Below are 144179 nucleotides of genomic sequence, written 5' to 3' on the forward strand. Positions count from 1 at the left end.
GGATCTGTGTGTTCAGTCATGGACGGGAGTCTGTTTGTGCTGCTGCTGTCAGGTTGGTGTGGTCATGTGTAATCTGTATTTATGATGATGTGTACATATAGATGGTTTAACATGTTGATTTTAACAGGGCTCTTCTGGAGCAGTTCTGCTCTTTCTCGTCAGTACCACTATATAAATGTGAGAATGTCGTGGCCAGAGGCTCAGAGTTACTGCAGAGCGAAGTACACTGACCTGGCTACTGTAGACACCATGGATGATGTGAACAGGCTGGTGAATATAGTGGATGCTGGATACAGTGGATCAGTGTGGATTGGACTGAAGAGAGGGACACAGAAACGCTGGGCTTGGTCTAATGGAGAAAACACACTCACACAGTTTAGTGCCTGGGATATAAAAGAACCAAGCAGTCATAACGAATGTGGTTATTTTGCCTCTGGAATTTGGTATAGTTATCCATGCTCATCATATTTACACTGTGTTTGCTACAGTGGTGAGTTTTGAGTTGTTATCTGTGTAAATGTGTAAATGTAAATCTATCTTGGGTTGAAGATGATTCTTCTTTTCCATTCTTCAATAGAAAGTGAATACATCAGGGTACAGGTTTATAAGAACTGGAGTGATGCTCAGAGCTACTGCAGACAGCATCACACAGATCTGCCCAGCATCCACAACTCTGAGGAACAGAATAAGATAAAGAGTATTATTCCATCAGGATCATGGGTCTGGATTGGTCTGTTCAAGGACTCTTGGGAATGGTCTGATAAATGGAGCCGCTTCTTTAGATACTGGACACAAGGACAACCATCCCAGAGTTCAGGATCTGGTGACTGTGTTGGCATGTCAAGAACCAATTCTGGGAAATGGGCTCATAAAAGCTGTGATCTTAAGTATCCTTTTATCTGCCATGGTCATGGATGTGAGCATCTAATAAATTAGATCATGTTAGACAGAATGACTTCATTGAAACATCATTTCATGTTATGAATAGAAATATTGTTAATTACTGTATTTAACAGTGAGCGTGTACAAGCACAACAATGCACTGATCACAATCAAAAAATTTAATTCTAAAAACCTGACACTCAAAACAGCACAATTTATTTTATTTTTTTGGAATAAATTATAGACTAACCTATACAGAAAGCAAGGAAGCTGTGACTATTCCCAAACAACCTGATCTCATGAGAAAATGTAGCTATTTTCTGAGTTGGTGATTTCGTATGAATTTGTATCATTTATATTATTATGCAAAAAGTGTGAAGGTGCATTTTGATAATCTATACAAATGAACACAACTTTTATAAATTTTGAAAAGTAAATACAATTAGCAGAAGTCAAAAGCTAAGCGTAGGTTATAAACAAACTACACCACGCTCACATGAGTTCAACTTCACCATCACTAAGCTTCTGACAACTCTTTCAGTCTTTGTTTAAAATAGTTTGCAAGAGTGAACTTAACACAATAACAGAATAAACAGAATAAATATTAACAGAATAAACACAATGAGGCTGTGAAAGCAACTAGTCATTAGAAGTTTTTACCTGTTAGACTGATGATGTTTAATGTCCCCGACAACTGTGGTCCCATTTAGCTAGCCTTTTATAAGACGAGTAAAAGCTTTAAAAGGCTACAGACTACAGAGGTTGTCTGGGACATTAAATGTCATCAGCTGAACAGGTAAACTCATCTATACACTAGTTTTTATAGCCTTGTTGTGTTTATAGTCGCAGTCTTGAGGGTGACGTTGAAGTGATGATACCGTGGAGTAGTTTGTTTATAGCCTGCATTTAGCTTTTGACTTCTGCAGATTGTATTTGCTTAAAATTTCATAAAAGTTGTGTGTGAAGATTATTATGATTAACAAATATGTAAGAATCATGAGATTCTATGAGTCACAGACCCTATTTTCTGCAATAAAAAAGCCAATGGAAAAATCATATTGGGTTTTTTGTCGAGTGAACCAGGGTGATGCTAACTTCCAGGTTGGCTTACAAAAATATATCAGTAATTCAGCACTCTACTGTCTGTCTATTTTCTGTGATTTTATTTTAAATCAGTCTATTCCTATTGTTTGACTTGATTTGTATCTCAGCTCTGGAAATCAAGAGTAGCCTTCATGTATAATCATGAATATATAAAAAAGCCATTTGAATCATATACTAATGCATTGTACCATTTTTCTCAAGATGCACCGTGATATTCCCACATACTTTCAAAATTAAAAATGCAATAAGTATTAATTGTCCATAATTTAATTCCAAAATACAGCATTTGTGTAACCACAACAGTAAAGTTGTGGTTAAAGAATAGTTTATCTGTTCTTCACATTGTGACTCCGGATAAACTATCTATGCAAGAACTTGAAGGCACCTCAGGACAATTTGAGCGAACAGCTATCCCAGCTACGCTTATGAGAGATTTGTTGCAAGAGAGTTACTGCACGCCACGAGAGTTATTGCAGTCGCTTCTGTCACCTTTGTACGGTGACTGGGACGGGACATGTTCGGTTCACTTAGTTTTGTCGTGGCCACAACATATAAACTTGTGGGAACGTGATAATATGTTTGTTGCCACGAGATACTAATTCTTGGGAACGTCATTTTAAGTCGTGGGAATGTGATAATAAATCGGGGCCACAAGATCATTTTGTTGAGGTAACAACATCATTATGTCGAGGCCATGTGATGTAAAGTCGTGGCCTCAAGATCATATGTTGAGGGAACGACATATTTTTCTCATGGCCACGTAGTTAAGTAGTTCTCGTAGTTATGTTGAGGGAACCACACCGGTCAATATTGTAACCATACATAGCCTATACAGAAGTCGGAGATGATGATGACTGATGAAATAACATTTTACTTTGAAATAGGAATGTCATATAAATATATAGTGCGCTCTTTGGCATTAAGACATGGGTACGTTATAAGTGAAAGACACCTGAAGCGCATTCTTAAGTTGAATGGGCTTTTTCGTCGAAAATTTGCTGGCTTAAATGAAATACTTGGGTCACGAATAAAGTCCTGTTTAAGGCAATAAACAAAAACAAATTATGAGAAACTTAAATTAACTAATAATAAAGTAAATTATGCCCAGGGGAAAAGGAGAGCCCGTGTCGCGTGTGAATATTCGGTTCCCACATGTTATAAAACTCGTATCCACGAGAAACGGATGTCGTTCCCTCAACATATTAATTCGTGGCCACGAGAAACGGATGTCATTCCCTCAACATACGATCTCGTGCCCACGAGATATTATGACGTTCCCATGACTTAATATCACGTTCCCACAAGTTTATATGTTGTGGCCACGACAAAACTAAGTGAACCGAACATGTCCCCTCCCGGTCACCGTACCTTTGCTCTTATAGAGAGTGAAAATATTTGCATCCCTCATATCCTGTGGCACAGTGCCTTCTCTCCAACAGACAAAGAATTTCATGCACCGTTTCCTTACAGCACTTCAGGACTTCAGCAGGATTACAATCATTTGCCGGGTGCCTTACAGGGGCAAGGACATCCAGTGCTGCATTCAATTCCTCTAGGGTAGATTCCATATTCAGCTTATCCAGCACAGACAGGCACTCAATAGCATCCAGGGCTTCCTCGAAGACCATGTTTTCCCTGACATATAACTCTGAGTAGTGCTCCACCCATCACTCCCTCTGCTTCTTGTATTTTCTTCCCTGTGACAGACTTCAGGTGTGTAGTCTTCTTTTGTGTAGGACCCAATGCCTGCTTGATGCCGTCATACACCCTCTTGATGTTTCCAGAATCTGTGGCAGACTGTACCTTGGAGCAAAGATGTAGCCAAAAATCATTGGCAGATGGCCAAGCTTCCTGCTGAATCTTCTAGTGGCCTGAAGAGCCTGCAAGTTTTGTTGACTGGGCCAGGTCTTATAAACGGCCAGTGCATGTCTCTTTGCTTCAGTGACTGGCCCTGTCACCTTGGCATTGGCTTCAAACTAATCTGCAGACTTTTTTGTCTTCTTGCCAAAAATAGAAATGGCAGTACTGTGCACAGCATCCCTGAGGTGTTGCCCTCTCTCACTTGCATTGCTGTTTATTTCGCCTGGAAGGACGTCCTCTAGCGCTTACGCAAACTCTTCCATTCTGTCACGGTCTGGTGTCTGGATTTGTTTTCTTTTTGTTTCTTTGTGCCTGTGGTTATTGACCTGTTTATCAGGTTATCACCTTAAAAACCCATGCACCCAGTGGGGTTACCAGACCGTGGCGAGGTAGCAACCAACTGGCTACCCAAATGAGACACAATGGTCTCTCCCACCATCGGAAGCAATCCCTGGCGTTTCACTTTACGCCAATCAAGCAGGAGACTTATAACCGGTAGACTGTTGCTTCCCTGCATAGTGAAGCTGGAGTGGCCTCTCTAGTGCATGAAGCCCGGCTAAAAATGTTATGGAAAACAAGGTGTTACCCATGCATCAGGTCAGAAAGATCCAAGGAAGGGGCAAAAGCTGATACAACTTGGATTTGATGCCGTCGCAGGAGTTGCCAGAGCTGCCTTTAGGACTCCAACTCTGGATTTATCCTCAGGGTTGACCCCTGAAGCCTTACCCATGGCTAGGTATAGCCACAAGGCAGCAGAGGTGTCTTACCTTCACCTCTTCTCCTGTCAGTGGAAACGGTTCTGCCGGGTTTAGATGCTAATCCACACATGAAGGCCATGAGCTGGACTTGGTTGTCAGAGGCTAATTAAGCCTTTTGAGGAGCAACCTTTGGAACATTCTTAGTCTATATGGATTTCATCTCTAATTTGTATGAATTCGTACAATCACATTCGTAAGTTTTCAGACTTTCGGCTTACTCCTCAGTGACGGGTATGTTTGGATCTTCATGCTTAGTTTTTATTCTAATAATACGTTTTTGTGCAATTCACATCGTACAAATTCATATAAAATCACCACCTCAGAACATAATTATGTTCCCTGTAAGATCAGTTTGGATAAAAAATAATATCTTTGATGTCAATAATTTTGGATCAGTGTCTCCCAAATGTGTCAGTTCAGTTCTGAATATTTTTAGGCCATCTTTATTATTAGACTAGTAATGTTCAGAATACTACAAATTGAATTGGCTCAGTTTCAGCTTTTAAATTGTTCACAAAAATGTTATGTGTTTTAGAGCAATATGCTTTTTAATCATGATTGTATCTTCAAGTATATATTATCTTCACAATCCTGTCATTTCCCTCCTATAGGGCGCAAGTACCAGTACCAGTTTATAAATGAAAGAATGACATGGCAAGATGCTCAGAGTTACTGCAGAGCGAGATTCACTGATCTGGCCACTGCTGACAACATGAGCGACGCGAGTTTGCTGCTAAATACAGTGGATGCTGGATACAGTGGTTCAGTATGGATAGGTCTCCACAATGGAACAGAGTATCGCTGGGTCTGGTCTCTGGGCCCACTGTCCCAGTACAGTAACTGGAATCAAGGAGAACCAAATGGTGATGGGGAGTGTGTGAGGAGTTTTAATGGAAATTGGTACGATGAGAGCTGCAGCACCGTTCTCCCATTTGTGTGTTTCAATGGTGAGTCCTCAAATCTGGCTAATTTTTCCCCATACTTTAGCTGATCCTGGACTAAGGGCTGGTCTTTATCTGGCGTTTCTGAACAGATAGCACTGGTTTCATTATCAATGAGACTGCTATGACATGGAGAGATGCTCAGAGTTACTGCAGACAACACCACACTGATTTGGCGAGTATCAGCAGCGCAGAGCAGCAGAATCTGATCAGTGATCAAGCATCGCTCTGGATTGGTCTGTTCCTGGACTCTTGGGAATGGCCTGAGCGGTGGAATCTCAGTTTTAGAAACTGGGCAGAAGGTCAACCATCCCAGAGTTCAGGATCTGGTGACTGTATCGGCATGTCAACAACTGATTCTGGGAAATGGGCTCAATACAGCTGTGATCTAAAGCATCCTTTTATCTGCCATGGAGGTGAGTTTCCACAGAATCAAATGATTAAAACAAGAGATTTATAGATCATTCTTGAAATAGAAATTACAAACAGCTGTCACTGATATATAGGGATGTAACGATTCACTCAACACACAATGCGATACGATATGATTCACGATACTGGTTTCACAATACGATTTTCTCACAATTTTTTTTAACAAAATGTGATTAAAACGAATTGAACAAGAGTCCTTTTATTTCTCAGACAAAATGCTGCACATTTCTTTATAAAATTGAAATGCATTTTATGCCAAATAATAACACTAAATTGATATTTTAAAACAAATCCCCAAAAAGGGAGATCCAGGGAGATGCTGTTTTCTTCGTTTCAGATACTGACACCTTCTTCACCCTCATCCTGCACAAAGTGTAATTTAATTAAAATGTAAAATAATTTAAATGGTTGCCAACCGTTCCGTATAATACGGAATCGTTCCGTATTTGACACATAAAAGTCTTGTTCCGTTTTGAACTGATACGGAACGCACTTTGTTCCGTATTTTTGAGAATCAATTAAGTGCAAATCCATGACAGACACATAGCTTCTAATATATGTCAGACTATGAACGAAGACGTAGGCTATGATGAGAAAACAAGTAATAAAAACTCAGTGAGTGTTTTAGCGCAATTTTCTGACGCCATGGGATCACAACACTAACGCCGCCTTCACACTGGCAGTTGAAATCAGCTCCGATACGGCAGCGAAACTACCGGAAGTCATTCATTTCCTATGGAGATTCGCAGACCGCATGCGAATGGGTCCGAACCAGGTGCGAACGAGTGCGGTGCGAACAAAATCGTGTCCGTTGGCCATCCGGATGCGTTCAAAAAATTGAACTCTTGCGAAAGGCTACGGACGGTTTCTATCCGAAAATCCCAACGGAAGTTAGCGTTGCTATGGTACTGATAAACAAACCTGGATTCTTAACTTTTAATAAAATAAATAATGATTTTATAACGATTAGTTGTCATGTCATTTTTTTTATTTTCATGATGTTTTAACATTATTAGGGCAGTTTAAATAATTCAATATTTAAATATACTCGCTTCCGAGGCTTCCGACCACTGATCTATATAATGACATAGGCTATATATATATAATGTCATTCTATATAGATCAGTGCTTCCGACGCTTTTCACCGTTGTGTACGACGTCCGCTGGGGGCGTATTGCGTATTACGGAGCTGATTTCAACTGCCAGTGTGAAGGCGGCGTAAGAGATAGTAAATCTTTTCCTGGATTTTTTTTGTGCGTTCCCGAGATTAGACCTTCCTTAACATAATGCCGAAAACCCGAAGTCTCTAGGTGGTCTGGTTGAGGAGTAGATAGAAGTACAAGTTTGGTGCGCACAGACAGAACAGAAATCATGAGTTAACAATCGCAATTTTGTCCGGTGGAAAATTGCGCTAAAAATAAAAACCCGACGGTGCGGTAGATATTAATCAGCGTAGCGTTTTTAACATCTTCGAACGTCATCAGAGAATGCCCTTTTAATTGGTCGTTTCAGTCTTTGTGAGTCACGTATCGTAGCAACGATGACGACAAGTGACAACATCGGGAAATGTAAAAATGACTACCCCCGAGCAGCCGGCGAAAAAGAAAAGAGCACAAAAATATAGAATTGAATGGGAAAATGACCATAGATATCATATAAAGGCTAGATGTCTCGTCCGCGCTGCTGGCCAATGGAGCTCGACATCCGCACATGGCGGCCATCTTACCACAGGGTGCTCGCTCACTCATAACATGGTGCATGTACTTTTAAATAACCATAACTTGCTCAATTTTCTACCGATTTTCAAACGGTTTGGTTTGTTATAAACGTCAGAGATGTAGCTATTATACTGCATACATATGAATAATTATGTTCAAAATGTTTAAGCATTCAGAATTATAGCCACGTTAATAACGTTTGTAAGAAACCAAACCGTTTGTAAATCCGTCCAGATTTCAGCGAGATAAGAGGATTTGTGTGCGTGCTGCTCACTCACCTTAATTCACAGAGCCCTGTGGTAAGATGGCCGCCGGTGATGCCGGAAGTGACTCCGCCTTAAGACATCTAGCCTTTATATGATATCTATGAAAATGACTACTCGTGGCTGGAATGCGTGAGGGACAATGAATACAAGGCCAATTGTCCGGGCACAGGAGGGAGCGATGTCAAGGTTCCTTGTCCGTCAGACGTCTCCAGAGGCTGATATGGTAGGCTATGTAATCATGTGGATTTTTAAAACTCAGATATAGTTGATAAGAAAGTGATTATATTAAAAGAGATAGTACAGGTTTAGCCTAACATTGTAAATAAATCAAAAAAGTACACATGGAAAAAATAGCTGCACAATAGTCTGGAGGTTTATTTATTTCTGTGAGATTTTCCATGTGCATACAGGTGTTGTATTGCTTGAATGCAGTATTTGAGTGCAATATTTTCTTTATTAGGCTACCTGTTTTTTTTATGTATTATTGTTTTGCACTGGAATGAAAGTTAACTATAATGGAAGTATAATTATATAAATATATTTGCACTACACTTCCTTAAAATGTTGTCTAATTAAATTAAAAAAATATATTTTTTGCACTGGAAAGAACATTCTAGAAGTCTAATTCTATTGAATAAGTTCGCACAAGGCTACAGAAAACTGTTGTGTTTATTTTTCTTCAAATGCAGTCTAAGCCGATAAGTTTTGAATGTTATATGTTGTATTTGTTTAAGTTAAAAATAAAACGTATTATAAACTAAACAAATCCATGGTTCATTGTTGGCAAAATGATCATGATAGCCTTTATATTTCACATCTAACTTATGTGGTTCAGTCTTGTATATTGATTAGGCCTACTTTGTTATTCTATAAATATAGGCCTAATAAGTTGTATTATAATATGCTATAATGTATTAAATATATTTATCTAAATGTATCAATTAGTTTCCACAATATTCACCAGAAGTCATCATTTCAGGAGTTATTTTTCAAAATTTTCTTCCGTGGGGGCATGTCACCCCCCACCACGACAAACAATTTGTTTTCTAAACAGATTAATTGTTCACCTCAAGACAAAGTAATGTGCGCTAACAAAGTAAATAGGGTCAATTTTGATTTCATGATATACGTTTTCTTTTAAGGCGGTGTTTGAAGCTGCTTTTGATTTTCACAGATGACTGTGTTGCTGTGTTCGGATCTAAAGACCGTTAGCTATTAAGCCTATATATTTTAGTGATATTATTATTATTATTAATAATTTGTAATTGTATTGTTATAAGTCAGTCATTAAATGTTTTGTGAATATGCTATGGAAACAAAAAATGCTGGCGAACAGCAATGTCGTTTTCATCTTGGCTTAAACAACTGTATAAGAGTGATGCGTCTCTTTTATAAAAAGCACTATTGAAAATTTGTGAATAGATCACAAAATAGACTGAGGAATAGACTGATGTTGGATTATCTGGAGATTACCTTTCTGCTCGTCTCCTCAGATCTTTTAACTTTTGTGCCATGCAGACCTTGATCTCAGTGCCTCCGATGTGTCTTTTTGACATGGTCTGTAAAGAAATGAGATTGATAATTTTAAAATTTGAAAACAAGTTTGGAATTAGCTGCCAAAGAGGGCCTAAATAATCCAATAATCCATACTGTGTAAAAAAGATGACAATGATTCATCAAAAAGTGCAAAAATATTATTTTCATTAGAGTATGACCTCTCTTTAAATTGGAGACGTGAAAAAGAACATTTTTGTGTGCTAAAGGAGTCATGAAATGGATAATCAAAATATTCTTGATATTTACACATTTAAGAGGTGAGATTAGAAAATGATCACATTTACAAACATTGGACATTTTTAGCGCAAAACACTTCGCAAACTTTATGAACTCCAGGAACAAAGTATAAAATACTGAAACGGCATTTAAAGCGTCAACGATTTAAAGTGCCAACGATTTCGATTTTGCAGCTGACCACTAAGGAGCGAATGTACAGTGAAGTGACAACGTGACATTAGGGGTGTCGAAATTAATCGTTTCAACGATGCATCGCGATGCAAACGAGGACGATTCGGTATCGGTATAGTAATAGACCATAACCAATTATAATGTACTGACACTTTTCTGACGTCATTTGTTGCGTACGTGCTTTGTCGTGGTAGCACTGAGGGAGGCGAGACGCGAGTGTAAACGCAGCCATAGTGTACCTTTAATTAAAGTTGTATATTATTTCCATGAGGATAAAGATGTTTATGTCAGTGAGTGGTCAGTGTGAAACAAAGCAAAAGGCGATACATGTATGAATGATCAAATTAAAATTGTTCACCCAAACATCTAAATTTTGTCATCACTTACTCACCCTCAAGCTTTTCCAAACCTCTTGTTTGTTTAACAGAAGAAAGAAACTCATACAGGTTTGTAACAACTTGAGGGTGAATTTTTGGGTGCACATTTCTTGAAATTACCACCACAAAACCAGTCATTTTGATCACAAAACTCACTAGGAGAAGAAAAATTGTAATTTTAATTATGAACTAGATTCAAAAGATCCGAGTCAGTAAAATTATCTGAACTTCCCATTACAATGTGCAGTATTTGTGATGTGGCAACATGATTCACATGTTAAAAATGAACATGTGTTTTCCACATGTGCCACATGCTCCATTATGTTCACATGATTCACATGTTAAAAATTAACATGTGTTTTCCACATGTGCCACATGCTCCATTATGTTCACATGTGGTGACATGTTGTTCACATGTGGTGAAACATTGTTCACATGTGGTGACATGTTGTTCACATGAGAACACATGTGATCACATGAGGTCACATGTAATCACATGTGGAATTCATGTGTTTTTTCTGTAAGGGATGCACACCGTTTGACCATTTTAAACTTAAAATGACAAGAAAAAACAGATAAAAACGAATGAAAACTGACTAACTGCAATGCATTTCAATGGACGTGGAAGCACAGAATGTCCGAGTGTATTGGGTTAGCTATGCGCACTGTGATTGGCTCATCGCGTTTGGGGGCGTGGCTTAGCCATAGGTCAATTGTATTATCCCATGATGAAAGGTAAGACGGTGAAACAACGTCACGATATCAACGTTGATTCAATTTGCAAAATCGAAAGGTAATTCAACGTCGACAGAAGACCATAACCCGAAAGGTAAGAGTGAAACGACGTCGCGATTTCAACGGTGAATCAACGTTGTTTCTTCCGCGGTGAACGACGTCACAATATCAACGTTGATCCGTTTTGCAAAATCGAAAGGTAATTCACCGTTGATTCAACCATGGTACCTGACGTTGTTTCATATGGAATTCCAAAGCTGCCAATATTAAAAATAAATAAATACATAAATAAATGTACAAATAAATGTAAAAAAAAAAAATATATATATATATAAATAAATATACACAGAAAAGCAAAAAAACGAAAATAAATAATTATTTATACATTTATTTCCTTATTTATGTATATATTTTTTTCCTTATTTATTTATTTATTCTTTTATTTATTTATACATTTATTCATTTCTACATTTATTTATTTATACATTTATTTATTTTTACATTTATTTATTTCTACATTTATGTATTTCTACATTTATTTATTTCTTCATTTATTTCTTCCTACATTTCTTCCTGCGTAGGGTAATGAGGAGGGCGTGGTTTACCTCAGACATAGCAATCGAGCTCAGAGTAAGCGAAGGCAAAGGGTTGAGGCCACAGTGACACCCTGTGGCGAAATACAATAAGTATGGCTCACTGACGTTGATACGGTCTGTGACTGCGAGGTATATGGTCAAAATCTTAAATCTTACTGTGTGACATGGATAGGCTACTCTTTATTCCGGACATGGCCGTAGAACATCGTTTGGTCGGGATTTGTAAAATGTCCTGGGCTAACAAACATGAAACAGGGACTCTCACATATAGGCTACAGTGAAGTCGACGCAAGCATATTGACCAATGCTTTTGAAACGAGACCATTGCATTTTAATGTGGCCTAATTTAAATGCGAATCCGCAACCTCTCATGTCCAAACGAGGTTGCGGATTCACATTCAAATGTGAATCAACCCGCTACACTAACTGGCAGTATAGTATGGCTACCATTTATACTATCATAATATATTTTGCCATAGTATTCATTTACTCCACAAGAAGGGTTAATTGCCCGCATCACATTATTGGTGTAAATCACTAATTTTATTGGATGATCTCAATAAAAGCGCAACACGCAAAACATAATCAACAGCTACAGCGGAGAGAAAAGAAAGAGAAGAGCGACAGCAGTTGAATTTCGGGGCTGAGCTCCGTCGGGTTTGTCTTGACAAAGTCGGACCAACAACAAGATCTAAAAGCTGCTGAATTTGCTGCCGTGACAGGCAAAATTTATTTGGAATGGCACTGCAGATTCTGACATGATAGCCTGGGGACTAAGGTTTTCACGGATGAAATAGTGCACATAGAAATGTCTCTGTGGACGGCAACATTTCTAGGCTATCTATCACTGCCATAGTTTGACCAAACTCCCCGCCACAATCATTCCCTTTAAATAGACTCCATAATGGTTTGCCAGCTGATGATGATGATGATAACAATAGCCTAATAATAATAATAATAATAATAAAAAGAAAGAAAGAATGATAATAATAATAATAATACAAATTAAAAAGTTATGTAGGCTACTAGCTATTTTTTTGGCAGTTTTTGGGCTACAGAAATTTTTACAAAATTTAACAATAAATAATTTGATTTGATCTTTGAAGTAGCCTATTAGATAGAGATAGCTTCGATATTTGATCACTATGGTTGGTTACAAAGACTTTACTATTCTTAAAATAATAACGAGATACAAACCTATAAATATTCAATCGACTTTTCTTAAATTCAAAACAAAATATTAATGCATTCGTAATTTCCATTTCTGAATAGTTGCTATATGGTCACGCAGGTTTGCGCACCTGGTGTCTGTTTTAGTTTCATATTAAACGTAGGCCTATCACTTCATTGATTCCATCATGTCATATTTATGTCTTCAAAATGTAAAACACTTCATAATATTTTTATGCACTTGTAGGCTAATTGCTGTGTAAATGCATTAAGATCTCCTCTGTATTGATGGCTCTGATGAAGCTCTGGTTGGATTTTAGTGGTAGGCTAACTGCCCTACAGTCTTATCCTCTAACTGAATTTATCGATGTGGATTAAGGTTGCCCCTGGACATGAGTTTATGGAGGTAGGCTAAAGACTACCACCGCTTAATAGAATAAAAAAAAATGTTTCTGTTGCTGTCAGTATTGTTTTTGGAAATTAGGCTACATTAAAATGCAATGGTCTCATTTCAAAAGCATTGGTCAATATGCTTGCGTCGACTTCACTGTAGCCTATATGTGCCCTGCTTCCTTTCCGTGAGTTCTGACCGAAAAATGGAAAATATCAAGCGCTTCCGTTTCAGAGTCCCTGTTTCATGTTTGTTAGCCCAGGACATTTTACAAATCCAGACCAAACGATGTTCTACGGCCATGTCCGGAATAAAGAGTAGCCTATCATGTCACACAGTAAGATTTAGGATTTTGACCATATACCTCGCAGTCACAGACCGTATCAACGTCAGTGAGCTATACTTATTGTATTTCGCCACAGGGTGTCACTGTGGCCTCAACCCTTTGCCTTCGCTTACTCTGAGCTCGATTGCTATGTCTGAGGTAAACCACGCCCTCCTCATTACCCTACGCAGGAAGAAATGTAGGAAGAAATAAATGAAGAAATAAATAAATGTAGAAATACATAAATGTAGAAATAAATAAATGTAAAAATAAATAAATGTAGAAATAAATACATGTAGAAATGAATAAATGTATAAATAAATAAAAGAATAAATAAATAAATATGGAAAAAAATAAATATATACATAAATAAGGAAATAAATGTATAAATAATTATTTATTTTCGTTTTTTGCTTTTCTATGTATATTTATATATATATATATATATATATATATATATATATATATATATATATATATATATATTTATTTTTTACATTTATTTGTATATTTATTTATGTATTTATTTATTTTTAATATTGGCAGCTTTGGAATTCCATAGTTTCAACGGTGAATCAACGTTGAAATGCCGGCTGGGTATGTTTTTACTCCTGGCTTTTTTGGAGTAAAACAGTGATTCCACTGTTACCACTTTATCTGTGTGTAATGTTGTAGTAGCTCAAAGTTTTTTGCTGTTTAAACTGTAAACCATTCCTTTATTACTGTGATTACTGGTGAAAATAGCCAGTGTGCTGAAATTTTAGAAGAGCATCAATTCATGGAAAAAATATAACTTGAAATATGGGGATAAAAGGTTTCTGCCCAATGCGACAATGAAGTACAGCTTGGCAGCACTGCATCTCCAATGAGAAAGTCTAGTTTATTATGCAAAGGTTTTAAGGTTAACTGTTGTTTTATGAATTGCAACACTTGCTACAACCTGTCAAACCTAAGCCCATTTCCAATACTTTTTAACCTAAATTAATTTGTTAAAGACTAGCTACTTTTTTTTTTTTACTAAAATTGACTAAAACTTGACTAAAACCTTTTTGTGTTTTCGTCGACTAAAACTTGACTAAAACTATGAAGTTTATAAGTGACTAAAATGTGACTAAAACTAAAAAGCATTTTCGTCCAAAAGACTTAAGACTAAAACTAAAAGGGCTGCCAAAAACAACACTGTTTGACAGTAGCCTACGTGCACACTGGCGCGGCGCAGCGCAGACGAGCTTTCACAGGAAGTTGAGCTTCACGCTCACAAACTCAACCTCCATTGATGAACTGAAAACGCTTGTTCTGCCCGGCACCGGTGTGCACGCATCGTCCGTAAAGATAGCTACAACTTGCTTGCTGCTAGCGTGCCTGTAAAGCGAGTTCACAGTATATAGTAAACGTGGCCTTTCTGATTAAAATGTGTAACGCGATTCGTTAAACATCTCAACCGACTTGAATCGTGACATGTTATTATCGATTCATTTCAACCGGCTCGGAGTGAATCGTTACATCCCTATTGATATGTATTCTGTGTTGATGATGACGAACTCTTAATTTCTCTAGATGACACGTTAATTAAAAAGCAGATCGTCAGACTGAAGTTCTCCTGTAATGGAGAATGCACATTGAATGATCCTTCACTACAGACTGCCATTCTGAATGAGGTTTGTATCTGCCTTTTTGTGTTCAGTTTCAGTGTCAAATTTTGGGTGCATAACAGCAACAATGTGATATGAGAGTTGCTTGCCTGCTCAAACTCGCAAGCACAATGCTATTGGATTTTGTGGGCGGCTGTCATGGTACTGTTAGGCTATTAGGTTTGGACTTTTTTTATTTTATTATTTTGCTGTTATTATTATTTTCCAGATCAGTGAAAAGCTGAAGAGCTTGGGGCTGGAAAGTGACAGCAAAATAAACTGGAGAAAAGGTGAAGATGAAGATGAAGATGTGTTTCATCGGAAGATCACTCATACAGCGAGTTCCAATGATAAATGTAATAAAAAGTAATCTATTATTTACATCTTTATTTCAAAATTCAAAGCAGACTTGAAGAATATAAAGGGAGCTTTATTTTTAGTTAAAGTAGATTGTTTTAAGGAATTGTGAAGTAGTTACTATAATAATTATCTATATTATTTAAATACAATGATGTGTCATTTTATGTAAAATATAGAGTCTCTAGTTTCTTGTTATGCAGAAATAAAGAGTGAAAGTATGATGATTTCTTTCTCACGACACATTTAAGTAACTTTAATATGCTATGTGTTTAAAATCAAATTCACTTTGTAAAACTAAAGATTAGAAATTCAGCTATTATTAATTCATTGACATTGGGGGAATAAATTTCTCTCTCTCTCTCTCTCTCTCTCTCTCTTTCTGCATTCTGAGACATGAATGATTAATAATAGATATACTATAGATATAGTAAGTATATATATACTATAGTATATAATAAGTAGATATGCTATATGTGTTCAAAATAAAATTTACTTTGTAAAACTAAAGATTGGGAATTCGACTTTTATTTTTTTATTAACATTGCATTAAATATTTAATGGAAATATCTCTCTCTCTCTCTCTCTCTCTCTGCATTCTGAAATAATAATAACATAAATGATAAATAGTAGCCTAGATAAAGATTTATTCGCATGGTCATGCTTGCATTTGATACAATTGTGAAAATGACTTTAATATGCACATACACTGTTGTATGTTTTTTGATGTTGCAGGTTTTGTTGTTTATACTATTATTATTCTTACCCCATCTATAATATATTCTCAGCCATCTTAAGGTTTTTAAAGTTTTTTAAATCGGATGTACCTGGGTATACTGGGTTAGGTTGTACCAACAGAACTCAGGTTAGGTGTTATTCATCCTTTCACCACCAGATGACCACAACTTACACAGGTTTGAGAAGCGCAGAGAAATGAACCGTTTTAAAGCATCATGTTGCTCCCAAGCACTGAACATGTCTCCCTAATCAGAACACCTGATTCAGTCCACAAGTTTGTAAACATGAATGGCCATATTGTATAATATTATATATTTTACACTATTAATTTATGACATTATTTTTTTGAATGTTGTTATTTGTCAACAGCTCTATTAATAGTATAATAGTTGTAATAATTGTGTATTATAGGTTTTATTAATGCTCTAGTTTTAAAAGCAATTTTTTTGATAATAACATTCAATATTTTTGTTAAATCACCATTACAAGTAGCCTATACCAACGATTTAAAAAAAATGCTCTGTAAAAACAAAAATGGTCGTAATTTTAACTGTAAAAGACTATATCCTTTACTATATACAAGGAAAACTGATATAACCTTACATTTTACACTAAAGAAAAGCACTCAAAAATACAGTCAAAAACAGTAATTATTCTGATATATTATTACAATATAAAATTATTACTGTTATCTATTTAACTCTTTCTGTGAAGCTCCATCTTCAGCCTCATTACTCCACACTTTAATATGCTCTTGTTCATGGAGATTTTTAGATGGATATTGAGGCTTTTTAGGTTGTGTGGAATCTGCAATCTCTGACCCAGTTTGTTTGCTCATTTCCACGGCTGCAATAGGCTGTGTTTCCTGCCAACTGGCATCCCGCGGTGTCGAAATACTATTGGGTGAACTGGCAGTGGGCGAGATCACACAGACCAAAACAAAAACCGACTGCCAACACGGAACGTGTAAAATAATAAGTAGAATAACTGGCTGTAGAAGTGTTTTTCAGAGAAACGAGTATGTGAACTAAACATGTTTTCTAAATACACTCAAAAAAATAACTCTTTGAATGAACGTAAAAAAATCATGGAAATGATTTCCACATGATTAACTTGCTTTATTTCAGCATTATGCAATTATGTTATTCCAATTTAATGTACTTACGTTGGGTCAACTTAATTTATTAAGGTTGATTCAACTTATTTACTATGGTTGGACACAGCTTAATTTAATATTGCCAGCCCAACTAATTTACTGGATTTGCATCCAACTTATGTGGTTGTTATTTTCATTCATCCATCAATATTTCATTTATTTTAGTGACACATAATTAATTTGACAGACTACAGCTAGCTATTTGTTAGCAGTAGCACATATTAGCATCTTAAATGCTAAGATTTACATGCTCCTTCAACCAAAGCAGTTATAAGTAACCAAATCAGTCCACAGCCAAACAAAATGCTCCACACTTCTCCACAATGGTAACCCACTGTAATTTAAATGGTTCTAATAAATCAATTCCAATGTTATTGAACATTAAACACAATTACACACTATCAAGTCTTCCCCTTTTCTCATTTTCTCAAAAAAACATAAAATAACACTTAATTTTAACATTTATTCTCTCTTAATTCAACCATATGCAAAGCATGCTGGGAACTAACAAGCACTGCCCAGTTTCAGTTAATGCAACACAAATCATTCATGTAATCCAACACAAACGGATTAAGTAAACTTAAATTTTACATATTAAGCAGATTGAACACAATCAAATTAAGTTAGGGCAAAATGGCTGTTGGCGTCGCACTATACTGCCACCACCTGGATGTAAGAATTTTTTACTTAACATAAATGGTTTGTGTTTAGACAACACGTTAGGATTTTGTACTGTTAAGTTGAGACATAATTACGTGGACCTTAATAGAAAAAAACATTTCAAGTCAACAAACACAATTATTATAAGTAAACTAAATATAAATATATTATGTAAAGTGCACAACCTTCCTAGTTCATTTTTTTGAGTGTATCTGCAAACATATTATGGTATTTTTATGCTTTAGTAGAGTAAAAAAGTTACATACAGCACCTTTAACACTATAAATGACTATAAATTCCCTTGGTTTAGGTGTACCATAAAGCTTACATGATAAAATGTTGGTAATACGTATGTAATGTCCTTCATTTATTTATTTGCCAAACAAAGGTAATTTCAAGTGCATTTTAAGTTGTGTTAAGCTGATATATAATAGTCCTTTATGATTTTTGCTTGTCAGACTGTTCAAACATGATCATCGCTGTAAGTCATGTCACACTATAGGATCTCAGTTGTCATTAATGTCAGACTGTACAGCAGTCAAGGCACGTTAAAAACAGACATCATCAATCATGGACTTGTCCACCCATGGCAACAAACTGCTGGTATGATTGGTAAAACTTAAATGAGTAATTAAATACAATAACTTAAATATACTATTTGGGTTTTTTTTTGCATATGCAAAGAGATAGAACATTTACATTGTAAATCTAAATGTTGGAAATTCTAACTCTATGAATTCAGCATGGTATTAGCATTTTCCTGTTGACTGTAGCCCTGTTCAGACTAGCTATTATGCAAAGCTGTTCCTTTAAAATAAATGACCCTTTCATGGAAATGACTAAGTATTCTGGAACAAAAATAAATGTTGAAAATTATGGAGGACAAAACCTGAAAAAAAACATAAATAAATAAATGTACAAATATATATATAAAGATATAAATAAATCCACAAAATTCTTCATAGATAAATATATAAATAAATAAATGTGCAAATAAATACATAAATCCACATATTCCTGCATAAATAAATATATAAATAAATAAATGAAACCCAATGTAGGGGGAAATTAACAACATGTTAAAGGAAATGCTAAACTGAAAGTTGTCTTTTGTCCTTCAAACCATTTATTCATTTCTGAATATAGCTCTGTATTTATTTTTCCTTGGCGCAACATGCTAATGAGAGGGTGTCAATCAAACATCAGAAGGCAGTCTGTACGCCACCATTGGCTGATCTCTTGACTGAATATCTCTTGTAAATTTAATAAGGATGAATCAATGTTTAATTTATACAATGAAGACTATGCTTTGTTATTTTACATTCGATTACTTTATTTAATTTCTCTAACTGAAAAATACTTTTAAACCTACCGGAAAATCCTGAAAAGCAAGAGTGTTTATTTCATTTGTATCTTTGTAGTGTATTGTATTTATTTGTGCTATTGCTTGAAGTTTGCCATTTACTTGTCTTTAATAATGTTTGGAAATTATATTAGTTAGTAGTTTTAGCTGTGGTATCGAAATTTGTGAAATTTCACTGGAATCTAACATTTTGGTGTCATAACATTTATTTCATATAGTTTACATGGGTCACAAACAACACAAACAATAAACAGAGCAATTCCGAGAGGGTCCTCGTGCCATCGGTGCTTGGGCCCTAAAATTAATATTTTATTAATTACTTTTTTGTGGTGGAGCAAGTGAAAATTATTATTTGAGTCAAATCGAGAATCAAATCAAATCGAATTGGGACATCTGTATCGTTACCCATCCCTAATGATGACAGAATTTAAATTTTTGGATGAACGATCTCTTTAAATGCATTAAAAAAATGTTTTTTAATTATCTAAATAATCTTTTTTTAGAATGGAATGGTTCAATGGATGTTGAAGGTTCTTCATAGAACCTTTATTGTCAAGAGTGTATTTGTATAAAATAAATAATTTTGAAGAAAATTGTTTTGACCTCTATTTGAGGTCCATCCCTCCCCACAAATCAGTTTCAGTTTTTCAGTATTCCTGGGTTGTTTTGATAGATAGGTTATGCAACAGCATTTCAATTTTCTCTGGAGGAGATAGTGAAAAAATACAGCCTCTATGGGAAAATAGTGCCTGGAAGCAGATTAATGGAACAATCATAGGGCTGATGAGGGGGTAACACGGTGGCCCGGCGTTTGCTGAAGACCTCCTGATAAGGATGATATACAGGGGGCACTTGAGAGAGATCAAGGGGTCCTTGGAACTGTGAACAAGCATCTGGGGAACTCGAGAAGATGCATGTGGCATGACAGGTGGGTCTCCACCCAAGGATAGTGTTGGTGGACCAGTCGATATGGGGGTTGTGCTGAAGAAGCCAGGGGTAGCCCAGGATTACAGGGAAAGCAGAAGACTGGATGAGATGGAAAGATATCTCCTCTTGATGTTGCAGAATGGAGAGACATGGAGAGACATGATTTCTCCATGGCCCAGAGGTCGCCCATCCAGGGCAGTAACAACCAGGAGAGACAAAAGGGACTCAGAGGGAAGACTTAGCTTCTTGGCTAAGGAAATATCCATAAAATTTCTTTCATTCCCCAGGAGAGTGTGACCGGAAGGATCAGGCCAGTGTCGGTTAGGAGAGAGATGTTAGGAGAGAGATTTGGGTAACTCCCATCACAGATCTCTCCTGTCTGCACGGGACGAAGCAAAAAGCTAAAGCTTTTCCCAAAAGCTAAGGACAGGAGACTCTGAAATGTCCAGACTGGCCACAGTAAAGGCAGTGGCTCTCGTTCATGCGCCAATCGCGTTCAGCAGGTGACAGCCTGGTACTTCCCAACTGCATGGGCTCTGGGGTTTCTTGGGAAGCTTGAGTTTTGAAGTGTACATGGGCATGGGGATAGAAGACTAACGGGCCCATTCTCCTTCTCTAAGTCTATTGTCCAAGCGGATTCCCATCTCAATTAGAGTCTCGGGACTACCAACAGGATCTCTGGTAGCAAGCTCATCCTGGATGGCCTCTGAGAGACCGTTCTGGAAACATACAATGAGGGCCTCTAGATCCCAGCCAGTAGCTGCTGCAACAGTGCGGAAATGGATGGCGTAGTCTGCCACGCTGCGTTTACCTTGCTGGATGGACAACAGCCTCTTCAATGCCTCCTGACCTCGGAGAGGGTGATTGAGGACTCGTTTGAACTCTGCCACAAAAGCAGAGTAACTGGTACAGATGGGACTGTGGGCCTCCCAGATAGCTGTGGCCCAAGACAGGGCTCTTCCAGAGAGGAGGGTGATAATATAGGCTATCTTAGCCCTGTCTGAAGGGAAGGATGATGGTTGTAACTCAAAAGTGAGAGCACAGGGTGTCAGGAAGCCGTTGCAGGCACTAGGGTCTCCTGCAAATCGTTGAGGTGGAGGGAGCTGGGGTTTTACTCATTAGAATTACTCATGTCTTGTCACAAAAATCAGCATATAATATTCGGTTACATGTGCATGTGAACAAAGGCATTTAAAGAGATAGTTCATCCAAAAATGAAAATTATGTCATCATTTACTCACCACAGGTTGTTCCAAACCAATATGATTTTCTTTTTTCTGCTGAACACAAATGAAGATATTTTGAAGAATGTGGGAAAATGAACAGTTCGGGGGCACCACTGACTTCCAGAGTACTTTTTTTCCTACTATGGAAGTCAGTGATGCCCCAAAGCGTCCTGGTTACAAACTTTCTTCAAAATATCTTCCTTTGTGTTCAGCAGAACAAAGAAATTTATACAGGTTTGGAACAACTTGATGAAGTTGACAGATGATGTCAAAATGTAAATGATGACAGAATTTTCATGTTTTGTGTGAACTGTCTCTTTAATTCAGCAATTTTCTTCAGGTAAACAGGTAAGTTTAAATGTTAATATAATTGTAATTTGTTGGGTTCAGGTGGGTCAGATTCTGTTTCAGATGTTTCTATAATGACTCACTTTCTGTTCCAGGCTAATATGAAGGAAAGCTATGTAAACACTAAATTTACTAAATTGTTAAATAGTGCAGGGAGTACTGGTACTGGCATTGGTATCTGGAAGCATACAGTATTTTTCAAAACATAAACAAATATGCAAAGGGCAGAGGGGTTGTTTTGACTAAATGGTCTGGTCCACATTGCAGCTTATTCTGTTCTGGACAAGAAGGAGAAAAACATGTAAAGTAACCAAAGATAGTTTATTTTGTTTTACTTGCCATTTATGGGCAGGGATAATCTGAAATAACCAGTGCTGCGACATCATACTTGTACATATATGACCCTCCAGAGGTGACTTTAGCAGTTGTGCGTACGTCTCTGCGAAAGGATTTTTTTTTTTTTAAAGTTGAGGTAAGAAAATTACAATTTTACGCTTGACCGTAATTTACGATCATGTTAATGCTGTAGAAAAAAGAAAAAAACATTTTACTATCCCAGATGTAACTTGTTCAGATAACTCAAATATTCAAGTTGTCACATAATACAACTTCACATTTCAAGTTGACTTAAAATTTTACAAATGAACACTAAGTTAAATCAACAATTCTTACCGTTTACAGCCAGAAATTGCCAAAAACACAGTATAGGCTAAACTCTATGAACTTAATAGACAATATGTTTTGAGTATTTCCATTTGTTTCCAAATTGCTCTTGTCTCTTATGTTTACCATTGTAAATTAAAATGTTTAAAATGAAATAGGAATGGGGGGTTGGTCATGGAGAATGGCTTAAAAAATTGTTTGAACAAGTACATTTGATTTCCAGAGTATGCATGCCCAAGATTTAAAATGTTTGTTTTCTCTTTGTTACATAACATAACATACTAATATTTTAAATGAACTGTGTTGCAACACTTATTGGTCACCCCTGATCAACAATGTAAATAATAATAATAGTAATAATAGTAATATTATTAATGATGATAATTTAAAGGGATAGTTCATCCAAAAATGAACATTTTGTCATCATTTACTCACCCTCATGTTGTTCCAAACCTGTATGAATGTCTTTATTCTGCAGAACACAAGAGAAGATATTTTGAAGAATGTTGGTAATCAAAAATTATGTATTGTATTTTTTTTCCTACTATGGAAGTCATTGGCTACTGTCAACTGTCTGGTTACCAACATTCTTTAAAATATCTTCTTTTGTGTTCAACAGAACTCATACAGGTTTTGGACAACTTGAGGGTTAGTAAGTAATGACAAAATGAAATATTTTGGGTTAATTATCCTTTTAATGGCATAACTTATATTATTTTTTATAGAATTTTGTGTTAAACAGCAGTGTCAAGATATCTTCAAGATTATGTTTTTTGCAAATTTTTTTGCGCACGATGGAAAGTTTTGTCCATCGACAAGATGCAAGATGCAAAAACATCTTCAATGAAATAGCCATTTAAATATGAAAATTACTTGCATCTTGTCATCACAAAAATGAGCATATATTTACATGGACACGGACAACTTACATTTACATGTAGATTTATTACTTTTATCCAAAGTGACCAAAACGAATGAGTAACATCACCAGCAAATTGTCATAAGAACCAACAATATTCAAGTACAGCTATATTCCTGTATCTCAAAAATGAGAGCATGTTACTAACAACATGGGTTCGATTCCCAGAGAATGCATGAACTGATCAAAAAAGTATACTGTAAGTTCCCGTTCAGTCGGTCACGTTCAACGCCACGAAAGAGTGATCCGACTGTATAGGAATCTCTCCAGAGAGCCAATCTATTTCGAGTGAAACTAAACGAGCCAATACACATTGGCGTACAATCATTTGCAGCAGCTGCTCTGCCACACAGATATATAATGAGCAGAAGTGTGTTTCAAATGCTGATCTTACTAAGAGTGTTGGCATTCAACGAGCAGCTCTTCAGGAGAACCTCTGGCTAAGGCTGGCTAAGGGTTACACGTGCATCCCTCCATTGGAATGGGCCGTTGCTAGGCAACTGCCCTAACTCCACCTGGCGGGGGCAGCTGTGTCTCCCTTCCCAAGCCTGTAAGCCAGGGGTGTCAAACTCATTTTCACTGAGGGCCACTTCAGCATTATGGCTGCCCTCAAAGGGCCGGTTGTAAGACTTTTAAAATGTTAATATATTGTCTCTTTATTTGATTATTACTTACTTAAGTTACAAATATTGTATATGCATTTGCAGGGGTGTTTCTAGGTTTTAAAAACATCAGGGGATGAGCCCGAAACATCAGGAGCTGGGTATGATTTGATACAGATAATATTGTATTATTGTATATTAAGGTGGCCCTTATTTTTCAAGTTTTGATTTATAATTGTCTGACCCCCTCAAGTTGTTCCAATACATGAAAAAATAATTCAGGCAAAATATGAGCTCATTTGAACAATATTTAGAGGTGGCTCGATGACATTGAAATTTTGTATAATCAGTTATTATGCTCAATTTGTGATAATTACCACTTGCCTAATTTTATCTAAACTATTTAAATTACATGCTTGCTTATTTAATGGCAATTCTGAATTTACACCTATTTTGCACAAAATATATTCTATGCATTTCTTGCAGAAGCATAAATTGTGTTAACGACGGGCTAACGAAGCCACTTTCACAGAAATGCGTGGTGTTAAGAAACTCTGAACTATTGACTTTGAACTGTGCAAACTTAGTCCAGGCAAAGTAGCGTTTTACGACAGACTAACTGTAAAATAATTTTTTGCATCTTAGATAATTTCTATGAGGTGTCCAGAACAACATACTAAGTCCTAAGAAATCCTAGTTGAGGAAAAATGTTAAATTCTCACCAATCTGAGATGTGTGCCAATAAGGCCAGACAACAACACACCTCAATGGGGCTATTTTTTCCTTTACTCCTATCAAAATGAAACTTAACACAATGAAAGTACCCACGAAAAGTATTTTTTTTGTATTACAAGTTTCTTTGAAAATTTATTTTAATATGCAAATGAGCTATACACTAATCGAATATGCCCAAAATACACCCAAATAGGCTTAATTTCTTCCTTTACTCCTACCACAATAAAACTTTACATAGTAAAAGTATACATGAAAAGTAACTTTTTTTGTATTACAAGTTTCTTTTGAAATGAATTTGAATATGCACATGAGTGCCACACTTATTGAATATGTCCTAATTTGCATATAGGCAGAAACACCATTCATATGTATGACAAATACATCAACCCGATCTTCATCCAATCATCCTACTGCCAATGGGTGATGGCAATGCTGCTTTTAGACTGGCCTCTAACCTGAAAACTGCCTGGCTTGGTAGTACCTGTCAGGGGTATACTATAACCCCCACTGGTATATAGTCTTCAGGGTCGGTAACAAAAGGTAACAACAACATGGGGAGGTTTCTTTTTGATTTTTTTATTTTATTTTAGTTTTTTTTCTTTAACTAACCTAGATATTGCTGTTGCTAGCTAAGTCTGATGTGTGGCCCGCCTGGTCTGAAATACTTGCTAACTACAAAAAGAGAAGCAGTTTTGGTGTCTGGCAAAATTATTTTAAAGAGCTGGAATGTCTGGAAAGTGTGTCTATCTGGTTTTTCATCTGTCTTCTGTGTGAGAGTGAATCGTTTAGTTGGTAAAAATGACTTCTGCCTGTAATCTCGTAATCTTACCAACAATACCAATCATTTGTAAATCTACCAGCCCAAATTTTAATCTCACCACGTTACTAATGACTAAGATGGCTATTTCTGACTTTCTTCTGATGTTATCTGTGGGGAATGTCATTAGGTAAGGCTTGTTGGAAAAAAAAAATAATAATAATAATTTAGAAAGCAACTGGAGGCAAGATTGTGCAATCAATTCTTAAGGTCAATATAAGTCTTTTTGTGGCAAGTGACCCAGGTAAGTGTGGCAAGTGACTTCAAATGTATTGTGTTTATTCATAGGTTAACTTACTGAATGGACATGAATGTGTTAGTTATTTGGCCCCTGTTTTTTCTACTTGTGACTTTATGGTTTCTTGGCCATAAGTCAATTAGGCCTAGTGTTGAGCTCATTTGCATATTTAAAATAGATTTTTCAAAGAAACTTGTAAAACAAAAATGTTACTTTTCACTTTCACTGTGTGAGGTTTGATTGTGGTAGGAGTAAAGGAAATGTATTTTGGGTAGCCTATATTCAATTAGTGTATAGCTCATTTGCATATTCAAATTCATTTTCAAAGAAACTTGTAATAAAAAATTTGACTCTTCATGGGTACTTTCATTGTGTAAAGTTTCATTTTGATAGGAGTAAAGGAAAAAAATAGCCCCATTGGGGTGTATTGTTGTCTGGCCTTATTGGCACACATCTCAGATTGATGAGAATTCAACATATTTCCTCAACTAGGATTTCTTAGGACTTTTAGTATGTTGTTCTGGACACCTCATAGAAATGATATAAGCTGCAAAAAATTATTTTACAATTAGTTCTATTTTTGGCTCCAAAATTAGTTACTTTGCCTGGACTAACTGTGAAAAGATGCGTATCATCAGTTATCTTACAATAGTCAAATGTATGTTGTGTAAGATATATTTGGTTAAATAATTAATATAGTACTCACATTGAACTGTGATCAAGTAATAGGCTATGTGATTTGATGCATTCTGCAAACTGTGTATAGTATTGAATACAATGCTCAATGCTAAATGTTTTAGAATGAAGAATTTTGCTGACTTGTAGAATTGCCTACAAAAACAGCGAACTTTGATGTGCTTGAGCTACCTCTAAATATTAATTTTTTGCCCCATTTTTTTTCTGGGGTGTTTTTAGCATAAATGGAACAAATCTAGCGGGTCAGGCTGCAGAAAAACGGGAAAAAAATTTTTTTTACATTTAAGGGCCACCCTATTGTATATATGCAGGGGCAAACTGGCTAAAAAATTCAGCCTTGGCACTGTTGCCACACCAGCACACATTACCACACAGTCATGCGTATTCAAATGTGAGGTAGTTAAGGGTGTTCGGGGGCATGCTCCCCCGATAAAATTTGGATTTCTCGGACCTACATACAGTATGTGCATTTTAAGGTGTTTAAAGGCCAAAAAATTTGGATAACAATAGCTTTAAAAGCATGTCAGTGGGCAGTAGCATAAATTATTTGTCAAGATAACAGATTCTTAAAAATGAGAATGAGGATAAATGTTGCAGTGAATGATCCACACTACAAAATGGAAATGCAGAATGTTTCTGCTTATTGTTGACAATGCACAATCACATATTCCAAACAGGAATGGCCTTAAATGAGAAATCTTTCAAGGATTATTTTGCATAGATGTTACATTTCAATCAAAAACCAGTGCAATCTTTTTTTTGTCCAGAGGCAAATGAGCAATTTATATATTAGCATTAAAAAGATTGGTTTCAGCAACTTGTTTCTTTCCTGAGTTAATCAATGTTTTTGGCACTAATCAGTTTAAAGTTCAATTGTTCACTCCTAAAGACAGTCACTTGTCGCCCACCTACTGGCTTAATGATGCAAGTAGCGCAAACACAGACAAGCGGAGTGATACAAATGGTGAAAAGGCTAATACTGGTACCTATATTAAAATAATATAAAATATCAATATATTATTTTTCAATCAGTTCTATGCAGCAGAATCAGATTTAACAGAATTTTTTTTTTACCAATTGTCAAAATAAAGTATAGTCCTACAAAGCTACTTTTATCAGAGAATGAGCAGAGCAGGGAGAGGACCAGTGAACGAGAGGATCGTGATTCGTGTAATTTTACCAATGTTACAGCACAGTAGTGCTATTGCAAAAAGAAACAAGTCCAGAGAAATTTCATGTCGGCACGTTTTTTTAAGCGGACTTTGCCTTTCCGATGAGCGTGAGCAGAACTCGCAACACTCACACACACGGAGGTTGCTTGAGGAACATTGAGCAGAACGCGCTGTGGACACGGAGCAGAGAGCACAGCGCACACACACAGCGGAACCGAGCGGAACGCGTTTAGAAGTTATGCATCTTCGAAAGCGGACTCGCACGCAAAGTCATAAAACACGCCTATCCAGAGTCAAACCATCGCCGAACACGGAGGGGCGCGGCGGCTTTTTAGTATATTTCGGCCAAAAAACGAAAATGTTATTTTCGGCCGAAAATTTTCAGCAGCCTAAATTTTGTTGCATCCCTAATTTTAAGACACCCATATGCTCTCGCAGGCCATATAAAATAATGTGGCGGGCCGGATTTGCCCCGCGGGCCTTGAGTTTGACACATGTGCTGTAAGCACTCGTTGGACTTAACTGGCAAGGCTTACCGGGCCTGTGGGGAAGCTGCCTCTGCCCTTCACGCCATGGCGTTGTTGCAGGTCCATCAAGCCAAGGCACAGAAGGACCTGCACAAGGGTGGTAATGATCAGGGAGGCGAGGGTGGCGAGATGATTAAATCCTCCTCTGCCCCCCTCGGGACCTTGCCCTGATGGTTAGAGCACTTCAGGATGCTCCCTTTGAAGACTTTGCTGCTGGCTGCACTAGCCTCTATCAAGAGGGTAGAGGACCTGCAGGCATTTTCAGTTGATGAATCGTGTCTAGAGTTCGGGCCAGATGACGACCATGTGGTATTTAGACCCCGGCCTGGCTATGTGCTCAAGGTTCCTACCACTCCCTTCAGGGATCAGCTAGTGAACCTGCAAGCGCTGCCCCTGGAGGAGGCAGACCCAGCCCTGGCTTTGCTCTGTCCCGTCCACACTCTGTGACTGTACGTGGACAGAAGTCGAAGCCTCAGGACTTCAGACCAGCTCTTTGTCTGTTACGGAGGCCAGCAGAAGGGAAAGGCTCCCTCCAAGCAGAGATCAGCCCACTGGATAGTGGATGCCATCGCCTTGGCTTACCAAGCACAAGGTGTGCCTCACTCTACGAGAGGCATTGCATCCTCCTGGGCGTTGGCGCGTGGCGTCTCGCTAATAGATATCTGTAGAGCTGCGGGCTGGGCGACACCTAACACGTTCGCTAGACTTTATAGCCTACATGTAGAGCCGGTCTCATCCTGTGTTCTCACCCTAAAAGGGTAGAAGCACTGAAAGGCCCGGCTCTGTCGGCTTGCTGCGCCCTACTGTGCGCTTATTGCTCCAGAGTGAAAAACCTGTTGATTCATCCACCACCCTCGGAGCCTATAACTTCCTATAGGCCTTTATCTGTTGAATCCTTGAGAACCAAGTCTAGGCTGGGTTCCATATGTGCGACCCTGCGGGGATTCCAGTTGAGTATTCTTCCACAGCTGCTCCTAAACGAAAGCCTGTGTCTTTCTCTTGGGTTAAGTCACCCCAGTATTTCATATGCAGTACAACTTTCGGGTTAGTCCATATGTATATCTCCACATAACTCCTTCAGGGAAGAATGTGGCTTCAGCAGTGTTCTCCTTCCTAAACGGTAAGGGCACGCTTTCCCAGTGTTATCCAATAGTCTCGCTGTATGGGTTACCATGGAACACCAGTGTCAGACATTCTCTGTGTTAGCCCTCTCCTATCGTCCTTCCAGGCAAGAAGGGGCAGGAGGCTTGCTCAAGGCACTAGAACGGGGCAGCTGCTGTGGTGCTTTGGTGGGGATTCCTATACAGTCGGATCACTCCGACGTGGCGTTGAACGTGACCGATTGAAAGGGAACGTCTTGGTTACATATGGTAACCCTCGTTCCACTGGAGGAACCTGCTGCTCATTATAAACCCGCACTGCGTAGCAGAGCAGCTGCTGCAAATGATTGCATGCCAATGTGCATTGGCTCGTTTAGTTTCACTCAAAGTAGATTGGCTCTCTAGCGAGATTCCTATACAGTCGGATCACTCCGACGTGACGTCTCCGTTCCCTCCTTCAGGGAACGAGGGTTACCATACGTAACCGAGACGTTACTTTGGATAAAAGTATCTGCCTTTAATCCTGTATGTTCCAGCAGATTCAATCTTACTAGACCGAGAAAGTACCAGTTCCATCAAAGGTTTCACTCTACACTCTTTCAAAAACTGCATGGACCAGTTTTAGACAGCAGATTGCTTAAATAGTACCTTTTCAAAACTTGGTACAGTAATTAAAAGTTAAAGAATAAAATGCAGAAATTGTTAAAAGAAAAAGTAATGAATACAAACCAAAGGGTTTGGAAAGTTCTAATGTTTAATTAAACATATGGAGGTGCATTTCTTGACAAGTAGCCTATGTGAAGACGCGATAAATTTGCAATGTACTATTTGTATTCACTCCTTACAGAACTGTGACAGAAAATGTATGTTTGATCATCTCTTATTAGAATCCAGCAGAGAGGATCTGTGTGTTCAGTCATGGAAAGGAGTTTGTTTGTGCTGCTGCTGTCAGGTTGGTGTGGTCATGTGTAATCTATATTTATAATAATGTGTACACATACAGATGTTTAACAAGTTGATTTTAACAGGGCTCTTCTGGAGCAGTTCTGCTCTTTCTCGTCAGTACCACTATATAAATGTGAGAATGTCGTGGCCAGAGGCTCAGAGTTACTGCAAAGCGAAGTACACTGACCTGGCTACTGTAGACACCATGGATGATGTGAACAGGCTGGTGAATACAGTGGATGCTGTATACAGTGGATCAGTGTGGATTGGACTGAAGAGAGGGACACAGAAACACTGGGCTTGGTCTAATGGAGAAAACAAATCTACTCAGTACTTTAACTGGTTTTCAGGAGAGCCAAATGAGAATGCAGATTGTGTATGTTTTAATTCCGGGTTCTGGTATGATGATAAATGTAGCAATAATCAATTGTTTGCATGCTACAATGGTGAGTTCCCCTTTACTTAAAAAAAATGTGCAGTTTAACTGGGAAAGAAGAGCTATGAAATATTTTTTTTTTATTCATCTCTCAATAGAAAATAATGGATACATCTTGGTAAATAATCGTAAAAATTGGAGTGATGCTCAGAGCCACTGCAGACAGTATTACACAGATCTGGCCACCATCCAAAACTCTGAGGAAAATACACAGATAACTAATATTCTTTCATCTGGATATTACATCTGGATTGGTCTGTTCAAGGACTCTTGGGAATGGTCTGATAAATGGAGCCGCTTCTTTAGATACTGGACACAAGGACAACCATCCCAGAGTTCAGGATCTGGTGACTGTGTTGGCATGTCAAGAACCAATTCTGGGAAATGGGCTCATGAAAGCTGTGATCTGGAGTATCCTTTTATCTGCCATGGAGGTGAGTTATCACAGTTAACAGAATCAAATGATTAAAACAAGAGATTTATAGATCATTCTTGAAACAGACATTACAAACAACTCATATCTTTTCATTTATTGATGTATCTTCTGTGTTAATGATGACGAACTCTTAATTTCTCTAGATGAGACGTTAATTAAAAAGCAGATCGTCAGACTGGAATTCTCCTGTAATGGAGAATGCACATTGAATGATCCTTCACTACAGACTGCCATTCTGAATGAGGTTTGTATCTTCCTTAAAAATTGTGTTCAGTTTCAGTGTCAAATTTTGGGTGCATAACAGTACAACCCGATCTCACGGGAAAACGTACAAATTCTACGAGGTGGCTAATTCGTACGAATTCATACAACCTCACTCGTACGAATTAGTAAGTTTTTTGCAAAATCGTACATATTTTACGAATTGTCCAATTCGTATGAATTCATACGAATGACCTACCCCTGACCCCGCCCCTAAACCTACCCATCACGTGGGTTTAGACAAATCGTACAAATTTGTACGAGTGAGGTCGTACGAATTCGTACGAATTAGCCATCTTTTTATCATTCGTACGAATTGGTCGTGAGATAGTGTTGAACAGTACCATGACAGCCGCCCACAACATCACATAGCATTGTGCTTGTGAGTTTTGAGCAGGCAAGCAACTCTCATTTGACTTATTATTTTTTTTTTTTGGTCTTCTCTAGATCAGTGAAAAGCTAAAGATCATGGGACTGGAGAGTGACAGCAAAATAAGCTGGAGAAAAGGGGAAGGTGAAGAGGTGTTTCATCAGAAGATCAACCGTACAGCGAGTTCCAATAATTAATGTAATGAGGAGTAATCTTTCATTTATATCTTTATATCAAAATTTGAGGAATATAAAGGGGTTTTTATTTTTAGTAAAAGTAGATTGATTAAATGAATTGTAAAGTAGTTTAGTAAAAAAGAAAAATAATTAAACACTATGAAGTGTCATATAATATAATATACTGTGTTTACCATTTACTATAGTTTTGAAAGGTGATAATTTTTTTTGTAAAATCATCATTAAAAGTATACTGAATTTTATATAGGTTCTGCAGAAATAAGGGGTGTAAGTATGATGATATCTTTCTAGTAATGAATATGAAAAAAACTTTATTGATGAGATTTAATTAAATTTAATATGCTATATGTGTTAAAAATAAAACTTTGTAAAACTAAAGATAAGAAATTCAGCTATTATTAATTCATTGACCTCTCTCTCTCTCTGCATTCTGAAATAGCATGAACGATACATAAAGTAGATAAAGATATGCTATATGTGTTTAAAATAAAATTTACTTTGTAAAACTAAAGATTTGGAGTTCGACTATTATTATTTTATTATTATTTTTTTATTAGCATTGGAGCTCTTGCATGGAAATCTCTCTCTCTTTATCTCTCTCTATCTCTCTCTCTCTCTTTGTCTCTGCATTCTTAAATCATAATAACAAAAAAGATATATAATATGTATTTATTGCATTTGATTTAATTGTGAAAGTGACTTTAATATGCGCATAGCCTACACTGTGTTTTGTTTTTTTGTTGTTGCTGCTTTTGTCATTAATACTATTGTTATTCTTAGTCCATCTATAATATATTTTCAGTCATTTTAATTCTAAGTTTTTTTTTAAATCGGATGTACCCGTAGGTGTATACTGGGTAAGGTTGTACCAACAGAACTCAGGTTAGGTGTTATTCATCCTTTCACCACCAGATGACCACAAATTACACCGGTTTGAGAAGCGCAGAGAAATGAACCGTTTTAAAGCATCATGTTGCTCCCAAGCACTGAACATGTCTCCCTAATCAGAACACACCTGATTCAGTCCACAAGTTTGTAAACATGAATGGCCATATTGTATAATATTGTATATTATACACTATTAATTTATGACATTATTTTTTTGAATGTTGTTCTTTGTCAACAGCTCTATAAATAGTAATAAAATAATAGTTGTAATAATTGTGTATTATAGGTTTTATTTATTAATGCTTTAGTTTTAAAAGCAACATTTTTTGATAATAACATTCAATATTTTTGTTAAATCACCATTACAAGTAGCCTATACCAATGATTTAAAAACCCGCTTTGTAAAAAAATGGTCATAATTTTAACTGTAAAAGACTATATCCTTTACTATATAGGAAAACTGATATAACCTTACATTGATTTTACACTAAAGAAAAGCACTCAAAAATACAGTCAAAAACAGTAATTGTTCTGAAATATTATTACAATATAAAATAACTTATCTATTTAACTCTTTCTGTGATGGCAAAGCTCCATCTTCAGCCTCTTTAAACTCCAGTCTTCAGTAGTGATGGGACGGTTGATACTGGGGCTCCGATGCTCTGACGCAGTTTTCAAACCACTATTATATTGTATCACACACTGAAACGATGCTTGTATTAAAATGACAATACCACGTGATTGATGACGTTTGAAGATCTATAAAAAGGAAAATGATTATCGAGGAAGCATTACTTATGTAAATGATTTAACACTATACTTCCCTATAACATAAATTGTAAAAACATAAAAATAAAATAAAGAACACCCAAAAGATTTCTGCTCATGTCAATCCTAATTTTGATCACTTGTATTTTTTATATTGATCACGTGAATCCGTTGACCAGGCTACACATGACACAAGTTGTGGTCTCATTGGCACAGATTAATTTAGAAGAGATTAGATAGAACTGTATTGATCCCAGATTGATTCCACTCTTGTGTCACAGACTTTCGAAGCTTTGTTTGGTCACGTGCTTTTTCTCTGCGGTGATTTGTTAGATATGATGGAGAAAACAAGTCTGACCACCAGATGTCACTAATGCGCATTGTGTTAAAAACTTTTTGACACAATTTGATGAAAGCCTCGGTTTTCGTTTTAAGTTTTAAATTGTGTTAAGCCGTGTGCACACTGACTCGTCCAGAGATTTACATCATCAATCAATCACACTTTCGGTGACTGTGAGCTGCATTACATGCGGGATTGAATGGTGGCTAAAAATAAATCTTTAATGTTAAAGGGGTGGTTGAATATGATTTAACTTTTTTAACCCTTGTGTTAACCCTCAATTTGACCCGTTTAGATTTTATAGTTGCTGGAAACCTTATAGTTTTTCTTGATATTTTGTGACTTTTTCTCATTTATCATCATGAACATGCATGCAAAGTTTCAACATGCTGGTGTTTTTTGACATATACAAACAAAATTACTGTCCCTTTCGTGATGTTCGCGGGTCAATTTGACCCGCATATTTTAACGCTCTAAGGCAACTGTATGGACCCAAAATAATAACATTTCTTGGTTATACTTTGTTATTTTATTTTTCTACTACCTTATGAAGCTAAAAAATTAGGTTTTCCACCCTTATTTCAATACAGAAAAATATTTTGTCAGCCACAGATGGTAAAAAATTACCTATCATTTATTTTTTCAAGCTACCTGAAATAATATTAAATCTTTTTTTTTTTTTTTTTGATATTTTGTGACTTTTTTGCATTTATCTTCATGAACATGCATGCAAAGTTTCAACATGCTGGTGGTTTTTTTTGACATATACAAACAAAATTACTATTACGTTTGTGATGTTCGCAGGTCAATTTGACCCCCATAGGCTGTTCAAAAGCAACTGTATAGACACAGCATAAAAACATTTATTTTATGTATCAACTGGGCATCAACTCCAGTTCTAAAGTGTAAGTGTATCTAAAAGTGCTCTAACCCAAACCAAACACACTTGAAAAAGCTAAATCATGGTGTTCAGATTTAATTGCAAATTACAAATGAAAATCTTTGACAGACGCAGATAGTAAAATAAGCTCTCATTTATATATTCAAGATATCTGAAATATCTTGAGACTTCGACATAGACAGCAGGAAAAATTAGCTCAGATTAATTGATTAATTGTTCAGTTATGATGTTCTAAGCAACAACAACAAAAAAAAAAGTTAAAAAAAAATGTATATTCAAATATATATAAATATAATGTATATTATAAATTTTGTCAAAGCAAAACAGTTTTAAAAAATGGTTAAAAAACATTTTCATTAAACCATATCTTCAGATATATATTTTTTGGAATATTTGACAAATGTTGATATTAAAAATTTACAGTTTGTACCTGAATCTTTGTTGTTTTTCATAGTGTGATTTTTGAGGAATTGTATTGAATCCAATGCGGTCAATTTGACCCGGACCATAAGGGGAGTGCACAGAATTCCAACATAACACAAGGGTTAACTTTAGTTACTGTGTAATGTTGCTGTTTGAGCATAAACAACATCTGCAAAGTTACGAAGCTCAAAGTTCAAAGCAAAGGAAGATATTTGCTTTTAAAGAAATCGTTTTTTAAGGACTACAACAAATGGCTGGTAGGGACTACACAACATTCCTCCCGGGTAAGTGACATCACCAACCCTAAAATTTACATAAACCCCTCCCCCGGGAACGTGATTTAGAGGCCCTGTCCCAAATGGCACACTTCATATGCACTTTCGGTCTTGTGGACTTACAATGGCTGCCGCGTGCGCGTGTCCATTAAGTCCGTGAGAACGTAGGGTGTCCCATTTGTCATTTTAGGCCTCAGAAGGGTGCTCGCGAGCACCCCCTTTTGCTCTTGATATGCGCAAAAAGGCATTATACCACCCCTTTAATTTGGCCATGGCTTGTCAAGACAATTTAACAGTCGTCGTGGACGAAGTCAACACTGCAGGACTGTGAGTTCAATCTTCTGACACTGCCAGAATTTCGTCAGAGGTAAAATTTGATCGCAACGATCATTATTCGGCTGTCGGTGAACATGTCAAACTAATGATCATAGACTTCTGATTTTGGCCTAGGATCTGAGGAATCTTTTAGGATTAGCAAAATTTGTCTTCAACGGCCAAATCGTGGCCGAAATCGTACAGTGTGCATCCGGCTTTACAAAATGATATACTTGGCTTTATGTGCTAATAAAGTTTAAAAATATGCTTAATTGTGCTTCTTTTTAGGCTTGCAGTCTATGAAGATAAAGGCAGCAACCTTCCAGTCCATGCTTGCAAAGCACACAGTCTGTTTGATTAAGAAAACTGCCTCTCAAAGCATGTACAGTACATGTTCTGTGTGCATTCACCACCACCACCCTTATCAATGATTTGTTTAATCATCTTTCAGTTCCTCTTCTTTTGCTAGAACAGCAGCACACATAAACAGCAGAGAGGGTCTGTGTGTTCAGTCATGGACGGGAGTCTGTTTGTGCTGCTGCTGTCAGGTTGGTGTGGTCATGTGTAATCTGTATTTATGATGATGTGTACACATATGTATGGTTTAACATGTTGATTTTAACAGGGCTCTTTTGGAGCAGTTCTGCTCTTTCTCGTCAGTACCACTATATAAATGTGAGAATGTCGTGGCCAGAGGCTCAGAGTTACTGCAGAGCGAAGTACACTGACCTGGCTACTGTAGACACCATGGATGATGTGAACAGGCTGGTGAATATAGTGGATGCTGGATACAGTGGATCAGTGTGGATTGGACTGAAGAGAGGGACACAGAAACGCTGGGCTTGGTCTAATGGAGAAAACACACTCACACAGTTTAGTGCCTGGGATAAAAAAGAACCAATCAGTCATAACGAATGTGGTTATTTTGCCTCTGGAGTTTGGTATAGTTATCCATGCTCATCAGATTTACACTATATTTGCTACAGTGGTGAGTTTTGAGTTGTTATCTGTGTAAATGTGTAAATGTAAATCTATCTTGGGTTGAAGATGATTCTTCTTTTCCATTCTTCAATAGAAAGTGAATACATCAGGGTACAGGTTTATAAGAACTGGAGTGATGCTCAGAGCTACTGCAGACAGCATCACACAGATCTGATCACCATCCACAACTCTGAGGAACAGAATACGATAAAGAGTATTATTCCATCGAGATCACAGGTCTGGATTGGGCTGTTCCAGGACTCTTGGGAATGGTCTGACAAGTGGAGCCTCTTCTTTAGAAACTGGGCAGCAGGACAACCATCCCAGAGTTCAGGATCTGGTGACTGTGTCGGCATGTCAGCAATTGATTCTGGGAAATGGGCTCAATACAGCTGTGATCTAAAGCATCCTTTTATCTGCCATGGAGGTGAGTTATCAGAATCAAGTTATTAAAACAAGAGGATTGTAGATCACTCTTGAAACAATTATCTTCTATGTGGAGGATGACTTTAACTCTGTATTTCTCTAGAGGGCAAGATCATTAAAAAGCAGATCGTCCTGAAATTGTCCTGTAATGGAGAATGCACATTGAATGATCCTTCACTACAGACTGCCATTCTGAATGAGGTTTGTTTCTGCCTTAAACATCATGTTCAGTTTCAAATTCAGGTGCAGCAACACAGTTTGCTGAGTATGTATGTACTGGATGAAATGGTGTTAAGAAACAAGAATGTGTTCGGATACATTACCTTACATCCAACCTTGTTGTTGTTGTTTAGAGTTAAAGATGAAATCCAGCCTAAAAAGGTGTGGCATAATTTTAAGTTTTATTTAACTTTTAAATAAACTTTTATTTAACTTTCAGATAAGTGAAAAGCTAAAGAGCATGGGGCTGGAAAGTGACAGCAAAATAAGCTGGAGAAAGGAGGAAGGCAAAGATGTGTTTCATCAGGACAGCAGTTTCAAATAATAGGTTAAATGTACCTCAATGGATACCTTCAGAGTACCTCTTTAAAATGAGAATTAAATACAATGGTATGTTTGACTCCAAAGCTTGGGTCAAAAAACAACACATTTCACATTGATGCATTTTTTTGTAACACCTAATTCAACCCAGTAATTAGTTAGGAAAGAATCCAAAAAATGTAAATGTAAATGTACTGTATGTAATTTGTGTACATTTTAAATGATTGCTGCGGACCAGGGTTGGACCATAGTAGTAGCCTACGATCCATAAAAATCATAAATGGTCATATTTAATTACTAAATTATTGAAATTGATAGTGAAATTATTTTTATCAAAAGTTGTAGGCCTTCAATAACCAGCCTGCCTACATAAATGATTCTAGCTTAACTTAGAATTAGCTATTCTTACACTTTTACGTTTAGTTTTTACTTATGTGTGAATATTGATGTAACAACAACATGAAATACTTAAACATTAAAATAAACATTAAAAGCATACTGAATTTAAAATGTTCGAGAGTATACTCTCAGAAAAAGGGAACAAAAGCTATCACTGGGGCAGTCGTACCCTTTCAAAAGGTTCACCTTTGTACCTTAGTTAGCCTACCCCTGAAGAGTACATAATTGTCAAATTGACCGCTTTTGTATCTTTTTTCTGATAGTGAACAGTTCGAGATGTGTGAACTAGTGTATTCCCCTATTTGATATGTAAATTATAATAATAATAAACTTTGTTTTATATAGCACCTTTAAATGTTACTTCTCAAATCGCTTTACACAGAAAATATGTAAAGGTAAAAAGTAAATGCAAATAATAAGAGAAATAAAAACATCAAAACAATAAACTAAACATATTACAAATATCCAATATACAAAATACAACATATACAATATACAAAATCACATATAAGCAAGTCTAAAAAAGTGAGTTTTAAGCAAGGATTTAAAAGCACTAAAAGATTCAGCATGTCTAATCTCATATGGAAGAGAGTAGACCAGAGTTTTGGATCAAGGGAAGAAAAAGCCCGGTCACCCATAGAGCGCAAACGAGTTGAGGGAACAGTCAGAGGAGCGGAGATCAGCCTTGGAGTGTAAACAGTTAAGAGTTCAGATAAATAATGGGGTGCTAGGCCATGCAAGGCCTTATAAGTAAGCCTAAGTATTTTAAAATCTATACGAAACCTGACAGGGAGCCAGTGTAGGGATTAAAAATTGTGTTGATGTGCTCTCTAGCCCGGTACCTGGCAGGATTCTGGCAGCTGAATGCAAAATGCAATTGATTTCGAGACCCCTGCAAGCAAAGCATTGCGATAATCAATATAGGAGAAAACAAATATAGATCAATTTCTCTGCTACAGTAAATGAAAACATGGGGCACAATCTTGCAATATTTCTGAGATGAAAAAATTACATTTTAACAGTGTGTTCTGGACATGAGGGTCAAATGTTAAGTGAGCGTCAGAAATCAACGTTTCGTTTGGAACTCCAAGACAGAGCCATCAACATTAAGCGTTAAAGATCCAGCTTTACGTAACTGGTGGGTTGAACCAATTATTATAACTTCTATTTTATCACTGTTAAGGCAAAGACCATTTTGATTCATCCAAATTTTTATCTCAGAAATGCAGTGTTCCAGAAAAACAACAGCCGCATGATCACCCGGTTTTGAGTAAATGTAAATCTGGGTGTCATGTGATACTTAAGTCCAAGAGGAAAATATATGTTAAAAAGTAATGGACTTCAAGTCGATCCCTGGGGAACAAAATTCTGACTGAGCCAATTTTGGACTTGTTTCCACCCAAGGCCACAAACTGCCGGTCTGATGGGTAAGACTTAAACCCGTTTAATGCAGTCTAAGTGATGCCAAACACAGATTCCATACGAGTGAGTAAAATGGAATGATTGACTGCTAAGATGATATCATTCTTATAATAAATTTGAGGGAAATAGCCTAGGAAATATTCTGTACATATTATTTTCAGATGATGCTTATGTCCAATTTAAAATGTAGAAAACACTGCCTTTCTTTTTAAATTGATGAGTAATTTAATACAATAACTCAAATAAACTATTTGGTTTTTTTGCATATGCAAAAAGACAGAACATTTGCATTGTAAAACTAAATGTTGTAAATTCGAACTCTATGAATTCAGCATGGTATTAGCATTTTTCTGTTGACATTTGGCTAGCTATTATGCAAAGCTGTCTGTGTCTTTAAAAAAGTAAATTACCCTTTCATGGAAATGACTCTTTATAAGTATTCTGGAACAACAACAAATATTGAAAACCCATTAGGAATGAAAAGCATGCAGTGTCAATTTTCATACAACTGTTTATACTAGTAAATAAAATATATTTGACAAACTCCACAGAGAACCAAAAACTTATTCTGGGATTTGGCATGACATGTCATTTTGCATGCTGGGTGAGTTCCCCTTTATTTTACGATACGTAAAATAAGTTTTTTACGTTTTTGTTTTATGGTACGTATGGATCTTTTTACCTGCTCATTACTAAATTTCTTGAGAAAATGTTTTAACCAATCCTGAAGCAGGAGGCAACTTGGTCAGTTCATCAGTCGAATTTGCTGTTACCATACAGGTCACAATATCACAAATGCTTTATCTTATAACTAGTTCTACCAGAAAGACTCGGGAGAATAAATACTATAACAATTAACATTTATTAACAGCCCAACAAGCAATCAAGTTCTTTGGCGTAGGCCCCGTCCGTAGCTTGCAATCCGAGGGTCCGGATCTGCATATCCTGCCTGAAGATGAAGGCAGGGGCGCAGCCGACCCCCTGCAAGGTATAGGAAGGGACCATCCTGGTGGTGGTGGGGTGGATGGAGGGAAGAGACCATCCTGGTGGTGTTGGGGGGGATGGAGGGAAATACCCATCCTGGTGGTGGTGGGGTGGACGGAGGGAAGAGACCATCCTGGTGGTGTTGGGGGGATGGAGGGAAATACCCATCTTGGTGGTGGTGGGGAGGATGGAGGTGAATTGAAGCGTCAGCATCTGCGAACTCAGACGTGTGTAAGTACCAATCTTTTTATACCACAAGTATAGGAATATGATTGGATAGATGAGAAGGTAATAAGTGACGTAACAATTGAGTCTTCCCGGCAGAGCTTCATTGCTGTCAAATCGATTAACATAAAAGTTTGTGTTTATATCAATGGTGTCACTAGGACCATTTTACGAGGGCTTTAGGTTGTTCAGGTTATGAAGATAATTCAGTTAAAACATTAAATGGTTCTAAACAAGAACTGATTCTCAATTCTAAATTCCCAACCCCATTCCTAGCTGATCAAGTGTTTTGCTAGTGTTTTAACACCTGATGTATTGGTGTGTTGAGAAAAGTGTTTAAATATGTAAATGAAGACATGCATAACCTTCCAAGTTTTATTTGCTTGGTCTTCCAGATCAGTGAAAAGCAAATTAAACTGGAGAAAAGGAGGAAAAGAAAACTGAAATGAAAATGAGCACCAATCTATTACCTATTATGTGAAGGCGGTATTGCTATTTCTTTTTGTGTGTGCTGAATGATTCACTCCCATGTTTGACTTGCAAAAAAAAAAAAAAAAAAGCAGCTACTATTATTTTGTTTACAAAATATCTGTGAAGGACTTTGTGACCTATTCAAAACCACCTGTGAGGATCCTGCCACTCCCTGTAGTCACGGAACTCACACAAACATCTTCTTGTGGAATGTATTAAATTAGCAACGTAATTAGCAAATCAAGAGATTTAAATTCAACTGGATAAGTCTTGAGCTCAGACAGACCACACACACACAGCTCCCTTTGTGTGGTGTTCCTGTTCCAGGTCATACAAGAGTATCAACAGTTTGGTATGAATCTTGTAGAAACACACATGGTTCTTTTGATGCAATGCTACTTTAATTATTTTCCCGCCAGCGTTTTTGAAAAAAGTTTCCAGCTACCGGCCATATGGAATAAGCAATATATCAAAAGAGAGAACAGAGCACATGTTTTATTCTCGCTTCATGTATTCCTTTTCTATCAACACTTGAATGCAGGTAGGTTTAATAAAAAAGCATTATTTTGAGCAAAAAGCTGAGAAAATCGCATTTTTGTCAAAGATGGAGTAGATCGCGTCTATCAACACCCCCAAAGCTTCACAGTCCTATAGCTCATCCTGGGTTGACATTTCATTCTGCAACATTAGACCGTTTTGATTTATATGCTGTTTAATGTTGATGATGATCACGTTATTTTACATAATGCATATGATATCGCTTGTTTCTGCTTCTTCACATGTCCTTTGATCTGGAGATTTTGTCCTCTTTCAGAAGATGCGCAATAGCACCCCCTACCATATAACAGTGATAACACGGAAAGCTGGAAATTTCAGACAATGGCGGTGAAAGAGTTAATAGTAATGTGTATTTATACACAAATTGAGATGAAAAATAACAGAACCTAAACTGCAAACGTAGAAGTCGCTCTTAAACAACTTTAGATAGATAGATAGATAGATAGATAGATAGATAGATAGATAGATAGATAGATAGATAGATAGATAGATAGATAGATAGATAGATAGATAGATAGATAGATAGTCCATTCAGAGAAAGATGCAAACAAGAACAGGTCAGCTATCAAACAAATGCCATATTTGCATTAGTGTAGCATAGTGTATCACTTTTCAATGAAAGCACGGGACAAAACTGAATCACAATATATGGAGAATTTAAAAATAAAAAATATTTGCATGCCTGCTCATCTCTGTATTGTACAGATTAATGATAATTATATTCACTCAGGATAAATATTATTCGTCTTTTCTTTGCTTTAACATCAAATAATTTAATCTTGAGACTCGGTAGCAATACATGGTAATATGTAGATCCATATTTTTAAAAAATATGTTTACCAATACATACAAATCTCTAATAGGATCCTGATCATATTTTACAGTCTGTATATATTTGTCCCAATAAAAGGTCTTACTGTATCTTTATTGTTTGCTATTAATTCATATTTTAAACTGACATTGCTGTGATGTCTGGTTTTTCCATCATATATTACATACACATTCTTATTTTATTGACCGCCATATAACAAAGTGACTTGAACTAAATGTAACTCAGAAGAAATTGTCGATGTTTTTGTTGGATTTTGACATCAACCGTTACAGTTAAGACATGACTCATTGTAGTGTCTAAAAGATCGAATTTACTGTACAACCTTTGTTTGTTTCAAACAAAAACATTGAACAACTAGAATCTTCCACATATAAGTGCCCAGCATTTCCTGTCATATTCATAAAATGATATTACAAAAATATTGGCTGCATCTGATCAAATGTCAGCAGTCCTAATTGCATGATGGTATGGAAGAAACAAATGGGGTATTTTTGTTTGCAAGATGCCTGTGAAGGACACTGTGTCCTATTCAAAACGACATGATGTTGACACGTGTCAACCAATCGCTGCAACATATATAATCATCACACATGCATGCTTGGTTCAGATGCAATATTACGCCAAACACAAGACGACGTGAGCTTTGACACACTGCAGACATGAATCTGATAACTGCACTGCTATTTTTTCTCTCGGGTAACAAATCTTTGTTATTTAAATTTTATAAGTGGACCATAGAGATGTCGATGATTCTATGCAATGGATTTACAGTGTTCTAAATGAGTTTAGTCTGTCATTCCGAGTTTTGATGCATATTCTCTCTTACAGGTCTTTTTGGGGGTTACTCTCTTCTTCCTAGGCAGTTTTATTATGTATCTGATCTCATGAATTGGACACAAGCTGAGAGCTACTGCAGACTGAAATACACAGATCTGCTTTTTGTGTACAATGAGGAGGATCTAGACAAAATGAGGGCTTCTCATCTTTCTCAGTCTGATAATAGTAATGCATGGATAGGGGGGTTTAATCTGAATTCTGAGTCTGACCCACAAAACATTACGGAGAGTGGACATACCGTGACTCAGAACTGTCTCGCAATAGACACTGATACCTGGAAACTGGTCAAAAAGAGTTGCACAATGACATTTTCATTTTTCTGTAGCCAAAGTGAGTATCTCTGCATTTTGGCAAATGTAATGGTAAAATTAGATCTGAACATATTTCATTTTCTTTGATGTTCGTATGTTTGTTTGTACCTGTGTCCTTAGGTCAAGGCAAAAGGGTGACGTTGCGAATGAAACTGAATCCTGGTGGACAACTGGACCTCAATGACCCTGAAATAAGATCGAACATCTTAGCTAAGGTAAAAGTGATTTATTCTGTGTGCTCTGAAATGCTTCGAAGCCAAATGTTTTAATGTCATCACATATCATTTCATGATGAAATATAGCAATATATTTGTCAAAAGTTGGTTTGTTATTCCATTACAGTCCTTTTTTTTCCCTTCAGATCAACGAGAAATTCAACGAAATTGGGTTTGGTGATGCTATCAAAATACGTTTTTTCACAAAGCGAGAAACAGTGGGGAAAAACAGAGCAAATGATGACACCTGCAAATAAGTAGTTTTTATTATTATTTTGAATGAATTTGTAAAATACAATTGCAATAATTTTGTATATGCTAATGACTAGTTATGCCCATTCATTGTATAATTTACACATTGTAAACTTAGGCTAGGCCTACTGTAGAGCATTTTAGGTTATCAATAGCCTACATTAAGCAAGGTTTGTTATAAAACCGTCACTTCATATTAAATGAACAGTAGTTGTATTTATCTTTTTCTAAAACAACTATTTTACTATTTTAATCGTACAATTTATATGATAACTTACAGGAAGCTTGAGCTTTTATGAATACGTAGTAGCCTAGGCTACTGGTTCTGATGGTCAACAGACATCGGAAGTAACGTTAGCGTGAACTGCGGATTTTTTCCAGCGTTCGGATTGCTTTCATCGTAACCGTGCAGTAAGAGGGATAAAGTACAGGCAGTCGGTCGTTATTGCAAATTGAATTGTGTAAACTGTGAATTTAGTCATTTAATCATGTTTTCTTTTAGTTGTCGGTTTAGGGACAATCCTTCTATCAGTCAGCAGAGGGCGCTATCACACAGATTTTGATCACACAGATCACGGCCGTATTCACGCTCTGCACGTTTTTATTATAGCCTACTAAGCCTAGTATAGAAATATTGTTATGAAAGACCTCAATGGAAATAAAATGTATTAATTAAAAAAAAAATTGAGTATTATTTTTTTCACGTGCGTCATTGGCCTATCAGAGAGCAGCACAGACCAAGAGTCTGTGGCCAGTTTCATTCAAAACAAACATGCACACAGAAATATAAAGACTTATGTGTGCTGATATTCAGGTCAGTAAAAACAAAGACATTGTGTACAATATGAATAAAGATAAATCGTAAAGGTGTGTGCATCAAAGGCATTATAAAACAGACTTTTGTGGCTTTTTGTTCTTAGTCTCAGTGATTTGAGACTATGGCATGGCCCTGTTTCCTCCAAGTAAAAAAATAATAACTAATAAGGGATCATATGCACAACATATTATGTAGAAACCAATTACAACTAGAATTGTCAATGATCACTGTAACAATGTCGTATTAGTGGTCTTTATCAACAACCTAGTGCCAAATAGCTTTTGGGTGTTGTACTGAGTAAATACAATCATTGCATGTTTATAATAATTTGTTGTGTGTATAATCTGAAAGCTATTCCATGCAAAATTTAAAACATATCAGCTGTGGGCCTAATCGAAAATGTATGTCTGTGACGCACATAATACAACATTCTGAGGAGGAAAAAAGCAAACCCTGCCCACCATCTGCGTCAAGTCACACCGTGTGTGGTTTCCAAGCGTTTTCACAAATGTGGGATTTTGAAGCTCCCACATCCTCCATGATAGCACAGTCAGTTAACTTCTACAATAGTGACATCTGATTGATGCTTTATTTACTTTTTTTGTTTGAACAAGTTTCCTTGACTTTCAGGCCACATTGGGATTTTTTCATTAAATTAAACCTGCAAATAAAGTTTTAGGATTTGCAAAAATGTTAGCGTCAGTATCAAATGATTATTGGCAATGCCAGCTTGGTTGCTTGCTGTCTTTAAGGCAAAATGGGACATACCAAACACTACAAATATTGTTACATTTTAATGTAAAATGTTTACACTCTTACATATTTACATATTAAATGCTAAAGAAAATTTAATAAACATGCAAGTCTTTTTAACATTTTAAAATGTTTAACACATAATAGCCTACATACATACATACATACATACATACTACACACACACATATATATATTATATATAACACACATATATAATATATATAAGAGTTCACATGCAAAAGCCTCTAAGTGCCATCTGAAATTTTCTTCTAGAATGATCATTTTTATCAGGCTTGTAAATTACCTATGAATTGTCATTTAAGTGAAATTACTGAACTTAAATATACGAGCTTAATAAAAATTATCATTCTAGAAGAGAATTTCAGATGGCATTTAGAGGCTTTTGCATCTGAACTCTTCATATATATATATATATATATATATATATATATATATATATATATATATATATATATGCATATACATATTTTTTTTTTTAACACAGGTTGAGACTTTTGGTGGATGATTTGACTTTATTGACTGACATGAAAACTACATCACGTGTAATGATTCAGTGGGCAAATGAAGGATGCCAGAGCCGTGGGTGTGTGTTAGTAGGAGTGTGGTGGCGCGTGATCGTGTGTGTCTGTGTGCAGGGGAGGTGAGAAGATATGCATTTTTAAAGTGGGTGAATTGTGATGCATTTCCGCCGGTTCATTATGTGTGGGAGGCAGAAATAACTCTCTGTGTTTAGACTAATGACTTGATATGAGCATGAATTTTAAGAAGGGGAACTCTCCTTTTTGCATCAGCTCAGATGATGCATCCTACTGACATCAATCATTGCAGGAAAGAACTGCATTTTTTCTGGACCATGACTGTCTTTACACTCAGATTGGCTCAGCCTCTGTGTTTTAAAGTTGCTATGAAACGGAAGTAGTGTCAGATCTTCCCCTCCTTATTGCAATGTAGGCTACAAGTTTGACAGAATAATGAAAAAGAAAAAAAAATGTTTTCAACGGAAGATCCAATTATTATAACAATTGCGAGATATAAAAAACACATACACATGGATGAACTGTTCACAATAAGATCTAAAATATAGATTTAAACAGAAAACACAATTAATGTTGCACATATAGGCCTACAATGTTCAGGATAATGTCGAAAGAGCCATTCTGTAGGCTACTGTAATTTCAATGTGTCATACAAATAAAAGGGATTAATTCAAATTTAGCAAGATCTATAATAACCCATAGTGTTCCTAAGAGATCTACTTTCCTGCAAAGTTTAGCTCGAACTCTGATAAAACACAACTTAATTACAGTCTGGTTGCAAAGGCTTGCAGGCAAGGTTGATCTCCAGGAACAGACCCCTATAGTCCATAGCCTCAAATATACTTTAGAATCAAACTATCAAAACATTGTCATTTGAATTACCTCATCCGTCAACACATGATGCTGGTGAATTGCAGAGCTCATGCATATGGATATCCACATTGCTATGCTTTCTTAACTGCTGCGTTCAATTATAAAGGTATTTATAAAAAGGTATTTCCAAATAATTTTTACTCCGAAGCAAAGAACGAATAAGAACTTCGCCGTGAGTAATCGGGATCACCTTCAGTTTCTTGTTTGCCAGTGCGAGCACGAGCAATAAGTTGCTGGCTGCAGTTCACTTAATGGCCACTGGTGTCGCTAATAACAAGGGTTTCTGAATACTGCATGGCCACTTTAACATTGACAACTTTGACATTTTTCATAATATTTTATTCCAGGCCTATGGCTTTATTTCCCCTGCAAGCACCTGTAGCTGTCAGATATCAGAATTAACTGTCTCAGAGATAAATGTATCTGAAATGTTTAGTTCTAGATCTCAAATCACCCCTGAAACCACTTTCCCCCGGTTTCACAGATGACGCTTAAGCCTAGTCCCAGACTAAAATGCATGTTTGAGCTGTTTTAATGGAAAGTAACTTGCAGTGACATATCTTATAATATGTCAGTGCCATTTATTTTGTCTCAAGATGCACAACAGTAATGTGTTTTTTTTTTTTTTTTTTTTTTATAAGGCATGTTTTAAAAAGCTACTTAAATGTTCTAATTGAACTAAGGCATAATCCTGGCTCAATCTAAGCAATGTCTATGAAAACGGGGCCTTTATATTCTACTATATTCTAAAACCATGTTCTAGCACAATGTTTATTTTGTTATAAAATCTTGTGCATTATTTTAATAAGCTACTTTAGTACTTGATTTAATTTTGTTAAAAGCCTTAATTTTAGTTGACTCAAGAACCTTAGGGTTCCATATAGAACCCCATTTGAACTTTTTTCCAAGAGTGTAGCATGCACTCAAACAAGCTGACAACATCTTAAGCTACTTAAAGATCTAGTGTCATGACAACAAGAATGCAACTACCAAGTACCAGAATCCTATTAAACCTTTTTTTTTTTTTTTTTTTTTTTTTTAAATGGTGATTCAAAAAAGCAGCATTAGGGTGCTTTTTAAGCACTAGCAAATATATTTGATGCAGGTCTAAGAAATTAGTTTTGGCTAAATCACCAACCTCAGATGGGGGAATAAAATCCTGGGACCTTGTAAGGAAATGCAAGTTTCTGATATTACATAATATCTTAATGCTAAAACAGTACATTGTGGTTGTTGTTTGATTGTCATTGTTGTGTGTTGGTTTTACATGTCCTCTTCCCGAAGCACTCCACAGATCTCCACTCCTACTGATAAGCCATGAACAAACCCACACATCTAATGATTTGCGTCATGGAGAGAGGTGGGCATATACAGTTAATTCTTGTTCATGCCTCTCTGCCTGTTGGCCTTCATTAACACTTTTGTCAGTGGAATCAGTTTTCTATGTCTGAAGGGGAATAATGTCATATCTGATCCTTTGACATATTGTTAAGCTACAATCCTGAACATGCTTAACAGAATCATTTAAATCCTTTAAAAGGAGCTTGCAATGACTTCAGGGTTTATATTTTATCTATTTATTTATTTATTTAAAACTTCAATAAAGAATTGTGTGTACTTAAATCCTTCTACCATTGTGAATGACATAATGTAAAAAATATAATATACATTATTTTACAATCACTGTTTAAATATATTGTCATTCTGATCCTCTGAATATTGTTTTATAGTATAAACCCTGCAATTGCTTGTGAATTTAATCATTTAAATCCATGAACTCACAGTACTCTTTATCTATCTATTTCTGTCCGTCAATCAATCAATCAATCAATCAGTCAGTCAGTCAGTCTGTCTATGAGTGGAAAAGATTATAAAACTTTTCACCAATAGCCGTTGATTAAAAGTATAAAACATCCTTTTACATACAATTATTTAGAATCCGATACAGTATACAAATATATGCAGTAATTGCACATGCAGGGAGAACAACTCATAATTTGATTGTCATTCGCAATGCTTCATGGGAGAGGATGGTCACTTTTACAGAAGCATGTATATCTGGTTGTTGTTGTTTTTTTTCTTTGAATGTTAAATGTTAGCTAAAAACAATTTTTGGGGAGAGAATTTGGATTTTTATTTATGGATTAGGCTATTTCTGTTGCACTGTGGCAAAAATGCTGGCAGAAAAAATGTGTCCTTTATTTTGTAACAGCATTTAGATGACATAAAAGGCTGTGTGACTGAGGTCTATGATATTGCTCCACAAATAATGACGAAGTACATTTGCTTTTGGCTCGTGTATGGCACATACGGACACTGCTGTCTGCTTAACTCATACCAAACTCCACTATAAGCACAAAAGTGAAGTGAGGTGAGGGAAGGGGTGGTCACTCCAGGAAGTTTGAGGGAGGAGGACAGCATGCTTTTCTATCCCGGTCATGTCTGCTGCTGGGTTATTTTGGTGATGTAATGCTTAGGACAGGATCCAAAAGACAACTCCCCTTTCCGTATTCCAGACAGATGTAATGGAAAATCCAGACAATAAGAGCTTACTGCGGAGGAGTTCAAAATGTGCTTGTAAGTTTAGAAGTGATTTGGTTCAGGAATGTGCTACCGTGTGTCCATTAAAACACAGTGGATCTAGTACTAAATCCATAATCTTGTATTTGTAAATAGCAGCATGGAATCATGCCATATAGTTTCGTGGGAATCAGTCGTATGGTGTCTAAACATATGGTGGTGTGTGTTTGTTGCATACAAAAACACATACCAAACAAATGCAGCTAATCAATCATTTGGTGCAACCTGAGGACACCTGGCTCCTCCCATGACTGGCTACGTCATGTGATCCCAAAAGGATTCTTTAAAAGTGCTGAATATGCTATAGATTTTTAAAGTGTTGTCTTACAATGCAGGAAAATAAATAGAATCTGAGATGTGATTTAATTTCCCCCAATGAAACTGAATCCTATAATGTGTTCTTTTAAATACACTCTTAAAAATACAGTTCTTGATTGGCATCTATGATTCCATAAAGAACTTTTAACATCAATGGAACCTTTCATTGCACAAAATGTTCTTTATAATGGAAAAGTGTTCTTTAGATTATAAAAAATGTTCTTCACACTAAGAAAAAATGGTTCTTTCTGTTCACTGAAAGGCACTCGCAGCCAAAACCCCCTTTCAGAACCCGTTTGGAACCTTTAGGAAATCATAGCTTCTTCATTTAGGGCCAAAGAAATGGGAAACTCTGTTGTACATGAAATATGTAGCTACAGTCAGTTTAAATACAATTCACAATTAGTTACAGCAAACAGACAAAAAAATCATGCCTCATTTCACCTGATTTCTGATCTTAAATATCTGAGTAAAATGTTTCAGCATTTTTATTGTGTTATTTTATGAGATATATAGACAAGAAGAGATCATGTTACAGAGTTTATGTCATGAGAATGGAGCTCAGTATGGCAGTTTTGATCAAATTAGGCCAAACAGATGACGTTAAAAATAGCTAACCATATGAAAGGTTACTGAGTGTGAGTTCCGTATAGGTATACTTTTAATGCAATTAACCTATTTTATGCTTTTAAACATTAAATGAATTGTAATTGTAATTATAATTAATATTTTTGCTGCATTCACCATCTTGGATGGATTTTTTTCCCCACCAAGGAAGTCATAATGCATTATGAGATCGTCTTCTCAATGAAGGATACTTTATTTTAACCAAAAGTTGGTCTCTTAGATTTTACATGCAGAAATATGACATTTCTTTGTCTATAAATGTCATTCATTGCTAAACAAAACCCCAAAAAACAAATGGTCACCCCATAATAAAACAATAAGTGCACTTTTTACTGAACACCACTCAAACAATGCGTCATTTAAGAGTCTTGTTATAGGATTGTTTTGGCCCTCGGTTGTCTTTTATGTGCGTCACTTTCACACCATTTCACAAAACCCAAAAGAACCAATGACAAACACACTCAAACAGCCTTGATCTGTCGTGTATCTGATAAAAGTGGAACTATTAAAGATGGTCCACTCAATTCACTGACTCATGGCTTTTTCAGTTATAAAGTGCTTCCGCCAGGACTGAAAACATTACACCCACATGTCCTTGTTGGATCGATTGAACGTTTAGAGTGTATTTTTGTTTGCATCCTCATTCAGCCCATGAATGAGGACTTCCCGTTTGATCTGTCATGCTATATTCATTTGTATACTCACTATCAGACCTCAGTTATAGGATAACCTGGGCTGGAATTCGGGGAGACGGAGTTTCAGTTCAAAATGTAGAGGATTTACATATGTTATCAATGTAATAGCCTCCAAACACTATGCACATTTCATATATAGTGGGATTTTCTGAATCTCTGTTTTAAAAAGATAAAATATGTTTAGGGAATCTCTGCCATTTCCATCATTGAGAATTTTGCACTTTCGGAGTTCATTAGTGGGAACACACTAATGATCAGCTATTAATAATTCATATGTCTCTGCTTGTATAACAAAACACCTCCTGCTTGTTGTGCATATATCAGAAAGCTTCTGTGGATTTATTGTGACTATGTTTTTGCTTAATATTCTCAGAAAGAGGAGTGAGAAACAGAAAGATAGTGTTTCTGGATCTGTGAGAGATTTTAGAAATGGTCTGGTGTGATTTGGTGTCCATCTTGTGGATCCATATTGGAAGAGATAGAAGCCATCTGGGCCATCTGGTGTTATTGAGATTTATTTTAAAGAGATTTTTGTGCATGTGAGAAAAATATCACAGAAAACATTCCATTCATCTTCTTTGATACATTTGTGTTCAATTTGATCACCTCAAGAGGTCTTGTCCTTGCAGATTCTTTTTCAAAATGCAGCTTAGTGCCATATTCAGAACAACAGCACTATTGCTTATGATATTGCTTAAATGGAAGATGGAACTGATATAATGAGCTACGTAAACACAACTGATTGGAAATCATAATCACAATCGGCATACTTCGCCAAAGAACAAAACGGGTTTACCATCACATAAATAGCTGTTTCAGCAGGTCAGACCAGAACATTGCCTTGAAGTAAAAATAAATGAATGCAGGAAGAGAAAAACAATTATTGGCAATCAAGATGACTCCTCTTCTAACAGATGGGGATGGAGAGAGTCCAAACAGAGAAAGAGAGAGTGTTTTTCGCTACTCTACTGTTTATTATTGTGGGTTCTAATAAACTCACATATCCAGGGTGCTTTAAAACAGATAGCCTTATATATCATGGTACAAATAAAAAGCCTCCCTGGGAAAATGGATTTGTTGCAGAGGATGCTCAATGTGACAGTACAATATCAACACTGCAGCTCAAACATATGCAGTTTGACAACTAAGGGCAAAAAATGAATAGCCTACTTGAGATGTTATGCAATAGCATCTGTATGAGATGTTATGTAGCCTGTGTGTTATGACATGGCAAAAATGAATGAAACAAACCAAGAGTGCAGTCGGGTTATATATTATATGTATGTGCGTATATGTACATTACTACAACGTAGATGAACTTCACTGCAAGAAAACGGTCCCTTGATATACCTATACAACCTAACTTACTGGATAATTTCGAGCATGCACGCACGTCCTTCCAAGCTATAATAGCAGATCACATGCCGTGTTTCACTCATACAGGGAGAGACCACATTGACTGTACACACACTTGTATAACCGTTTGTATAACGCTCCGCGTACTCAGCTTCCCAGGACCAACCACAGGCTTTTCCCTCTTCGCTGTCCCATTCATCAGCTTTCTCTTACTACTGATTTGTCCATACGCAACGCACGTCGTAGTCACTGGTCATGATTGTCCACGTGAGGCGTATGACATACTTATGTAAAAAGACTGGCGGCCCTCTGAGCCAATCACAGCGCGTTCCTGGCATTTCCGCATTTTTCGCATGCAAATTTGCGGCGTTTGGCCAATAGGAGTGTACGGTGGGAGGAGTTTGAATGCAGGTCATGCTGCGAGCTCGAGAGATCCAGGGCACCGGTGTGAGAGACTAGAGAGCAGTCTCCGGCGATGTGTGTCAAACTGACGCTGTGGCTTGACTGGAATTTCAGGAATATGTTTAATTTAGCCGGACAGGACGGATACCTGCTTTGAGGCATCCAACCTGTACGAAAAAGAAGACTGTTTAAGTTGTCAGGTAAGATACATTCATGCTGTTTAGAAGACTCGGCTGTTGAGGAGTTGTAACGTTATAACATTTTGCATTGACTGCAATGTGAACCATTCTCTTAAACAAGTTTACTTCGTAAACACAAAGTGGTGTTCGTACATATACACTGTAACATATGTGATATACATCGGTTCAGTCATATATATGTCAAATATGTATGTTATGTATTAAACTTACGCGTTGCATAACTGTGTCAGTGATTAGGTCATGTTCGGTCAGTGCTCCAGACCAAAGCCCTTTAAATCACTAGTTTTGTCCTCATTGTTTACCTTGACGAAGAAATGCCATATAACTTTTTTTTAAATTCACCCTAGTTACTGAGACTATGAAACTGCAAAATATTTTGATAAAAAGCGAACTCTTAGGTTATGAAACAGCCTCGTTTGTCATGGCAAGCCATTTTAACATTTATTCCTTAACTCACTAGTATCTATTTAATACTGACTTCTTTAGTAGTCACTTCTCTAAAAATCTTCCTAGAAACAACTGTAATAGATACTAGCGTTTAATAAATTACAAGTTTAAGTGTCTATTCAGTTTGTTATAACTACAATATATGCTAGTACTTATTCTAGTAACTAAGAAATATTTAATATTTCCTAATGAATAGTTATGTAAGGAGGAATAAGTAATAGTTTGTGGATAAATACCTTTGCTAATTTGCAAGTAAAATGTAAAAAAAAAATTTTTTTACCACAAATTACTTACTAGTATTTTAAAAAGAGAAGTACTCATAGCAAAAATATACACTAGTAATAAAAGAATAATTGCTAAAATAGACTGCCACACATTTCCCTCCCAAAATGAATGAATCTCAACCTTTCGTACTGTTGTATGAGTCTGGATGTGAACATTATGTCATTGCAGGCTGCATATATAATTGTCAGGGGTAGAGTCATGTATGTTAGATAATGACTTGCTGTAACACATGCCACTGATGCACACATCAGACTTATGACAATGAGGAACCTATTGCATAAGAGTTCTAGTTTACATTAATTAATTAATTAATTAATTAAAAAGAAACAGCATGTGGTCATTTTAACTACTGGAAACCTATATTTATATTTCCTGTAGAACACAAAGAAATGTTAGCCAGAATTATAGTCTCAGTTACCATTCACTTTAATTTGAATCTTTTTGCCATACAATGAAAGTGAATGGTGACTGGTTTGGAACAACATGAGGATGAGTATATGATGGCAGCTTTGACTTTAAATTGATTTTAAAGGAGTAAAAATAGCCTGAAGTTGGCAGTTGACCACTTATGTCACAGTGTATGCTGGGTAGATGAGCTTGAGCTTGGTAGGCAGTGGGTTGTTTGCAGGCTATTAAAACTGACCTACTCATACAAGAGGTGCTCCAAATACCTTAATCTGCCTCTAATGTAATGAGCACATAAACTCTGCATGTGCATTGTGTATCTTGCATAAACTGTTTTATAGCACTTTTCTGTTTCAAAGCAGCTTTATAAAAAATCATGATGTTAATTTTTATAATATCTTCATCCTTTATTTGCATTTAGCAGATTTGAGCTGGGCGATAATGCAGTTTACATTTACCATTTATACAAGCAAGTAGTTGAAATTTTCTATATATTATGTCCAACTTTATCCACCTACACTATACACGATTATAATGTAGGTGGATAAAGTTGGACATACTTAAATATCCAACTTTAAATAAAGAGCTGAGCAATAATATAGTAACATTTTGCGACAAAATTAAAGAAAATCAGGTAGTTGAGATCTTTCTCATGCTGTTTTTCAGCACCTTTGTATCCCTGGTTTGTGTTTAACTGGTCTTTTTCCTCAAAGCTGACCTCTAATTGTATTCATCACAATTTGTTTGCAATCATTTCCCAAAATCTTTTGTGTGATATAAGCTAATTTGCATTTTAATGTGCATATGTCATGATCTATTCCATTTAAAATGTACAGGTTTGAAGTAAATTTTGAGAATTTACAGTTTTGTAGATGTTTTCATTCAACATCTGCTTTGATTTACCAGAATGCCAATTTTCTTTTTTTTTTGTCTCGTATGTAATCTATTTTCTTGGCCAAGACAGTGAATGTTGCAGAGCTTGATCCAAATGAGAACCTAGAGACACGTAATTGTTAGATCTAATTTTGGTGATGCTGGAATAATGGTTGCACATGCAGCACTGACGTAATCAGAAACTGATCATCATCTTCTCCAAACAGTGGTTGGACACCACTATTAAGAATAAATTAAGGATAAATGCGTAGATAGCATCTGTAATAGCATTCTTTAAAGGGGTAGTTCACCCAAAAATGTAAATTCTGTCAGTAATTACTCACCCTCATGTTGTTCCAACCCCGTAAGACTTTCGTTCATCTTCGGAACACAAATTAAGATATTTTTATGACATCTGAGAGCTGGCTCACTCCTCCATAGGCTGCTAGGTAATTTCATCTGCCGGCCCAGAAAAGTTAGTAAAGACATCGTTATAATAGTCCAAGTGACTACAGTAGCAAGCGACGAGAATACTTTTTGTGCGTTAAATAAAGTTAAATAAAGTCGTTATTTTAGTTTTTTGCACACTAAAAGTATTCTCGTCGCTTGAGGGTGAGTAATTACTGACAGAATTTTAATTTTTGGGTGAACTAACCCAATAAATGAAATAAAGGATGTGCTTTGGGTGATCTGTCTGAGTGGAAACATTATCTTTCTTCAAATATAGCTGTTTCTAGTACATGTTGTAGGGCCATCGTTGTTGAACTCACTCTGACTATAAAAGAGAAAGTGTGGGCGAGCAGTTTTCGGTGATGTGTCCGGAGTTGCTCAACAGGATAGGCTGAAAGCGTTGGGATTGGCTGCTGGGGCAGAGTATGCAGTGGGAGGGTAGCAAGTGATGACGCACGAAGAGTGTCCTCGGGTGCATTTTTATGTATTTAGAGACCATTCCTGGCTCAGAGCCACACGAACAGTGCAAAGCTTTCATTGATGCTATCTTTCCAAGTTGCAGCATTATTTCATCGAGTGGTTGGATGGGAATTAGATGAGAAACAGAACGGGCATGGAATTAGATTACGCAGAGGATGCGATTTGTTTTAAACTACAGTTTTATTGCCAGTTTTGAGTTTGTTCTCATCTCTTTTTGTGAATTTTTAAAGGCTTTAAAAATAAATTAAATAATTTTACCTTTAAAGAAATGCATAGTATTATGTTTAAGATTATGTACATTCACATAAAATGCGGAATGGCGTCATATTGGTAGCCTAATAAATAGTCATTTTATTCTACATGGAGTCGTTCACCTTAGGAGGGAAGACATATTAAGATAACAAGAAGACCATCAACTAATGGGGGTTTTGCTCAAAAAAAAACTTCTGTATTCTGTAAAACATGGTTGCATCGTTTTTGGTACAGTTCTTTTTTATGTGCTTCATTAAATTTAGAGTTGTTTTACTCAAGATGCCTTCAAAGGAGCTGCTAAAGATGAGCATAATCAATGTCCATCGCATATGCAGATTGATATCTAAAAGTGTTTTTTAGTTTTCTTCTTCACACTGTCATGCGGTTATTTAAACTAGGTAAGCTGATTACCTTAAAAGTCCATATATCGGCATCAGTTTATACTGCTCTGTGTCTTCTTTAAGTATTTCCATGTGAAGAATATATGGCAATCAAAGCGAGTGCTGTTTCATTTGTGGCTAATGTTCAACTATTACAAGTGCTTGGCTTGCAAACTTGGTTTTCCATCTATTGCCCTGGTCCTGCTGCTTTCACCTTCTCTGTTGGCTATTCATACACCTACAGTAGATAGACAAGCATGAGTGCAGATAAGGAACTGATTGATAGTGCTTTTTTTTCCTAGGTGTAGAGACTGGAAACGATGTAAGGTCATCCTGTGTTGGCTGAAACCAGTTATAGCTGGATACTCTTGAAGTAAAATCAGGATAAAGGCTTTGCCTTTCTTTGCTTTGCATGCATGCTCTGGGTTTGGAGATCACCAGAAGCCACAAGAAACTCTTATTAAACAAGTTAGGCTACTATTCGTTTGCTCACCTGTCTGAAACCCATTTTTTAAAGTTGTTTCAGAGAGCTCAAAAAAAGTCCCAGATTCTCGGCTATGCATTGCGATAATGCACAGAGTAAATAAAACATGCTGAATTTAGCTTTAGCAGGAGGATGAGACACTTACACAACCTAATCTGGAGGTCTCACATGCTTTCTTGGAAAGATTTGGTTAGCCAGCTACCAACTGCCAGCATTATTACCAAACAGCTGTTTACAAGGGCACTTTGCAATATGACTACCAGAAAGACCTTAGTATTATGTAAGTGTAGACGACACTCAAGCAGCTACATCATTTTGGTGAGTCACATTATAGGGAATGGTTTGTTGAAAGTTATTCAGCCATGTGCGTAGGTAGTTTTAATGACTAATGTGCTTGCTTTCTGCTTTTACAAAGTAAGCAACATTTATAAACAAGTATTTACTGACTGAAATACGTCACAATCATGTAGTTAATAAAATAAAATTTCCCCAAACAACATCAGGGCTCAATGCTAAAGATTTCTACTAGTCTGATTGGACCAGTTCAATTTTCACTCTTCAACCTGCGGCCGGTTGCATAAACATAGCCATAATGTTAAGACAGTGTCTTAAGTTCTGGTATGACCTACTAGCAGTTAGTCAGGGGCAGTCAGTCTTAGTTTTCGGTATCAAAGTAGGCTTATCTACGTTTTTTGTGTAGCCTAACTGATTTAAAAAAGCTATGAACCGTCTTAAAGAAAATAAATTGATGTCTAACTTGTAAGACTAGTCTTAGAGGTTTATGCAACCGGCCCCTGTTTGAGTTTTGGTACTGATGATACTCAAACTAAAAGTACAAAACTAGGATGATGTATATTGTGGTATTGCATAGCAACACTATAAGTTCATGAATCAGTACAGTTTCAAACTATTTTAATTTTATCCATCTAGAAGCACAAATGTGTGTCAGCAGATTTGTGTAGTACAGCCTAACAACAGTTTTCCCGCCGCACACACACACACGCTACTCCGGAATAGTGTGCTCTTAAGCCGTGACCTGGTGACAGAGGATTTACATCATGACATCATGGAACACAGACATCAATCTCTGTGTCTAATCTTTTCAGGACTGTTGAACTCTACGTCGAAATATCAAGACTTGAGTCAAAACATATGCTAATAAATAATAATCACTTATTTAAGTAGGCCTATATGAAATAATGTTGAATTGTTTTGAACTCCTGGAATATTTGATGAAAAATCATACATTGAATTTTACATATTATAAATTTGGTTTTGATGCCAAATGCAAGTACTGAAGTGTGTCAGAGGGTTTTGATATGAATCAGGTTTTCTAGCCTAAGAAATATTTGCACCATAAAAGATGCATATTTGTGTCAGCACCTACTTTAATTTGTGCTAATTGTGTAAAATTGTATTAAAATGCAAGCATCCAAGCAATATTATCTATTTCCTTTCAGAGCTGTCTGTAAACTTATGTAAGTCCTTATAAGTATGGCCCATGTGCCACTGCTACACATTCAATTACGTAAATGTCTCTAACTTGATACTGAGTTATAAAACCGTCTGCAAGTTGGTTGGTTGTAAGGTTCATTTGTATATCATTAGGTTTAGGCTTTCTTTGTCTGATCTTTACTTGGTTAACATTACAGTAGTTTATTATTTTTTGGTGTTGTTGAGTGAAATATTACACTCAAATGTATATGCTTTGATGTCAATAATGCAGTGAAAGATGCTGAAGACCAGATAGACTTTGCAATAAATTATTTTGCTACAAGTCTATATAATTAAGTTACTTAGCTTATGGAAAGATGTTGTCTTGTCCCATTTATCTTTCTTGACATAAACATATGATTGACAATGACAACTGATAAAATGTGCAATTGATTGAATTAATTGCAATGCTTATTATTCAAATTAGTCATAATATAATTAAGAAACATATTATAAAGTAGTTATGTTTGGGTAAGACGTCATTATTTGTCATTTATCATATACCACAATAAATTGATGACTAGGCTACTTATTTTACTTGTATATATTCTTTGTATATAGTCTTTGTTGTAGAAGAACCTGCTGAATTCAGCTAATTACACCAAGTTTTTGCACAATATATGGGGTAGTAGTCGTTGGTCTTTGAGCTCAGTGTCCAGAATAAAAGTGCTGAATCAGAAGTGAGATTGTGACTTTGAACTTGTTAAGCAATGCTGGCTGTGGTCTTTGACATTATATTTTTAGCAGGGTACGTTTACTTAAAAGGCCAGGAAAGGTACATGAATTTGCCTCGTAAAGTAAGGATTTTGAATATTATTGGCCTGACTGCTTTGAATATCATTGCATAATTTGTCTTTGTGTCTTTTAACAATGCAAGATTAGTTCAGATGTATGTTTTACATCTAATGGATACAATTGACATTGCAGTTTATTTTTCAGTATTAACACTTCATTTTTATTAATCATTGATTTTTAGACTGTAGATCTGATCCCATGTGTTAGCCAGTGTGCTTTTCCCATGAGCACCTATGATTGTATAATAAAGAGATAACAATATAAGTCTGTCAGCTGTAATTATATTAAATAGCAGTGTTCTGCTTTATGGCCCCCATGCAGGCAACTATATCACATGAAGATGCCCCTAGGGTTTGAATAAAATCCACATTAATGGATTATAATGTGTCATCTGCAGGTCATGTCTAGAGAGCACTTACTCTGACTTTAAGAAAGATCTAGAGAACTGGCTCTGTCATTTTCTCTAGGTTGAAAGGTTATAGTTAAAAGAGTCATACTAAAAGGCTGAATGCCACATTTACACATGCTGAGGTTTACAGCTTTTTTGCTTGCGTCAAATATATGGCATATTAAAAAATCCTGTTAATGTTTACTTAATTTTCTTTCTCAATCAGCAGTGTCAAAGTGCTTGGCCAGTGTGTCACTATGCAACAGAAAATACAAAGGTTAGCGTTGTTGTGTCATCGCCCTGTGGGTTACTAGGTTACAGTAGGCTTGGCACTCAGCCAGACATATTAAAAGATTTGTGCTCATAAGTCAGACAGGTGTGATTTGGGTGCGGCACCAAGTGAAATGCGTCAAAAAGTTATTGATACCGGTAGGGCAGGTCTTTCGTTAGCAGTTTGTGATTATATAAATTATATACTTTGCTGTACTTTTTATATGGGTAGGACTGCTTAATTTACACGTGAGAATGACAAAAAAAATTAATAATAATAATAACATGTGCCAAACATGTAATGATGAAAAAAAGTTGTTAAGTGGCAGAGACTGGCCAGCAACCATGCAACATGGAATATTAATGTAGATTATAAATACTGAAAAATTAATGCAAAATTATTTGTTATAAGTGGCTAATCCAATCTGAACTTAGAGTTGTTGTTTTTTTTTTTAAAGTATGCATTTTTAAAGTGCAATTCACTGTATTATTCAAACATATGCATTGCCACATAATTATTTAATAATTTCAATGAGGATAATCAGCTGGCACCAAAGTCATTTTTAGTGCATATATGATGTAATTTGTATTTTGTAATTTCCTTTCAAGTTCACACAGGTGTTCTTGCATATATATATATATATATATATATATATATATATATATATATATAAATGTGTATATAATGTTACAATGTATGTAATGGGTCTACCTGAAACAATATATCAGTCATGCATGGTAAATCTATTCAGGTCTTGGTCACACAGGTAATCCACTAACGTACTCTACTCTCTGGCAATCCTGCAGGTGTATTTTTAACTCTTGAGTAAAAGAGTTGCGAGTCTTGAAGGTGTCTTTCCTTAATATGGTCCATCTTAGGTCCTGACCAGGAAACTTGGCTCATTCTTCTCAACTCTGTTCAGACAACTATTTATTTCTTTAGAGCAAAGGGATAAGAGTTTATTTTTTCCCCTGTCATTTTCATGGAAACATGAAGGGATAAAAACCAGTCAGGGCCTGCTGTTGGTCCTGTCTAGGCTAACACTTTTAATGTGCACATGCTGGGATTAATCCTTTGAAGGAGGCAGTGTTTACAAGCCGAAATGCCACATCTGTTTAGTTAAAGGACACAAGGGGACACCTTTGAACTCTAAGTCTCTGTCCAGACAGAGGCCGACCTGCCTATAGATTTTACCTCAGTATTTGATCAGACAGTGTTTTGCATGCTTTACTTTGATGCTTGACCTGGCTTTGTGATGAACAGTCATGAATTTGACTTTCAACTTTTGCTGTTATAGGAGAAGATTGCGCAACTAAAACATGATTGTATCTCCTGTACAGGGATGGCATGCAGATTATCTCTGTCCTGTTTCGCCCTGGTTTCTTTTGACGTGCTTAAGTGCATCATCTTGTTCCTTTGTCTAAAGGGATGGTCACGCTTTCCATTGACATCAATTCATCAATTCGGTTTTGAATTTCGCTGCGTTCCAAAGTTCAGGTTTGTGTACTCAGACTTGTGAACTCGTGAATTTGAGACCACTGCAATTTCCGTAAAAAAAAAAGTGTTCTCAAAGTCTAGTTTGACTGTGGTTTATGGACAAGATTTCCTGATGTTTTCAGATGAAACATGCATTTAAATTTATTGACTCATGTTTTGTTTGTTTTTTATCCCCTTAGCAATCCGACCACTCGTCTGAATTCCCTCTGAACACCACACACACTTGCTTCACTTCTTCAAACCAAGTCCGATGTCTGAGGACTCAGATTCCAAACCGTACCTGTTCTCCTCCCTGGAGGGGCAGAACGAGGCAGCCGGCTGCAGTTCAATGGCAACGTTGCATCGCATGGGCAGTTTCGCGAAGGGGGCCGAACTTGGCCTGGCATCCGAAGGAAGTGACAGTAGCCAAGACCCTCCCGCTTCGCCCCATAACAACCGGAAGATGAAACATTCCCTCCATGAGGATGTGGATATGAAGAGTAGCGGGTCCAGTGGGAGTGGAACAGAGTCTCATGGTAACGAGTCCCACGGTAATGATTCCCATGGAAATGAGTCCCATGGCAATGAGTCTTCGGGGAGTTCCAATAGCCGAAGCAAGGACTCAGCACTAATAGAGTCATCGGAGAGTAACAAAAGGTAATTTAGTGATATTCTGTTTGTCTGTGACATGCAATGGTCCCAGAAAATATTTGGACCTGTTTGGACAGTTTTGACAAAACTTTTGACAAAGTGGCCCAATACTTTTTGACTTTATTTTGCACATTATATCTATTGGTTTATCATGTATACCTAACAAACTGGTTTTTTTTTTAAGTGTGCTTGTGCTACATGATTTAGTAATCTGATGCATTTATAATCAAGCACTTAAGTGTCCAAATTATTTTTGGGGCCACTGTATGTCAATGTCCTTAGACCTGATTGTTCTAGATCTGTATATCTTTCAAAAGGTTGGGATCAGTAAAATGTTTATGAAAATTCTCTTATACTCACCAAGGCTGCATTTATTTGATCAATAATAGCAATATTGTGAAATATAACAATTAAACTATAAAATAACTTTTCAATTTTCATATATTTTTAAATAATTTATTCCGGTGATGGCAAAGCTGAATTTTCAAGTCATGTCACTTTTATTTATGTAGCACTTTATACAATACAGATTGTTTCAAAACAGATTTACAGTGATAATAGGAAAGTGATTCAATGATGCAAACAGTTCATTTGGGCTGTAAAGCAGAAAATAGTGTCGGTTCAAGTGTTGATTCAGTTCTGTTTTAAAAAATCATTGATTAAAGAAGCTGTGCAAGTTCTTATTCAACAGCGTCAGTGCAGTCAAGTCAATAATATTGTTGAATATTAAGTGTCCCCCAACTAAGCAAGCCAGAGACGACAGTGGCAAGGAACCCAAACTCCTTCAGGTGAAAGAATGGAGAAAAAGACCGTGGGAGAAACCATGATCAGTCCGGGAGGGGCAGTTCTCTGGCAAACGAAGGAACATGGTGTTATTGTGATTCAGACAGCATCACAAGTCAGAATTCAGATTGTGGATTGTAGCATTCAATATTTCATCCAGTTCCTTTTTCTTGAAGATTGGATTCACCACGCCAGTATGGAGACGAAGCTGGTCATAGGTCTGTGCAGAGGACCTGTCAGGTTCTCGTGGGCTTTGCTGAGGATCTGTGCCGATGGCTGTCATTGTCTAGTAGCAGGATCTCTGCTGACATTCAGGGCTTCGTTGTGGTCGTGTCTAGGTGCAGGTCCACCGTCTGATCTGGATACCGACCGGATACGGCTGACTACGGTAACCTCGGGGTTTACAGAGAGACTAATATTAGCATAGATGCCATTCTTCTTACGATGTAACAAGTACATCGGGTGCTATGGGAAGTGTGTCTGGTTTGGTTGACCTAGTTTATGCAGCCTAACAATCCTTTAACGGATGTGAATTATAGAAATGTGATAATGTGCATGACAGGTTAACGAAATGTGTTTTTAGCCTAGATTTAAACTGACAGAGTGTGTCTGCTTCCTGAACAAGTCTAGGAAGACTTCCAGAATTTGGTGCTAAATAGGAAAAGGATGTACTGCATGTAGTAGCTCGCTCAAGTACTGGGAAGCTAAACCATTTAGTACTTTGTAAGTAATTAGCAAGTATCAAAGAACACACCCTTGTGGACGTTTTTGGTCCAATAATTAAAACCTCTGGGGTTTTTTTTCAGAATTAAGTAGTAGGAAATTACTAGTCATCCTTTTTTTTTCAGCAGCCATCACTCCAGTTTTCAGTGTCACGTGATCCTTCAGAAATACATTTCTGATACATTTCGTATACATTTTGATTTTAACATCAAACCTTGATGTTGACGTAAAATAAAATCTTTTTTTTTTCTTTTTTTTGCATTACACTGTAACATTTAATTAATGCCAAGCATAATTTGGATTGCACAATTTCTAATCACCATGGAGACCGTTTGTTTGTGTGATGATCTCAGCTCTAAGCCGAGAGGTTGCATGCAGACACTTGTGCGATTTGTTTAAAGATTAAAGCCATCTGGAATTGTTTTGGTTTGGCAATAGACAGTAAACCATAACATTTGAATAACCATTCATCCCCGTCGGTGCGTCCTTGTGTGTCTAAGGATCTTTGACGTCATTTCTAGCCTCAGTTCTTGCCTACTATTTCTGGGGTAATCGTAAGGTCACTGGATAATTGAGAATTCACTAAAGAGATGAATTCTTTGTTCTGTATGTATTTGAATTCTTCAGGTGCCAGGCCCAGACCGGATCTACAGACTTTCCTCACGTTTTCTGCACTGATTTTTGGAGATGGATGGATTTAAACATGGTAAAATGCCTATAATGGAATGGAAAGCACAACAGTCTTACTGGCTACTGGATATTGATTAAATTAATATTTAAGGAATGAATGATCTATAGGCTTCTTTTTCCAAAACTATCATAACTTCAAAGACATGTTAGTTTGCATTGGGCTTAACCATTTAGGTAATTTTACACAAAATTATCCTCCTCAAAGTAAAGACTTTTATCCCCATTGTGCCCCATTTAAATGGGTTTTATTTGAGACATTAGAGTATGATTTTTTTTTTAAATCTTTTCCTTGTAAAGGAAGCAACTTCCCTGCATGTGCAGTTGTATAATAATCTTCCAAATTCTCAAATCTCATTGGTCTCCTGAAATTACTGACGGTATCAATAGCATCGAAACACTTTGCCCTGCTAGATTAACATAGATGTGCTTTATATAATTAGCTCACCTACAGCTAATAGCTGCAACATGTGAAGCCTGTTTCTATTCTAAGCTACTTAGTGGGCTATTTGTAATTACTCCTGGTGTATTTATGCAACTGGACGTTGCACTTGCAATAGTATCAGTGCGCTAAATTGAGCGGTTTAATCCATCTAAGTCTGTCTCAGTTACTAGAAGCCTGCAATACAAGCCATTCTTAGCCGCGCTAATGGTGCATGGCTGGGAATGGCACAAGTCATGGTGTTTTTTTTTTGTGACTTATTTTTTATTAACAATTATTTTTTGTGTAAGTCATGGTGTTTTTGAGGCAAACAGATGAAGATTGATGGACGGCAACGTCCAAGTGAACTCCATGTGGAAGAGGAGCACCCGTTTCTTGTTCCATTGTCCACAGTGATTGAAAATGTTGTGTGTGTGAAGGAAGTTTTGACCTGAAGCTACTGCATGATTTTTCTTGTCACTTTATTCTCTTGCAACAGCTGGTCCTGACTAGCTTCAGCTGGTAATTCAGGGATATTCTGTGCACGATTCCTCATTGGTTTGAGGGATGGACAATTCACTTTATACCTCACTTAATCACAATAGTAAAGCAATCAAAGGTAGACATGCCTGTTAAAATAGCATCTGCCTGATTACTTGTCATAAAGTGTCTGTCTGTAGTTTATGACTTGTTTTATGATGGCTTATTGTATGTGTACTCTTTTTACAGCTCTAACTCTCACAGTCCCTCACCACCCAGCAGCTCAAACGCCTTCAGCCTTCTGAGTGCCAGTTCAGAGCAAGACAACCCGTCTACCAGCGGCTGCAGGTTAGACACGAACACACCAGACTGGCCTTCTACCAGGAATTGTATTTTATTTTATTTTATTTTATTTTATTTTATTTTATTTTATTTTATTTTATTTTATTTTATTTTATTTTATTTTATTTTATTTTATTATTTTATTTTATTTTATTTTATTTTATTTTATTTTATTTTATATACAATATACAATATACAAATATATATTCATTATATTATATTTAATATATTTTATTTAATTATATTAATTATATTATATTTAATATATTATTTTATACTATTATTATTTTATAATATATAATATAATATTTCAGTTTTTTTTATTTTTAGTATATAACTATCTATTTATCTTGTATTATTTGTATACAAATAAATAAAAAAATAATATATATATCTATATATATACTTACTTTTTTTTTCTACCATCATTTTCACAGAACGCTTTAAAAATATTTTTATTTTACTACAAATATGTATTTATTTATTTTCAATATGTTTACAAAAACAAACCAATTTCTTATTCAAACTTGATGTGTATAGTACATTGCATAATATCAGTCCCAGTTATATTTAACAGTAGTGCAGAATCCTGTGTAGACAGTGGTTTGGTGGAATGAGGAGTTATGTACTTCGTTAATCATTTATACGCATGTTGTTAACATTTGATTTTAATGCTTTTTAAAATGGGTTCTATTGCTGACGTGTGTTTTTTGCGCACCTGCAGCAGCGAAGAGTCTGCCAAGGCAAAGACACAGAAAGAGTTGATCAAAACTTTGAAGGAGCTGAAGCTTCATTTGCCGCAAGAGAAGCGGAACAAGGGCAGCAAGTCGACAACGCTCAACACTCTGAAATATGCCCTGCGCTGCGTCAGACAGGTGGAGGGTGAGCAATGCCTTTAAATTATCATTACACAAGTCATCCATAATGCAGAAGCACTTGCCTGGCCACAGGCAAGTGCTTTACTTTCTGTTAAATTATCAATCTATTTTCTGAGTTTTATTTCACTTGACTACAATGAAAATTTAGCTAGGCACATAAAACAACAACTTTCAAACCAAACAAATGCATTGCAACATGGAAGCAGTGCAAGCAGTATTTCAGCAAATCAGGGTAGAACTACTGGGTGAACATCACGTCATGTGATTAATATGCTGATACATTTAATAATGTGTCTGCCCCTTTTTTAGATCTCAATTAATAATAATCAATTATTGCAAAGGACTATGTATATTTATACCTATGTGGCTTATTATTAGTGTAGTATGAGAATATATCTTATATAGGCTGTTTGTTATGTGTTATTTAGTGGATAGAACACAGGCAACCAATCAAAACTTAGCATTCATACAGTAATTTTTATTTTTGAGAGTCAAATTTACATGCATTGTAGTGTTGTTTAATGTTTTTTATTAACTATTAGGTGTACATCACATATTTAATCTGTAACACCAGATATGTAAATTGGATTTGCACCATGAATTTATCTTTTTTTTTCTTCTTTTTTTCTGCGTTTCTATTTCAGCAAATGAAGAATACTATCAGCTGCTTATGATTAATGACAGTCAGCCATCAGGGCTTGATGTCTCATCATATACCATCGAGGAGATAGACAGCATCACTTCTGAATACACCCTCAAAAACACAGTACGTTTTTTTGTTTGTTTGTTTAATGTATGCGTGCATGCATGTACTTATCCATTTTATTCATTTATTTATCCATTCATTTATTTATTGTGTTCCAGTCAATATTGAATTATTTTTCAGAAACATTTGCATGATTGGATATTTCAGTTGTTCTCTTTTGTAAAAAAAATATATATATATATTGTGGGATCTTTGTTGCACAGGATATCTTTGCAGTGGCGGTCTCCCTCATCACCGGGAAGATCGTCTACATTTCAGACCAGGCCGCCTCCATCTTGAACTGCAAGCGGGATGTGTTCAAGAACGCTAAGTTTGTGGAGTTTCTTACACCGCAGGACGTTAGCGTGTTTTATAGCTTCACCACACCGTACAGACTGCCGTCCTGGAGCATGTGCACTGGCGCAGGTATGACACAAATGCACACGATCAGTAGCAATGTCTACAGATAAGTTGAGCATCTTTAAAAACACCATCACACCAACCAATCAATCTGAACTCGCGTCAAATAGACTTGGTTCACACCAAAGGCCTAAAAGGGATAGTTCACACTGTCATCATTTGCTCACCCTAATGTTGTTCCAAACCTGTATGAGTTTCTTTCTTCTATTGAACACAAAAGAAGATATTTAGTTGACGGTAGCCATTGACTTCCATAGTAAGAAAAAAAAATACTATGGTCGCTGGCTACCGTCTGGTTACCAACATTCTACAAAACATCTTCTTTTGTGTTCAAAAGAATACAGGTTTGGGTGAAACAACATAAGAAAAAATGTCCTTTTTGAACTATCCCTTTAATCTGTCCCATTTTCCACACTGCGAATACAGTACAGTCCTCTGATGTGCCAAGGAAATTAATAAACATTCAAATTAAATTAGCAATAGGCAAAACACGCTCAGACGACTCAAAAGACATTCGGTTTCTTATTCATTCATTCACATGCTGTTGAATTAAACCTGAACTCATCTCACTCTTGTTTTTCCCTCCCTAAAGAGGCGTCACCGGCAGACTGCATGCAGGAGAAATCCTTCTTCTGTCGTATTAGGTGAGTTTGTGTGGGTTAGAAAGTAAATTTATACTGACTGCATCCTGTACACCATCTGCTTGGCATGATTTTATTCATAGATTTACCTTATTAATTATTAATTCTGGTGAACCTTTGTCCCTGTACATAGGAAGATTTGATTACTAATGCGTTTGACATTACAATGGAAAACATGCATTCAGTAAACAACTCTTAAGCAAAGTAGTTCAGTCAGTTACTAATGAAACCTTGGATTGAGCACTTGGGTGGTAGAACAGGATTTAATTTAGCATTTACTAATAGATTATTAAAATCAAAAGTTGTTTCTGTTTATATTATTTAATGTACCTGAGCTAACATGAACTAACAATGAACAGTTGTATTCTTATTAACTAACGCTAACAAAGGTTAAAAAAAACTATATCAAATGTATTGTGCGTCCTTAATTATTATTATTTAATGCATTTACTAACGTTAACGAGTGGGACCTTATTGTAAAGTGTTACCAGGATATCTGTAACTTTACAATTCTTTCTTCACCCCACCAGAGAAACCGGCAACTTTTACGTGCAGGCCAGATCTTAAACAATTTGCAAATTAAAAAAATTACAGTAAAACCAGTCAAAATTTGGACACGGTTAATTACGAATGAGCTTCTTAGGGTGTGTTCACACTTGTCAGGTTTAGTTCGATTGGTTCGGTGTTAAAAATGACGGTATGAATGCTAAGTCTGAAAGAACCCTTAAACACCCTTAAAAGAACATTTGACTTTAAAGTTTATGCTTAAATGCTTGAAATTAGTTTTGTAGACATAAAATGTGCCTGCATATGAGTTTCTTTACAAAAGTATTAAAAAATAACCTTTTTTGTTTTGGAATGGATAGGGAAAGAAAAAGGTTTTGACTAATCCAAAGTTTATTAGCAGGTTTTTGTTGAATGTGTATGAAACGCTCTGCTGTTTTCTTCTCCAGTGGTGGTAAAGAGTGTGAAGGAGATCTTCAGTACTATCCCTTCAGAATGACTCCGTATCTGATGAAGGTTCAGGACACAGAGCACTCTGAAGATCAGTTCTGCTGCCTCCTGCTGGCCGAGAGAGTGCACTCCGGCTACGAAGGTCAGTTCTTTTACAAGGTCTTCTTGTAGAACATATTTTTTTCAAGCAAGTAGTGGTGCATTTTTATTAATATCATATTATACTGCACATGCAGGCTTACAATCTAACAATCATTTTAGCAAATTGATTCATTCGAATAATGGTTACAAAATAATTAATTTATTGATTATCATTTGTGTTGTGATTGGTTCCAAATAAATATGTTTTAAATTCAGTTATTTAAATAAAGGTGTGTATTTTTTTTTATTAAGGCTGTGTTTATTTGAACAAAAAATACAGTCAACTCAAAACTGTGAAATAATATAGCAGGTTAGAATATCTAAACATGTTTTAAAATGGAATTTATTCCTGTGATGGCAAAACTGAATTTTCAGCATTTCCTTCTTTCTAATATGCTGATTTTCTGCTCAGGAAACATTTATTATCATTATCAATGTTGAAAAATGCTGCTTGATATCTTTTTGTGGAAACCATGATTGATATTTTTCAGGATTCTTTGATTAAATAGAAAGGGGGAAAAAACAGCAATAATTCTAAATAACTTTACTGCCACTTTTTATCAGTTGCATTCTTGTTGAATAAAATTATAAATTTCTTTCAAAAACAAAACAAGAAAAATATTACTGACCCCAAAGTTTTGAATTGTAGTGTATAATCAAATACATACAACAGATTCAATGTAGACAGCTAAATTTTGTTAACTTGTTGTATATTTAACTAAAGGTTGACTTAACTTCTTAAAATTCTGATTAGCTTTTAAAATGGCAAGTCACAGTTTTAAAGTAGCTTTCTCAGCATGTGCATATATGGAAATGTTCTTTTTCATGTAATAAATTGTCAGAAACTTTGTTCATTCCTCAGCTCCCAGGATCCCCACAGACAAACGAATCTTCACCACAACACACACACCCAGCTGTGTGTTTCAGGATGTGGATGAGAGGTACGGGTGTTAATGCTTCACTGTTGACGAACTAGATGAAGATTAGCTGGAAATTTTAAGCACAGGGTGTTTCATGGCATGCAACAGCTGTCCCTGCACACCTGCTTTTTTCCATTTCTCATAATCATGAATATTAAAGGCAAAAAACTGTTGTTGTTCAGACTAATCAGAATTGAACATGTGATGTTTTTTTCCTGTAGGGCTGTTCCATTACTAGGATATCTTCCACAGGATTTGATTGGCACACCTGTCCTTCTGCACCTGCATCCCAGTGATCGACCAGCCATGCTCAGCATCCATAAGAAGAGTGAGTGCTATTTTTGGCTGCTTTTTTTTTTTTTTTTTTAAACAAGAAAAGGCAGACACAGCTTATAAAGTCATGCAACCAAAAAATGTACCCATTTTGTTCATTGAATGTGTTAATATGTTTATTGAAAGGTACTTTATGCTATCGCATCTTAATCCAATTTTTTTGGAACAAATTGAGGCAGATCCATTTGTTTATTAGTAAAATGGGTTTTAAGGTACACTTTGTAACTTTCGGCAGTCGGCACTCTTGTGGTTAATAAACAACTGCATGCGTCTTTTGGGAGAACGTTGTAGCCAGAGCTACTTCTCTCTGTTTATGTGGGATATGACGATTCATGCAAGATATTCCACTGTGGTTTTTGTCCCGCCCGGTCTAAAATAGTCAGAATATAAACACTTATTATGGATGTTCCGTAGTGATTCAGGATAAGACAAAACACGGTTTGGACGATGGATATTATGATGTACTTGTTATATAATTTTTTTAGATTTTTAACAGAAAAAGTTACATGGTGTACCTTTAAATATCTCATTTGCGAATAAAATCATCTTTTTTGTCTCATCAGTCTTGCAGTATGCTGGCCAGCCGTTTGATCACGCGATCCGCTTCTGTGCTCGTAATGGAGAGTACATCACCATAGACACCAGCTGGTCTAGCTTTGTCAATCCCTGGAGCCGCAAAATGTCCTTCATCATCGGCAGACACAAAGTTCGCATGTGAGTGCACAGGGTGAATAGGGGAATGTGTCTGAATGTCCAAAGATAAGCTTAATATTTGTTAAAAAATGTAATGCTGAAATTCAAGGAAACAGAATATTGTATCACTTTTCTGTACAAATCCAGTTGTAATTGCAGATATATACTACAGTTCAAAGTTTGTGGTTTGTACGATTTTTTGGGGGAAAGAAATTAATACTTTAATCTAGCAAGGATGCATTAAATTGATTAAAAGTAACAGTAAAGACATTTATAATGTTACATTATACTTTTTTCTATTCATCAAAGTATGCTGAAAAAAATTAAGCAGCAGAACTGTTAAGACATGTTTCTTGAGCAGCAAATCTTGAGTAATGATGCTGAAAATTAAATCACAGGAATAAATTACATTTTAATATATATATATATATATTCAAATAGAAAACAGTTAATAATATTTCACAATATTACTGTTTTTACTGTATTTTTGATCAAATTAATGCAGCCTTGTTGAGCATAAGAGACTTTTTTCAAAAACATGAAAACATCTTACTGACCCCAAACTTTTGAACGGTAGTGTAACTGTGATTTTCTTCCATACTACCAGGGGTCCAGTGAATGAAGATGTGTTTGCAGCTCCGACCACTGCTGAGGGCAAATCCATAGACTCAGACATCCAGGAAATCACTGAGCAAATTCACCGACTCCTGGTGCAGGTGCGGAAACTCATTCACAGTTGAATAAGCTAATTGAAATAAGAGGGTTTTGACATCTTTTCACATAAAAAGGCAGTGGGATAGACAGTAACAGACTGGGAAACAAAGAGTTTTATCACATATGCCTGTTTCTGCATGAGTTTGTTGTGTTCGGAACGACTTGAAAGTCTTGTAGTGCGTGATCCTCAGTCGTTTAGCGTATGATGTCCAGTTTTTGTCCAAAGTCGACAAGTTTAGGATGCCTAGTGTTTTAAAACCTCCTAGTGTTGTGTATTCCAGCCTTTAGAATGAGAGAAATTAAAATTACCTGTTAAATCTTGTTTTTGTGTTTTGTAGCCGGTGCACAACAACGGCTCTAGTGGCTTTGGCAGTAACGATCACCTGATGAGTGTGGCGTCGTCTAGTGACAGTAACGGGAACGGAACACGTCAGCGGCAAGAGGAAGAGGATGGCAGGAGAGCCAAACCGGTGAGTCACATGATGAATTCTAGATAAGTGGTTCCCAACTGTTTTTTTTTGTTGTTGTTTTTTTATCAAGTCAAATGCTTCACGGTCACCTGTATTTAGCCATAGCTTTTTTTATTCATGCAATTAGAACCAAAAGGGGCTCTGGTGGATTTATTTATGTTTGTATGCATGTGTTTTCTCAGAGGAGCTTTCAGGAGATTTGCAAAGGAGTTCACATGCAGAAAAACCAAGAGCAGCAGTTGAAGAAGAGCCCTACAAGTATGTACCAAGATCCACCACCCTCATCTGTCATCAAAGGCTGTGTGTCTTTTTGTGTGCAACAGAAATGTGTCTGAAGAATATGGCTTCCATGATATGGTATCAAAGAATTATAGTGAGATTATATCAACAAGTATTGCAATTGTGATTTGAACTGTGGAACAAAAATTCGTCAAATCACATTGAAACATCATGTATGTTAAAACCCTTCACACTTTTTCCTCTAAAAATCCAACATCTGTTGTAACATGCAACATGTTAATGATTTTAACTTGAATATAATACAATATGATGTATGATATAATGTTATTAATATATTATAATTTATTTTATATATTATTTACTTATATCGTTTAAAATACTGTATCATTCTAAATTCTGAGGTCTGTAAGATATTTTTTTTTGAAGAAATTAATACTTTTATTCAGCAAGCATGCATTTTTATTTTATTTAAATGCTGTTCTTTTGAATTTTTCTATTAATTAAAGAATCCTGAAAATATATTAAAATAGAAAAAAGTTATTTTAAATTGTAATAATATTTCACAATAATATTGTTTTAACTGTGTTTTGATCAAATAAATGCAGTCTTGGTGAGCATAAGAGATTCTATAAAAAAAAACATTAAAAAAAATCTTACTGACCCCAAACTTTTAATGCAAGCATATATTTCATATTTATTCTCTTTAATATAATATAAATAAAATATAAAATTAGTTTAATTAAATTTCAACAGTTAATAAGCACACTAGGCCATAAAGCAATTCTGATTTGAATTAGACTAATTGTGGAACCCTTTCTGAAAACTCTACTTTATTTCCTGCAGAGGTTCAACAGAAAAGTCCAGTGGTTCGGCCCAAAGACTCGGCATGTCACGCCATCGGGAAAGAGTCTCCTGAGGAGCAGCGTGCCACTGTGCAAGAGGAGCTGGCCTTCAAAGACCAGACCGTCTACTCCTATCAGCAGATTAGTTGCCTGGACAGCGTAATCAGGTACAAAGACATAAAGTCACGGCACTGTGAGAACTGATGGGGCATGGTCTCGACAAATTCAATCGACGTATTGATCCTGTGGTGCAAAGAGAGTATGAGCAACTGAATTAAGCATGCTATGAAGGATAATGAGAACTTGTTTTCATGAGATGGCTGAGAACATTAAGTTTTGCAGGAAGTGGAATCTCATTAGCACTTTTTCACATCAGCATAATAGCCTAAAAATGATGGAAAGTAACACAAAATCAAGCCATGCTCAGTTTTAATGTATTTTGGCTATGTTGTGTTTTATATAGTTTAAAAAATTCCCTCATAAAGGTTGAAATCAAATATTTACTACAAATATACACTTGAGATTTTCATCTGCGATTTGCCCATCCTGCCTCCTGTAGGGTAATCGAAGACCTTTATTTTCAATGAGGGGTTTCGAAGAGATTAGAGCAAAAGTAATAGGATTGTGTTGTACACGTAGGGACTTAATGATTAACAGTGTTATAAAGACAAAACAGAGCAGATCAGACATGCTTTCATTCTACATTCATTCTGGTTAGTCATTTGTATACCATGTTTCCATCGATTATGTCTTCAGATATTTGGAGAGCTGTAACGTGCCTATAACAGTGAAGAGAAAGTGCCAATCCTCCTCAAACACGACATCCTCAAACTCAGACGAGGACAAGCAGAGAGGAGTCGAGAGCTCCATGCAAGTGTCTGAAGGTAATGGAAAGGTCCAATTTGCGCGAAGAAGAAGATAAAAACCCATATATTGTATTTAGATATAATTTTTAACAATAACATATAAAATGTTTAAAACAGACCAGCTCTGATATTTTAATATAGTTATATAGTTAACCCAATAATTTATTTAAAAAATTGAAAATTAATTTTTAAATATTATTTTATTTATTCTTTATTTGGAGATTGTCCTTAAGAAATGTATTTGCTTTTTAATTTTGCAATAATGTCTGAATTGAATACTGCTATATTATGCCATGACAGTTATTAATTCATGAACACAATTTTGCTGGAAAACAATGGCATTTTGAACGTATCAGACAATTTTAACAAAACTCTGGTGACATATTTGCAAAAGTCCCGACCATCACCCGACCATCACTCAAATGCTTAAAAACACATTTACAAGAATAACAAATATACAGTGGATTATCAGGCCATCTTTGTTGTTAATCCTGTATTTACAACAGTTCTGTGTGAGGGTTGTTGAGTGACGGCTAACCTGTTTATTTTCTCTGTAATCAGCGACAGGACATCTAAAGAACCAACCAGGCCTTTCGTCATTAGATGTATCTAAGAAGCCTCCAGGCTCTGGTGTAGTGCCTCCATCTCTGACCCCTCTCCCGCTGCCCAGTAAACCCGAAAGCGTTATGTCCATTACCAGCCAGTGCAGCTACAGCAGCACAATTGTACACGTGGGAGACAAGAAAGGTAAATTGATTTGTTCCTGTCTGTCTGTCTGTCTGTCTCTGTCTGTCTAGCCTGTCTGTCTTCCCTGTCTGTCTATTCTTATAAATAATGTTTCTAATCCAAAACCTAGTGAGCTGCCTTGATGTGCTGCCTGCGTAGGAAATTGCCTATATGCTACCTATGCAGCTCACTAGGTTTTGGATACGTTTATCTGTGTTAGAGCTGTATGTGATTTCTCTGTTCCTTGGTAAAACACCTTTTTTGTTTTAGTCGTATCCTCAACAAGACACATCTCTGCAAAGCAAGAATTCTCTTCCAAACTTCACTTGCAAAGTTAGTAAAATCTTACCATGGGGACAAAAAATTGATTGGAAAGACTTTTGATTGAATTGATGAGTAAAATAAAGGTGCAAATCAGCCATGCAGGACTCCATAAATTGGAGCATCCTACTTGCATTTCCCCATGTTCCCATCCCAACATGCATGAGATGCACTTGAGAAATCTGTGAGGCAGCTCATAAACAAGTGCTGGTCGTGTCACCTGTAAGAGAACCCTGCACTCATTGTCGAGTTAAACGTCTTTTTTGTTCTTTGTAGAGATCATTGAAGACGTCCCCAGCGCTGAAGGCACTGAAGGTCAGGGTCTCGCTGTCCCTCCGGCCGCACTCTTGCCGCACAATCCGGAACGAGAGGCTTACAAGAAACTGGGCCTGACCAAGCAGGTTCTGGCGGCACACACACAGAAGGAAGAGCAGACGTTCCTCAACCGCTTCCGAGAGCTGCGAGGTGTGCATGCTTTTAAAGCCGACTGCTCCCTCTATCTGGAGAAACAGAAAGGACAAGTTACATCTGAGGGTAAGGAAGGATTTAAGTCTAAACCTGAGGTGGAAGCTTCTTGTGTTCACAGAAATGTTCCATTTGCTGCTTGTGTCATTGAAATAGTGTATAACATCAGAATAGAGAATTTTGTAGGGCTGCACGATAAATCGAAATAAAACCAAATTTATTGACTTATAAAAGCGCAAAGACTGTGATTTAATTAAATATATGCACTGTGTGTTTCAGAGTGAAGCACAGCACTGTTCTTTTACATGCGAGCAGCTTGTGATTCTGTGTTTTTTAGCGTCGCAGTTCAGCTCTGTTCTGCTCGCTTATGTGCGTTTGGGTATGCAACGAGGCAATTTGGGAGGCAAATTCATGTACCTTTCCTGGCCTTTTAAGTAAACGTACCCTGCTAAAAATATAATGTCAAAGACCACAGCCAGCATTGCTTAACAAGTTCAAAGTCACAATCTCACTTCTGATTCAGCACTTTTATTCTGGACACTGAGCTCAAAGACCAACGACTACTACCCCATATATTGTGCAAAAACTTGGTGTAATTAGCTGAATTCAGCAGGTTCTTCTACAACAAAGACTATATACAAAGAATATATACAAGTAAAATAAGTAGCCTAGTCATCAATTTATTGTGGTATATGATAAATGACAAATAATGACGTCTTACCCAAACATAACTACTTTATAATATGTTTCTTAATTATATTATGACTAATTTGAATAATAAGCATTGCAATTAATTCAATCAATTGCACATTTTATCAGTTGTCATTGTCAATCATATGTTTATGTCAAGAAAGATAAATGGGACAAGACAACATCTTTCCATAAGCTAAGTAACTTAATTATATAGACTTGTAGCAAAATAATTTATTGCAAAGTCTATCTGGTCTTCAGCATCTTTCACTGCATTATTGACATCAAAGCATATACATTTGAGTGTAATATTTCACTCAACAACACCAAAAAATAATAAACTACTGTAATGTTAACCAAGTAAAGATCAGACAAAGAAAGCCTAAACCTAATGATATACAAATGAACCTTACAACCAACCAACTTGCAGACGGTTTTATAACTCAGTATCAAGTTAGAGACATTTACGTAATTGAATGTGTAGCAGTGGCACATGGGCCATACTTATAAGGACTTACATAAGTTTACAGACAGCTCTGAAAGGAAATAGATAATATTGCTTGGATGCTTGCATTTTAATACAATTTTACACAATTAGCACAAATTAAAGTAGGTGCTGACACAAATATGCATCTTTTATGGTGCAAATATTTCTTAGGCTAGAAAACCTGATTCATATCAAAACCCTCTGACACACTTCAGTACTTGCATTTGCCATCAAAACCAAATTGATAATATGTAAAATTCAATGTATGATTTTTCATCAAATATTCCAGGAGTTCAAAACAATTCAACATTATTTCATATAGGCCTACTTAAATAAGTGATTATTATTTATTAGCATATGTTTTGACTCAAGTCTTGATATTTCGACGTAGAGTTCAACAGTCCTGAAAAGATTAGACACAGAGATTGATGTCTGTGTTCCATGATGTCATGATGTAAATCCTCTGTCACCAGGTCACGGCTTAAGAGCACACTATTCCGGAGTAGCGTGTGTGTGTGTGCGGCGGGAAAACTGTTGTTAGGCTGTACTACACAAATCTGCTGACACACATTTGTGCTTCTGGATGGATAAAATTAAAATAGTTTGAAACTGTACAGATTCATGAACTTACAGTGTTGCTATGCAATACCACAATATACATCATCCTAGTTTTGTACTTTTAGTTTGAGTATCATCAGTACCAAAACTCAAACAGGGGCCGGTTGCATAAACCTCTAAGACTAGTCTTACAAGTTAGACATCAATTTATTTTCTTTAAGATGGTTCATAGCTTTTTTAAATCAGTTAGGCTACACAAAAAACGTAGATAAGCCTACTTTGATACCGAAAACTAAGACTGACTGCCCCTGACTAACTGCTAGTAGGTCATACCAGAACTTAAGACACTGTCTTAACATTATGGCTATGTTTATGCAACCGGCCGCAGGTTGAAGAGTGAAAATTGAACTGGTCCAATCAGACTAGTAGAAATCTTTAGCATTGAGCCCTGATGTTTGTTACAACTGTAATATTTGTTATTTTGTTTAATATATTTATTTAGTAATAATAATTAAAAAAAATATATTATTATTATTATGGTTAGACTTTTTGTAAGGTCTCCTGCACACTTTACAGTGTAAATTTGCATTTAAGTACTTGGTAATATTAACAACATGTTCTTAATATAGGGTTAGGGTTACGATTAGGGTTTGATTAGTTGCATGTAATTTTGTATAATTTACTCTTATTGGTATAGTAAGTACATTATTATTTTAGAGTTATATTGACTTATAATCACTACATTGTACCCATGTTGTGCAGCCCTACAAACAAGCACAGCAAACCTGAAACAGTTTTTTCATTTAATACCATAATATTAATAATTAATAATTTCATTTTTCATTTAATAATTCATTTATATCCAGAGTTTTGTTCCTTACTACATGTAGTACTTCCTAACTACACTTTTTACATAGCTACTTTTATTAACTTGACTGTCAAGCAAAAAAATTTAATCAAAATGTATTTTAAGTCAATAACAGCTTCTCATCTTTCTCTCCAGCTGTTCCTGCTGCTCGCTCATGTAAGCACGGTGGTCGTGGTGCACCGGAGACCAACGGAACCCGCCGGGGTCGCAACAAGAAGACCAAGTCCAAGCGGATCAAGCCTAATGAGTCCTCCGACAGCACTCCTTCGGGCCGTAGGTCGACACCCAGACCTCAGTTGCAGGGCCTCAACCAGACCTCCTGGTCTCCCTCGGACACATCCCAATCCACCTTCCCCATCGCCTATCCCGCTGTGATGCCCGCGTACCCACTGCAGATGTACCCCGGAGCCGGCGGCATGCAGCCCAGAGTGGAGGCTCAGATGCCAGGCTTCAGGGAGAGTCAGTGCAGCCAGGATCCACGCATCCCGATGCAGCCCATCCAGACGCCGTACTCGGCTCCTCTGGTCACGCCCATGGTGGCGCTTGTACTGCCCAATTACATGTTCCCACAGATGGGCAGCCCTCCACAGCAGCCATTCTTCACCAAAGAGGGAAGTTTCCCTGCGCAGCCTTCCTTTCAACCTCAGCCTAGTTTCACCACACAGGCACCATTCCCTCCGCAGGCGAACTTTACCATACAGACCCAGTTCACCTCCCAGATCCCCTTTACCTCACAGGCTCCATTTCAGCCACAGCCATTCCAGTTCGCTAGCCCCAAGGAACCCCCAAAACCATCTGAGCCTGAGCTGAGGGAGGAGCTGTTGCGAAGCCCCACTCCGCAGTCTGTAGGAGGAAGTGGCCCGCCATCACCACCTTTGTTCCAGTCACGCTGCAGCTCGCCTTTACAGCTCAACCTGTTACAGTTAGAGGAGACCCAACGCTGTGCTGAGAGGCAGGAAAGCACGGCGCAATCTGTTGGACTGCAGGGCAACTACAGCAGTAGTGTGGAGAAAACAGGGAGCGCAACCGGGCAAACCAAAACTGACAAGGATGTGCAACAGGTTGGGACTCTTTTTCTCACTTTCTACCATCATATTACAGTGCATTTTTGTACATGATTAAATGATAATACCATGGTGCTCTTTTCAAATTATTTTCTTACTCTCACTTCTCATTCTTTCATTATGTCTTTCATCCAGACAACACACAAAAAAAAAAAAAAAAATCCCCCAGAAAATATCAAATGCAAAACTTTGGATTGACCAACAGGCGGCAGTGTTTACAAACATTTTTAAGCAAGACTATCCAAAATTAAGCTTTGCATTCTTGCATCATTAGGCTTAAAGCATGCAAAATTGTTGCATGATTATTATTGCAAAATTAATATCTGTTTTTAAAAATTATAAATTAATTAATTAAAAAATGTTATGCCATCCACTCCACTTTCCGTACTGCAATAAACCATGCAGCTTAAAAGTTTTTATTCTTCACATTAGCCTATTTAGGATCTCCCAACAGTATATGATATGATATGATTGATATATGATCACACCCAAGTCCTTCTGTATTAAAAATAAATAAATTAATAAGTAATTCATTTATTATTTAATAATAAATTAAAATACACTAACTCCACTTTCCTGTAATGCTGCAAGAATAAAAGTTTGTTTTCTTCACATTGAGCCACATTTAGATCCTTAAGTATATCATTTCTGTACACAACTGGTATACAGGGGATAGAAATTGACAATTAAACAACTACGCTGTTATAGTTCTGAATGTGTGAATAGTGAAGAGTTGCTATAGTGTGTACATGTGCATTTAATGCATTTAGCTTTACATAAAGCTGTGTATAAATCTGTCAAATGAATGTTAATGTTATACTCTGTTTTTGTTGTTTTTCTAGTATGAAGGGTCACGTGTCGATGGTCAACATAGCGATGGGTTCTCATCATCTAGTGACCTGCTGGACATTCTCCCAGAGGACTCGCACTCCGGCACCAGCTCTGCCACCTCCGGCTCCATGCGCTCTGGTTCTAACGGCTGTGGAACGTCTGCCAGTGGCGGATCTGCCAGTAGAACTGGTGAGAATGGGAGTTTATAGTGGTAGATCTGATATGACACTTGTGTCCTGTTAAATGCTGATCTGAAGTGTCCTTTGTAGTGTGCAGATTGTAGTGCAGGGTTGTCACTATGCCATATCAGAGAAATGTATTGATTTTTGATGCTGCAGCAAAAACTAATATGCTGTTGAACACACTTCTTAAAACATTAAACATTGATATTCACTACCGTTCTAAAGTTTGGGGTCAGTAAGATTCTTTTATTCAGCAAGGATTCATTAAATTGATCAAAAGTGACAGTAAAGACATTTATAATGTTACCAAAAAGTTATATTACAAGTGCTGTTCTTGAAGACTCTTGAACAAACTGTCACAGTTTCTGCAAAATATGAAGCAGCACAACTGTTTTCAACAGTGATAATAATAAGAAATAAAAAGTACCAAATCAGCTTATTAGAATGAATCATTCTGAAAGATCATGTGACACTGAAGACTGTAATGATGCTGAAAATTCAGCTTTGCTGTCACTGGAATAAACTGCATTTTAAAAAATATTCAAATAGAAAAAAATTATTTCAATTGTAACAATATTTCACAATATTACTGTTTTTACTGTTGTTGTTTTTTTCGTATAAGAGACTTAAAAAAAAAAAAAATCTTACCGACCCAAAAATTTGATTAAAATAATGCAATGTTATATGTTTTTTTGACATTCTTTATAAACAAGAATGTGAAAGGAACCCTACAAAAGGTAGAATCCCATATTCTATGCTCACGATAATCAAAATGTACCAAAAAGGTTTCCCACTTCCTCTTAATTATTTCATATTATGTTTGGTTTCTACAAATACAGACTTTCCATTAAAATAGTGCTTATAAAATAGTGCTCTTCAAAAGGTCCGCTTCCCTCACCACCCCTTTCTGCTGTTTTTTTCTTTCTCAGGAAGCAACAACAGCAGTAACTACTTCGGCAGTGTGGATTCCTCCCAGAAATCCCATAAGGCCAAGGGGCAAGGCTCTGTTTTGCGCTCTGTGGCGCTGGCGCTGGATGGGAAGGAGAAACTGAAGTATGTACTGCAGGACCCACCGTGGCTGCTCATGGCTAATGCAGACGAAGATGTTATGATGTCATATCAGTTACCATCTCGGTGAGTGGGTGGACAAGGGAGAAATAGACACACACACACACACACTCCACCACTACCAGTTATGCCCGCTTACCAGTAACCTCTCCCCCCTCTGCCTTCCTACCCTTTATCTTTAGACCTTTAAGGCACATACTCACAGAGCTCTTGGTATTTAAATGTTCTTTTTCATTCTTCGCTTAGGGGTAAAAAGAAGTTTGAAATACCTTTTCAGTGTAAAGAGACAGAGGGACACACGTCATAATCTGAAAACCACGCCCACCAGGGGGAAAATAATCCAACCGTCTCCATTGCCTTGCATTGCGAGAAGATGCCTCCTTGTCATTTCTGACTTATAACAAAAACAAAACAATGTCTAAAAGCCGTGGTGGGCGTGGCCTAAATGCGCTCTGTCTCGAAACTGTGTATACTCTAAATTCTTTTAGCGGGCTCCTCCCCTAGTGGGCGGTGTCCGGTTTCATATTACAAAATCTATTTGAAATACTTAGAACCTTTTCTAATCTTGACAACACGCATATCAGAAAGATCTGAGTCTCAAGGTTCCATATGGTTTAATAGAAGGGATTTCTATTTATTTTTTTACGGGAGAATGCATTAAAAAAAAATTCAATGGAATTCAATGGGTGACACCCTGTGGCTATTTTTGGTACAGCATCTAAACAAAATCTCATAGGAAATTAATTTTTTGTGATATCAATTTCAAATTTGGAATACAACTTGGTTAGACATATGGCTTTGATTTTTTTTTTTTTTTTTTTTTTGTAAAATATTTAGTACAGTACATTTGATTTACAGTAAATTTAAACTTCCATAACTTTTTCATACTTTCGTTTTTTGAAGTGCAATAATCTGCTGAGTATTTTCTTTAAAACAAGACCAAACTCAGGTCTATATTCCAAAGCATTCTTGAATTAGAACCATTTAAGTTCGGATAGTGCATTTCACGTCTATTCTCAAAAAGGGGGGTGACACGCCTGCATGTGAAAACAAACCTGAAAAGAGACATGAGGATTTGGTGATTTGGGATATATTATAAAGGAAATCGGGAGAGGAGGTCACAAATGCACAGTATATGTTGTTCTTTTTCATACTGTTACAGAAGAAGAATATAATCGGGTGGAAAAGGATGCAGCGACTGAAAAGCCATAGATGTTCTTGTCACATTTAAATACCAAGCGTTACGTTACTCTCCTGATATCCGGAAATAGAACATGAACAAAATGTTACTGCTCATTCAGTCAAACTGATGGATAAGATTTTATTTTTTTTATGATTTGTTCAGCCTTTTTGAGTGGAACTTCCCCAAATCGGAAGTGCCTTCCATAATATAACACACAGTATAGGAAAAAGGTGGATGGGTTTTAATCTTGTATTGTATTTTTGCCATGAAAATAACTGTGGAAGCTGGCATGGCATTAAATCACAAACAAATTGTTCCCTTTTGCAGTGACATCCAGAAGGTTCTGAGAGAGGACAGGGAGAAGCTGCGGCAGATGCAGAAATATCAGCCGCGCTTTACAGAAGAGCAGAAGAGAGAGCTGGCGGAAGTGCATCCCTGGATAAGAAGAGCCGGACTGCCCAAAGCCATCGACGTCAAGGTCTGGATACATTGATATTTTATCTAATCTATACCGATGTCAGTTCTTAATGCATAAATTGTGTATATTCACTGCCATTCTAAAGTTAAAAATGTGAATGTCAGCAAGGCTGCATTTATTTGATCAAAAATATAGCAATACAGTAAAATAGACATCTTTTGTAACATAAATAGCTTTAGTATCACTTTTGATGAATAAAAGTATTCTTATTGACCCCAAAGTTTTGAACGGTAGCATGTTATTATTTTTAGTTTTTTTTCCGTAACAATTAAGTATGCAATATGTACGTACCATACGCGCAAAGCATAATGCATTACTTTCATCAAAAGATAATAACTTTTACCACATTTCACTAGTTAATTCCAGGTGGATAAAATCAAGCGCTACATTTTTTAAATCTAGATTAGAGACTACATCACATTAAGGAAGTAAAATGGGTTCCTTGCAGACTAATAAAAGTGTTTATTTGCAGGCGTGTGTCAGCTGTGAAGAGGTCAGTGAAACCCTGACTGAGGAGGATCCACCAGACCTGCACATGGGGGAATCAGAAACCAGTGATGTCACGGCGCCTCTGGCCAATAGCAGTGAAGACACGGCACTCTCAGAAGCACATGGCTGTCTGGGTCCTGTCAGCTAAACCAAACCTCTTAATTACACCTGTAAGAATACAGACCTCGTCTGATCGGATAATGCGGACATTTTAGCATCGAGAAAATGCTTCTGCCGCAGCCACAGACCTTCAAGAAGACTAGTTCTGGTTGCTAGTTTGTGTGAGTGTGTACAGATGTGTAAATACAAGAGTGAGTGAGTGAGTGAGTGAGTGAGTGAGTGAGTGAACGACTGAATGCGAGAGCATTTCAAAGCAAACCGATTATTATCAGACAGTCTAAACTGTCTTTAAAGCCAGACTCTGTGCTGTTCAGTGGAATAATATTTTCTTTTCAGTGTTTCCCTGACAGTTTTCCCCTGTAAATATACAAACTAATTTATTTTATTCTTTACAACTCTCTTTTTCTAAAAAAGGAAAATATTTTGTTTTATTTTCTTCTGAATAGACCAATAAGCTCTTGACACAGTTCTTCTGGTGTTTGATAGTTGTGTTGTGGGATAGATTTCTGATATCCTTTCAAATTCACAATTCTACACTGTGGACTTGTAGTTTATGAGCTGAAATGTTTTTTTATTTATTAAACGAGGGCAGTTGAAAGGTGCTCCACATATTTTGCACAAACCATAATTTCTTTAGCACTTGCAGCTTATTTGATCAGATAGTGAATGTATTAAGAGCTCAAGTGCATTAGTAGCATTAGGTGAATTTATCTGAGAAGTATTTCGGGCTAAAGAGTTTAGGTGCTATTGTTTTGTTCAGACTGCTCGCCTGTCTGATGGTCTGTTGCTTTGTAGAACCTCAGTGTTAAATTTCTCCTCTTTTATCAGCTCAAGCATAGGTTGAATCTACTGAGACTGAGGTCTAACCCTGATCTTTCTGACTGTCCTCACCCAATCCTGCCGTACAACCACAATTACAATAAATCCCCAATTACTACAGCTCAGAAACAACATATGGGCAGAATGGGGTTTAAATATCAGATTCAAAAGTCCATGTGGAGGTCAACTTGGCATTAAGCTTTTAGTATTGAGGAAACTGTTTCACAACATTTAGCCCACGTTGTAAATAAATGTCCTTGCATTCTGTCACTTTCCAACTTGCGGTATTCCTTTATGCTACCCTATTTGTTGTTTAATAATTTGGAATAAAGTCTATTTTTTAGAAAGAAATTACTCTTGGCTGTGTCTTTATGTTCAAGGTTATCAAGATTTAAAATACAGTGTATGAATTTAGTACAGGCTAAATCTGACCACTTTTTGGTGAATCATTTAGATAAGCATTAAAATGTCTATTAAAAATATATATTTAAAAAATAAATGTTCAATATACTTTATTTCGTTTAATGTAAAATACATTTATATGAATCAGATGTTATTTCAAATGCATTTTCCCGGAGCATGTCGATTTTTACTATTATTTTTTTGTATTTATTTAAAGTTCCAGAGTCCACATAAAAAGTCAGAATCTTGCATGGAATTAAATGAATGGTCAGATTTTTTATTTTTTTATTTTCATTAATCAAATATATTTTACTTGTATCATCCTGGGTCCCAGGAATAGATGTTTGTCCACTGTAGTGGACATTATATTTTTGTAAATTTTTTATATTTCTCTGACACCATACATGTCACAAGGCTTATACCAAATGTTTGGAGGTTTTATCATGACAACAACTACTCCTTGGTCTTTAAAAATAACTGACATTAATTTAGTGATCAAATTTAGCACTCTAATGGAAATATGATCTTATTTTGTAATCATAATTTAAATCTGACTAATTTTCAAATTGTTTGTCATAAATCAACATCTCAGGAAAATGTTATGTGGTTTCTAATCAAAATATTGCTAACAATTTTGTCCATTAAGTAAAATTGTATATCAATTCATTCCTTTATATGTTTCATAACAAATTTGAGAATCATCTTTATACAAAGTTTGGTAAAAAAATAAATAATAAATAAATAATGAAACTTAAAAATGTATTGGTGAATAATTGTTTTTTTTTTTTTTTTTTTTTGATTTTGCCTATACATGTCATCTCATGTCTTTTTATTTTTTTAAACAACTCCTGGTGTCCACTACAGTAGACATAGCGTAACATATGAAAAAAATACTTTTTTATGTTTTTTTCCCCATTTGTTTATTATACTCTAAACGTCATGACATGAAGAACTTGGCTACTAAAAAAAAAAAAAAAACTTTTCTGGGTCTCGGGAGGATATAACGTGTCGCTTTAAAACATGCCATAGCCTACTTTTGAGAATAAAATGCTTATTTCCTATATTTTATTGAGCTGAATAAGACAGCTTTGCTTTCCAGTGTGCAGCCCAGTCTTGCGCAAACGGGGCCGTTGGTACAGAGGGGCCCATTCTACGCCATATGTTCAAAGTCTGACGACCGTTACAACAGTTTTTATTATTATACAGCGCACATCCGACGCACAGCTTCCCTTCATGTGACCAGACTCTCCTCACTGCGCCCAGACAGGGCTTTCTGCCACCGCACATGAAAGGCGCGCTAGTTCCTCTGGTTCACACCTGCGCCAATTTGAGGATAAGGTGTGAATGGCTCTTGCAGGCCTCCTACCAGGACAACAACATTCAGACGCCGAAAATCCGGCCCTGCTCCGATGAAAGCAGTGGTGATACAACCTGTCAACAGTCTGCGAAGTGCGAACCTTACATGTGGATTTAAAAGAGTTAATACGTATTTACATCAAACGTGCTTTAATCTTGGTTGTGGAAAACTGCAGTTAATGGTTTATATAAACTAAGACGGAACTATAGGTCATTCATTTGGACTACTTAGTCTATTAGGCTATTTTTTTTAATCAGTCATCATCAGTGATTTTAGCAGCGTCTACTTATTCTGTCAGTTTTACAGGCGCAATCAGTTACTGTTTCTCGCGCAGCCCTATAGCATGCAGTTTGCTCATCTCTACACATGTTAAATAAAACACAAAGTGGTTTTGTGGTAGGCAGTGTTTCTAATATATAATGTAGCCTAAAAAGTGCAACTTATGTTTTGTTGACGTCTGATAAACCGCGAGAGTATCGCTAACCTCAGCTGAAGTGACTTCGCGAGCGTCAAAACACTGACGTTAACTTTTGTAGCAATTAGCTTTTGCTTTTCAGAGTGCGCAGCTAAATATGTAGACAAGTAGGCTAATTTTGCATTGTTAGCCACTGAACCGTTTTGAAAAAACAACAACTATGTTTATAATTAGTATAGCCTCTTTTAGACTTCAGAGATGTTCGAGGCTTCCGCTCCACGCAAGGGAAGTCATAGAAAACATCTTAAATCATGGACAAAGTGAATATAATTTCTTTTTTCTGTGCTCAACTCTGGAAGATTCCATGCTTTTTAATACTATTAGTCTATATTTGCCGTAATAAGGAACGAAATAAAAAGCCGTAACATCGAGTGAAGGTTACGGGAAACCTGGGTGGATTGGCGACCGATCGAGTAGCCTAGCCTAGGCATGATGGTTTTATTGCTGTGTCTTGGCAACCATAGTTTCCGTTCAAATGCTATTTTTGCTTTACTTATTTTTGATGACAAACTTGGCCAGCAGCACGTAGGTTATTCTGTAGACATGATCAGCAGCACGACACAGCGCCATTCTTTCTGACCGCAATACTGTGGCTATAATCGGCAATGAAGTGTCAAGTTTTACACGTCTCAAGGGTCAAAAACCCAAAGCGGACATTCACACTTTAAGACATGTATACGAAGGTGTGATAAAACAGGTTACGTACTCTTATTATTTCATCAAAGCAACTGCAGCTGCCTAAAGAATCTCTAACTTCTGATTCTTAAGATTCGCGTTACTGGTATACGCATATTTAAAGAAATAACATGACACTCTTTACAGTAAGAAAATCAAAATGATATTTTAATGAAGGGTGAAGTCACAATCACATATAAAACACATTAAATGTCATTACATCTGACTTTTATTTATTTTAAATTCCTTTATCACAAAGATTACATAGGCTACGTTTAAATGTCAGAGATCTATATCTACAGCCACGACATTGAAATATTTACATCCTACCCCACACTCTTAAAAATAAAGGTTCCATAAAAGAGAGTTTTCACAGTGATGTCATAGAATAACTTTGGGTTCCACATTTAGAACATGTCAGTGAACAGTTCTTAAAATAACCAACAAAAAAAAAAAAAACTTTAAAGAAACTTGTGCAATGGAAAGATTTCATGGATGTTAACGGTTCTTCATGAAACCATTAATGCCAATAAATAGCCTTTAATTTTAAGAGTGTACATTAATTAGATATGGGAAGACACTCCCTAAATATTATTTATCCTTACAGTGTTGTTTTAACTTAGCTTATACAGAAGAAAACAATTAAATAAAAATACTAACTAACTGTGTGAAACTGGATTGAAATGCACACTGTTGCACCAAGAAGAGCTTTCTGAGGGGTATATCCACTGGTCGATGACAAATGACAAAAAGCAACGTTGCAGCTGCCCTATTCCAACTGTAGAACTGTCTATCAACAAAGGTGCTCAATCCTGGACTACTGCAGGTTTTAATAGCTCTAAACTAAAAAAACATTACACTCAAATGTTCATGAATCGACAGGGGTGCGCATCTGTCTACCAGGGTCTCCAGATGGACTTGGAGAGGTACATGCTTGGCGCTTGATCCCTCGCATCCACCGAGATGCGGCTTTGCTCCGTGTCCGTGTCATCCAGGTCTGAGCAAAGGTCATCGCTGCTGGAGGAGGAGGTGGTTGAAGGGGCCGGGGACAAGGCAGAGGAGGTGCTCCTGTCTCCAATGCTAGAGTCCGTCATGAGATCTGACAGGATGTCCTGAAAGCGATTCTCGTCGTTCAGAGGCATGCACTCCAGGAGGTGGTTCAGCAGGTCTGCGGCTATGGTCGCGTCGATGCCCGGGCAGCTGGACACGAAGGTGTGCACCTCGTGCATGCACTGGATGTAGCCCGCGGCGAATCGCTCGTTAGCCTCGCGGTTCACGCTGTCAGCCTCTGCGGAGGAGAAAAGCGGCATGACGTCAGCACCCAAATAGGCTACATACATTTTAAATGCGGCCTGTGTGAAACTTGATCTTGAAACAGCTCTTACCCGTCGCTTTGTTTTGTAGAATACTTTCCACGCGCTTCACGGTCATTTCCAACACCTCGGCATTCTCCATTTTAACCTGCGCCTAAAATAAATGACGCAAAGTGCGATGTTAGTAAGACTCTCTTTGCACTGTATGTTGGCGGTGGATAGAGATGCTTTAAGAAGTGATAAATGAACTTACATCCGGGTCGGCTAGCAGTAGCCTCAGCTCCTGTAAACTTTCATTTATTCGGGCGCGTCTCTTTTTCTCCACCAGCGGTTTCCTCGTCTGAGGGGGAAGAGAGAAATGCGGTTAAGTTGTGGGAAACCGTCGATAAACTTTTCCTTATGTGCTATTAAAAGACGTGTTGCGTACCTTTCTGTCTTTTATCCCGTAATAGTCCTCCTCGTGGCTGTTGCTGCGGGACGCAGGGGCCATATTGCTGCAGTTGAGACCGCTGAGAGGACGCCTGAATGAGGGGCAGATGGTCGGCGGGTTCAATTCGAGACAAAAGTCTGCGCTAACAAGCACTACATATACTGTGTAAAGTGGGCGATTGAAGAGGGACATTTATGAGGTCTGATTTACATGTGAATGGACCGACTGGCAACCAATCAACAGCCATGCCTTTGTCTGTGCATTGTAAACCAACCCACCCTGTGAACCTGTATGGACCATAAGGACAATTTACTGAATAAAATTAAGCTCAAATACCCTTGATAGATAGATAGATTAGAAATATTAGATAGATAGATTAGCTAGATTAGAAATATTAGATGGATGGATGGATGGATGGATGGATGGATGGATGGATAGATAGATAGATAGATAGATAGATAGATAGATAGATAGATAGATAGATAGATAGATAGATAGATAGATAGATAGATAGATGTCATACTAGCCTACTGCCCTTTAAAAATTTCAGCGACACTGTGTTTCTTTGTTACACTTTTCATTGACAGGTATTCGCTTTAAAAAAATCTGTTAAGGTTTATTTTTTAATTTTTTTTAAGTCCTTAAGCTTACATTTTCTATCAAAAATGTTTTTTTTTTACTTTGTACTTTTGTCTTGTTTTCATTACAAATATACGCTTTGCTGCGAACTATTATGCAAGTGACATATTAGTTGGATTTCAGTACAATAAAAATTCGTATGATATATTATTAATAATAGATTTATATGATGATAGTTTTAATTTTATCCTCATATAAACACACATACTTTGTGCAGCACATATGCAGCACTTGTCAGTTTTGGCTACTTGGACTTTCAATGGAGGGACAGGGAAAACCTCTCAGTTTTCATTAAAAATATTCTGTGTTATAGATAGATAGATAGATAGATAGATAGATAGATAGATAGATAGATAGATAGATAGATACTGTATGTCATACTGCCCTTTAAAAAATAACAACCAGGGTCAATAAGTTAGAATAATTTATTGACAGACAAAATTAATGTCTTTCCAGGACACTGCTTCTTTGTTACACTGTTTTCATTGATGGATATTTGCCTGTCAAAAAAAACCTGTTTATGGTTTATTGTTATTTTTTTTATGTTTCTATCGTATTTTTCCTAAGGTAAAAGAAGCTATTGCAAGTTGCTAATATTAGTAGTATTATGTATATGAATATTAGTAGGCTATGTATTATAGTTTAGTAAACTGTCAAATGTATAGAGATTTTCAGATTTATTCCTGTCAGTGGACAAAGTGGTGAAACTTCAACAGCATATTATAGTTTCTCAACTAAATTTTCTTCAAATTAATTTCAAAGTTAAATGGTAATGATCTCGCTTTTAACCGTGGAACCATTTTATTTAGGCCTATTTATTTTCACTCCCAAAATCGCATAAATAAACTTTTCAGGTTTTCAAGTTTAGAGGGTTGAAACTTGATGCTATCTTGGAAATTACAGATGGAATTAAACTCTTCAGAAAGGTAAAGGGACATGGAATGAGAAGTGACCTCATAAATGAGAAGAGAAAGAATGGGAAACTTCAGCTGTAGAGATATTATTTATCATTATCAAAGCAAATGGTAGGCTACAGGTAGTTCTCTAAAACAACTTCATCTGTCACATGTAATGAGGTTGACATGTTTGTATAGCCCTACACAATAAACTCTGACTTCCTGATCCTGACCCTATATCTAAGAGGATAAATAAGCTTATAATCAAAAGGCCTAAATGGCAAATAGGTCTACATAATCTAAATGGCAAAAATGCACCCTCTACTGGAATTCAGAGCACACTCACGGCACCATTTATATCAGTGCGGAGTACGATGTCCTGCTTTACCAGCAGTGTGCGTATGTGGGACATCGTCAGTGCTCGTTTATGAGGCCATGAAGCTACATGTAATGCAAATCATATGAAAAGCAAAGCATAGCCTACTGTTGTGTTCAAATGTAACAATCATGTAGGACTACTGAAAACTAAACTACACAATTCAATATCATATTTAACCTACATAAATAATAGAATATATAGGGTAGCCTATATATTAACCCCAGATAGCAAATCTCATTGTTTGCCTCATTTTAATATTTTATATTACATTTAATACATTTGACGACATGCAGTTGTTTACTTCATTTGTTAATTAAATGGACGTTGAACAAAATCCCGTTTAATCCCACCAAATCAATCTTTTAAAATGATAACCCCAAAGTGTTAAGATAAAACATGAAATTCAAAACGATTCTCTTTCTTATAGCTTGAAAATTTTGATATATTTGTATATGATAATTTATATATTATAACCTGCATCATAGCCATAAAAAGCATTAATCAGTGTCAAGTTATTTATTGACTTCCGGCAGTCTGATGCAAATCAGAACGCGTAGTAGAACACCGTAAACGGCTAAAATAGAACCGGAATGGACATCCATTTGTGGAAATTTCTATAATAAAAGTCCAAGACGTGACCAGGCGGAGATGAAGGGCTGGTTTTCATTTCATTTTAAATCTTTGGAAATGATCAAATTATATATATATTTCCTGTTCAAGTATGATCACATTCATGGTGAAATAAGCTTTTTGATATATCATTCAAGGTAATTAATTTGGCAAATAAATATGGTACATTAAGAATTCTCACTTGCATTGTTAATTATGCAACTTACAAATTAAATGTATATCTCAACAATGTATGAACATAATTAAAATATCAGGACATCAATGCATAATGATACAATAGAAAATAATAATTGTATCTTTAAACTGTACCAATAATATCATATTGAAGAGTTACATTTAATATTATTATTACATGTTTAAGCACAAAGTTCTGTAAACTACAGAAAAAAAATGCTATATGTGATCTCAGTAAAAAATATTATGGGGAAAAATGAAGAATGAAAATTTTAAAATAAAGAATGGTTGGATAGATGGATCATATACTTGTACATGGACACTCACTGCGTTTCTCTCGTTGGTGGTGTGGAACTGTGTGGGGAAAAAAACGACTTTTCTTGGGATAACAAAACAAATTCATATGTTTAACCAATTTTATTTTTAATAGACATTAGAAATAATTATTAAAATGATTCCCCCCCCCCCCCCCCCCCCCCCCCCAAAAAAAGATTATGATTTATGGTTGCATTTAGAGTAAAATAAAGCATATACTTTTTTGTCCCTTGCAACATAATTCGGATTGGAAGGGTTAATAGACTAGACCTGGTTTCTTTTCTTCTTTTTTTTAATGTGGAAATTGTGAGTGATACTAATTTTAGACAATAGACGCCGATTGGTGGACTCTTACGTTGAAGTGTGTACCGGAAGCGAGGGAATCCTCTTTAAGTTCGCCCTCTGTCGAGCGTTTCATTCACAGCTCAGAACCGTCCTTGGTGGTTCAATCACTACTGGACGTCCTAACCGCAGAAAAGTAGGAAGAAACGTCAAAATGGTGAAGATATCGTTTCAACAAGTAACTGTACAGAAGCCGGAAAAGGAGAACGATGGAGACAAAGAGGAAATTCACATGCCATACTCTCACGTGAGTTATAGCTTCCTATTTATATACATTATTGTCTTTGTTTTGTTGTCTGCTGTGAAACCATCATTTGTTTTGTCATGTTCCTCCCTGCAAAACGGAATCAAAAATGCAACAAGCGTTTATTTTTATTTATTTTTAACTATGCTTAAAAAATATATATTTTAATAATTGGTCTTTGTCATTTCCTTTATTTTGTATCTAGTCTAAACCAATTAAGCGTTCAGTAGGCACAACTGTAATGGGTATATAATATAATATACACTTATTATTATTATTATTATTATTATTATTACTAATTATTATTATCAAATTAATGCAATTATTTATTATTATTATTATTATTATTATTATTATTATTTACTTTGTCAGGCTTCTGCATGTTTAAAGCAAGAATAGGAGATCATTCTTCAATGGGCTGCACTTGATAGATGTGAGCCAGTATTAAGATGCACAGGAAAACATTAATTCTTTTGTCTCGGTGTTCTAATCGCCAGAGAGGAAAATGATGCTGACGGCAGAATTCAGAATTTTCTCATTTATGAGAATGCATGAGTTTCTGTCTTTATTCTATTATTACAGACTGATCATAAGTATCAGATGGCTTATTTCTAACTGAACAGCTCATAGATTTATAAATATATTAAAATAAAGGCATACAGTATTAAACACTTTGACAGGCTCAGACATGCAGTTCTGAATTGGTTTAAAGCTGATGGATGCAAGCCAGTATTGAGATGCATGACAGGATGACATTACATCATGTGTAGCCGCCACTGCAGATTAGTGCCGAACAAATCGTCTTGAGCTACATTTGTGTGTGTGTGTTCTCTATATTGATGCTTGCCGCCGTGTGTTCCCATGATAGTAGTAGTTATTTAACTCGCCACTTGACTTGAGCTGTAACAGAGCAGATGACCGCAGCTTTTTGTTTTTATGTGCCTGGAACACTCAGTACTCGCTCCAACCCGGATAGGCACACGTTTGATCCTGCCAGCCAGGGTGAAATTGGATCTTTGCCTTCACAAAATGGATGCCTAATATCCATTTTTTTTTTTTTTTTTTTTTTTTTTTGGAATATGATGCTGACAGCAGATTTCACAATTTTCTCATTTCTGAGAATGCATCAATTCAGTGTCATTGCAGGCTGTTAATATGCATTAAATCTGTGTGGTTGTGACTAAAAGACTTATATCCAAAATAACAAAGTACCATTTATCAGAATTCAGCTCAGAGTCACTGAAATCAAAATGCATTAAAAATTATTTGTGGGCGACGTAGAACATTTCCTTCTTTAGGCTGTAAGTGCGTCACATTTTCAATTTGACCTCATGTGCCTGCATTCATTTTCCCTACTAGAGTGAAAATGACGTGGATTCATCTAATCTGATACTAGTGCTGTTATTTTCAGCCTGGTACCCACACACTGTCTCCTACTCGCTGCTACTGTGTGTCCTCCCTACGTAGATAGGAACTCCTGTACAAATAAGGAGCGTAGATTGGAAGTGCTGTATATGCCTAAAAATATCACTGCCAGGAGGAGATAGTAGCTCTGTCAGCAGTCTGTTTGATTCACGATAATCCAGAGCTTGCGTGGGCTGATCCGAGCTGGTGTCCTCTGCACCAGCGTCTCTGAGAGACTGGAGGTGGATGGATTGCTCACGCCACCTGACGTCTTGAGACGCTGCTCTGACTAATGTTTGTGGCGCAGTTAGGCTAGATGCTGAAAGTAAAGCACTGCAAAAAATGAGTTTCTTACTTTGTACTTTTGTCTTGTTTTCATTACAAATATACGCTTTGTTCCGAACTATTATGCAAGTGACATATTAGTTGGTTTTCAGTACAATTAAAATTCATACGATATATTATTAATAATAGATTTATATGATGATAGTTTTAATTTTATCCTCATATAAACACACACTTTGTGAATTGCATATCTTGTCAGTTTTGGCTACCTGGACTTTCAATGGAGGGACAGGGAAAACCTCCCAGTTTTCATTAAAAAATCCTAATTTGTGTTTTATAGATTATCCAAAGTCTTATGGGATGGTTGCTGCCAAAAATTACCATTTTTAATTTTTGGGTGAACCATCCTTTTGTTATCTTAGGTAATTTTGTATCTCAAGTAAATGTATCTTGATTAAAGAATGTTTAGGTAGTTATACTGGGGAAAAATGAATAAGAAAGTAAGAAAATGATCTTTTGGAGAGTGATTTTTGGCAGCTTGCACATACAGATTTTGGTATAAATTTTTTTTTTTTTTAAACAGATCTGTAGATAAACTCTTAAGGGGCCGTTTGCACGACAATGGTGTTTTGGGGGCCTGAAAACTTTTGAAAACGGGTTTCAAAGTGCACGTTTTTGAATGCTATACCATTTTCGTCTCTGTGTGAACTACAAAAACTTGAATTTGTGAAAACGGTGACGTCATGCACGTGTATTATGTGTTCAGTCTATAGGTGTGTATTGTTTCTTTACAAACTGACATCGCCAACTACTGGCCTGGCAGCAAAATACAGTTTTTTTTTTTTGTTTTTTTTTTGCAGATCCATGTGAACTGGGATTGTTTTGACTAAAAAAAAAATTGTCTGTGGAACAAAAAGAATGCGATGGAAAACCTTTTCAGTTTTTAGTACATCATTGTTGTGTAAACGTACCCTAAGCTTTATCAGTGCCTATCATTTTGAAATTAAAGTGAGCATGCATGGTATATTTGACTTGTTTTGTCAAGTATGAATCAGTCCAGACCCAAAAAGGCCACGAAAAGCATCCCAAGTGCTAATTGTATTTGTTTTGTGTTTCCCAGAAGGATGAGTTGGTGCTTCCAGTAAGATCTAAGAAGTCTCCCTGTAGTGGCCTTTGGTGCGTCGTGCTCGGCCTTGTGATCTTCCTGTCAGGCTTGATCATGGCATCTGTATGCCTGTACCGATACCACTTCAGCCCTCAGGTGAGACTCTAGACGTCACTGAATCTGTTAATCATCTTTTATTCACGAACAAGACTATTGAAGTTCATTGCCATAGCGATCACCATAGCAACACTTGCTGGATCTTTTACTCGGTCTTCCATTCACTAGAGTAGTTCAAGTGCCCTCTATTAATCTGCTCCGCTTTCTTTCCCCAGATCCCAGAGGACAGTTTGTTCCACTGTCGGGTGATGTACGAGGACCCCCTGTTCGCCCCATTACTCGGACGGCAGGAGATCGAGGAAAACGTGGGCATCTACCTGGATGATAACTACGAGCAGATCAGCGTGCCTGTGCCCGACTTTGGAAGCAGTGACCCGGCTGACATCATTCACGACTTTCACAGGGTGAGGATCTTTCCAAGAAGCGCTTGAAAGTGAAGTTCTGCCCATTTAGCTCTGGTACAGTTTCTTCTAGTTCTTTGGCTGTACAAAAGACGCCGTTAGTCATCACTGTTTCCCCAGATGGACTGTGAACAATCTCTGAGGAAACCTTTTGTCTGCTGAAATCATTGTTTAATATTCAGTGCAATGTGCCAGGCACAAGCGTACAAGCAAATGTTTCTGTGAAAGACACATTCCCAAGTTCCCCGGCAGCTATAAATCTATGTCAGTCTGGTACAAAGCAGAACATTTTGTTCTCCCAAATGGGTTTAATTGATCAGAAACTCAATAATAATATTGAGAAATATTATTACCATTCAAAATGCAAAGCTGAATTTTCAGCATCATTGTCACATGACATTCTAATATGCTGATTTGCTGCTCAAGAAACATTAAATATTGTTATCATGTTGAAAACTGTTAGTATTTTTGTTGAAATCATTATATGGATGCATAGAAAGTTCAAAAGAACAGCATTTTTTAGAAATGGAAATCTTTTGTGATATTATGAATGTCTATACTGTCACTTTTGATCAATTAGATGTGTCCTTGCTGAGTAAAAAGTATTAAATAATAAAAACTCTTACTGACCCCCCCCCCCCAGTAGTCTTGTAACTGTATTGAACATTAACATGAACGTCTCCAATTATTTTGCAAGTTCTAGAGTCGTTTTTAACGGAGGTGTTTCTCATTAACACAGGGACTCACAGCTTACTACGACATTGCGTTGGATAAATGCTACGTCATTGAGCTCAACACGACAATTGTCATGCCGCCCAGGAACCTGTGGGAGATGCTCGTTAATGTCAAGGTAACAAGATTGTATAACATTTTATGTAACTCTTGAACAAAAGGTCTCAGTTTGTGAGTCACACATTTTATTTTTTTTATCCACAAGCCAAGGACAGTGTTCCTATGATCATGGAAAACCTGGAAAAATCAGGGAATTTTTAAAATAATGATGATCGTGGAAATGCCTTTATGAATAGACATTTTTATATTATTTTTTTTGAAAATGTAATAAATAAAAAATGTGTATAAAATGTTCTAATTTTACTTTTCCAATTTTTTATTTATTTTTTATTTTATATACATTTCTTCTAATTAAATTTATTTAATCCAAAAATGAAGGGAAAAAATCATGGAATTTCATTTTTCAAAATGTGTGCATCCCTTGTCACTTCCCTTGCAGAGGCGGCACACAGATTTCTAATGTTTGGTTCATCATAGCCAATGTGTCAGTGTTGATGGAATGAAGTCTGCAGTCCCATGTGACCGTTTGTATGTATTTGTGTTTCTGCAGCGGGGGATGTATTTGCCCCAGACCTACATCATTCAGGAGGAGATGGTGGTGACGGGTCGCGTTCGGAACATGCGTCAGCTGGGACCCTTCATCCACCGGCTCTGTTACGGGAAAGAAACCTACAGGCTGAGACGCCGTAGTGGCCAAAAACGTGAGTCTCATGACTTTATTTATTTATTATTGGTGTTTAAGTCAAACTTCACTGTGATTATTATCATTGCTCATACTTGGTGTTAGTGATTTGAGCAAACCCTTAAAACTAAGTATTAAACTTTGGTGTTCAACATAGAGTATCACTCAAATATTTTGTAATAATTACGATTTTGTAATGTTTTTGAAAAGTCCTTGTGCTCATCAAGGCTGAAAACCGTGATACATTTTTGGGGGATGCTTTGAATAGAAGGTTTGATGAACAGCATTTATTTGAAATGGAAGTCTTTTGTAACACTATACATGTCTTTACTGTCACCTTTGATTAGTTTAATGTTTTTTTTTTTTTTTTTTAAATCTTACTCAACATCTAAACTCACTCATTTAAATCTAAACTCACAGCACAGAACAACTGTTTTCAACATTGATGATAATAATAAGAAATGCTTCTTGAGCAGCAAATCAGCATATTAGAAGGATTTCTAAAGGATTGTGATCCACAAATTCAGCTTTGCATCACAGAAATAAATTGCATTTTAAAATATTTTCAAATAGAAAACGCCTATGTTAAATTGTAATATTATTTGACAATATGACTGTATTTTTAATCAAATAAATGTAGCAGAAGAGCAGAAATATTTGGTGAGCAGAAGAGACTTCTTCAAAAAAATACAAAAATAATAATAAAGGAAGTCTTAATAATTCCAACCAAGTAACCCTACTACTTTTTTTATTCTGCTCTGTATGTGCTCCGATACATGAATGATCTCATAAATTGTTCGGCTTATTGAGAAAAGATGTGCTAATGAATATTCTTAAGTAAAAACATTTTTGCCTGCATGGCCATAAAAAGAGTGAAAAAATCCACAAGGCTTGCTTAGTTTAAAGTCTTAAAGTCTACATCCTAGTGAATGTATAACAACATCCAAGCTTTCGCATATTCAAGCCCCACTGATATTTTGTTCAGAAGATGTAAAAGTCTGTTATTTTTTATTGTAATACATACATTATTTGTTACTGGCACCTGCGCACGCACACGCGCACACACACACAGATGTGACTGTGGTCTATCTGCTCATCTTCCCGTTCCTGTTTCTTCATATTTTCTGTGCGTCCAGTTATCTTGCGAAAATCAACCACATGAACTGTTGCGCGATAACAACAGCAATATCTTCCTCTTTTGTGAGTTGGAGTACTTTGGTCTAATATGAATTATTGCATTCAGAGGGTATTATTGGGCATGTGCTGCGTTCTTTTTAGTCTGGTGCGTGTGGCATCATTGATCCTGATTTATGCGTGTGAACGTGGGTGTGCGAGTGTGACTCACGTTTGTATAGTACACAGAACGTCTCCAGTTAGGAAACCACACAGAGGGGGATGTGATGCACGTCAGGGATCTGATGCATTGTGGGAGTTGCCGGATCAGAGGGGCATCTCTCTCTCTCGTGTGATGCAGAGGCTGAGGTGTGGGTAGTGATGCAGTGTGGGAGCTGTAGTTTGGCTCCGTAAGGACGGCTTCTCACTCCTCTGTGTGTGGATGGTGTCTGGGAGGCCAAAGGAAATAGAAATGCAGTGACTTGCAACATTTGTGCCACACCAAGAATGTGACCTCTTAGTTAGTTCAACCTCTCAAAAAAAGCTTCTTTTTTTTTACATAGAAATTTCACAATTCTTTGTGTCCCAAACGACCAGCCCCGAGATTAAGACGCAAAAAGAAATTAAAGAAAAATAAAGAAATAAAAAGGCATGGGTACAAAACAGTGTACACTTTCAATCACTCTTTTTCTTTTTAAATGTATGATTTTAATAGTCTAAAGTTGGAGAATTATTTAACATTAGGTGAGCTGCTGGTTATGGAGTCTTTTCTTTGATTTGGTGGATCTCTGCGGGATTGTGGGTAGTCTAGTATTTCTTTCGGAGTAGCCTAGTTAGTAGTGGTTACTATTGTTTGACAAGTCATGGAAGCCTGTTTTGAATTGTTTATACATTTCTCTATGGATAAAATATACGACGAAAGTTAAGGGTCAGTAAGGGTTTTTTGTTTTGTTTTTTATTAATACTTTCAGCAATGATGCATTACAGTGATGAAAAGTGGCATTAAAGACATTTGACATTTTGAACTGTTGAACTCAAATAATCCAGAAAAAAACTGCATCCGTTTCCACAAAAATATGAAGCAGCTCAACTCTTTTCAGCTTTGATTATAAAAATGCAAATCAGCATATTAGAGTGATTTCTGATTGGTCATGTGATATTAGCTGCGTTTCCATTACCCTTTTGCGCAAACTGAAATGGCGAATGGAAATACGTCAATTTCGCAAACACTTGTGTTTTATATGGGAGTTTTCATGCTCTCATGAGGTGGAATAATAAAGACCGAGCTCTTTATTAAAATCATAAAAGACAAATAATTACGTGAATACTGGATTCTAAACAACAAAGAAATGCCACAATTTATCAAGACCTTGAAGCAGATAGGAGGGAGAAACACCCAGAAACGCCTCATTCTGACTGCTCCCAAGTATAAAGGGCTTTTTTCTTGCCATTAATGCTTGGATAACACGTCTACGTCTCCTTCCATTAAAAATAATGGCTAGTGCGGCGGCTGGGATATGCGTAAACTTACCAACATTCATTGCCATTAAGTTTGGAATGACATCGCAAGAGGAAAAATTACAATTTAGTTGCATAACAACGTTTAATTGAAACGCATCATTTGGCAATAGTTTTGTATCGGCATTTAGAAAATATCGGAGTTTTGAAAAGAGTTTTGCGCAAATCTGTAATGGAAACCAGGCTACTGAAGTCTGGAGTAAATGAATGATGCTGAAAATTCAGCTCTGCAATCGCAGAAATAAATTGCATTTTAAAATAACTTCAAAAGAAAGCAGATATTTTAAATTGTAATATATTTCACAATTTTTTTTTTACTGTATTTTTGATCAAATAAATGCAGCCTTTGTGAGCATAAGAGACTTCTTTCAAAAACCAGTTTTAAAAGACCCAAATTGAGTGTAACATACTTTCAAACTGGACATGACAAAAATCCATCCTAAACTATGATGTTGATCCAACACTTACACAGCACGCGAGTCCCGTAAGATATCGTCGTTTTAATCCAACTTGAATCTGCTTCTTCCTCAGACATCGATAAGAGAGAGACCAGGAACTGCCACAGCATCCGGCACTTCGAGAACACGTTTGTGGTGGAGACGATGATTTGCGATCGACTCCTGCTGTAGTTTTACTCCTTTCTCCTCAACTCTACTGAGCAAAACCCAAAAGCGACCCTTCCCCATCTGTCCAGCTTAACAGCACTTTATCAGCATGATAAACCTGTACATAATGTTACATAATGCCATCTTTGGTATGTGTTGTTTTGTCTTTGTCTAAATTATATTATGAAGGTTTGATTTGCACTGTCTGTAGTTTTATTTCACTCTCAGGTTATTCGGTTTTATGTTGTGTTTTTTTTTTTTTTTTTTTCTTCATTGGGGAGGTTTCCTCCAAAATAACTGTGAGGTTAGTCTCAGACGTTGTCTTTATTCTGCCGTGCACTGACGAATGATTTGCGTTTTTTTCTTTTTCTTTATCTGTAAAGCCTCAGTTTGTGTAGACTGATGGCAGTTCCTGTGGTCCGTTTCATCTGTCCAGACCTGTCGTTAATTTCCTCCTGCATTATAGAAGAAATCCAGTATTAGAAAATTGTCTTCAATGCCAAAAGATGTATACCTCATTATTTTAGAAATGTATGACTTGAAGCCCGTTATTTAAGTCATAGCGTGGGTTTTTGAACGTGATCTAAGCAATATAAGTTTTCTTTTCTTGGATTTCCTAACTTGTCGTCCATTTCTTTGTATTAATGTTGATTTAACTGAGCGGTTTATCATGTTCAAATACTCAGTGTATTGCTCTTTAATACGTGTGAATAAAGTTTGTAGAAAAATGTGAAAAACTAGCCACCAGATGTTGGTTTGAAATGTTTTGTTATCTCTAAATCTCTAAATCAAAATGGGCTGTTTCATATTGTTTTGAATTTCATTAAAGGTGAATCTTCTTAGGCACAGATGTGCAAAAATCTATTTCTTGCTATTCCTTTTCCTTTTGTATGTACGATTCGCCCATGAAAAATGGTAGATCCTTAGACCTCATCTGAGTTGGAATCATTTCATATTGCTTGCACTTTTTTTTTATTGTATCATTTATATGTATTTGTTCCTCTTCCACACACTGGTGTAGCAAGTTTTGTCTGAAATAAATGAGGCGTTTGATTTGATGCACTCTATTCTGCTGCTCTCGCTTTGTAAATAATAATCGCTTGTAAAATCCATCAATAAACTGCTGAAACCCGATTCGCACTCTGTTGATCATTACAGCTACTTTAAGTGATTGCATGCAAGAGACCTTTTACACTTGCCCAACAAACCACAAAAATAAAAAAGTTCACTCGTGTGAAACTACAGAAGTGGGTGTGGAGTTTAACCCCGTTGTTTACTCAAAAATTCAGCTTTCATTTCCTTTGCCAGCTTCACACACACACACACACACACACACACACATACATCTCAGTTGAAGTCAGGTAAAAGTAATGAACCATTACATTGATGGTATCATCGGAGAAGATATAAAAGTTGTTGATTAAACTTGCAGAAGTATGTTCGGTTTATTTCTGCTAACATAATGCATGACACAAAAGTAAAAGTATATATACATGCGTCTACACAAAAACCTCAGTGACACAGAAATATGAGCTCAATGACACATAAACAATTATAAAAAAGACAAACTAAAAAGTCTCAAATGATAATGCTTGTAGAAAATAAAAGGTAGCTAATGCAGTAAAAAAGGAAACCACAGAAAAAATACGAAGAGTTTCGCACAAACTTTGGCTCTCAGTGATAAGCAACTATACAGCTTTGTTGATGATTTGCTACATGTACAACAGTGCAAGTTTTCCAAAAACACATTAAAGTATGTCACATTGGCAGGTACTGATTCCTGTAAGAGAACCACTTCAGCATTTTCTTCCCTTTTCACCCACCAAGCTTTAGGACGGCCAAGCGAACAAATAAAATTTGCAGCTTTTCAGCCGATGCACATGAGCGGAGATGTGCAACGTGCTCTTGCATGAGTCAGCTTTTGGTTTTAAGCTTGGCCTTTTTGCATAATCATTTCCTCTTGTTTACCTCAATAACAAGTTATTGTGATAGTTTGTTGCTTCACTGTCCCGTCCAACTCATGCTCTGGACCAGGCCGAGGCCGATGCTTTTGGACGAAGAATCGCATCTGCTCCTACCTTGTATTCTCTTTGAGCTGAAGTAGTAAATCAAGGGGTCCAGACAGCTGTTGGTGCTGGCCATGCACATGGTAACAGTTTGCAGGTTAAAGTAAAAATCGCGAGATTGATCTCCAGGCAACATTCCATTTTTGCTCAGGCCTAAGAGGATGAAAGCAATGTGAAAGGGGATAAAACAAATAGCATAGATGAGCAAGTTGGATAGAAAGAGATTCATAATCTTGCTTTTGCTCAGCTCGGTGTTGCACGAGGAAGTCATACTGTAGCCTCTCAGCTGCCTCACGACTGCCACCGTACAGCCCAGAATGATGCCGAAAGGTACTAAAATACCGAAGAAAGTGGTAAAGCAGAGGATGATGAAGCCTTTTTTCCATTCATCTTCTGTGTATTTTTCAAAACAACGTGTAACGTTACAGTCTTTATCCTCATTTTCGGGGTGGTTAAAGGCAGTTGGCACTGCCAATCCAGCAATGAGCAGCCACACGGTCACACTCAGCGCCCAGGCCATCGGTGCCGTCCGGAACGACCGAGATCTTATGGGATACACCACGGCCAGCATCCGGTCCACACTGATCAGCGTGATGAACAAGGAGCTTGAATAGATGTTGACGGCAAAGAGGGTGCCTGGAATCATGCATAGAGTATTTCCCAGCGTCCATCGCCCTGTGGCAAAGTAGAAGATCCGAAAGGGCAGGGAGAGCGTGAAAAGAAGGTCCGATAAGGCCAGGTTGGCCATGTAGATCACTGGAACGGATTTCTTCAAGCCATTTCGGCATAGCAGTATCCAAAGAGACACAGAGTTCAGAGGAAAACCGAACAGCAGCACAATGCTGTAGGTGGAAGTGAAAAGTGGATATCTAAAATGTGTTAAATTACAGTCTGTAATGTTGTGTGGCATTTTCCAAAGAGACGAGCGGATTTAAGAGAAGTGCTGTGCTGAAATGTGCAACGGCTCTGTAACGATTTTTTTCCTGTGAGGTACCTTTTTTTTAAGTTCCACTTGGTGGCAACAGGAAACTGTGGGAGGCGTCAGCATGCGAATTGCATTTACATGCAAAAATCAAAAAGTATTAAAGGTTAAAGATGTTCTGACGTGTGGTCAAATGCAAACTGTTGAAATGCTGACTTTAAAGGATGCTCTTGTTTACCACAGCTTTTGGACTCAAAAATTTGAGAAACTGAGATTAACATTCAGCATGTACATGTCCCTTTCAAGCACAAGTTAAACATCTCTGCATGTCAACAGCAGTGATTGTGTTGCAGATAACAGCTAATGATACTGGTGTAATCACATATAAGGTAAAATGATAGCAACAAAACAACACTTGGTAAAGTCAGCATGGTTGCCATGAATGTGAACTATTTTATTCAGACCTGAAGTGTTTTTGTATGTTGTTTAGCTAAAATGCCATGTACAGAACACACAATACACACTGACAACATTCAGTACATGATAAAATTGTAGATACAAATAATTTATGAATGCATAGGCTAAAGTCTCACAATCTTACATCTGCTTTCAGAGCAGAGAAAAACAACTAACTGGCTTGCCTAACCACAATAGACTGTAATGTAAAGGTCAATTAAGCAACGCAAGCACAGATGCGAGAGCTTTTTGAAAGTGTGGGTGAAAAAGGCTCAATACAAACTGGATATCACTGCAAAACAAACAAACACACACACACACACACACACACACACACACACACACACACACACACACGCACACACATTTTATAGATAGATAGATAGATAGTAGGGGTGTGACGAGATCTCGTGTTACGAGATCTCGCGAGATTAAAACGCGACGAGGTAAAACTTTGTCTCGTGAGTTGTTGTGATGTCAGCGTGATGGAGCATGAGGGTGAAATTAGTATTGAAGATGCCCCTGCCACTTTTAAATCATTTGTGTGCCGGGCCAATCACACACACACTCCGCGCACACACACACACACTCACTGTCCCTCGCTCACTCACTCACTCGCGCGCGCACACACACACACACACGCTCACTCGCGCGCGCACACACGCACACTCACTGTTGCTCGCACTCACTCACTCTCGCTCACACTCAACCCGTCGTGGAGGACCGTTAAAATTAAACATGCTAGTCTTTCTGTCGTGATGTCCTGAAGCATCACAGACGCGTTGTCGCCCACTATGACACACTATGAAACATCGAATCTTGCGTCCCGACGCCCGTTGTCCTTTACGAATCTCCACGAAACGGATCGTGCCAAAATCGCGCTAAAATACTGTAATCTGAACCAGGCAGGTAATAAACATTTGACCTATCGCGCAAAGAACCTATTAAATCACTAAGACGGGAACAGTATAGCTAACATTCACATATCACAAGTCATATCGACATCGCAATATTAAACAATGTTATCGCACATCGCAGCTTTTCCTCATATCGTGCAGCCCTGCCCAAAGGTCTCAACTGCTGCCAGAAATCGTCCACATGCTTATATTCTTGAAAAAGAACATGACCATATCTTAGGTTGTTCTGTGTAGTTAATTTATCTCTTTTTCATGCTTGAAGAAAAAAAAATTGTTTCTGTTTGAACTTGTAGTTTTGAGAGAGCAGTACTTTGATTATGGATACACACTTACTGTTTGCATTTAAAGTGTTATTTCAGTTATTTATATTTATTTTATTTATACTGTTTTATTTTTTTATGTTCGATTTGTGGAAAGGAGTTCGATTTCTCATGTGAAATCGTACAGGGGAGAAGCCAGACGGTAGAGTTTATAGCAAAACATTTTGCAGTGTTTGCATGTCCTTTACTGCATAGAATTCATTAAAATAGAAGTAAAATAACATTCATTACAAGTTGATTTTCAGTTGAATAAAATACTATTTTCCATTCATATATTTCATCGGATTTCTTAAAAATTGTGTAAAAATCTCGTCTTGTCTCGTTCTCGTGAACCCAATCTCGTGTCTCGTCTCGTCTCGTGGAGTAAGCGTCTCGTCACACCCCTAATAGATAGATAGATAGATAGATAGATAGATAGATAGATAGATAGATAGATAGATAGATAGATAGATAGATAGATAGAAATACACATCAGTATTAATTAATATTAGATCATGAAAGCTGCATGTATGATATTATTTATAACATTTATTCTAACTGTAATATATAGATATGTATTAATATATATATATACACACACACACACACACACACATTCTAATAATTACATTTAAAGAATAAATTAGAAAATATTATTAATTTAGCCCTACATAATATCGGATAATCAAATAATGTTTTTAATTGTTTTAAATTTAAAGCATGTCACATTGCAGTATATTGCTGTCAATACTTGCCATGTTAAATACCAGAGATTGTTTTGCACTGCAGAAAAGTTGTGTTGTGGCGCCACCTAGAGGTCGCTGTTGCACAGGTATGTCGAACATCATAAGGACATGCACACTGAATAGTTTGGAGCTGTTTCTCCTCAGTAAAACAGCAGAGGTGTACAGCTCAGGGGTCAGAAAGTAAAAGTCCTGCCATATGTTTATTCCACCCATGAACTCAGCCCGCTGATTTCACGAATTAATTCTATCTCCTGGCTGACAAATTGTGCTAATTAGCAAATCTAGGTGATTGGAACAAAATACTGAGGAGGACTTCTTGCTGAGGAGGATATTTGACAATTAACAGAGTACGCTAACACTGGCTACACGAAAACACAAAGTACAAAAATGACCATGACATTACTATTTTGTTGGGCATGTTCCACGTTATATTAAGGTAGTAGTACCACGGGAACCTTTGATGTACTCTGTGACTACCATGTAGGCCAAATGGGGTGCATCAAAAACATAACCCAATTCCCTATATTGGTCCACTAATATAGTTCATTTGAGGGAGTGATTGGCTGCGTCCTCCTAAAACTTTTAGCTAACTTGTTTTCTCGCTGCCCATAAGGCAATTAAGCAATAAGCCCCGCGAAGCCGTGTTTTACAGTGGATTTAGAACAGGTAAGGGGCGTTGTTAGGCACGACGCGGAGTGGAGTAAATTCATAACATTTATTTTATTCATAAAATAAACACCAGCAACAAAAAATATAACGTTATAACCATAGACAGTATGGTTATAACACATTTATTCCTCCGCCAAGCAATGTAGTTCAAAGGAGGTTGCTAAGCAACACATGCAGCAACAAAGAATCACAAACGGCAGTTGCGCAGTAATACTAATGTAATGCGGTCACAAGTGTGTTGTACAATGGCTTTGTACGCGGCTCAACCAATCAGAATCAAGGACTGGAACTATCCGTTTTATAATGGCTTGTTTGTATGCGCGTTTGCGCACGAAGATACCTTACTAAACTGATTTCGGACAGGCTTCTGAGGCAGCGTAACGGTTTAATGATCTACAGCAAAACAGAGAGAGCTTTTGTAAAACCTACCCTATTATTTAATTACTACAATAGTAATTTCTCACTAGAAATGACATTAAAAGTGGAAAACGTTCGTCAAAAAACGTACATTAACAACACACAAACCAACCACCAACTGCAACTTTCAGATGCCACCTTTTTTTTTTTTTTTTTGCTGCTTAAAGGGATAGTTCACCCAAAAATTAAAACTCATGTTGTTCCAAAACTGTAAGACTTTCGTTCATCTTCAGAACTCAAATTAAGATCTTTTTCATGAAATCTGAGAGCTTTCTGTCCTTTCTTTGAGAGTCCACACAACTACAACGTTGACGACTCAAGAAGTTCAGAAAGAGATTGTAAAACTAAACCATATAAATGTAAGAGTTTGGTCCAAATTTTCTTAAGAGACACGATCGCTTTCTATGATGAATGAGTCACTCGTTGTAGGGATAGTTCATCCAAAAATGAAAATTTAAAGATATTTTGAAGAATATGGATAACCAACCAGTTGATGGGCCTCATTGACTTCCATAGTATGGGGGGGAAATACTATGTAAGTCAATGGGGCCCATCAACTGTTTGGTTACCAACATTCTTCAAAATATAATATTTTCTGTTCAGCAGAAGACAGAAATTCTTACAGGTTTGGAACAACTTGAGGGTGAGTAAATTATGACATAATTTTCAGTTTTGGTGAACTATCCCTTTAAGGCAATGATATGCCGCCACCTATTGGCGGTTTCATATTTAAAAGTAGGCTATTATTTCATTTTAGCTGAGATAGTGAAGATTTAGCTGTTTTTGATTTTGGTCATGATTGTAACATATAGTTTTGGTTAAAGAGACAGAATGTGTTTAAATAGACTATTAAGAGTGAAATAAGAGATAGGCCTAACATTTAAAGGGCCCCTATTATGGATTTTTGAAAATTACCTTTCATGTAGTGTGTAACAGCTCTAAGTGAATGAAAACATCCTGCAAAGTTTTAAATTTGAAAGTGCACCGTCCATATATAAAGTTATTGTCTTTCAAAAGTAAGAGTCGACTCTGAGTCAATGAAATGAATCGTTTTTCAAACGAGTCATAAGCTGTTTCATTGTGACGTCAAGATGAAACATTAGCATATTGCCCGCCCACTTATTGTGCGTGCAGACACCAGGGAAAACTTGAACCTCAAACACAGTTGATTCCTGTGGATGCTGGATAGCATCATGTCGAGAATACGCTGTGCTCTACAATGTGAAGGTAAAACAATTTTTTTTCCCCACAGTCCAAGGACGAGCATGTGAAGAATTAGTGGTTAACTTAAAATTCATCTTTACCATGATACCACAGCAGTATAATCCTAAACTTTTGCTGTGTTCCCTTTATTTTACTGACAACTGCTTCTCAAATCTCAGAGTTCAATGCAGGATTCGCAAAACGCTTGCTCTAGAAATCTAAAAATACTTATGTTACATGACCCACCCTTAGACAAAGCACGACTCAGGTTCATAATATAGGAAAATACCCAAGATTTATTTCTGGCTTACACAAAGATATATTACACACACGAGTGTTGATTTATTTCTGCCGGCCAGAAACAAACGCACCTACTATTTTCGTTCCTACCCCTGATATTTATACTTGGCTAACCACACCTCCTTGATTCACAACTTTACTGCCTTGATATCACCCGCTACATTCCACCCCCTCAAAATGCATCGACGACCCGATGATGTAAAAAACAGACTACAATTCAAGCTTCTTCTTCCACTACCGATCTTGGCAAATGATAGGAATTAGAATGTTGACCTGCTGTCCTCCTAGAGGATCTCCGAGGACCTCCCTCTATTAACTGAGGGCCCATTTCCATTTCAATCACGTGACCTTGATCCTCCACTACTGACGACCCTAAATGTTCAGAGGGAGGGCCCAAATGTTCAGAGGGAGGGCCAACATCTTCAGAAGACTCAAATTGCACCATTCCCAAAGGATAAAATTCTACCCCATCGTCGTCTGTTGCAACTTTCCCTCGTTTCTGCATAGCAGCCCTAGGAATCTCATCTACTCCAACTGTGGCCATTGGCACACTTCTAAGCTCAGTTCTATACCTGTCACATTGGGCCATCTTGATCTACTGGAATAATCGAGTAAGGAGCCCCCCATTCTTTAGGCTGTCGCACTACCCTATACAAAGTAGAGTCCCACATGTCCTGAATCTTGTTTCGACCCCTCACTGCATGATTACGTGTATAAACAAGAGCACCTTCTCCAATACTCGTATCTGTTCCTTTGGACTCGTAACTTTGATCTCTTAGCTGCCTCCTAGACTCCAGCCGCCGCCTCACATGATCATAGGCCCCTTCCAATAACTCCTGGTGCTCCTTCACCCATTCTTCCACAGAACTTTCTCCTACCTCTTCTGCTTCAGCATCCAATACAAAATCAATAGGTAGCCGAGGCTCTCGACCAAACATCAGGTAATATGGAGACCTACCAGTTGACTGATGAACTGTAGTATTATAGGCATAAACTAACTGGGAGAGGTACCGTGGCCAACGCCTCTTCTGGTCAGGGGGTAAAGTACGCAACAAATCATGCAGTGTACGGTTAAACTGTTCACACTGACCGTTGCCCTGTGGATGATATGGTGTTGTGCGGCTTTTTTGAATATTATAAACCTTACAGAGCTGCTGTATCAGAGTACTTTCAAAACTTCTACCCTGATCTGAATGTATCCTACTAGAGGGGCCAAACAAATTAAACCAATGCTTCACCAACACATCAGCTACAGTACTAGCTCGCTGGTCCTTTGTGGGAATAGCCTGAGTATATTTGGAGAAAACATCTGTTAATACCAATATATTTTCCCTGCCATCCGATGCTGGCTCCAAAACGGTAAAATCTATTGCCACTACCTCGTGTGGACGACTGGCCTGAATACACCCCATAAAGGGCCTAACTTTAGGTTGCACAGCCTTAGCAAGAATGCACCTTCCACACTCATGACACCATTTCTCGATGTCTTTTGCCATACAAGGCCAATAACAGCGCGATCGCACCAACTGTAAAGTGCGTTCCACGCCTTGATGTCCATGGTTATCATGAAGACTGGAAAGCACATTCTGCTGCAAACACTGAGGCAGAACTAGCTGAAAGACCTCCTTACCTCCGTCTGGAGCATAAATGCACCGATACAGCACTGAATCTTTCTCCTTAAGCCGCTCCCACTGTCGAACAAGCTCCTTAGTACCTGGCCCAAATGTAGCTCGCTCCTTTGGACCCGGAAATCTATCTTCCATCCAATGAACCAAAAAAGGTCCGATAACTGGATCCTGCTTCTGCAGCAAAGCAAGATCTACCCCTGAACAACCTGGAAGAGTAACAATCTCAGACTGAACACACCAAGGTATTCTCTCCACAGTATTCCCTCCACTATGAACTTCAGACAACTTTGGCTCCATATACTGACGGGATAATGCGTCTGCGTTCCCATTTCGAGACACTGGACGATACTTCAAAGTCAAATTAAATGCAGCTAACTGAGAAGCCCATCTCTGCTCTACCGCACCAAGTTTGGCAGTATCCAGATATCGCAATGGATTGTTGTCAGTATATACTGTACAAGATGTACCCAGCAAGTACTCCCTAAACTTTTCGGAGACTGCCCACTTAAGGGCAAGGAACTCTAGCTTCATAGAACTATAGTTCTGCATGTTTTTTTCAGATGGTCTCAGCCCCCTACTAGCAAAAGCAACTGGTCGTAACTTGCCATCATGCTCCTGTGACAACACGGCTCCAAGACCTGAATGGCTAGCATCTATTTCTAAAACAAACGGCTTCTGAAAATCGGCATAAGCCAAAACTGGAGCAGATATCAGAGCTTGTTTCAACTGATGGAAAGAATCATCACACTCTATATTCCAATATAAGCCAAGTGGTTTCCTTGGAGTCTTACCTCTTTTTCCTGCTACACTTAACTGGGCTACCACTCGATGCAATGGTGCTGCCATCTTTGCAAAACCTGCAACAAACCTACGATAGTAACTGGCGAAACCAAGGAAAGATCGCAGTTCTACCAAATTACTTGGAGATTTCCAATCCCGTACTGCTGCCACCTTATCTGGGTCTGTAGTAACTCCTTCCGCCGAGACCACATGACCAAGGTACCTAACCCGAGTCTGAAAAAAATGACACTTAGACAATTTAACCTTCAAACTCTGTTTCTGAAGACGCAAGAACACCTCCTCCAACCGTTCCAAATGCTGTTGAACAGAGGAAGAAAACACAATTAAATCGTCCAAGTATAACAAAACTGATTGATACCGGCAGTCACCAAACATATGCTCCATGAGGCGCTGAAAAGTACTAGGAGCATTGCACAACCCAAATGGCATCCTATTGAATTCAAATAATCCAAATGGGGTGCAAAAAGCTGTCTTAGCCCTATCCTTTTCAGCAACCTCGACCTGACTATAACCACTGGCTAAGTCCAGTGTCGAAAACCATTTTGCACCAGTAAGACCGTCCAATGACTCTTCAATCCGCGGCAACGGAAAAGCATCTTTCCTGGTTTTTATATTTAACTGCCGATAATCTACGCACATTCAAAGACCTCCATCCTTCTTCTGTACTAGTACAATTGGAGATGAATAGGGGCTACAACTTTCCCTTATTATTTGGCTATCTAACAGTTGCTTAATGTGAGCTCTCACCGCCTCGTATTGCGAAGGGTGAATCCGGCGATAGGGCTGGCGAACTGGAGTTTCATCCAAAAGAGGAATTTCATGAGTTATAAGATTAGTTCACCCAACATCCATATCAGTCTTAGCAAACAAGGAACGATATTTAATTAATAAAGCTTTAGCTTTCAGTTGCTCAGTCTCATCTAAACCATCAAAAGATGGAAAATCCATCCACTCTTCCTCCAAGTGCTCAACTTGCTGAGAGGTAACATAAGCCATTGATTCATTACCACCAACCTTCTCAGAAAACTCAGCTTGTGGATCCTGCTCAGCCACCACATTAGCCACAGAAACAGTTGCTACAACCCTACGTGGGGTCAACCAAACATCAGTATAACTGACATTGGTTACAGGTACATAAGCAATTCCCCTCTCGGATGAAATAAAAGCCGTAGATACCAACAGCCCCTCTGGCAAGACACCCTCATCAAAGTCTAGTGGTTCAACTAAAAATTGAATTTGTTCTTGTGAGGGGACCTTAGGACATGTGACTGGAATAATGTTAAAGCTCCTGCAGCAACACACTGAAGACCCACCCCGCACTTTTACCTTATGAGGCTCCAATGAATTCAATATAGCTTCCTCAACTTGGCAATGCCTCAGGGCTTGCCTCCATCCTGGGGCAGAATCCTGCACAGAAGGGATATCAAAAAGACTGGCGCCATGCTGTTGAAATAACTCTTGATAAAACCCTTTAATGATATTCATGCCTAACACAGCAGGGGTTTTCAATTTTTTATACTGCATTTGAGGGTCCCTGGGATCTTTCACTACAAGGATACCCATAGATGGCATGCAATTTCCAAGAACCATGATATCCAACTCTAAATAGCCCAAATAAGGCAATTTTAAGCCATTTCCCGCTCTAAGATCTAACCATGAACAATCATGAAGTGGGACATTCTCAAGGTGAGCAAAGTGTTTATTATAACAACTCTCAGTTATGGTGGTAACCATTGAACCTGTATCCAACAATGAAGAAATCACTACATCCCCAAACTTAACTTCCATCACTGGACAATTACTCACAAGTGTGGATGCGGTATGTGCATCAGAGCCTAAAGATACCCCTACCAGTGTGTGGCTCTGTACACTGGCGGGTTCTAGTTTTCCGACTGAGTTACATTCTCTTTTTCTGTCTGTGCAGGTCTTGGCTGTGGGGGGGCTAAACAATAGCGTGCAATATGCCCCAACTGATCGCAGCGAAAACATCTTAAATCACTTTCAGCCTTTCTTCTACTTCTGGGAGTAGTGAAAGTAGTAGAAACATTTGCTCCAATTTTTAAGGGGCTCAGTGCCTTCATTAATGAGTCCAACTGACTCTGTTGTGCCTCAATAAGAGCTCTAAGCTCTGAATATTCACACTGATTTGCACTTTTGGGCTCGCTAAACACCTTAACTTGGGCCTCATTAGAAAAGTACAAGGGGTCATTTGTTTTTTGTTTGAAAGACTGTCCTTCACATTGGGCCATCCACTGGACAGCTTCCCTACGTACATCACGAATTGTCCAGTTAGGATGTGCACGCACTTGGTCTCTTAATCTCACACCCAAGTTTTGATCTCTAACCCCATCACAAAACTGATCACGGAGATCTCTTTGAGATTTAACATGAGCCAATTCATTGGACTTCACAATTTGATCCATTAAAGTCATCAATGCATGGGAGTAATCTAAAAGAGACTCTCCCTCTTGTTGTTTACGATTAAAAAAACGACGCTGCAAGGAAATATGAGAATGTAAACACCCATAAATTTCTCGTAACACTCTGAATATATCATCCACACACTCTTTTTCCACTCTTGGGAGATATTTTATCTCTATTCGAGCAGTACCCTCTAAATGATTGTATACCCACAGAGCTTTTTCTTTCTCAGTAGGTTTTGTTTGAATATGGACCTCTACCAATTCAATCCATTCTTCTATGGTAAGAGAATCAGACCTATCCAAATTTCCTGAAAACTTGGGTACCTTCTCAGTTTGTTGAATAAACACCACTTGTCTCCCTCTCTCCACTTCTATTGCAGCTGAACCCACACTATCCACACTACTGCTTGAAGGCCCAGATGGAGCAGTTGGTGAATAAAATCCTTGTGCATGTTGTTCAGGATCCATGGTGCCTCCTACAGCTCCTTCCAACGACATGACCCTGGAACTCGTCTGCTGTATAAGCACAACAGCCCAATGTTGCTCTTGTTAACACCCAAAAATAAAAGTAAAAGACAAAAATATATATAGGCTAGTCCCCCACTTACAATTATAATGCTTTGCCACCAAAACTCCGACTACGCCAGAATGTTACATGACCCACCCTTAGACAAAGCACGACTCAGGTTCATAATATAGGAAAATACCCAAGATTTATTTCTGGCTTACACAAAGATATATTACACACACGAGTGTTGATTTATTTCCGCCGGCCAGAAACAAACGCACCTACTATTTTCGTTCCTACCCCTGATATTTATACTTGGCTAACCACACCCCCTTGATTCACAACTTTACTGCCTTGATATCACCCGCTACACTTAGTTTTGAGTTTTATATTGTGTTGGTCTCCTGCTAACTGGCTAACTCACGTTATCACTGTCTTACTGATATTCTTCTGCTAATCAGTTGCGGACCGCTATTACCTAAAACTGTGTCTAGTATTAATGCAGATTGTCTGTCGTTCTCACTACTTTGAGGAAAGATTAAGCATGGAGCAAGATCTGTTTTTACCAACATTTGTTACATCAGTCATTCACATCAGATCATTCACTCTAGAGCTCAGCTAATGTATACATTGCATACATGCACTGTTATTGATACAGTTTCCACGTGTTCACCGCAATATATTAGAAAAATACTCGGTAAATATTACAAGTAAAATAAACGGTTTGTAGATGGACATGCACTTGTTAATACTGATGGTGAGGAATTACAGTTGCAACATCTCATAATGTACCTCAAACTTAGTAGTGTATCACTGAGAAACGTCCTGCTCGAGTCGTCCTTGCGATGGAGGTTAGGGTTGAATAACTAATTCTCGCGCTAGCATTGATATGGTAAAATCAACATCATTGTTCATTACTGTCTTTAGTTTACGGTGTAGGAAGCCTCATGATCATGCAGACCTGACGTTGTTATGGCAATGGGCGTTTTTGTTTTCGACGCGCGAGCTGTTCGCGGTTAACCAATCAGAGCAGAGTAGCTCGCGGAAAGGAGGGATTTAGAGAGATTGATTCAAACCGAGTTGTTTGAGAATTATTGAAAATGTGGTGATGTGTAAATGTATATTATGAGGAAATTAAACAGTTTTTTGACCTTTGATGCATGTAAACCTGTTGTAGGAGACTCCAAAACAACATTAGGAAACTTTAAAATAGCATAATAGGGGCACTTTAATAAATATAACAGCAATAATAAAGTAATTGCAGTCGCATTGCGTGCAATATTTTTGTCTGTCTGTTTTGCTCAATGCGGGCCTTAGCTAACTGCTAGCTGGTCAGACTAGTTCTTAAGACAGAGTGGCTGTGTTTATGCAACTAGCTCCTGGTACATTACTCTACTTTTTAAAAAAGGTAATCCATTTGAATTATTTTAAAGTTTTTTTATATAATAATAATAATTTACTTATGGAGATATTTTTGATTTTGCAATAAACATTGGTTACTTTTAATATTTCATATTTAAATAAAATTAAGAACTAAGATGTCCATAATTTGACTATATATATAATTTTTTAAAACACAAAAAACATATTTTTTTACTTGTACTTTTACTTTACCTGTCCTCTCTAAATTACTGTATTTTCTTTTCTGTTCAGATATATAATGTTATTCCGACACCATCTGCTGGTCATAGAAGGAAGAAAACGTTCAATCTATACCATAAAAAGGAGGAACTAGCACAGCCTACAAACACGTCAAAGCATTATGACAATAACTGAAAGATTTTACAAAATTGTATTAAAATATAACACAATAATTCACATAAACCTTCAACAACTGTACAAAAAAATGTCCCTTTGAAGCTTCTCATTCTACTAGTTTTGTCCCCAAATAGAAGGCAAGCCGAGCAGTAAAATAGGTTAAAGTGCATCAAGAGCATGTGGTCAAGGATGTAGCCTACAATAGTATAAGCAACCGTTTAAAAAAGTCAGAGGAAGCACAGTGGTTGCAAAACATAGGCTACACGCAGACTTCAGTAGTTCAGTTTGATCTAAATGGCTTCATCAAGAACTCCAGTGTTATTTTTCTCTTTATCATTATCCAAAATAAAATAAAAAATTATTGTGACTGACTATTGGGTAATTTTAGTAGCTGGCAGTAGCACTAAACAACAACAGCATATACCGCAGCATGTCCTGGTGTAACCACAAGCTGGTGTTTTTGTGATCTCCAGGCTTTTCCTGTTGGTTCAAAACACAGTTAGGTATTTTTCCTATATTACTCTGTGCATGTGCAGAATGTTTTATTCTGATTAGCCTGAAAGAGGAACATGTTTGTGCATGTTCATAACCGTTTATCATGTAACTTCTGACTTATGCTAGGTTCAAACATACTCTGTTTGAAGTTATTGTAGTATGCTGTGCAGAAGCAGCACCAGCTGCTTTGCAGTGATCAACTGATTGCGGCTGTGTACCACAAACACAACATTTATTCATTATTTTAATTTCAAATCCAAAAGTTTGTTCAGCAATGTGATTCTTTTTGTACACGGTACTACAGTTATACAATCATTCATTGACATATTCACATTCAAACGCACTAAATTTAAACAATGTATTATTCAATTTATTACTTCTATATTATATTCATTAAGTTGCTCAAGCAAGTGGCAAGACATTTACTTTTCTTATGATAAAATCACAAACATTTTAACCGTGCATGTGACATCGTCATTTATAAATGATGCAAAAAGATTTGTAATATCATATGAAATCCCCTTCAGCCAATAAAATTAAATCTATTTGCAGTGTGCTTGAAATTGTTGGCAACAAGGAAGTGAAGGAGACATTAGCACGTTAGGTCACATGCTGTCAAGGCTCCATAGTGCGTTCATTTAAGGCTAGAAAATGCATATATTTTCCATTTCTAAAAAAAATCATTGTACGTCCACATGTGTTTTCTAAAGTTTTTGGTCCTTTTTAATGCAAATTTTGTAAGAACAATAATTCAAATACCATAAAACACTCAATAAAAAAGAAAGCTCTACAAACGGAGTATGTGTGAACCTGGCGTAAGGATGCATACACAGTACATGTTTTCACCTATACCACACTTCATATAGACACAGCTGAATTATAGATATGATAAGGTATGGTATAAGACACTCACCATCTGACTAGGTGAAACTAGTGGCATATGGCTCAGTATCCACACACGCTTACCCACAACTAGTGGAAATCAATGACAAAACTCTTGCCCAATAGGAACTTGTTTTACACTAACACAACACTAATGGAATTCTTGTTGATTCTTGTGAGACAAGTCTTCACAAATATTTTAATCTTCTGATTTAGGAGGCAGATTACAGAACAAAAGAGATAATTAGGAAGTGTGTAATGCCATTGCCAGTGTTGCATCAGAAACGTTTATGAGTCATTGTGAAGGTTTCACGATGGTTTGTCAGACGACCATCGCATGTGAGCAGAAACACCAAGTTTTTCATGTTGACAGTGAGCTGTTAGATAAAGACAAATACAGAATCTTTGGTGAAAAAATCCTTTTCACATCACAAATGGACAGAAACGATTTCATTTAGAATTAAAATAAAATTCATTGGAGCACTGCGGTGATTACATATTTTTGTATGCCAACCTGGAAGTTGGCATCGCCCTGGTTCCCTTGACAAAAACGAATAAGATTTCATTTGGCTTTTGGATTATTGCAGAAAATAAGCTCTGTAACTAACAAAGGTTTATGATTCTTACATGTTTTGTTCATCATGATTATCTTCACAAATAAACACAACTTGTATGAAGTCTAAACACACTTGACAGAAGTACAAAACTAACCATATGAACTACACCAAGGCCGTATGATTTCAACGGCAACTCTTTCAGCCTTTATTTAAACACATTTTCCCTGAAAGTTTGAGGTAGTTTGCAAGAGTGTGAATATAAACACAGTGAGGTTCTGCATGGTGTTATTTCAGGCATTTAATTAAAAAAAAACCCATAAAAAACAAAATGACAAAAAAACAACAATTGACTTGAGGACTATGGAACCAGGAGTGCTAAAACTCATGTATAGGGTTTTGGCCTAGAAAATATGTTATCCCCGCAGCACTCTATTAAATGCAGTAAGCATTTTGAAAACCACACGTGAAATCTAGAAATCACAATCACCCTAGACTCAAAAACAGCAAAAAGGGGGTCAGGGGAGCGGAAATGCAATCAACAATCATTCTGTGTGTGGGTTTGTTGCCATGGCTTTGGAGGGCGGGGTTTCGAGGACTACGGGATGATCTTTTTAATTACTATCTTTTCAACTGGAATGAGATGAGTAATATTTTGTCTGTTTACGTCCATGAATGCATTAAACCTCAAAGACCATTAAAATCAGTCCAAGAGGTCTCTTACTCCCGCTGGAAATCCCTCAGCACACATTCTGAAACGATAATCAACTGAATTTGACTTCTCAAGCATCTGAGGTGCTGGTGGTTCTCGCTCTGCTGATGGACATTTTAAGTGTGTCCTTGGTGGATCGGACTTCCTTCGCGATGAAATAGTAACACAGCGCATCCAAGCAGCAGGTCACATTTGCAATGTTCATCGACACCTGTATGAAGAGGGCAATGTTCTTTTGATGTCTGCAGTCTGCAATGATTTTATTACGGACCAGATACTGCAGGAATATGGCTATGTGACAGGGGGTGAAGGGCACTAGGAAGGCTGCTAGGCTGCTGTAGATGATTCTCACACCTGCTTGCCTCTTGGGGTTGCTGCTTTTTGAGGCTTTGAGAGTACGGATGCTTTGAATGGAACAAACCACCAGTATAGCGGCAGGCAACAGGAAACCAAAGACCTCCAGGCACACAATTATTGCAGTGCTCCAACCTTTCTCAGAGAATCCGTGGAAACAAGTGAAATTACCATTACCCTTACCCCGGAAGGTGTAGATGGGTGAAGTCGCTGTCATAACAAATACCCAGATTAAAACGCAAACAATCAAGGCGGTTTTTTTCGAACGCACCTGCTTGGCACGAAACGGGTGGTTTATGGCGATGTATCGGTCTATGGCTATGCATGCAATTGTGTAGATGCTGCCATACATAGCCACAAAGTAAAGGCTTTCTAGGAAAGAGCAAAGGAACACCTTGTCTTCTTCCCACTTGTGGTGTGGTGCATGAATTTTGAAGGGCAGCTGCAGCAGCAACAGCAGGTCCATCAGGGCCAGGTTGGTCATGTAGATTGAGGACTCTGTCCATTTTCTGAGCAGCCGACAGAACACCACCAATGCCGCAATGTTTAACGCCAAGCCGAACACCAAGACGGGCACGTAAATCACCAAGTCCAACGTCTGCGTCAAAGTGTCCACATCTTCAGTTGAGCAGTTCGTCATAGTGAAACTATAGACAGATATGAAAAATAACACATACGTCTTGATGAAATGTATAAATCACATGCAGAACAATATTAGTCATGCTTTCTTTTTTCACTTTAAGTTTATATTGATTTATGTATTCATTGTAGATTTTAAGAATATGTAAAGTCTTCAAGAATAAAAAGAGCAACTCTGCAGTGTTTTGAATAGTGAATGTTGGGAATGCAAAATGTATTTTTTAACCTGCTTTGCTCAAACTTTTAAACACAGAACTGCACATTTTTTAAATAAAAGTTAAATATATAAAAAAGTGTGCTTTTTGTAATGGAAACATTTGTGTTAAAATATCTGGTTTTAGATCAGGCAGAAGGAAGAAGCATTTAGAAAGTACCTTATTTCTCATAATGATGTTTCATATTTTGGACGCATCAAACCTTTTACAGGGCTAAGTTTCTATTCTTCTTTTTACTTTGAACAAGTTTCCACTCATTTACAAAAAAAAAAAATGATGTCAATATGCTGATAATAAACATGTATTTACTCTATATGATAAACTCTTCATTTTATTTGTAAAAATTCTTTCGGATCATACCAGCTGCCGCAGAATGAGGCAGATATGAAAATTCTTGCAAATAAAAATTGTGATCTGACTCTCATATAGTACTCAAATATTAGCAAGATTAATAAATATAACTTGCTGCAATCAACAAGCACTTTGCTGCATTAATATTAATATTTACTTTTATCATTATAGTATATATTGTATCATTGGTTGATTGACACATTTTAAATAATACAAATGTATGTACATTTTCTTCAGCGGACAGATGTGAATATTCATTTATTATTAAAAAACATGAGCAAATGTAATAAGTGACAATTTAGTGCAATTCATTCAATTGTTCTGCGTATAATTTTTGCCGCTCTCTAGTATTTTCTTACCTTAGCTGATGACTTCAAAGTAACATTTCTTCTGGAGTGAAACTGGGGGTAGTTTTTTGTGGTATACACTCATGAAGAAAATCTTTGTTGAGAAACAAAATATGACCGTTAGAAAAAATTGGAAAGGAAATGGTGAATGTGTAACAATGAAATGACAAAATACCCTCAATTTTGGACACATGCTAGCAAACACAAGCACACACAAAACCTGCATTAATCTTACAACACCCATAAAGATTAGTGTAGTTGTATGATACGTACCTCTGCTGTCAAAGATCAGCAATATTTTCTCGAAGCAATAAACCACAGGAACAAAATCCGTTGAACATGACCTAAGCAGGACAAACTGACGGATGTCTTTTTTTCTTCCTGCATTATCTATGAAATACAGCCAATTTTTAAGCGTCCCTCTCATGCATGTAATGTCTCTGAATCGTTAAACCTTTTTGACGTTTCATATGCTTCTACATCTAAGTCTTGAGACTTGTGTCAATAACCACAGCCTTTCCCCTTTTTAGACATGTGGGCTGCATCTCTCACGAAATCATGTCTGGTGAACAAAATCACCTTTACTGACAGTCTCTTGCAGGAAGTGAGGACTAGTTTTGTTCCACCTGTACACTATAATGAATAACTGGTATTTACAGACTAGTTATATTACTAACAATTTATCATACAGCTGTAATAATATCTTTTCACATGCTTACAATGAACCTGCAAGCAATTTTCTAAACTTTTCTGGATAAGAGAATACATTTACTGAAACTATGCCTCTGTGTAATAAACTGTCTAAACTGATTTTATGAAAGGTTATGACCTGAACACACACACACACAAACACACACACACACACACACACACACACACACACACACACAAAATAAGAATTGCTGAATTAAATATGGAGTGTCTTACCAGGATGATACTTTCCACTAAATGCTATAAGCACTTCTGTTTTCAGAGGTTTTGCCTGTGACCACATCCTTGCTAACAGAAACATAGCTATGGTACTTTTCTGATCTTCCTGTTAGACTGTATGGCTACTTCATTTTCTCTTAGTCAGTATAATTACAGATAATGGGTATAGTTGATGTGAAATGCTTTTGGGAAGTTAACATGCCCTGTGGTGTAATATATACTATACTTCATCTTTAACAGCATTTTACTACTAATTTATAATGCATGCGGCTTTGGTGAGCTCATGCAAGACTATTCTTTTAAAATGCATATCACACAACAAGAGCATTTAAAATGAATGTGAAAGCTGATTAAAAATTATGATTTTTTATTTTATTTTTATCAGTGCCTCAAATGAATCACACACAACTTACTAATGATCTTTTTTTTTCTTCTTTTTTTTTTACTGACTAATGATAACTGACGGAAAATGATTTATAAATAACGTGTTGAAATATGTTCACTGAAGGACAAAAAAAGGTTGAAAAGCATATGAATTTACAGGCAATTATCAGGCAACATAAATTATTTAAAAAAAGGAATTAGTCATATAGTATGTACATAGCCTAAGTCATCGCTTGTATGGAAGGCAAAGAGGATCACAATTACAATTCAGAGGAAATTTGTTTTGACTGTTTTGGGGGCAGTACATAACATGGAGTATAGATATTTTCTGTAGCCGTTTCTCAAAATTTTGTTGCCTGACTGACACAACACATTTGTCTGTTCGTGCTTGGTTTCAGATAGAGATGATATCTTATAAGAGTTAGAGTGATAAGTTTCCAGAGGAAGAAAGAGAATTATGATGTTCACTGATTAAATAATCATTCATGATTTAATATTAAGCTGATTTGCAGACAAAAAGAAATTGAGTTTAACATCTTAAATGCATATAATAGCATACAAATAAAATATATGTATTATGTGTTTTAAAACTAATGATTACACTGATCAAAGAAATTACTGTTGATTTGCTTTGTAAATTGCATTTATTTAAGAACACAACTCAAGGAAGTACCTATAGTTATAAATTGTGTGGTAAACATTTATGTATGCAAAAATAGGTTAATAAAAATATTACATATATACATATATTGGCTATATATATGGTCTTAACCACAACGTATTGGTCAGGAAATTAGTTCAATTTAAGCAAATGTGCTACTTAGAAAGCCACTTCTGTCTCAGAAAAACATCAAAGACAGAAAGTTTTTGGTAGAATTAGGGAAGTTATGTTGGAGTGATGAATCACAACGAAACACGAGATGTATGGTGAGTGGTGTCTTCTGCTGAGAAATATAATAAAAAATGCATCTCACATTGAAGCATGGAGGAAGTGTGTCATTTTCATTTTTCAGTCTTTTCAGATGCTGGCAGGGGTGAAAGTTAGGACGATTCTAAGGGCCCACGCACTTTTGGGGCCTCCAGAAATCAATTTTATTAATGGAATGGGTGCGGTGGGGGCCCAAACTCATTCTTTCATATGGCCTAAAATTGCTAGCGGCACTCCTGGCTGCTGGTATTGGTGAAATGCTTTACTGTTAAAAGTAATTTAATGTTTTGGTGTACATGAGAATATTGCAGAATTGCTTGCTTCCCACAAATGAAAAGTTGTTATCTAAAGAGGAATGATCAGATGCTATTTTTCAACAAGACAATGCTTCTGCCCAGACTGCATAGACAACCAAGAAATGCCTTGAGAACAAGTCCATCAGGCTCATGTTTTGACCTGGTCAGAGTCCAGATTTGAACCCTAGTGAATTTTGGTCTCACATTAAACTCAAACGAACTGGTAGACATTTTTCAACTACTCATGAACAGTTTGAATCCATTAACATTGAGTGGAACAACACTGACTCTTCTTCCTGTAAAAAGCTGTTTGCAAGTTTACCCACATGGCTTATAGGCCTGCAGTAAAAGAAAACTAAGAGGAGGCTATTCCGGGCTAAGTTACTTTATCCATAGTTGTGCAATTCTTGCTAATTTCCTGACAAGTGAATTGTTATTAAAATTGGTTAAGTCAAGACCATTAAAAGACCATGGACAATGTCCATTTTGGACATTTTGTTGGTCCCCATAAGGAAAAACATCTTGTAGCCTAAATCACACAGTGATATTTTTTGAAAATTAAAAAATGCAGAAAGTTTTCTGTGATAGGTAGGGATAGGAGATAGATAGCCTATAATAAGTTTGTACTGTATAAAAAATTATGTAGCCTATAAAATTATAATCTGAAATCGCCCCCTATACCCTCAAATAGGGCGCTATTTGAGGGGACAGACATTTGTAGTGAACTATATAATAGAATAGTGAATGAGGGTTTAGCGGGCGACTTCTGATTCAGGTCTATGGAAAATCCCCGTAAAACCATGCATAAAACACAAACATGGAAATCCAACGCGTGCGCACTAGGGAAGTGCTGCTGTCAGCACGCTCACTCTCATCCGGGCAATTTTCAGCATACGTGTTTGTCATGTGACCTACATTCAGCCATCTTGTGGATACGAAACGAGAGACGCCACTCGCACACAAACTCAGCGCTGTCAGTAAAAGCAGAGGTAAGACAGCGGGCCCGGCGTACACGGTTTTACTCTAAAATAAAACGTATCTATTCCTACGTTATTTCTCAGTTACATAGACCCGCCCCAACTTAGCGGACCGACGCTATTCTAGCCCGCATGGTTGTTAGGCCTGGAAGCACCGGGCTTGATTTGACCGGCCTACCGCTGATGATGCTATCAGCTATCCGTAGGCAGTTGTAGTGGAATGCGATGTGGCTGGAAACTGTAAGCATAGGCCGCACGGATTAAAACTCGTGCCAACTAACTTACATATTTACTCCCGTCGGCCGTACGATGTGCTTCTGTGCTCCTGTCGGCATTTATTACGGCCGTATTTGACAGGTCGTACACTTCTCAGCGGTGCGTGGGACTGATTTAAAGTTGGTAGGAGTTGGAAGTCAGAAAGTTAAATGTCCAGCGATAGCCAGGCTAGGATATTTCGCTTTATTAAAACGCCTCATTAAACGGTAACATGACATCTGAAGCTGTCAATTCAACATTTCACATTGACGTTAACTTAAATCTAAACGTTCCTAAATGGATTAATTTGTGTTTTCTTGAACTAGCTTGTGGACTGCAGTGCTTACAGGGTGTATGAGGGCATGCACCGACATGAACGTGATCGATGAAACTTTAAAATGACATTTATTAGCATTACTTTGTAGAAATTAAAACGTTAAGTCTTGATACAGCTCAGTTACACACGATCACCTATACACGCCTTAATGACTGGCAAGCCACTTATGGGATTGACAATATACCAAAGTGTATTTTCAGACCTATGCCAGCCTCCAAAAGACTAATTATGATTATTCCCACGCATATTACAGGGGTTTTCTGAAAACCTATTGTTTTATACGCTTATTACATTTCTAAACAGGCGATGCAAGTGTAATGGATTGTAACTTGGCAAAAATCTGTTGACCATCTGTTTTCAACCTAAAATAGCTTTATTGACTTTATACAATAACTATTCATGTCTTTTTGGGATCTGATGCAACCGCATAATCGCATGATTTGATCAGATAAACTATCGAAATATATATATATATATATATATATATATATATATATATATATATATATATATATATATATATGTATGTATGTATATATATAAATGTATATATATATATGTATATGTGTATATATGTGTGTGTGTGTTAGATTTTGTTGATGACATATGTGTGATCTGGATTGTATTACTTCATTGCGTTGTACACGTGGTTTAAATCCCTGTATCAGCAAGTCACTACTGTTTGTTTTGCATAGACCTTGTGTCATCTACATAATGTGGCTGCGTAGCAGTTCTGAATATATAATATTAAGCCGAAAATAAAAGGTAATTAATTATAAAATATAGATAAATGTCTCCTTTTCCCCTGAGGTTAAATGGGTCTGGTTTGACAAGTCTGCCAAGATGCCACTGCAATGTGATCATTTCAAATCAAGTTGAAAAAAGTTAGTTGCACTATGTAGTGGGCAAGGGAAGCCATGGATTGCACAGATGTCTGAGAATGCCCTTCCTAATCGGGAGAGTTCTTAAAATAGCTCGTCACAGTAAAGGGGGGGTACACTAAGGTGCCGAATGAATGGGGGTCACCTCTAGAATATGCTGGAAAAAATGATTTACTGTCAAAGTAACCACTGTTTATATACAGTGTTATTATACCTATCTGGGACTTTAAATAAAATCATGCACATTCTTTAAGGTGTTCATTTGAAAATAAAAAGTCAAAAGCTTAATTTTTTTAGATCAAAGGTTGTCACTTTTGTGTATTCATAAGCGTTGCGTTGGCGTGTGTTTGCAGTTGCAACCAAAGGGGAAGACCCAAACAATGGAAATAGGAGATATGTACATGCAATTTTTTATCTGTCGTCCTCTTTTTTTTGTGTAGGTGTAGTTTTCATTTCACGAATCCACTCACACTCAACACACAAATATTGTTTTTGTTTGTTTATTGCAAATATGTCTGAAGTATGTGGAGATTTTTTGTAAATTGCATGCATTTGATGGTACGCTGCAAAACCTGTAAAGTACTAATTGACATTTCCACTTTTTAAACATGCACCAGGTGATAAAATGTATAATCCTAATGTCGATATGTGTCCTTGCTTGAACACATGTAAACCATGAATGATGCCATTTTTCAGACATGTTTTTGCTGTATTGCCTTGGGGTACGTTTACACGACAATGATGTGCGAAAAACTGAATTTTTTTTCCTTTATTTTTTCCTTCCTAAATACATAAATACTTTCGTTTTATTACTGAATGAATCGTTTTTGAAAAAATCTTGAATGAATGATTCAATGAAAAAAAAAAAAATTAACACTGTAACAATGTAATCGATACAGTCAGGGTTTTTTTTCAAGCGGCAAGTTACTTTCAAAAGGTGATTGTTTTATTTTGATTGCTACTAGGGCTGCACAATATATCGCAAATGTACATATCCAGATATGCATATTGCAAGGTCTTGTGATATCTGAATGATTTTAGTAGGCTACTTCAAAAAGTTTTAGGTTGACGCATATAGCAGAGATACACTGGGCACGCAAATGTTACGTGCAACTTGCTTGATGATAAAAAGTGTGAAGCGCAATAAGCTGCAGAAAACAACTCATTGCTGTTCTGTCTGACACACCCGAAATGCGCGCACAGAAAGCCATTTCCCAGACAGCTTGCAATCCCGAATTCAGTTTAAATACACACACAGTTGTCAAAATGCCATTCTTGGTATTCATGTAAAAACACAGTTATTTCTTAAGTGTACCTAAACAGTTGGGAAAGAAATTGGATGCGTGTCAGTAGGATCCATGCATTAGGTCTTAAAGGGACAGCAGCCTGGTAAACCTGCAGCTGTCTGTCAAACAACAAAAGAAAATCTCTCACTGCAATCTCTCAGTAGCTTTAATATAAATCAATATATATTTAATTAATGCAATGACAATGCAGTGTTTTATTTTTATATTTGATTATTCAGTTTGTAGGTTTTTTTTAAATAGTTTTATTGTTTACATTGATGTTAAAATGACAGATTTGTGACACTACTTTTTATGTAGGCTAATGCGGAAACACTGCTGTTCACTTTCAAAAGTTGTAATGCTTTCTTTTCACAGAAAGAATGGTATGAAACAGCTTCACAAACAGTCTTTTCAACCACACAATATCATTATTTCTGTTACAAATATACACATTTTCACAGAAGTACTGAGATAAAAGTTTGGATATAAACACTGATGTCTATGGTAGTGATTACGGCTGCATGATATTGAAGAAAAATGCAATATTCGATGTGCAATACGATAATGCTTTAGGTGTATAAAATTAATTTAAACCTAAACATGACAACTGCTCCCTCCGGGTCAGCGGCAGTGCCGACGTGATTTTATCAAAGGTTTAATAGACAGGTGAATCGTTGTCATTTAGGAATAAGATTGTGTGGGTGTTTGAATCAAAATTTCAATCTTTTAAAGCTTAACCATGCAATTCTACTACAATCCTACAGACCGAACAAGTAATATGCATGCGCATGATGTCACCGTTTGCACAAATTTGCATTTTTGTAGTTTACATGCCGTTGTCAAGTAAATGAAGTTGAACATGAAAAGTTTTCCGTTTTTAGTTGAAAGCGATGTAGTGTAACATAAACAATGTTTATTTTCTGAATGTTCAGTATTTTTCATTTAAGTCAATTCATATTTGTGTGCTGAGCTATTAATTGAATCATTTTAATTTTCTTCAGACTTTCAAGGAAAATGGCAGAAACCCAGACGCTTAACTTCGGACCAGAATGGTGAGTGTTGTTGCTGAAGCATCAATGTCTGAAGCAGAATTGTGAATAGTTTTTTAATGAAACACCGTAAATGTTCAGGCTGATTATGTATGTATAGCCTTAGTCAGGATTGCTTCCAAGTTTAGTGATTATACCAAATGAAACTTAAGCTTTATGTCCATTTCACAGATGGACGTCATCTGTGGTGTGCTGTCAATTACACAGAAAATAAATTTTCTCTCAGAAAACATGCATACAGGGTATTGCCACTGATTATTTTTTAATTTGATTGATTCAAAAGTTAAGCATTTTGTAAGTTCCGGGGTTTCACACACTGAAAGTGAAAGATCTGGAAAAAGTATTATTTAAGATAGAAAATATCAGAATTATTTGACATATTAGACTTTTATTGGTAACACTATAATAAGGTTTCTTTAGTTAATATTAGTTAACTACATTATTAAAATGAACTAAAATGAGCAATACTGAAAATGTTAATTTCAACATTTACTTATACATTATTACAATACATTTATACATTTACTTATACATTATATACAATAACATTAATGCACTGTAAGCCAACAAGAACAAACTATGAACTATATTTTTGCTAACTAACATTAACAAAGATTAATAAATGCTTTAAAACAGATATTGCTCGTTATTCATGTTAGCTAATGCATTAACTAATGTTTAAGTCCCCCTGTACTCAATCAATTTATCCTTTAAAACTCCAAAATTACATATTTAGGTGTTTTTTCTTTAAAAAAATCACTCCATGCCTTAAAATAGCTTTAATGTAACTCTACACACTTGCCTCATTGACTATATGCGGTTCTATGAATATGCAAATTAGCCCCACCTCCATTCACTCACTCATTCACTCACACCAGCTCAGAGATCCACACATTGATGCGATTGGTTACTAGGTAGTTTGTGACGTCAGAAACACCAGCAGTTTCAAACCACATTTTTGAGACTGTCTTTGGTTCACTGCGGTTTTAAGGAGAAAATACTAATCACCACATAGACACGTGAACAATATTAAAACCTTAATTTTCACCACAGGGGGACTTTAAATGAATCCTTATTGTGAAGTGTTGCTGACTCAACAAATCAGAATATTATATAAATCTAGTATGTTTTTGTTGCATTTTATTTAGCTATTTCACTTATCTGAACATAATGCTTTAACACACCTTGATTTAAGAGTTTATGTAAATGCTTTGACCCAAAATATGTGTGATGTAAATATATATAAATATAATTAAAACAAATTCAAATTTATTATACTTTTTTTTTTTTTATTAAAATACTTTAACAAAAAGACAAGCTTCATATTTCTGCTTTTAAACTCTCCTACTGCTCAATTACCATAGTGTTTTTCAATAATTTTTACAGAATTCAGTATATATATATATATATATATATATATATATATATATATATATATATATATATATATATATATATATATATATATATATATAAATAAAAAAATCTTATTGTTTTTATGTTCTTGGTATGAGGAGTATACAGTATTTGTTTTAGTGTCTACTGACATATCAAATGATATGATGACGTAGCATGTTTTGTCTCTGCTGTGTCCCAGGCTCCGCGCCCTGTCAGGTGGAGTGGGTAGCAGCAGTGTGGCCTCCCCTCCACTCTCACCCGCATTGCCAAAGTATAAACTTGCAGACTATCGCTATGGGAGAGAAGAGATGCTAGCACTTTATGTAAAAGATAACATGGTAAGGACGTCTGTCTTTTGCTGACTTAGAATTTTTTGTCATGCTCTGAAGACTCATTTATCTTCCTGATTTTTATTCATGTTTAAAGGGGGGGTGAAATGCTATTTCATGCATACTGAGTTTTTTACACTGTTAAAGAGTTGGATTCCCACGCTAAACATGGACAAAGTTTCAAAAATTAAGTTGTACGTTTGATGGAGTATTTCTGTACCAAAAATACTCCTTCCGGTTTGTCACAAGTTTCGGAAAGTTTTTTTCGAGTATGGGCATGTGACGTCAGATGGGGCGGAATTTCCTTATACGGTCCTAAGGGCACTTCTCCCGGAAGGGCGCGCGCGCACCCGTAGACCAGAGCGAGAGAGCGAAAGCAGTACCTCATCTAAGCGCTGTGCTCGCTGCAGTCAGTTACAGGACTTTGTCTGTTCCCTGCATTTCGACGATGATTGTTTTATAAACCAGGCCCAGTTCGACGCCGGATTTAGCAGTCCTAACGATAAAGGTTCACGGTCGTGCGTTGGAACCGCAGGCGGTGAGTAAAACTCATAGACAAACTGCTTCAAATGTCTGTGTGTTGTTAGCTATCGGCGCGTAAGCACCGCCCACACGGCACGCCTCCAGCCGCTCGTTTTTTTCCGGAAAGACTCGGTACAGCCTATCTTTCTTTTATAAATATAATAAAACTAAAGACTTTTTGGAGATATGAAGGATGCAATACTACTCTATAGGTACTCAAGATTAACATGAGATTGACTGAAACTGAGTGTTTCACCCCCCCCTTTAAAATGTTACTAACCTTTTTATTTTCTCTTTTAGATTCCGGTAGATCTTCATGATAAGGAATTTCTACCTATTTTACAAGAGGAGCCCCTGCCACCATTGGCATTAGTCCCATTTACAGAGGAGGAGCAGGTAAGAATCGACCTATTTATTTACTGCGGCCTAAGAATTGCACATGAATTAGAAATGACAAAGAGGTGCTTCCTGCAGCAGCTCTCTTTTCTCTATGAAAGTGCTGTGAAAAAGCTGTGCCTACGTGTTCAAGTAGTGGCATTTGGTTTTTTTGCATATGATGTCATTTTGGCACACGCTGTGGTCGAAACAGATAGCCTACTCGCAGTCTCGCTGTCACGCAACCCATTGCCAGGCTTGCATCTGTGAATGGAGTGGCCTTTACAATGCTTTGCATGCATGTCTGTCTCCACAGAGAAATTTCTCCATGTCTGTAAACAGTGCAGCTGTACTCCGTCTGACAGGAAGGGGTGGGGGGACGGTGGCAGGGGCACCTAGAGGCCGAAGTTCTTCACGGGGGCGAGGTGAGCTCCGTTGCAACCACAGACTTTCCTTTTTTTCCATCTAAAAGAAGTGCAGTTACTTATTAAGTTTTTAGCAGCGGAAATGTTTTTCTTTGTTAAACTAGAGCAGAGTGCAAACTTTTGTAACATTTTCCTTCTTAAATAGTTGTCTCTGTGCATTGAATTTCTTTTGCACAGTTGTGGTGAGCAAAGGTTAGACTTGTGCATATGCTCATGAGTCCTTTTTTGTTTGATTGACAGGGAGGGGCAGAGGAGAAGGAGGATTTTACCAAAGAAGTTTTGATGATGTGGAGGGAGGTTTTGGCCGTGGAGGGAGAGAGATGCATCGCTCCCAGAGTTGGGAGGAGAGGTACTCAAAATGAATTGCACCTGCTGCACAAACTGTCTGTAAGCAATTGAAATATCTACAGCATTTGATATGTTGGTTTGTAACTCAGAAACTCAGAGTATGCAGAAATTGCTGAAAGTGCTGAAATTAAGTTTTATGGCCCAGATATGTTATCTAAAATAAACCGTGAGAAAGGACAAATTACGTATGTTAGGTGTCTTTGTTTTTGCACATTTGGTTCAGGTTACCCTGATTAAACTTTTTTTTTTTTTTGTCCTGCCCAGGGGAGACAAAAGGTTCGAAAAGCCAGGGCGAAAAGATCCAGGTTAGTATGCTAGGTTTTTAAGACATAAATGAGAGTGGGGTCAGATGTGCCCCCCATAATCTAGAACAGCGGTTCCCAAACTTTTCCATTCCAGGACTCACCTAGACAACTATAATATATGTCAAGAGCCACCAAAATATTTGAGATTAGTAAACAATTACTGTAAACCTAATCTTAGGACAGAATCAAGTATTTTATAGTACAAATGTAAAATCTCTCCTACAAAGTGTGACCTGATGTAATGCATCACATTATATTCCAGTACTGAACCAATTTAATCTCTCTGTCCATAGATGGAGCACCAGCCCATTTTCCACTCAATCACAGTAAGTCCTCTTTGCTAACAGACCTATAAAATGTACACTACCATTATCATTAGGTTTGTATGTAAGTTTTTTTTAAAAAGAAAAAATACTTTTGAGCATTGATGTGTTAAATTGATCAAAAGTGAGTTCAACAGTTTTTGATTTCAAATAAGTGCTGTTCTTTGAACTTTTGAACTTTGTTCATCAAAGAATCCTGAAAAAAAATGTTTCTCGATTTACACAAAAATATTAAGCAGCACAACTGTTTTTTAACATTGATAATAATAAGAAATGTTTCTTGAGCAGCAAATCATCATATTATAATGATTTCTGAAGGATCATGTGACTCTGAAGACTGAGTAAACTGAAGAGTAATGATGCTGAAAATTCAGCTTTGATCACAGGAATAAATTTTAACATTAAAATAGAAAAAAGTTATTTGAAATTGTATTGTCTTACAATATTACTTTTTGATATATATTTTATCAAACAAATGCAGCTTCACACCATTAAAAAAAGCTTACTTGTCCCAAACTTTTAAATGGTAGTGTGTAATAGATGCATTGCAAATGTTTCAATTGCTCAACGTACTATTTGGATCTTTTTTTTCATTGACTTTTTTTTTTTTTTTTTTTTAAAGTACGGGCGAACTATGAGGATGCTAGTGCAGGGAACACTCGAAAACACGAATTCATTCGCTCAGGAAGTGACAACTGGCGCTCGATTCGAGATGAGCAGAATGGAGAGGATGACGATAGTGGCTGGAGGCTTGCAGGTTCTCGTCGGGAGAACGAACGATGGTGTCCTCCAAGTCCAGGTGTGTTGCATGCCCTTTTTTTCCTCAAGAACTTATTTTAAAAATGTTCGGATCCAAACAAATTCCTCATTTGTAGATGGCCCACGATCAGCAGGGTGGCGGGAACACCCGGATCAACGTCGGCGCTTTCCTTTTGACTCAAGGGATGAGGAGCGTGCTGGTTACCGTAGACCTCGGTCAGGCAGCGGGAGCGTAGAGGAGGAGAGGGACAGTTTGCCAGAATGGTGTCTGGAAGATGCAGAGGAGGAGACGGGGACATTTGACTCCTCAGGGGCCTTCCTCTCACTTAAGGTGAGGGCGTGGGAAGTGAGTTCTTGAATTTTGATCTTTTATTCTATTTTATTTAGTTAATAAGAATGTCTGTCTCGTTTAATGTATTTTCGATCAGTAAGTTTTCCTCATTGCTCAATTAGAAAGCTCCTAAGGAGCCTATCCTGGAAGAGGCGGAGCTGGACTTCCGGCCACTGGAGGAGAATGAAGAATACACAGAAAAGGATGACAGTGAATCAGAACAAACCAAAGATACTGATACAGAAACTAGATGTGAGAGTAATCGAAATGAAGGTAAGGCGGCATTAAGAAATCCCATCGGATACTCCATTTCAAGTTAATGGACTAAATCAAGTTAATCAGTTTAGTTACAGGCAGGCAAGTCTCTCACAAAGGCTGCATTTATTTGTTCAAAAGTACAGTAAAACTGATTTTGTGAAATATTATTGCAATTCAAATAACTATTTTCTATTTTAACATATTTGAAAATCAGATTGCAAAAACTTAATTTTCAGCATAATTTCTCCAGTCTTCATTGTCACATGATCTTTCAGAAATCCTTCTAATGTGCTGATTTTCTGCTCAAACATTTCTTATCAATGTTGAAAACAGTTGTGCTGCTTAATATTTTTTTGAAAAGTTTAAAAGAACAGCATTTATTTTATCTTTAAAAATGACAGGCCCAAAATTTTAAACTGTATTTTAATGTTACCATTTTTAATTCTTCAATCTTGTACGTTGTCAGTTCACGTCTGAACAACTCTTTAACAATTGTAAATCATTGTCATCATTTTTAATCAAGCTTTATTTTTGGTTTACAGAAGGCAGTAAATCGGAAGAGCCATCGCCGGTTGCTGTACCATTTCCAGCAGTGGTAACGCCTCCCAAGGCTGCGACTCCGGCACCCCTTCCGTCTGTTAACCCGGAACAGGCTGAAGAAAGTGAGAGATCATTGGAGAGAACGACAGTACCTGAACTCAGTAAAGCACCACTACACACAAACAGCATTTTGGAGGCTATTTCCATACCACATGTAACAAACACACTCCCAGGTAATAATCAAATGAATAAAACACATGCAAATACTTATGCAAAAATAGTTCCTTAAAAATATATTTTGGAAAATAAAACCTGTAGCCTTCATTTATGGAATGCTGAATTACCCTGTCTCTGCTTCCAGATCTTCCGCTCTCTACTCCTCCTGTGCTCCCCGTTCAGTCAGTGCCCACGCAAACCCAGCAGGTCAAGCCTCTGGAGATGCCAGTGGCAGTAGCTCCTGTTCTCCCCCACTCCAAAGGCATTGTGGGTCCTTTCAGCCGGCCCTCTGCACTGCCCTCTGACATGGATGAGGATGAGGGACTCAAGCACTTTGAGCAGGTGTGAATGGCTGTATGCACAGCAGTGCTTGCATCTAAATATAGAGTTGGTGCCTAACACTTGGTGTCTACACCTGATGCGACAAAGCAACTGTTGCAAATTCATTTGTTCTTTGTGTCAGAAGTAGCGTGAGCACCTGAATTATGTTCGAAATTGAACGGGGCATCAGTTTACTGTCGGGAATTTGTTGTAGATTGCATCACTGATTATAATGGGTTGTATTTGCTTTTGTCACATTTCGTTGTGATGCGTGCGTCTGGTTTTGACATGGTGTAAATTATTGGTATAAAATACTGCTAAAGGTATCAGAGCTACTCTAAGGTCTATCAGCCACATTACAATGCTTCCATGAAGATCGAAAATTTGAACAGTAGACTTTTTCCTATCTGAAACAGGAAGCTGAGAAAATGGTGGCATACCTGCAGGACGGCGGTTTGGACGATGAGCGTTTGGCCACCAAGATTGGTCCCAAACCCACAGCTCTTCCCATTACCCACGAGGCTGCATTCAAATGGTTTTACAAAGATCCGCAGGGAGAGATCCAAGGTAGGCAAATCAGTATCCAATCTAACTTTTGCACTGCATTATAAATGCAGTTATTCAGATTTTTAAGATTCTTTTTTTTTTTTTACATTTATAAAAATTTTATGAAGTGTCTTATGTTCACCAAGGCTCCATTTATTTTTATTTATTATGAAACGTAAGAATTATAATTTTTTTTAAATATTATTTATTCTTAAGCTGCAAAAGCTACATTTTCAACAGCCGTTACTCCAGTCTTGAGTGCCACATAGTGGCTTTATCACGCTAAAGTGTCAATACTTTTAGTATTGTGCAGCATGGATATATTACATATTACCAAGATATAAATTATATAGCAAAATCTGTAATAATAAACTCTTCCGTGGCCTTGATAACAATATTATTGATCTGACTGCATTGACTCCATTGTATGAGAACTGAACTGAGCTGGATAATGACACTATTTTCTTCTAGATCTGCTGTACATCCAAAATAAACTTTGTTGCATTATTTTCCTGTTATCACTGTAAAGCTGCTTTGAAACAATCCGTTTTGTATAAAGTGTTATAAAAAATAAATGTGACTTGTCTTGACTTGACAAATATTGTCATTCCGCCCATCCCTAATATCATGTACATCATTCTAGTTTTAAACATTTTTATTTTCAACTACATAATTACTCAATGCCTTACGACTGAATCTGTCCATGTATCAGGGTTCGTACGGGTGCTTGAAATCCTTGAAAGTGCTTGAATTTTGATGTTGTGTTTTCAAGGTTTGAAAAGTGCTTGAATTTTGGATAAAATGCTTGAAAATGCTTGAATTTGTAACTGTATTTCTTTCACAAGAAATATCTTTCTGACGAAATAGTTCTTTATTAAATGGAGAAAAAAATGCAGCCTTTCAGAATCAGATACAGAGTGATTTGCGTTACGCTGGCCAGAGCAAAAGTAGGCGGAGTTTTCATTTTGATTTCCGCGGGTGTTTGGATGCACCGTTTTTTTGGCCACGCAGCGGCAACAGTTGAACTATTTTAAACTTTGACCGCGGCGTGCGCGCGAGCGCGCTGAGCTCCGCTTTGGTCTGAGTCGCGCGGCGCAAGCCATTGAAATATATCGGTTTAATTTCATAGCGCAGCGCGGCCCGCGTCCTAAAGGGCCATTAGTGACTGAGAGTACTTGGTGTGATAATGTAATGTAAGTATTGCATGTCCGTTATGTCACGTTCATTTGTGGAATATGCAGTGAACATTGCCAAAATTACAGAACTGTAACGTGCAAATTAACCTGCAAACGTTAGCCCAGTGCATAACAACAGTCGTTGATTGCTGAACTGAAATCAGTCAGTGTCATAAGTTAGTATACTGTTACTGTAAGGGTTAGGATGGCCCTATGCAATATTTACACTGCTCTATTCCAGTAAACGTATTAGCTAACGTTGTGTCTTGGCCCAAGACAATGAAATACATTTATCAGGCAGGTGCCTCTGCACTCAGATATTGTTCAAACCTTGTCTATATCAATAATGTGTCCCAAAACGGGAAGGCCTGTCAAATATTTCTGTTCAAATCTTCAAGTCTTCATATTTGAAATTAATTCAGTTTTTACAGCCTATAAATCACATTATCTGGTAAGCAATATTTGGACATTAATATAATGAAAAGTATATTATTCATATAGCTATATACTTAGTGATACATTTTGAAGAATAAAACTTGTGATTGGCTTAAATATTAGGGCTGCACAATATATCGAAATATTGCAAATGTATATATTACAATATGCATAATTGCTTGCATATCGCAACGGCTTGCAATAACTGGGGTCATGAACAAAAGACAAAGAAAATCACTCACTGCTTTTGGCTGAATAGGCTAACTTTTGTAGCTTTAATAAGAATCAGTATATTTAATTCATGCAGTGAAAACTAAGCAGTGTTTATTTTTACATTTGATTAATCAGTTTCTGTTGTTAAATAAACCTAATGTAGGATAACCTGAACCCCTAAACCCCAGTGATGTTAAAATAACACTTCTTATGCTACAGTAAAACACTGATGTTCACTGTCTTGAAGTTGTAGGGATATTTTCTTATCACAAAAAGAATGTGAAACACGTATGTGTAGGTTATATCATTTTAAAGATAATTTAAGTTAATTTGACACACTTTAAGCATTATCGTATCGCATATTGAATATCACATTATTTAATGAGTTATCGCATATCTAATTTTTCTTCAATATCGTGCAGCCCTCTGCTATTATGAAACATTTGGCTGTTTATCTCTTTTGATGTGATAAAAACACTAAATAATAATTCTAACTATGTATTGGTATGTAATTTACGGTAGTGTAAGGTGCTGGAAAAAGCTTTAAAATGGACCTGGAAAGTGCTTGAAAAGTGCTTGAATTTGATCTTGGAAAAAGTGTACGAACCCTGATGTATGTTAAAACCTGTACCTTAAGAACTAACAACTTGTTCCCCTTTCCTGTGATGAAGCCTCTCTACTTCAGAGAATTCAAAATGTTATCGTGTTGCTCTAAATAGCCACATTCAGTGATCCCAGTCTGTCTGTCTTCTCACAGGACCATTTAATAACCAGGAGATGTCTGAGTGGTTTCAGGCGGGCTATTTCACCATGACCTTGCAGGTGAAGCGAGGATGTGACGAGATGTTCCAGCCCCTGGGAGAGATGATGAAGTTGTGGGGGCGAGTGCCCTTTACACCCGGCCCCACGCTGCCTCCCGTACTGGTAATAAGAGACTTGCTTATCTGTGAGAAATGCCAGACCCAAGACGACTTCCCCTTGTTGTTCAGCATCCAAAAAGTTTTGATATGTGTGTGTTTGTCTGTATATAGGGAGATGCAGATCAAGAGAGGATAAAGAGACAACAGGAGATGAATGCTCTAAATATGTATCAGATACAGCAGCTGCAATATCAGTACTTACTCAGGTATGACGGTGTAATTTTTTGCAGCACAAGTAGAATTGCTAGAGAGAACATCAAAAACTAATTACTACTAAATTACTAATTACTATTAACTTAATTTCACTCTTCTGTTGTCCGTTGTTTGGGGGAAAAAACGGGTAGTTCTGCCCTAAACTCGCACCATTTGTTGAACCAATGTTATTTTCAGCTCAGTTTTATTTTAAAATGTAATTAATTCCTAAGCTGAATTTTCAGCATCATTACTCCAGTTTTCAGTGTCACATGATTCTTCAGAAATCATTCAATATAGAAAACAATTGGAATAGAAAATTCAAAGAACAGCATTTAGATCAAATCAAAATCTGTTATAACATTATAAATGTCTTTACTGACACTTTAGATCAATTGAATGTATCCTTGCTCAATAAAATTAATTTCTTTAAAAAAAAAAAAGTCTAACATGCAAACACATGACTTTTTTTTAATGCCATTAAATGAAGACTCTCTCTTGTCCTCTAGGCAACAGTATGCTCTGGCTCAGCAGAAAGTTTTAAACTCTGCTCCTCCTCTACAACAGCAGCAGCTCAATCTCCTTCTCCATCAGGCGCTCAAGATCAGGTGAGATTAATTTACTTTTGTTTTCAGCTAACTTCTCAGAATTACACATTTCATCAGGGCAAACAGAGGGCATATTAATGTAAAGCGTGGGTGGTGTTATACACTGCATTGGTATTGTGGTTGAGCATCTGTGACACCATCTCACAGTTCGATTTGTGTGCCCCTACAGAACGCCAGAGCCTCAACAGAGCCTCTTACCTCCCGTCACACGTTCCATGTCCGTTCCAGACTCGGGATCTGTTTGGGAAATGCAGAACTCTTCCACTCAGGCATCCTGTTCTCCAAACATGCAGCCCACCACTCCCAGCAGTACGTCAACACCGAGATTTGCTCTGCTAAGCAATAAGATCAGAACAAGGACATGTTTAGAACTGGAACTTTTTCCTAGTGATTTTTTGATAATCTTGATTGATTCCCCCCCCACATACTTGAACAGAGTCAGTTTATGCCTTTGTTTGTCTCTCTTCAAACTTTGATGTTAGTTATTCACCTCACCTTGTTTGTTGTCTTGAACTCCTCAAGTCATTAGATCAACAGTTGAGTCAGAGTGCCACAGTAGCTTTAAATGGAAAAAAGGTGCTGCATCCTTCCTGCAGCTCTTGTATTGTTTCTGGTGTGCTTGTTTTCTACTCTCACTTACAGTAACACACCACTCACTTAGTTTTTGATATGACTCATGCTCATCTTATGGTGTAACTCTGTTGCTAGTGATTTGACTCAGCTGAATGAGATGCGACTTAAGCAGAACAGAAACGCATGGCATTTGACAGTTGTTTTTGCTTTGAAGTGGAACAGTGGCTTCTGCTATTATATTTTGTCTTTACATTCACAATGTTCATGCCCTTTACTACCACAATAGTATTAAACTCCATTCATTCATTCATATTTGATATATCATTCATTTTTATTCCATGATGTCTATAAATTTAGAGTGTCAAAATTTGGTTAAACAGATAAGACTCATAATTAAGTTTGTATATATGCTGATCTCTAAGTCAAATTGAGAAATCATATGATATGCTTTATTCTAAGTCTGTGTGTGTTTTTTAGCATGGGAAGGGAGTAGCGTATGGGATCTGCCACTAGACTCCATGCCTCAAGCGTCTTCCCTCGAACAGATTCAGCTGGAGAAAGCCAAAGCTTTGAAGGTGAGAAAGATACGAGTAGATATTTTGTGACCTAAAATTTCTGATACCGTGGGACTGATACAAGGGTCTCATTTTGTAAGTTTAATAGTTTTTTTTTTTTTTTTTAATGGTCTTTTCTGCTCTAAAGCTTGAGATGGAGAGACGGGAGGCAGAGCTTCGGGCCAAAAGGGAAGAGGAGGAGAGGAAGCGATTGGAAGAGGTGCTCCGTGCTAGACAAGAGGAGGAGCGGAAACGTTTGGAGGAAGAAGAGCTGGCACGACGCAAACAGGTCAGGAGAGAAGGGAAATTATGCAATGATTAGTGCTGAGGTTCAAATACAAAGCTCTGCATTTAAAACAAATATGAAACGAAGGCGGTGAATGAGAGCATTTTTGCTTTTGGTATGAGTTTCTCGTACATGTTCACATGACACTGTTGATTGTTGTTGAAGCCTAAACATTGTTCTTTATGTGCTTTCATTAAAAAAGTAAATAGCACATTGACATTCACACAACTAAACTTGTGAGTGTTTTTTGGTTTATATATTAGAGTTGGAAATCTTTTGGAATGTCACAATCCGATTCTAAATTGATTCTCGATAGATTTGATTCTAAACTTTGATTTGTATTTTATTTTATGAAAAAGTAATGAAATAGTTTGTTTAATTTAAAGGAGTTGTTCAACCAAAAATGTAGGAAACGTGCAGAGGGTGTGTCCCCAATTGATTGATTTTAAATACAACTTATAAATGTAATTAAACTTTAAAGTTTTGTTGAATTATTATTTTTCAATCTCATGTTATTGTTTACTTCATCTATCAATTTAAATATTTTATATTGAACTATTTTATTCATAATAAATTACATTTCCAGCCTTTTAATTTTGTAGGACATTGGTAATCCTACTTGTACTGTTTATATTTGTTCCTCTCGTACAGATTTGCCATGTCTGCTTATTCGTTTTTAAGGGGCTTGTTTTGCTTTTTGTTTGGACTATTAAACAGACCGTAAACTAATGAAGACAGAGAATGGGAGCGCTGGGGTTCTCAGCACCATCAAAATAAGTCTTGCTTCCGACTCATCGGCCAAACATAACTTGTTGGCTGATAAAAATGCAAAATATCGGACTTAGCATTATATAAATCGACCACCAGTCGGGAGTTATTTAATAAAGTGCTTATCAGCTGGTTCCGTTAAGTGGCCAGCTTAACAATTAAGTTAACAATTGTTAAGTAACAGTTGGAGTAAAAAATATATATAATACACTATCTTCTGTAGGAGGAGGCTCTCCAGAGGCAGCGGGAGCAGGAGGCGGCACAGCGACGGCAGAAAGAGGAGGAGGAAAGGTTAGCTCAGGAGGAGGCACTCCGCCGGCTGGAGGAAAGGAGGAGGGAAGAGGAAGAGAGGAGACAAAGGGAAGAATTCCTCCGCAAACAGGTAAGACTTGTGTGTGAATATTTATTATAAAATGGATCCAAAATCGAATTGGTTTAGCTATGTTCAAAGCTTTTGTAAAACAGCAGTTGTTGGGTCATTACCAATATCTAAGTTAGGTGAAAAGGATCATTTAGACCAATAGTTTTTAAAATTGATATTTTGAATGAACAGATGAAATGTACAACATTTACAAAAAAGTCTTAATGTTTAACTTCATCTATGCCTTAGGGCTGGGAGAAAAAATCAATTCACCTAGCTATCGCAATTTCTTTATTTAATTTTTTTTATTCCAGAATAGATATTAATTCAAATTCAATTGCTTTATTTTTGTCCTTGCTTATATATGAGATTGACAGAAGTTAGCCACAGAGGATGAAATGTGTTATCTATGGAAGAGACTTGAGACTTGAAAGCACTGTAAAGCCCTCACGCTACTCATATGCTGAGAGAGATAAGACAATAGAGCTGTAAGATTCATCTTTAAAAGACTGATCTTGATTCAAACGCCCACACTATCTTTCAATTTGTCTGTCTATTTAACTTTGACAAAATCATATCGCAACATTCAAATCTGTGTTGCTGCTGACCCAGATAGTAGGGATGTCCCGATCCGATCACGTGATCGGAAATCGGGCCCGATCACGTGTTTTCAGACTCGATCGGAATCGGACGTTACCTCCCGATCAGGACTCGGATATATATGTATATATATTCTCATTATTTTTTAACACATCTATAGTTATGCGGTGGCAGAGAGTTACGCCGGTTTCACACTGCACGCGTCAGCAGAGCGTAAGCAGCGCAGGAGCAGTGCGTATGGTGAGCAGGAGCAGGACACGCGCGTTTTGCTTTCACACTGGCAGCGTTTGTCACGCGCGGCTGAACTGCGGTTTGTGTACAGACAGAGTACTCTATAATGGATAAGTTGGCATTGCTTTTTTTCGTTTTCAAATACATTTAAGAAAAAAGACTTGTCAAGAAGCTTATTTTATTAATAATTTCATATAACTTTTGGTTCATCTTTGTTTTTATTGTTCTGGCAACAAGTTTGTTTTTGGACATTTGTTTTCTTTTTAAATTGCTGTTGGTCATTTGATTGACTGTTTAAAACACAATAGATATCATCAATGCACTTTTTGGATAAAACTGCGGTGTATTATGGCCATGATCAATGTATTGTCACTTTAATTCAGCAAAAGCGGCGCAGCAAAAATAGACTCGGCGCCGAAACGATCGCGGCACTCCTGCTCTGCTCTGCTACGCACTGCCGCGCCGCCTCTGCGCGCGGTGTGAATGCTCTAAAGCCTGGTTTAATCTGTTAACATGGGCGGCGAAAAAAATACGCACTGCACGCTCTGCTAACAGTGCAGTGTGAAACCGGCGTAAGAGTTAGGAGTGCAGTTCCTAAAAGCACATTACTGGCTTTGCAAACACTGTAGCACTTTTATTTTTTATTTGTTTACATGCCTGTCAGGTATTTTAAGTTGAGGTGCTATTTGTTTATATATTAGACTTTTTTTTATATTTACTGTTGCACTAAAGTCCAAAAGTGAAGAATTTATGTATTACTTGATTGTTCAAGCTACCTCACAGAAGTGCTCTGTTTGTTAACAGAGTTGTTGAATGTTAAAATAAGATGAATTAAATAAAAAATAAGGAACATCCTGGATCTGTTTTTTCGCTCTTCTTTATTCTTTTTTTATGTATTAAGTATCGGATCGGGACTCGGTATCGGCAGATACTCAAAATCAAATGACTCGGACTCGGACTCGAGGGCAAAAAAACCTGATCGGGACATCCCTACCAGATAGAGTTGTCTTGAAACGGCTTCAACCTCATATTATCATTATTTCTGTGATGCAGTAGTTAAAATTATCATAGAAGTACTTGGATAAAAGTTTAAAGTTCAAATATGAACACAAAATCAGCTTTTGATAGAAACTTGGTGCTTAAAATAATGCATTTATCTATTAAATTGTTTCGCCACTAAGTGGGGACAAGTGACTGTTAAAAAATATTTGTTATTGAATCATTTATTCAAGAGAATGTAGTACTGTATGATGCTCCTTTGTAAAATATTATAAATCTTATACATCATGTATAACAGTCTGTATAAGTATATGATTTAACTTTTCCCAATGGTCTAGTGTTAAAAAAATTGCAATATATTGCAATATCGAATCACAATACTTGTAGAATCGCAATTCTTTAAAAAAAAAAAGGCAATACATATCGTATCGGCACCCAAGTATCGTGACGGTATCGAATCAGGATATAGGTGTGTCGCGGCTTGCTGCGGATGTCGGTTACATTACAGTACATCAGATTTCACTTATGACTGACAGGGCGATGTTGGAGGATTTGGTGCGCAACAGATCCTGAGCGTCATTGACAAATATCTTATCTTGTAAAATGTGTGGTCAGTACCACCGCTCCTTATAC

The 144179-nt window shown here is 36.9% G+C and overlaps 9 protein-coding genes and 1 long non-coding RNA gene across 19 annotated transcripts in view; 6 read left to right on the plus strand and 4 right to left on the minus strand.

The window, feature by feature from the left end:
• The window catches only part of LOC311087058 (macrophage mannose receptor 1), a gene marked incomplete at its 3' end in the record, with an annotated part of 6362 nt that extends 7 nt beyond the window's left edge, over window positions 1-6355 (plus strand). Inside the window, exons 1-6 of the mRNA XM_084120309.1 lie at window positions 1-52; window positions 128-490; window positions 578-916; window positions 5216-5551; window positions 5638-5961; window positions 6315-6355. The exon at window positions 1-52 is cut by the window's left edge and continues 7 nt beyond it. Of these exons, the coding sequence (XP_083976435.1) occupies window positions 19-52; window positions 128-490; window positions 578-916; window positions 5216-5551; window positions 5638-5961; window positions 6315-6355 (1437 nt within the window). The 5' untranslated portion in view covers window positions 1-18. The remainder of the gene's footprint in view (window positions 53-127; window positions 491-577; window positions 917-5215; window positions 5552-5637; window positions 5962-6314) is intronic.
• A 21907-nt stretch (window positions 6356-28262) lies between these two features.
• On the plus strand, window positions 28263-32040 carry LOC311087013 (uncharacterized protein; the record flags this gene model as incomplete). The annotated part of the gene is made up of 5 exons (XM_084120271.1): window positions 28263-28395; window positions 30424-30716; window positions 30928-31210; window positions 31356-31456; window positions 31921-32040. The coding sequence occupies 5 exons, from the start codon at window positions 28263-28265 to the stop codon at window positions 32038-32040; spliced, it is 930 nt and encodes a 309-aa protein (XP_083976397.1).
• Window positions 32041-36395: 4355 nt separating this feature from the next.
• Window positions 36396-38589, plus strand: LOC311087423 (C-type mannose receptor 2-like). Its single transcript, XM_084120746.1, has 5 exons — window positions 36396-36498; window positions 36576-36938; window positions 37026-37358; window positions 37461-37558; window positions 37797-38589. The coding sequence occupies exons 1-5, from the start codon at window positions 36465-36467 to the stop codon at window positions 37899-37901; spliced, it is 933 nt and encodes a 310-aa protein (XP_083976872.1). The 5' UTR covers window positions 36396-36464; the 3' UTR covers window positions 37902-38589.
• Window positions 38590-44064: 5475 nt separating this feature from the next.
• On the minus strand, window positions 44065-56373 carry LOC311086766. The gene is made up of 3 exons (XR_014607115.1): window positions 56250-56373; window positions 55939-56053; window positions 44065-44122 (listed from the first exon to the last, which is right to left on the minus strand). It is a non-coding gene; the product is annotated as an uncharacterized lncRNA (long non-coding RNA).
• On the plus strand, window positions 52995-85709 carry per2 (period circadian clock 2). 4 transcript variants are annotated; one of them, XM_084119755.1, is made up of 25 exons: window positions 52995-53584; window positions 61929-62085; window positions 62265-62721; window positions 66059-66157; window positions 66876-67033; window positions 67674-67795; window positions 67999-68200; window positions 68787-68838; window positions 69789-69931; window positions 70793-70871; window positions 71072-71178; window positions 71747-71897; window positions 72484-72592; window positions 72929-73060; window positions 73243-73318; window positions 74144-74309; window positions 74899-75026; window positions 75570-75755; window positions 76005-76067; window positions 76332-76589; window positions 79259-80184; window positions 81030-81207; window positions 82130-82334; window positions 83779-83929; window positions 84402-85709. In XM_084119755.1, exons 3-25 carry the CDS (start codon window positions 62336-62338, stop codon window positions 84564-84566), a joined length of 4242 nt encoding a protein of 1413 aa, XP_083975881.1. In that variant the 5' UTR covers window positions 52995-53584; window positions 61929-62085; window positions 62265-62335; the 3' UTR covers window positions 84567-85709. The 4 variants fall into 4 exon arrangements, with proteins under 4 accessions (XP_083975881.1, XP_083975880.1, XP_083975882.1 ...); XM_084119754.1 differs by lacking the exon at window positions 61929-62085; XM_084119756.1 differs by lacking the exons at window positions 61929-62085; window positions 76005-76067 and having other exon boundaries at window positions 52996-53584.
• A 2697-nt stretch (window positions 85710-88406) lies between these two features.
• Window positions 88407-101654, minus strand: hes6 (hes family bHLH transcription factor 6). 2 transcript variants are annotated; one of them, XM_084119809.1, is made up of 6 exons: window positions 101514-101654; window positions 99760-99976; window positions 90007-90100; window positions 89833-89919; window positions 89652-89733; window positions 88407-89554 (listed from the first exon to the last, which is right to left on the minus strand). In XM_084119809.1, exons 3-6 carry the CDS (start codon window positions 90067-90069, stop codon window positions 89163-89165), a joined length of 624 nt encoding a protein of 207 aa, XP_083975935.1. In that variant the 5' UTR covers window positions 90070-90100; window positions 99760-99976; window positions 101514-101654; the 3' UTR covers window positions 88407-89162. The 2 variants fall into 2 exon arrangements, with proteins under 2 accessions (XP_083975935.1, XP_083975934.1); XM_084119808.1 differs by lacking the exons at window positions 99760-99976; window positions 101514-101654 and having other exon boundaries at window positions 90007-92797.
• Window positions 93435-102784, plus strand: itm2cb (integral membrane protein 2Cb). The gene is made up of 6 exons (XM_084119807.1): window positions 93435-93631; window positions 96438-96578; window positions 96755-96943; window positions 97680-97790; window positions 98283-98433; window positions 101577-102784. The coding sequence occupies exons 1-6, from the start codon at window positions 93539-93541 to the stop codon at window positions 101672-101674; spliced, it is 783 nt and encodes a 260-aa protein (XP_083975933.1). The 5' UTR covers window positions 93435-93538; the 3' UTR covers window positions 101675-102784.
• Window positions 102785-103070: 286 nt separating this feature from the next.
• Window positions 103071-104687, minus strand: lpar5a (lysophosphatidic acid receptor 5a). The gene has a single exon (XM_084119806.1). The coding sequence runs from the start codon at window positions 104624-104626 to the stop codon at window positions 103652-103654; it is 975 nt and encodes a 324-aa protein (XP_083975932.1). The 5' UTR covers window positions 104627-104687; the 3' UTR covers window positions 103071-103651.
• Window positions 104688-117954: 13267 nt separating this feature from the next.
• On the minus strand, window positions 117955-122310 carry LOC311086926 (G-protein coupled receptor 55). Of its 3 annotated transcripts, none has more exons than XM_084120138.1 (3): window positions 122240-122310; window positions 121325-121406; window positions 117955-120407 (listed from the first exon to the last, which is right to left on the minus strand). In XM_084120138.1, the coding sequence occupies exon 3, from the start codon at window positions 120398-120400 to the stop codon at window positions 119477-119479; it is 924 nt and encodes a 307-aa protein (XP_083976264.1). In that variant the 5' UTR covers window positions 120401-120407; window positions 121325-121406; window positions 122240-122310; the 3' UTR covers window positions 117955-119476. The 3 variants fall into 3 exon arrangements, with proteins under 3 accessions (XP_083976264.1, XP_083976263.1, XP_083976262.1); XM_084120137.1 differs by lacking the exon at window positions 122240-122310 and adding an exon at window positions 121586-121815; XM_084120136.1 differs by lacking the exon at window positions 122240-122310 and having other exon boundaries at window positions 121325-121464.
• Window positions 122311-124747: 2437 nt separating this feature from the next.
• Window positions 124748-144179, plus strand: part of gigyf2 (GRB10 interacting GYF protein 2) — a 29221-nt gene continuing 9789 nt past the window's right edge. For 2 of the 4 annotated variants that reach the window (XM_084119758.1, XM_084119759.1), the window contains exons 1-21: window positions 124748-124839; window positions 128588-128638; window positions 130233-130371; window positions 131185-131280; window positions 131576-131684; window positions 131925-132033; window positions 132297-132337; window positions 132631-132663; window positions 133283-133459; window positions 133536-133765; window positions 133873-134023; window positions 134551-134781; window positions 134910-135106; window positions 135502-135652; window positions 138212-138378; window positions 138486-138580; window positions 139076-139174; window positions 139344-139483; window positions 140225-140322; window positions 140450-140590; window positions 141579-141737. In XM_084119758.1, coding sequence (XP_083975884.1) covers window positions 128601-128638; window positions 130233-130371; window positions 131185-131280; window positions 131576-131684; window positions 131925-132033; window positions 132297-132337; window positions 132631-132663; window positions 133283-133459; window positions 133536-133765; window positions 133873-134023; window positions 134551-134781; window positions 134910-135106; window positions 135502-135652; window positions 138212-138378; window positions 138486-138580; window positions 139076-139174; window positions 139344-139483; window positions 140225-140322; window positions 140450-140590; window positions 141579-141737 — 2601 coding nt within the window. In that variant the 5' untranslated portion in view covers window positions 124748-124839; window positions 128588-128600. The remainder of the gene's footprint in view (window positions 124840-128587; window positions 128639-130232; window positions 130372-131184; window positions 131281-131575; window positions 131685-131924; window positions 132034-132296; window positions 132338-132630; window positions 132664-133282; window positions 133460-133535; window positions 133766-133872; window positions 134024-134550; window positions 134782-134909; window positions 135107-135501; window positions 135653-138211; window positions 138379-138485; window positions 138581-139075; window positions 139175-139343; window positions 139484-140224; window positions 140323-140449; window positions 140591-141578; window positions 141738-144179) is intronic. The other 2 variants (XM_084119760.1, XM_084119761.1) reach the window with 1 other exon arrangement.

This window comes from Abramis brama, assembly GCF_963993115.1.
Source record: "Abramis brama genome assembly, chromosome: 7".
NCBI classification, from domain to species: domain Eukaryota; kingdom Metazoa; phylum Chordata; class Actinopteri; order Cypriniformes; family Leuciscidae; genus Abramis; species Abramis brama.

Excerpts from the sequence above, each read along its gene's own strand:
- lpar5a (XM_084119806.1), bottom strand. The coding sequence starts at position 104,626 with ATGCCACACAACATTACAGACTGTAATTTAACACATTTTAGATATCCA.
- LOC311086926 (XM_084120138.1), bottom strand. The coding sequence starts at position 120,400 with ATGACGAACTGCTCAACTGAAGATGTGGACACTTTGACGCAGACGTTG.
- itm2cb (XM_084119807.1), top strand. The coding sequence starts at position 93,539 with ATGGTGAAGATATCGTTTCAACAAGTAACTGTACAGAAGCCGGAAAAG. Across the intron at positions 96,579-96,754 it reads GATACCACTTCAGCCCTCAG|ATCCCAGAGGACAGTTTGTT; the intron begins GTGAGACTCTAG and ends TTCTTTCCCCAG. Across the intron at positions 96,944-97,679 it reads TCATTCACGACTTTCACAGG|GGACTCACAGCTTACTACGA; the intron begins GTGAGGATCTTT and ends TCATTAACACAG.
- per2 (XM_084119755.1), top strand. The coding sequence starts at position 62,336 with ATGTCTGAGGACTCAGATTCCAAACCGTACCTGTTCTCCTCCCTGGAG. Across the intron at positions 70,872-71,071 it reads TTTCAGGATGTGGATGAGAG|GGCTGTTCCATTACTAGGAT; the intron begins GTACGGGTGTTA and ends TTTTTCCTGTAG. Across the intron at positions 76,068-76,331 it reads TTCCAAACTTCACTTGCAAA|AGATCATTGAAGACGTCCCC; the intron begins GTTAGTAAAATC and ends TGTTCTTTGTAG.
- hes6 (XM_084119808.1), bottom strand. The coding sequence starts at position 90,201 with ATGTCCCTCTTCAATCGCCCACTTTACACAGTATATGTAGTGCTTGTT. Across the intron at positions 89,920-90,006 it reads ACGGGATAAAAGACAGAAAG|ACGAGGAAACCGCTGGTGGA; the intron begins GTACGCAACACG and ends CTTCCCCCTCAG. Across the intron at positions 89,734-89,832 it reads TACTGCTAGCCGACCCGGAT|GCGCAGGTTAAAATGGAGAA; the intron begins GTAAGTTCATTT and ends CATTTATTTTAG.
- LOC311087423 (XM_084120746.1), top strand. The coding sequence starts at position 36,465 with ATGGACGGGAGTCTGTTTGTGCTGCTGCTGTCAG. Across the intron at positions 36,939-37,025 it reads ACACTATATTTGCTACAGTG|AAAGTGAATACATCAGGGTA; the intron begins GTGAGTTTTGAG and ends ATTCTTCAATAG. Across the intron at positions 37,559-37,796 it reads AGACTGCCATTCTGAATGAG|ATAAGTGAAAAGCTAAAGAG; the intron begins GTTTGTTTCTGC and ends TTTAACTTTCAG.